We start from the raw sequence: 139,503 nt of genomic DNA, 5'->3' as shown, positions 1-139,503 counted from the left end.
TCAGCTGGGTTGGCTATAGCCAACCATTTGTCATGTTTAGGACAAATACCCTGAGTCCTTAAATCACTCTTGGTATAGGTATTGGGAATGCTTCTCCAAAGGCCCTGAACATCACAAGATTCATCCTAAGTTCAAGTTGGTTCCTATTCACCCAAAGAAAGTACAGGGGTTTAAAAAAAAAATCACAAAAGCTAGGAAGAAAGTAGAATAGGCCCCACTGGGATTCGAACCCAGGATCTCCTGTTTACTAGACAGGCGCTTTAACCAGCTAAGCCACGGAGCCAGACACAATAACTCTCCTACTTGTATCTTCTTTGAGTATGATTTCATACCCATCAACTATAATGAGTTTAGTAGCTAATCCACTAGATGCTTCAAAACAAAAAAGAATAGACATGCTTTGGTCAAAACCAAAGAAGAATGTTCTTTTGGGAGGATGAACATAGGGACTGGATTGAGATGACTGTCCCTTCTTGGATCAGTGTTTCAATGTGAAATCACTAAACTCAAGGCTATAAACTCTGGTGGCAGGAACAGAGACCTTTTTCAAACCCAAAAGGACAAATGAATTGACTTTCTACTAACCATCATTTTGTTTTAATGACACCTGTTCTCTCTGCTATTAGTGTGGAAAAGGATACGTTACTGGTCAAAGATGAGCACATGTCTGATACATGATTGCCAAAAGAACTGTGAGGACATGTTTGCAACTGTCATATGGTGCTCCCCATGCTGTCGCTCATTTCTCAACCTCAGAAATGTTGACTGCCAATGGCTCACAACTGGGTTGGTGTCTGGAACTGTCCTCAACAGAAGAGGTACCTTGTTCAAATTTAAACCCACTACTGGGGGTGCTCAAATTCAAGACTGGTTGATGGAAGAAAATAAAGGCCTCCCTCTCCTATTTGTTTCAATGCAGGACATTTCTGAAGGGCCATTCCAGGCTCAAATATCTCTGAGATCAGCTTGAGGCTTCTGTTAAACCACATCAACCTCAACTTCTGCCTCCTTCTAAGGTGGCTTCCCTTACCCTTTCCATTTGTTGATTCTAGGAGCATTCCCAATAAAACTGCACACTAGATCATCTCCCTGTTTCCCAGGGAACTGACCTGTGACAAAAGGCAAGTGACTGATGCCTACTTCCATCTGCAAGGGTCAAAGTAAGTCTGAATGTGGCCCAGACTCCCAAATCACTTACCATAGCTGGTGCCCTGGTAAAACAAGAGCGATAGTAATTTTAATATTCTACCTTATGAACTTACAGAATTTTCACCACAGAACCATCAAAATAAAACCAAAAACAACAAAAAAACCGCAAGCCCCAAATGCATGAAGATACTTACTGGTTGGTTCAATCCATGTGTAAAGTTAGTTAAAACGTGCTAACGGACCAGAAGAATAATTTACGGTATTAAAAGCAAATGCCTGAAATGGGAGGTCAGAAACTAAATGGCAATTTTAGCTAGTCAAAGAATATGTTTTTCTAGGGAATAAACAATGTACATATCAAGCACTAAACATCTTAGGGACTCTAGTGCATATCCCAAGAAGACCGGATAATACGCAGATGCATGTGCACGCATGTACTTGCACAGGGAGGGAAAAGGCTTTTAGAGTGTGCACAAACCGATCATTTCCTGAGAATACTAGTAGCCCTAACTGAGGAAGAGGCGTGGTGGGACGCGAGGAGAGGCAGAAGCTGGCAAGGAGAGCCGAGCCGAGCCGACTTGGCGGCGGGCCCGTCACCTGCTGCAGAGCGCGCGCGTCCCGCCGGGTATCCTGCCCGCCCCGGGCCTCGCCTCCTCCTCTCTCAGTCCCCGCGATTCTCCGAGGCCAGACCACGTCATACTCCCTGCCTCCCACATACCTCGTCACGGTTCTGGGTGGCAGGGGGCTCCCGACCCGGTCAGCGGCTCCTCCGACGCGGCCCGGCAGTCCTGGGGTCCCCGCCGGCGCCGGCTCCGCACTCGGGCGCCACCACGCGTCCGGTGAGCTGCACTGCAGCTCCAGGCCTGCGGCTCTCCGCGGCGGCCTCCTGGGGTGGGGGGCGTGGGGGACGTGGGGGGTGGCTGCAGGGTCCCGGGTTCCCAGCGTCCGGGCATAGCTGACCTGCCGCAAGCCGTCCCCAGGAGCAGGACTGGATCTTCTCAGGTTTTCCCGGAAGAAGCATGACACCTTGAGGCAGAATGTGGAATGCTTCCGTCCTCTTCTTCCCCACCTAACCCCTAGAGGGGAAGGACGTGGAGAGTACTCTCTTCCCTTTTTCTCAAGAGAAAAGTCAAGAAAGCAATGCTCTTTCAGTGCCATTAACAAAATTCCTCCCGTGTCCTAGCCGGTTCGCTCAGTTGGTTAGAGCATGTTGCCACTAGCCCCAGGATTGTGGGTTCAATTCCCCGAGCCAAGCTACTATTGATTTTGCCCTATTCCAGGGCGGGAATGGTAGGTGTGGGGTTGGGGGTGTACAAGGACCCACACACCTGTCTGTTGTGGGTCCTGCCCCTCAGGTGGACTCCCGGTGTGTACATATGTATATATGTATATTGATTATTATTCTTTTTCACACAAAAGATGCATAAGTATTTACTCATTGTTTTGCACTTGCACTTTCTCTTAGTATATCTTGAGTATTTCTGATTGCAATTTCTACTTTGTATACCGTTAAAATTAAAGCTTATTTTCAAATGAGTTGGTCCTGCCAGCCAGGATTTGAACCTGGAAATTTCTCAGCATTGTACAAAGTGCAGGCTTTTCCAACTCAGGAAAGAAGGTAGTGGAAATAATATCCTTAATTTTCTCTAATGTGAACAAAACACTTTTTTTCTTAAGCCATATCACATTTAGAGGCTTGAATATGGACTCCCAAACTGCTCATGATTAAAGGAAATTATGTACAATTTTAACAAAGATTTCTTTCTTTGTGGAAAAAGCTTTTAATTCTGCTCATCACTGGGTCCCTATGTGTACCTAGTTAAATGTTGGGGTTTTTCCTCCTGTGGATCTGTCTCGTGTAAATTTGATTCTTAGACCAGCTAGAAGAAACTTGAAGGGTAAAGGAAATTCTTCCTCTCCATCCTTAGAGCAACTGCAAAGGCCTAAAACCAAGTGAACTTGCAATACTGTGAAGATAAATGACCAGTGTGGCTGGAGGAAGCTGTCAAGGAAAAGGTGTTGTGCTCTGGCCTCCCCTGGCCATTCCAGTCTATGAACAATCTCTAGCTTCCAGTGGTCCAGCTGAAAATTCTGCTTCTGTTAGGTAGGTTGGCTGATCTGTGGGCTTTGCCATTAAGAAATAAGGAAGAAGATGGTGAAGAGTTGCAGAATGTGCCAGCCCCAAATATGCCACGTTGGCACAATGATCATTTTGAGCTCAACGCTTTGGAAAAGCAGTAGAGAGAAGAAAAACACTCCGGCCTTTCTTCTTATTTTTAAAAGTAGGAGATAGAATTCCCATGTGAAAGAAGTCTTCCTTATACTAGGAGAAGAGTCACATTCTTATTCTCAAGGATAGGAAGTTGAGGATCAGAAAAATCTGTACAAACAAACCTAATTAACGCTTATCTTCCTAGTAACTTCACCAGATTAACTACCCTACCCCCAGCCCCATCGCTTCATCACATTTTCCTGATTTTACTGCTCTTTGTCCAGTTTAGTTGCATGTGCAACTCTGCTTCTTTGGGTCATTTACTTATGTGGGCTCCTGTGTTACATCAAACATGTTAAATAAAATTGCATGTTTTGCTTTTAATTCATCTTATGTTACAGGGGCCCACCTCGAGAACTCAGAAAGGTAGAAGGAAAGATTATTTTTGCTCCTCTTCGCTGGTGTGAGAGACTGGGGTTTTCTGATGTGTGCGTTCTTGAAATTCCCTGGGAAGCACAATTCAGACTGTGGAAAACCTCAAGTTTCTTCTACAAATAAAAGGACAGAGAAACTATAGATTCAAAGAACTTAAGAGACATATATGTCCAAAGACTTGTTTTTTAAAAAGTGTATGTGTAATTTATATATATGTGCTTTTTATAATATATTCTATCGTATACAGATTATAATATTCATATATAATTATAGAACACATTTATAAAATACATAAAACAAGCGGCAAAATTTGAACAGTAATTGAATACTTGACCTTATTTTTTAGATGTGATCATTGTATTGTGATTCTGTTTTTTTAAGAGTCCTTATCTTTTATTTTATTTTATTTTTTTTCCTTATCTTTTAAAGATACATACTTAAGCATTAGTCTTGCGCCAGTTATATGGAGCCTGAGGCAAAAGGAAAAATCAGTAATACTGATTCCCTGTGAAAGACTTTGATACTGTATTCATTACGGATCTTTTGCATTGATTTTTATTTTTAAAAAATATCGTTTTAAAATATTATCTCGTTTGCTAAGCTTTTTGGTAAGGCTTCTAAGTTTTGTGCCTGGGGCAAGTGCTCACTTGCCTTACCCTAGCACTGGCCGTGCTAAAGTCCTGGAGGATTCACGGCTGAGACGTCAATGAATGAGGGGAAGGAGGGCTAGGGTTATAGATGAATAAAACTGCTATGGGTCGGTAATTATTCAAACTGTTGGATGTGGTTATCGGATTCCTTACACTATGGTGTATTTGTATGCCTGCGTCTCTGTCAAATCCGAGCCCCTCCCAGCTCATCTCCAAGGCAGGTGGAGAGCGCTGGAGGAGAGCGCCCGTGGGGAGCGCGGGTGCCGCGGTCACCTCGAGGACCAATCCGAGGCTCAGAAACCTCCCAAGGTCCTGGAGCGGACCGGAAATGACTCCACAGAGGGGCCTCCTCCCCCTCCCCCCGCGCGGGCCTAGGCAGGCGGGCTTCCTGCGGCCGCAGCTCCAATGCGGTGGGACGTCGTCCCCCGCTGTGCGTCCGGAGGCCCGGCCCCGCGGCGGCAGGCTAAGAGGCGGCTCGGCGCGGCCAGACTTCGGAGCTGCGGCCCGACGGAGGCGGGACGTGGGAGACGTGTCCGGAAACGTGTGTCTGCGGCGGGCGCAGTCCCCGCCGCGCCGGCGCTGGCTCCCGAGGCGCCGGGCGGAGGCGGCGGCAGCAGTGGCGTCTGGCCTGCTTCGGGAGGAAACCGGGTGGATGCGAGGGCGGGAAGACGCCTCGGGCCCGGGCGCGCGGGGCACGGCCTGGCCTTGCGGGCGGTGGTCGGTCCCTGGTGGTGCCTATGCTGGCTTGGGGGAGGGGGGAGGGGGGACGACGGACGGAGGGGTTCGGTGCCAGAGTCCACTGCTCAGGATAACCGCAGCTTCTGGAGCCCATTCCCGGGAAGGCACACGCGTTGGGGCCCTGTGCGGTGCGCCGGCAATTCTGGGCGGCAGGTAGGTAGGAGAGGGGTCCTGTAGGGCCGGGGTAGGGGGCAGGCGGTCTTCAGACGGTCGTCAGACGGGAGCAGCGCGTGTACCTCAGCAGGCTGCCGCTGCCTCAGAACCACGTGGACTATACAGAGGTTCGCGGAGTTGGCGTGCAGGTGACGTCAGATCCCAGACGTGCGGTTCCTTCTCCCCCTAAGCCCCCCCAACCCCGTCCCCCCTCTCCGTTCTCCTCCTCTCCCTTCTCCTCCTCTCCCTCTTTGTTCTGTCTGTTGCAATAGAGCAACACACGTGGAGGAATTCTGTGCCAGCTACTACTACACAGCTTTACAGATGTTTTGTTGTATTGTGTAAACTTGGGGCTCAGAGAGTTTAACTTGGTAAATAGTCCAGGGTCACATAGCCAGTAAGTAGCAGAACCAAGGGCTTGAATTCGCATTTGATTGACATCAGAGCCTGTATCTTTTTTTGAGCCAGTTAGGGGTGCTTCTTCTGTAGTCTCTCATTTTTTGAAATGCCTTTGTTTACTTATATATTTACCTTTTAAAAAACACAATATATTCATGTGGTTCAAAATCAAAATACTAAGGAAGGTACCCAGTAAAGTCTCACTCCTACCTGACCCCCCACCCTCGCTCTTCCCTTCCCACCACAGCACACAGGTAACCATTTTTGATAGTGTGTTTAGCTGGGTTTCCAGAATTTCTTGGTGAAAATACAAGCAAATACAAATCTATGTTCTGATTTTCACTCTTTCTTATATGTTAGGTGGCATCTTACACTTACCTCTTTACACTTTATTCTGTATCATAAGAAATTTCCATCTTGGTATAATAGCTTGTGTATTTATGAATAAACTTTATTATGATAATAAAATAAGTATGTATTTTGGTCTTTATGCATGGTTCTTGGCTCATAGCTCCCAAAATCTTTATAATTTCCTAAGAGACTAGAGTAAGAGGGGCATCTTTTGTTGTAATATTTGCTGTTTACGTTTTGGTTCCTGGAGTAACTTTAGAGTGATAAATGTGAAAGAGTATCTCTTGTTATTCATTACAAACCCCTTTCAACCACATCTGAGTTTATGTTAATAAAGTGATTTTTTTGGGGGGAAAGCTCTAAAAAATAGAGTTAGGAACCACTTTTGAGATTAGAGGATTGGAACTTACAGCTTTACCCCTGACCTCCAACAAGGGGAGAGGGGCTGGACGTTGAATTAATCACCAGTGACCAATGTCTACAGGCTGATGCTGTATATTTTCTATCCAAATCTCTTTCTTCTTTGGTGTCTTCCACCATAATAGCTAGAGAGCTAAAAATTCTTCCTTTCCCTGACTCCCTTATAGTTGGAGTGGCTGGCATGTGACCTGGGTCTGACGAGATTCAAGTGAAAATCACTTGTGAGGGGCTTCTAGAAACCTGTTTCTAAAGGAAGTGACTTCTCTAAAAATAATAAATTATTAAATAAAGCCTTTATAAAAAGTCCAGGGTGTCTTGGCTAGCATGCTCCGTCAGCTCCTTACCCTGAACTTTCTTCTCTCCTAGCTGGAACGCAGACAAGATTCCTGTTACACGCCTGTTATGCATCTGTGGTGATGAAAGCTGCAGGACAAAGACAGTTAAGCAAGAAGATAGGAGGTGCCTGGGAGCTTCATGACATTCTTGAACAGCGGGGCAGCCCTGGATGCTTTACCTCAGGACCTCTTCTTTTTTTTTTTTTTTTTTTTTTTTTTAATTTTTATTTATTTATGATAGTCACACACACACACATAGAGAGAGAGAGAGAGAGAGGCAGAGACACAGGCAGAGGGAGAAGCAGGCTCCATGCACCGGGAGCCCGACGTGGGACTCGATCCCGGGTCTCCAGGATCGCGCCCTGGGCCAAAGGCAGGCGCCAAACCATTGCTCCACCCAGGGATCCCTCAGGACCTCTTCTTAAGTGACATGCTCGCTCCTTTCTGTGTAACCCACTGGAGTAGACTTTTCTGTTGCAGTAAGTCCAATCCTGACTGATGATATCTGCTGGTAAACAACAGCGTCTGTTCTGTGCCAGTGCAGTTCTAACCATTTGATGTATTAACTCTTTAAGTCCTCATAATGACCTTATGAGATAGACCAAAAGTTCTTAAAACTGTGGTCCCTGAGCCAACAGCATGAGCATTACCTGGAATCTTGTTGGAAGTGCAAATTTGGGTTCCTGGCCTCAGACCTGAATCAGAAACTCTGGGAGTAGGGACCCAGCAGTCTGTTTTAAGAACCCTTCCAGGTGATTCTGATGTATACTGAAGTTTGATAGGTTGATCTCTGTAGACTGGGTACTGTCCCCATTTTACAGGTAAGTAGACTGAATTTAAGTCATCCTAAGTCCTACAACCAGTAAGATGAACTACTGATACTGTGTCTATAACGACTGCATTACATCACATGTTGAGAACTACGCTAGAGAAGTGGTCTCCAGAATTTGAAGGCATATGCTTTTGAAAAATAATGTATCCCTCTGCATGTTTCTAGATTGGCATATAAAATCTTACATCATAAGTTTAAACAATGGTACAGAATGTGATTTCCTATATGTTGCAAATTGTGACAGTTAAAAATATGTTCTATCCCTTCTCTATCCAGTGGAATCTAAGTACCATACTGATTAGTATTTTAAAAAACATAATTTTCCTCCAACATTTGAAATTTTACATCCTCTTTTCTACCTGAACTTGCATTTTCATTCCCCTACCCCACAAAAATAAATTCTCTGTAACATGGCTGTTTTTGGTCTATTCTGTCATATTTTTCTGCAACAAAAAAGTCTAAACATTGAATTTCTTTTTTTTTTTAAGTTCCAGGGACTGAAACAGGTTTAAGAGTGATTTGTTTTCTGTATTATTATAATTTTTATTAGTTAAAATCAAATCATTGTGAATGTATTATGTATTTTGATAAGTTAGCAGATAAACTAATATCAAATTACAAATGTATCTCTTAATGGGATGGATGTGACTAAGATTTTCTAATTCATGTATCTGTGGATAAATATTCCTTATTGCAAGAAAGAGACAAGTTCAACATCAATATTATGTGTATTTTCATTATAGATATGAGAGATTATATTAGTTTACAGAGGTAGATAAGAGTTCAAGGATTTTTGAAATAAGAATGCAATCCTAATTTTTCAGACTCCTGTATTACATGCCAAAATGTATTACAAAATTTGTTAATCTCTTGTTGACAACTGAGTTAGGCATTCTTTTTGTTGAAAGTAAATGTATAGAAAGCCCCTGAGGTGCAGAAGGCCATTCACTTGCTCACTGACATTATTTTAGATCCCTTTTATCAGATGCTTTGAGGAGGCTTTGTGTCTTGGGGCAATACAAAGGGTGTGATTTGGGATAGTTGAGAGTTAACTCCTCTTTCCTTAGTCGGGGAGAGGGATTATGACAAAAGGGTAAGTGGGAAAGCAGACAGTTTGAGGCAGATCAGTCATAACTAATGAGTCTACGTGGAAGCTCAAGATCAGCAAGTGGATTCCCTTAAAAGTGTATCCATGTATTCCGAGGAATGCACATACCTCGTTTTGAAAACTAAAGGATATTAGGAGATATCCCTTAGAATCATCATCATCATGTTCTACAAAATTCAAATAAATAGATTACTTCAGTTTAAGTTTCTTACTTGAAAAGTGGGTATATCTGCAAAGAACGTGGAACTAAGCTGCAGGTTGCAAATTGTACTCACAGTGTCAATATATACTTCTGAGAAGGGATTATTTGAGTATCTTGGATCAACTTCAACTTTTCTTCATGTATTTTTAGGTAAATATTCAAATACTCTGAATATGTCCTAAATTCGGTAGATACCTTGTCCTGGTAGCAATAGTCACAGCCAAATTCTTGAGTTCCAAGAGATTAGCCTTCATGCTACTCTAAGACTCTCTCTCTCTCTCTCTCTTTTTTTTTTAAGATTCTATTTATTTATTCATGAGAGACACACAGAGAGAAGCAGAGAAACAAGCAGAGGGAGAAGCAGACTCCATGCAGGGAGCCCAATGTGGGTCCCAGGATCACGCCCTGAGCCAAAGGCAGACGCCCAACCGCTGAGCCACCCAGGCATCCCTACTTTAGAACTCTGGGGCTCATTCTCAGAAGGGAGCTTCTGTGTACTCCATACCAGGGGGAAATGAGTTTAGAATCACAGGTATTCAGCCTGTTTTCATTCTTTGCTGGCTCCATATCCTGTAATTTCTCCTGTGTCTGCATGAAATTGCTTTTCTTGGGATCCCTGGGTGGCGCAGCGGTTTGGCGCCTGCCTTTGGCCCAGGGCGCGATCCTGGAGACCCGGGATCGAATCCCACGTCGGGCTCCCGGTGCATGGAGCCTGCTTCTCCCTCTGCCTGTGTCTCTGCCTCTCTCTCTCTCTCTCTGTGTGACTATCATAAATAAATTAAAAAAAAAATTTAAATTGCTTTTTTTCTCTTACCCATAACTTCACTGATTAGTTTTTCTCTCTCTCTTTTTTTTTTTTGTTGTGGTGAGATCTACCCTTTTAACAGATTTTTAAATGTACAGTAGATTATCAGTGACTTAGGTAGAGTGTTGTTCAGCAGATCTCCAGAGTTTATTCATCCTCCTTGACTGAAACTGTGCCTGTTGATTAGTAACTCCATATGTTTTCCCTAGCCCCTGGCAACCCCCATTTCATTCTTTGCTTCTGTGAATTTGACTGTGTTAGATATCTCAAAGAAGTGGAATCGTACAGTATTTGTCCTTCTGTAGTGACCTGACTCAGTATTATATCATCAAGGTTCATCCATGTTGTTGAATATTGCTGAATTCCATTCTTTGTTTAAGGCTGAATAATATTGCATTGCATTGTATGTATAAAACCATGTTTTCTTTATCCAGTTGAACATCTAGGTTGTGTTCACATCATGGCTATCCTGAATATTGTTGCAGTGAACGTGGAAATGCTAAGATCTCTTCTAGATCCTGACTTCATTTCTTTTGGATAAATACCCAAAGGGGGAAGGCTGGAGCATAATAGTTCTGTTTCTGATGTTTTGAAGAAACTCTATACTGTTTTCATAAGTGCTGTACCACCTCATTCCTGCCAACAGGATGGATGCAAAGCTGTTTTCTCTACATCTTTACCAACACTGTTGTCTTTTTTTTTTTTTTAATAATAACCATCATCACAGGTATGAGGTGACATTGTGGTTTTGATTTGTATTCCCCTGATGATTAATGACACTAAGCATCTTTTCATGTACCCGTGGGCCATTTACATACATATCTTCTTTGGAGAAATGTCTGTTCAAATCTTACTCCAATTTTTTATTGAACTGTTAGTTTTTTGGTTTTGTTTATTGCTATTGAGTTATACAGTTCCCTGTATAGAAGATTATCCCTTATCAGACACCTGGTTTGCAAATATCTTCTCCCATTCTGTAGGTTTCCTCTTCACTCTGTTGATGGTTTCCTTTGCTGTGCAGAAGGTTTTTAATTTGATGTCATCGCACTTGACAGTTTCAGCTTTTGCTGCCTGTGTTTTTGGTGTCATATCCATGAAATCAGTGCCAGGACCAGTATCATGAAGCATGATTTATCTTTCCTGCTATGTTTTCTTGTAGCAGTTTTGCAATTTCAGACCTTACATACAAGTCTTTAATATATTTTGTTTGTTTACATATGGTATAGAATAAAGGTCCAGTTTCATTCTTTTGTGTGTCAATATTCAGTTTTCCATCACCATGTGTGGAATACACTATCCTTTCTCCATCTTGTGTTCTTTTTGAAGATCAGTTGACCATAAATGCATGGATTTATTTCTGGGTTCTCCACTCTGTTCTTTGGTCATGTGTATTTTTTATGCCATTACTATACTCTTAATTACTGTATCTGTAATATTTTTGAAATCAGGAAGTGTGATGCCTCTGGCTTTGTTCTTAAGATCGATCTGACCATTCAGGGTCCTTTGTGCTTCTGTGTGAATTATAGAATTGTTTTTTCTATTTCTGTAAAAAATGCCTTTGAGATTTTGATAGGAACTATATTGGCTCTGTAGATCTCTTTGGGTGGTGTGGATAGATTAGTAATATTAAGGTATCCACCCAATGGGAAGTGTGTTTGTGACTTCTTTGCTTCATCAGTGTTTTGTAGTTTTCAGCGTACAAGTGTTTTATTTCCTTAGTTAAGTTCATTCCTAAGTATTTTATTCTTTTTTGTAGTATTATATAAGTGGGATTGTTTTCCTAATTTCCTTTTTGAATAGTTTGTTGTTAGTGTATAGAAGTGCAAATGATTTTGGGGGGCTGATTTCATATCCTGTAATTTTACTGGATTCCTTTATTCTAAGTTTTTAAAATGGAGTCTTTAAGATTTTTCTCTCTATAAGGTCATGTCAGCTGTAAACAGGGATGATTTTACTTCTTCATTTCTGATTTGCCCACTCTTTCTTGCCTAATTGCTCTGACTGGGGCTTCTAGTACTACGATGAATGAAAGTGGCAAGAGTGGGCATCTTTACCTGATCTTAAAGGAAAAGCTTTCACTTATTCACCTTTGAGAGTGATGTTAGCTGTGGGCTCATATTTGGCCTTAAATTATGTTTAGGTACATCTTTCTATACTTAGTTTGTTGACAGTTTTTTATTGTGAGGGGTTGCCAAATCTTGTCAAATGCTTTTTCTGCACCTAGTGAGATGATCTTGTGATTTTTATCCTTTATTCAGCTAATGTGGTCTATCCCATTAATCGAGGTGTGTTGATGATGATGAATATCCATGCAGAATCAGCAAGAGTGTGACCCAAATCTACCAGTTTGGGCAAGTCAAATTTTGTGTTTACCTGGGATGCAGAGGCCTTTTAGTTTTTGATTTCTCAGAAAGGGAGTTTGTCCATGAATTGTTGCTAAATTGGTGTTTTTGTGGAAATAAGGAGATCCAGGGCTTCCTACATCACATCTTGCTCCAGAGATATCACTGATCTGTTTTTCTCAGTGTACCTTGACCAATCAACCAGCTCTTAGAGTATGGCCCAAGGGTTCTTGGTGAACTTTTATCCCTGCCAGCACCATAATTCCAGTGACTACTTCCTGAAAGTGCTGTGACAGTCCTGCAAGTTTAACTAGTTCTGTGATAAAGGAGCTCTAGCACTTGACCATTCCAAATTTGAATATTCCACTCATGACTTATCATTTACTGAGCAATGGTGCCATTTTTCTGTGATGGGCTCATCATTCAACAAATATTACAGGTGACTACATGCCAGACTGTTGTAGGCAATGGGACAACAGACAAGGTCTCTGCAAGGGACCTTATGGGATAGTGGGAGGAAACAAAGAATAGTATCTCTGATAGATAAGAGCTATGAAGAGAAATAAAGCCAAATACACAGAGAAAGAGGATTGCTCTCTCATATGGGGTGGAGAGTAGAGGTGGCCCTTGAGCAAAGAACTGAATATTAGTTGTAAGTTACTCTTGCACAGAACTGCTAACATGGTAGGATGGACACTTAAGAGATACTGTTGTTTCCTCAGCCTTGTATTTTTTGGAGGCCTGAATCTCATTTGCCTAGTGGGGAGAGAGAGAAGCTGGCAAAGTGAATGGCCTGTCATGCTATCCACCCGCCCACAGTTCAGGGGCTCTAGAAGTCTTCCCCACACCCTAATGTTATTACACCACTCCCCTCCCCCAGCCCAGAATTGTTCAGCTGCTTGCCACTCACTCAGCGACACTGACCTCTCTCTTAGGTGCCTCTGGACTTTGTTCCTGAGCATAGGGGTTCTTCCTTCTACAGCAAAAATAAAAGGTGGGTGGGGGAAAGACACAAAGGATGGCTTTGTGTTGAGTGCTAAAAGAAAGCAAGTTGAAAACATTTGCTGTGTGAGCAAAGGCAGATTGAATCATACCCTTGATCCATAAGAATTTTCCCACTTTATGATGTCACTAAGTGGTCCCACCAATGAGCAGGCAGGATAAATTGCCTGTATTCTAAGTCTCTGACTGTTTTTTCATAGTCTAACTGAAATCTGGTTCTCTCCTGTTGACTGCTGGCCTTGTCATCCTCCTGACTAGTGGCTGCTTTTTCTTCCCTACCCTTTGTTACCACTGGGCCTGGAGATGGGTAGGTTTCCCTCGTGTTTCTCATTGCCTCTTCTGGACTCCTTTGTCCTCCCTCCTCCATGAAACTGCCTAGCCTTGAAGGTTTTCTCCTAGACTTGACCACTCTCCCTTATTTTTGTTGCCATCTACAGACTGCTGGAATGATTCCCCTCATTCCTTGAAAATTTAAGCCCTGAGAGCACTCTCACTCTCTGGGACTACTCCTATCATAATTCTTGGTAATGTTAGTATCGAGGAAGGTGATTTTTCCAGTACCCTTGACCTCCCAATTCCCTAATCCCTCATGTAGGTATCTTGTTTCCAGTCTCCTTTCAACCCCTTCATGTGGCCCAAACTTAGACCAGTGCTTTCCAAGTTCTTTTACGTCAGCTCGCAGTAATAAATACATCTTATATTTAGATTGTACATGTTTGTGGATATTTTTAACTGGAAGTTTTTCAATCCTTTCTTTTTCTAATACTACAAGCAAAAAGTATAAAATTAGTACCAAATATGTGTCCAATGTCCCTACAGTCTTGCCCATCCCCCTTCACACCCTCATTTCCCTCCTGACCAAACAAGATTCCATGGCTCACCATTGCAGCCACTCTCTTGCCCATGCCCTCAACCCATTTGCTTCCTCAGTACTTGTATAAAATGCTAACCCTTCTAAAAGTCTGCATACTTATTTATTCATTGCCTACACCCATACAGGTGAATAAAACTGTTAAAAAAAAAAAAAAACAAGCAGACTAACTCATCCAGCTGTAAATTCATGACATAAAGTTTGAGTGAGCCTTTCATGCTGCCATGTGATCCCAGCATTCCCCAGCCCATTCTAGGTAACTTCTCACCTCTCCACAGATCTCCAGTACCTCCTATCCCATGCTCACCTCAGCTATGACTTTGCCTTTTATTCCTTTGAGAAAATAGAAGCAATCAGAAGACATTCTCCCACACATTCTCATTACCTCATCTATCAGCTTACTGGTATATATTCTACCATTCTTCCTAATTACTCTGCAGAATTTGCTCATTCTTTCCTCTGTGGCCAGCTGTAGGAATGTTGACCTCTCAATTATCAGTATCTCTCCTTCATGTTAAAAACAAAAGAGCTTCTGATCTCATATTTTCCTCTAGCTACAGCCTCTTTGCTTTTTCTGCAAGCTCTTCAAAGAGAACATCCCCATCATTGTTACTATACCCACCTCTCCTCTGTCTGTTCTTCCTTGGGACTTCCTCTTCTTTTTGATAGGCTCTACCTATGTTCCACTAAAAGAGCTTTTGTCAAGGTTGCAGTGGCCTTCTCATTGACGAACTGGTGATCAGTTTTAATTCCTCACCTGATGGCTTTTGGATGGATGACATTTGACACAGACATTTCCTACTTGAAACATTTTCTTCTCTTGGATTCTGGGACTTCTTCCCAGTCCTCTTTGTGGGATGCTTATCATCTCTGGGTCTCTAAATCCTGGAAAGCCTTAGAGATCAGTTCTAGGACCACTTCTCTCTTTGGGCCACACTGAAACTCATTTACTCTCAGTAGTAATTCTCATGTATTGTGAATCTTTCTTAAATCAAAATCCTGTATCTTTAGCCTGGACCTCTTTCCTAATCCCCATGCTAGTATATACAATTACCTAACATCTTCTTTGGATATCTGAAAGGCATATCAAATGTAACATGTCTAAAATCGAACTGCTTCTCATTCCTCACTGCCTCCAGCTTGGTTTTAGCCATATCAGTAAAGATCAACTCAAACTTTACAGATCTGACTCCAAAAACCTTGAGGCTATTCCTGACTCCTGTTTATCTCCTACCACATGTAGAATCCATCATTCAATGGTTCTATCTGCAAAGTAAGCCCAGTGTGAGACTTCTAATGTCCTCTTCAACTAAGAACATGCTCCAAACCACCATCGTCTCATATGGCATCACTACTACGGTCACTACTGAGTTCCTTGCCTAAACCCGTGCCCTATAGTCTAATCGTAATATAGCAACAGAGTGAATCCATAGAAATATGAGTCTGATCTTATTTCTCTGCTCCAGTGGCTTTTCAGAATAAACAACAAATTCTTTGCTGTTACCTGAGGGATCTTAATCTGATTTCCATCTCCTTTCTGACCTCTGTACTCTCCCCTCTCACTCCACTCCAGCCATTGTGCCAGCCTCCTTGCTTGAAGTGATACATGACTGAATATGAAATGGGGCAGTTAGTCATTGTCCCCTCTATCCACACAGGGTGAACACAGTTTGGACATTGTGGTTGGGTAAGCTTCCAATCCAAGCTCGGGCCTTGAAAGATAGATTTATACTGGCTGATTAGAGGGAAGCAGGAGAACTTAGTAGATGGTGATGAGCAAGGCAAAGGTTTGTACCACTCTAGGAACAACTCCATGTGGTAACCCTATTTGTTTGCAAACCAGCATCAGGCACCTAGAACAGTATAGGGATCACAGTAGGTGGTTGAGACATTTATCTATTGAATGAATAATAGATATTTGGATAGTACTTAGTGGACAATGAGATAGAGTTTTAAATGGAGTCCATTCAAGGAACTCTTGTTTATACAGAATTTGGGAAACAGTGTAGCGAACTTTTTTTGGCAGAAAGGTTGAGTCTTTGGAGGGAAATAAAGCTGGAAAGATAGGTTGAAGCTAGATTAAGGAAAGGGTTGGATGTCACTCAAAGGATTACATTAGATGTGCTCAGGGAGATATTAGGGAGCTTCCAAGCAGGGGGAGAACCTGACAGAGTTATTGGGGGTAGGGGCTATTAGTATGGAGTCTGGAATGGAGTGGGGGATAATCGCTGGAGCCTGGGAGAGACATTAGAAGGCAATATTACAGAACTTCAGGTGTGACACACTGTGGGCATCCAGTACTTGTTAAGGAGTTAAACTGTAGAGAGTATATTGACACTAGAATGGAAGATTTAAGAAAGTTAGGAATGAAGCATCATTAGGATTTGTCTTGAAGGATGAGGAGTAAATTTGGAGGGTCTGGGGACACTCCTCCCTACCTCTTCCTTTTCTTAGGTTGATGCCTTTCCTTGGTGCTTTAGGATGAAGAAACTGAACAGACATGATCCTCACTTGTCATTTCCTGGCTACCACCCTGGTGAGCCGGTATTTCTTTGTCTCCTCCTGGGTGGAAATAGAACTGCCTGGGGGTCTCAAAGTCCTCATCAATGCGCTCCTCGAAGACTGCGGTAAGAAAATGTGCAAGGAGCCCAAACACAAGTGCAGTGAGTCCTGGTTTACGCAGCCTCACGCTTTTACCTCTCCTCAACCCACTTCTTCCCAGTGATACCCACCAGCATGTGCTGTGCTCCCTGCATACGTGGGGACTTCGAAAACTGGGGAGTGGACCCTAAAAAAGGAAGAACTTCTCAGACTGTTATTTTTCCCTGGTTCTAGCCTACTCCATACCAGGTGATATTTCCATGATTGGGGCCCTTCTCTAATTCTGCTTTGACTTTTTGTTGCTGACCTTCCCTCAGTTATTTGCAGAGACCTGGAAACAGTAGGTTCCCTGTGCTTTTATCTTCATTATCACAGGTAATAAGAGGCAGGAATGACCTCGGAATGTCTTGGCTTTGGGTGGGGTAGAATTTTCACTTGACTGGCTTTTAAAAAACTGTCCAGGAGAGTGCAAAGGAAAAGAACAATCTAGGAGAAACACGTGGTCTCAAAGGAGGCAGAACAACAATGAGGGGCAGTCACAATGACATGATTTTGGTTCATCGATCATGGCCCTATACTCAAACCTTAGAGTACTGGCATAGGCTAATCAGGAGGCCTGTCTCTCCCCTTTCTTGGGTCAACAGGTACTTTGTGTTCCTCTCATTATTTATTCAATACATGCAAGTTTTGGAAGTGTCTTAGGGACCTGATTCACAAAAACTCATCTGTAAGTTTCCTTGACTTCATAAACGTGTCCAGCTCTGCCATGTTTCTACTGTCTGGTGCGTGATCATTAGATTCTGACTGACGAATATGAAGTGGATCAAGCTCATTTCTTTGATCTCCCCTTTCTTTTGTCTTATAGTCTCAAACATGTGGAAGTTATATCAACAACCAATTATCTTTCTCCTTTTCCTCTTTGGTTTCTGGGCATGGGTGTCTCTTACGATGCTTGTCCGTGACTTCTTCCTACTGTCCAGTAACCTATATTAAAAATTTTGTTTTTGGGGCAGCTGGTGGCTCAGTGGTTGAGCGTCTGCCTTTGGCTCAGGTCATGATCCTGGGGTCCTGGGATTGAGTCCCACATCGGGCTCCCCATAGGGATCCTGCTTCTCCTGCCTACGTCTCTGCCTCTCTCTCTATTTCTCATGAATAGATAAATAAAATCTTTAAAAAAATTGTTTTTGTTCTTTCTTGATTTCTTTCTGTAATTCAGTTTTGCAATATAAACCCCAAAATTGAGATTGAGAAGCCATCTCTCTGCACCAAACATACCTTGAACAAGGGGCAGAATACAGAATATCAGAAAGAATCATTTCCTTTTCTTGACAATGGAAAATAGAAGACAACATGTAGGACCAGTTACATAAGTTGTGAGGCCCAGTGCAAAATGAAGATGTAGAGTGTCTTGTTTAAAAATTAGCAATTTCAGGACAATGACGCCAGAGCATTAAAACAAGTCTGAGGCTCTTTTGAGTACAGGGCCCTGTGTCTCTGCCCAGGTCACATGTCCAGGAAATCAGCTGGGACAATGTGTTATGAGGTGATAACAAAAATGTGTATGGGTAACCCACACTTTAGTCTCTGGGCCTGTTATGCTCTCTGAAAATGAGAGATTGTCCTCACCAGAATCATCAGTATAGTTCTTTTCTTAGGAGCTCTCTGCCTTCACAATTCCCAGTGTTTGGGAGCTGTTGGAGTTTTAAAATCTCGACCATACTACATGGAAACCATCTTATCAGAGGACACAAAACTGAGCCTAAAACTAAGCAGAAGGTGTGAAAATAAGAAGACTCTCCACCCTCCACCCAGGGATTTTTCAGCTACTCACCCTAAAGGCAGTGTCAATGATTCTGGAAAGGATAGACTTCTTCCCCTTGTTTTATTCATTTATCTTTCTGGAGCCCAGGACCACAGGTATGTTTCATGGCAGAGGAAGTGAAGGGAGTAGAATTGTGTGTGCAGAGGAAGCAGAAGGGTGGTCTTGTGTTTCAGCCCTAGATTACATAGGTGCCTGTTTTATGGGCGTATTTCATTGTCCTTAACAAAGCCCTTTCCCCATCTGTGAAGTTTAAGTTTTGACAAAACCCTCTTCCTTCTGGAAGTGTTGCAGCCAGTCATTTTCTCCCACGGTGTTATTTCAGTAAATGTTGCTGGTCGGCAGAGTTTCTATATTTGGGGGTGAGGTTTTCTTCCTCACTCTGGTACCTGGTCATCTGATGTCACTAGAAGGGCAGTAACCATTTAGCCCCACCACATACAAAGCCATTGCTGAGGAAAGGTACAGCAGAGGGGTCCTAGGGACCAAGGTCAGACTGCCAAGCTGGAGGCAGTCTACGGTGACATGTTGCCTGTTCCACAGAGAATATCTAACACAGGTGTTTGACTGATAGAGGTTGATGATACAGGTTTAGAGAAGTGAGAAATTCTAGACAATTTTAAAAGCTACAGAAATTAACCAGGAACATTTTCATTAAGGACAGTTTATAAAGGAAGATAATGCTTTTCTTTTAAGGGGCAAAGGAACGGATATATACTGAGCACTTACTACTTACGAGGCACTGCACTATATACAGTGTGTGTGTGTGTGTTAGAGAGAGAGAGAGAGAGTCTCCTCACAATTCAGTGGAATAGGGGCTATTATCTCTAAATAATGAAGACACTGTGTCTCAGGGGAGAATATGCGGCAAAGCCAGAACTCTGAGACAAGATTTTTGGGCTGCCATGTCCATGTGTCCATGAACTTTTCCCTTATGAAGGTCTCAGATAAAGGGCAGACTTAACTAGATTTAGGAAATCTGCTCCAAAGACCTTGTTCTGAACTATTATACTCCATAGCCCCTGAAGAACAAACTTATCTTTTCACCAGGGAGTGACCGCTTTTGTAGGTATCCTCCTGTCTAGGCTATTGAATTCATAGAAGAATTCTGATGATAAACCAGAATATTAATTGTACGTTTCTATCATTTTGACACTCCTCATCACTAATACCAAATATGGACTGTAGGCCAGCCTATTCCTAGCCTATGTAAGGAACCCTGAGCATCAACCCTACGAAGTCAAGGCAAGAGATTCTTTATCAAGGTTTAAAGTATTTCATCTTTTCTCCATTGTGCTGGGTATATCTTTGGTATAAAGAACCAAAGGATTGAAAGCTAAACATTTGCAACAGCGTGGATAGAACTAGAGGGTATAATGCTAGAAAGACAATTATCATCTGATCTCAGTCATATGTGGAATTTAAGAAACAAAACAGAGGATTCTAGGGGAAGGGAAGGAAAAATAAATAAGATGAAATCAGAGAGGGAGACGAACTGCAAGAGACTCTTAATGTAGGAAATAAACTGAAGGTCACTGGAAGGGATGGGGTGGAGGGATGGGGTACTTGGTGATGGGCATGAAGGAGGACACGTGATGTGATGAGCACTGGGTGTTATATGAATAATGAGCCACTGAATTCTGCCCCTGAAACTAATTTTTAAAAAAAGATCCAAAGGATTGATTTTTTCATTACTTCTTTATTTTTCTCCTCTTTAATTATATAAGTGTTATATAAGTGTTAAAACACACAAAAATATGGCTGAGAAAAATAAATATATATTCCCACATTCCAAAGTCAACACTGTTAAGCACATTTTATTATATATATATATATTTATATACATATGTGTATACATTTTTTAAAAGGATTATCATCCTGGGAAAACATTTTTGTGCCCCATTTTTCTTTACTGAATTCTATACCTCTTTTTTTACTAAATTCTATGTCTTGAATATCTTTACTAAAAAATAATTTTTACATTCTGAAGAATGTATTTGCTCATTTCAAGTATTTGTTGGGTGAATATATAGTTTTTCTTGATCACCAGCTCCTTCCAAACTATTTCAAGTATCTTTGGGCACTGTATTGCTTCAGGCAGAAAATATTTTGTCCCTAAGAGAAAAAAAAAAAAAAAAAGAAAGGATGTAATTTCCTCCTTTTCCCTCTATCCCAATAAACCTGCACTTTGTTTTCATCCCCTTCTCTAGAGGGCAGTGGGAAAGTTTCAGATCCAACTCCTTCCTGGTTGGATATACTCATTTGAAAATAAGCCACACTTGTGCAGTATGCGAAGCTATTTGCAAGCTAAGTACTGATAAAATAGAGATCTCCAAAATCTATTTTTAAAATTATTTATTTATTTATTCATGAAAGACACAGAGAAAGGCAGAGACATAGGCAGAGGGAGAAGCAGGCTCCCCGCAGGAGCCTGATATGGGACTCAATCCTGAAATCCTGGGATCACGCCCTGAGCCAAAGGCAGACCCTCAACTACTGAACCACCCAGGCGTCCCTCCAAAATCTATTAAATGAAAAACAGAGCTCAGAACAATGGGTAAATATTTTACCTTTTATGTAAAAAGGTAGGTAAACTAAGACTATGTTCATATTTGCAAATATTTTAAAAAGTCAGGAAGGCTGCATAAGAAGCTAAGGGAAAGGTGCTGGTGAAAACTGAAGAGATGGGGGGAGGGAGACCCCAGACTTCTCAGTTTACCTTCTAATACTTTTCATTTTTGAGCCATGTGAATATACTACTACTGCATAAATATACATATTGGATTATTTTTTCATTCTTCCTGTGTTAAGAGTGGTGAAGACTATTATTATGTTTAGAGCATATTTTCTCTTACACATATGATGGTTAATTTTATGTGTCAACTTGACTGAGCCATGGGGTTCCTGGATATTTGGTTAAATACGATTCTGGGTGTTTCTGTCAAGGTGTTTTGGGGTGGTTAACATTTAAATCAGTAGACTGAGTAAACCATCTTCCTCTCTAATGTGGGTAGGCCTCATCCAATCAGTTGAAGATCTGAATAGAAAAACTGGCTGGCCATCCCCTGAAGAGGGAACTTGTCCTACCTGACTGCCTTTGAGCTGTGACATCACTTTATTCCTGCCTTCAGCCTCAGTCTGAAACACTGGCTCTCCCTGAGACTCAAGCCTGCTGGTCTTCAGACTGGAAGTACACCATCAGTCTCCTGGCTGATTGCCTGCAGATCTGAAAACAGCCTCTCTAATCACAGGAGCCAAGATATATATTCCATCCTATTGGTTCTTCTTCTCTGGGAAGGCTGACTAATACAAACCAGTAAAAACAGGATGGCCCAGAGTGAGGTGGTAGGAGTGTGGCGGGCTTTACAATTTCGGTATGAAGACAAAACCATCCAAGTAGTCTCATTTTTCCCCCTTGAGTCAATTTCCTATTGAAAATAAAAGATACCTGTGAGTCTCTTCCTCTACCCAGAAAGCCTGGGAGGGAAGAGAAAAACTTAGTTTTTTACCCCTTCAGTGTTGGATTCCCAATATCAAGATGGATGTTGAAAAAATTAGTTTAAGGGATGAATTGGTAGCTATTGTTAATTATGTATTAGATGAAAATTACTACCTATACAGGATTTTACAGGGCTTATACAGCAAGGGAGGGCACCTTGGGAGCTGTCATAAAATTCTGCCTGTCTCAAGAAACAACAGAGGTTAGAGTTGAGTAGAAATTGCCAGTATCACTGACGATTGGAGGAATTTAATAAAATCAGACACTTGATACAACAGGTACAGAACTTCCCAGTGGCAGAGATAGGTGTGGAATGGTAGTTTCAGATTAGTTGACTCTGGTGAGGAAATATGACATGGGATAACTTCTATATGGATGGAATCTGGACATTAGTGCCATTGGCATGACAGTCTGAACATCTCCTACTGACCACTCAGAGACTTCTGCGTTTTTTCTCTTTAGCAAGTTTCAATTTGGGTAAAATCTTTACCATCTGGAGTCTCATTCCAGAAAAAAATAAACCCTCCACTTCCACTCATCCTCTCTCTCTTCCCCTGATCCACAGGAAAGAAAAAAGATGATAAAACCCATCTTGGTAGGGATGTGTCTTGCCTCGCCATGGGAATTGAGTCTTTGTCAAACCAACTTCTTTCTTTTTTTCTTTTAAGATTTTATTTCTTTATTAATGAGAGACACACAGAGAGAGGCAGAGACTTAGGCAAAGGAGAGGCAGGCTTCCTGCAGGGAACTGGATGTGGGACTCAATCCCAGGACCCCGGGATCACACTCTGAGCCAAAAGCAGACGCTCAACCACTGAGCAACCCAGCTGTCCCTCAAACCAACTTATTTCTGATTGTGAAGACACAGATGAACTCTTGGAGGAACTTCCTTCCTTCTGCCCAGAAAGGCCAGGAGCAAACATGAAGCTCAAGGCTCAGACTTGAAATCCAAGGCCGCTCATGTAAATGATCCATTGAGCTGTCCCCAGGATCAGAGATTCAATGTGGAATCACTGAGATTCAAATGTGGAATCTCAGTGTTTGATCTCAAAACATAGAAGCAATTTAACTATCAGGACAAATTTTTATCTAATTTTTAATCTGATTTCGAGGTTTCTGTTAAGGACTGCTATAAAAGAAGAGTGTGAGTTTCTTCTAAGGGGCAAAGGGACTAACCTACATAGTGGCAAAGAGACTTCTAAATTTACCAGGTACTTAATCCTTACAACTGCCTTTCATGAAGTAAGGATTATTACCTCCATCTGACAAAGAAAGAAATCAAGATTCAGAGTCAGTGGGAAAGTCAGAATTAAAACACTGGTTGTCGAGTTCCAAAGTTCACAGTCTTTCAAATTATCTGGTCCTATACATGTTAGACAGAACCAGAATTTAGTAGTCTGGCATTTCAATGGATGGGGGTCTCCCCATGCTAACACAGCATTAGTATGCAAAACGATGAAACTGGACCACTCTCTAGAACCATACACAAAAATGAACTCAAAATGGATGAAAAACCTAAATGTGAGACAGGAATTCATCAAAATCTAGAGGAGAACCTCTTTGACCTCGGCCACAGCAACTTCTTGCTAGACATGTTTTTGAAAGCAAGGGAAACAAAAGCATAATGAATTATTCAGACTTCAAGATAAAAAGCTTCTGCACAGCAAAGGAAAAGACAACCTACAGAATGGGAGAAGATGTTTGCAAATGACATAACCAGATAAAGGGCTAGTATCCAAACTATAAACAACTTATCAAACTCAACACACAAAAATCAAAAAGTCCAATCAAGAATTGAGCAGAAGACACGAACAGACATTTCTCCAAAGGAGACACACAAACGGCCAACAGACACAAAAAAATGTTCAACATCACTCATCATCAGGGAAATGCAAATCAAAACCCGAATGAGATACAACTTCACACCACTCAGAATGGCTATTATTAACAAGTCAGGAAACAACAGATGTTGGAGAGGATTTGGAAAAAGGGGAATCTTGTTGCACTGTTGGTGGGAATGCAAGCTAGTACAGCCACTCTGGAAAACAGTATGGAGGTTTCTCAGAAAGTTAAAAATAGAGCTACCCTATTACCCAGCAATTAATTGCACTACTCACTATTTATTCAAAGAATACAAACATAGTGATCCAAAGGGGCACCTGCATCCTAATGTTCATAGCAGTAATGTCCACAATAGTCAAACTATGAAAAGAGCCCAGATGCCCATTGACAGATGCATGGATCAAGATGTGATTTATATATATTATATATATACTCAGCCATCAAAAGAATGAAATCTTACCATTTGCAATGACCCGAATGGAAGTAGAGGATATAAGCGAAATAAGTCAGTTAGAGATAGACAAATACCATATGATTTCACTCATATGTTGAATTTAAGAAACAAAACAGATGAACATAGGAGAAGGGAAGGAAAAATAAAATAAGATGAAATCAGAGAGGGAGGCAAATCATAAGAGACACTGAACTCTAGGAAACAAACTGAGGGTTGGTGGAGAGGAGATAGGTGGGGGATTGGGTAACTGGGTGATGAGCATGAAGGAGGGCACGTGATATGATGAACACACACATGTTCTATGCAACTGATGAACCACTGACCTCTGCCTCTGAAACTAATAATACACTCTAAGCTAATTAGGTTGAATTTAAATTAAAAATATGGTGTTGGGATTACTGGCAGTCTTCTGGAAATAAGGTAGAGTTAGATATATATCTCACATATTAAAACACAGGAAAAATCAGATAAATCAAAGATCTAAATACAAAAAAGAAATCATGGACATTCTAGAAGAAAGCATGGCATTCCTCTGTCAACACTTGTTGACCTTGTAGTGGGGAAGGTATGTGTAAGTCAGAATGGAACCAAGAGACTGACCACTCAAGCTGCATAGTCCCATATTGTTGCCAAGATCTAAGGCAAATAACAAAGTGGAGTATCTGTGACATATCAGAATAAGGCTTCATTGATTCATATTTAAAGAGCTCCCACAAATCATAAGAGAAAGACCTAACAGCTAATAGAAAAAAAATGAGTACACAGAAAAGGAAATACAGGTGGCTCATAAACAGAAAGATGCTCAACAACATTCACTGGAGAAAGGCAAAAGGAAACTGCACCGAGGGAGCATTTTTATATTTCAAAACACTCATGTTGTGCTGGTGAAGGTTCAATTCTGCTTTCCGGAGCCAGCTGGAGGGGCAGCCCCAGCATCGTTCTGAGAACCACCTTTGGAAGCAGTAAGAATCCCCTGGCAGGTAGTTCTCGCTTCACAGGGGCCACAGAGGAGGGCTCCTTTCCTGTGGCCTCAAGGCCAAAGCCTCCAAGGTTCCATTCCCCTGGAACCCAAGGGCTGGAGTATCAATCTCATTAGGAAGACTGTCGACTTGTCTTCCTTATGTTGGCAATTTGATGGGGTTGGGACAAAAAAGAGCTCCGGTACTACTGCCTGAAGGCAAGACAGGATAATGTTTTTGCGGAGGGCCAGAAAAGCGGGGACGCGCGTCCCAGGAGGCCAGCCTCCCCCCAGGACGGGCTGCCGAGACGAAAACTTGCTCTACCGGGAGTGGGGTTCGAACCCACGCGGGCACATGCCCATTGGATCTTAAGTCCAACGCCTTAACCACTCGGCCATCCCGGTGGCTGGGCACACGCTCTTTGCAATTATTTTTTTATCGGAACTAGTGTATTTGTGCCGTGCACGAAATACCGAAGGACTTCTGTTTCTGTGGAATTGCACGAAGAGGGTTTTGAAAGAGAAAACACAGCACACTTTTTGTGCGTTCAGAAAGCGCCCAGGCTTCCCGAGCTCCACGGGCTAGGTCACCACCCGTGCTTCAGAGAAATCGCTGTTTTTATTTGATACAGAAAGAAAAACGCGTGTTGGAGGGACAAAGAGTAGCAGAAAGCCCCGCAGGGGTGCACCTGCTTCCTCTGCTCCCTGCAGGCGCCGCCCCAATCCTCCCGGAAGAGGCCCTGCTTTTCCCGCTCTCGTCCAGCCCCGTCTCCGGACCGCCCAGCGCTGGCGGCAGCAGGGCCGGGCCCCAAGGGACACGCGGGAAACCAGCTTGCCCTGCGGGGACATTTGGAAGTCCGCAGTGGACACAAAAGCAGTTCAAATTCGTGACTTGGATTGTAATGACCGGACGCTGACCCTGGCAGCCCAGGAGTTCACAGAGGAGCACAGCGAGCTGGGTGTGGGCCGCAGACTGTAAAAGCCCCCGCCCCTCCAGCTCCGACGTGGGGGGTCCCTGGAACCTGAATTCTGCCAGGCACTCTCAGGGGACTCACCTCAACTGTGCTGACTACATTCAGTCAAGTGTGCTAAAAGTTGTCATGGGGGAATTTACGAATCCATGAAAGAAGCTCCCTATGGGACATTCGGGGTCTCTGGAGGACACGGAGCTGAAATGAAATCCTGGAGCACAGGCTGGAACGTAATGAATTTATATAACGACATTGAACACCGAGTGTGTGACATGTCCCCCAGGTAGTGGAGGGAAAGCAGGGCAACATGAGACATGTCCGCTGGAACAGGACAAGCAAACAGGGTCTGATGATGACTCTTCCCAGAATCAGTTGATGAAGGAGCCCAGCCCTTATTTTGAATGTTCCGACTGGCTGGGTTCACATCCAGATCTTTCTCTTTGCTTGATAAATTCATGTACAAGCAATGGCCTCCTCCAGTCCTTGTTGTGGGCAGCTCTGGGTTCTGTCTCTTGCCAGAGCTAGGGCCAACTCCTTGAAAGCAGCTACAGCCTAGGAGAGTCCTCACCTCCCAAGCTCTGAAAGAAACCCAGATCTCTCAGAGCTGGGGTGAGAACTGGGCAGGCACCGGGGTTGGACATGACTCCGGGCTTCTACAACAAAACAGATCCGAGACAGAAGCCATCAAGTATAAACAGACACAGATGATTCCAAAAATATTTCATTACCGTTGTTCTTCATGTGGACTACATGGTAGAATCAGCTAATAAGTTTCTTAAATGTGAAAGCAAAAAATAAAGCTACTAGAAGTATATGAAGGAGAATATCCTCATGTGCCAGTGAGCGGAGAACTTCTAAAAACTTCAAAAGCACGACTGACAAAGAAATACAATTCTAGTATTTGCTTCCACTAAAATGAAGACTATGTTAAACAAATGACATAGCAGAAATATAATAGATAAATGTGATCATGGGAGAGTATATTTAAATTGTCCCCAAATAGCAGGGGCCAAATAGATAGATGGTATAATAGGAGGCCACCAAAAGCAGCAAGATCAAAATGAAATGGACAAAGGATAGGACAAGCAATTTAGGAGAGAGATGAATGGAGGCTAACAAATATTGTGCAAAAATTTCCAAAATCATTAAGCACAGAAATAAAAAGTAAAAAGAGACAGTACTCTACCGCCATTAGTAAAAAGTAAAAAACTGAGAAAAATCAATTATTGGAGGACTGGGAATTAAAGAACCCTCCTTCCTGCTGGTGGGATGTGGCATTGAGGATGTTCTTCTGGAGCACTTTGTATCCAAGTGCAGAATGTTCCCATTCTACACAAGCTCCGAGTTCACACGAAGGGAAATTAGTCACAATAGTTGTATGAGGACTTTTGAAATTGGAAAAAACTTTGCTTTTTCACTATTAGGCAGTGTAAATGCAAACTTCAGCTTGGTGCCTGGAGGCAGTTTCTAAGCCTGAGGCATACCTAGGGGGAATTCCGAGCCAGGCAGTGTCACTGAATTGGGGGACACAAAGATAGCATTTCAGGGAGGCCAATGCAGTAAGCAAAAATGAAACAATACCAGAGAGGAGAAAGCTGCAGAGAGAGCCTCTGGTGTTGGCAGAGGGGCTTTCTTGTACCTTCAGGAATACTGATTCATGATCAAGTGGGGTTACAGTTCCATGATGCTGGAAAAAGAGCCCTTGGAAAAAAGGTGAGCTTGTAAAGTGCTGGAAATAGCGCTCAGCAGCTGTCCCAAGAGACATCATAATTTATGGGGTAGTGGGGGAGTCCGTAAAAAAGCTTAGGTGTGGACACATCCCAACAAGGTTTATGGGTCAGTCATCGATGGGACATGTGGATCCCAGGGAAAATGTTATGTCTTAATGAATCAGTAGAGAATTTACAAACACTATGCCTGCAATATTCTGGAATGCAGAAAACAAACCTATGAGCTGGCTGATTTAACTAAAGAGACTTCTGGACCGAACTGTGACAGCTTGCTTAGCCTTTCTTGCTGTTTGTGGGAAAATGTGAGATGGATGATTTAAGGTAAGGGAATATCTGTTACATACAAATGAGCCAAAACAGGGTTTGAAAGAAAAGCTGTTTATTATTTCCAGCCACTCCAGATGAAAATAAAGGCTAAAATTAAGAAATGACTTTCAGGCAAGGATTAAGTCCAGAGCAGTGTCAGAAAATGTGGCCTAAAGATGAAGCCAAAGGTGTGATGGTAAGACCTTTGTTGGCATTCCCCAGTGAGTTAAGGTGATCTCTAAATGGAAAAACAAACCTCTAAGGCTCTTCAGGACATGCCCTACATATCCTCTGCCACAAAACCGCAAGTCCTAAGTGTGTGGTCTGCCAGCAGCCTCATAGGAAGCCAAGGTAGACATGGGCTTCTGTTCATCAGGTTTGCGAGTGCACCTTTGGTTTCATACAGACGTTGGAAAGCTTTTTCTTGAAGGGGGCTAACAGTAAATATTTTAGGCTTTGTGCACCACACGGTCTCTGTCAGAACTAGTCAGATCTGTGGTTGTAGCAAGAAAGCAGCCACAGATAATATGAAAAAAGTAAGTGTGGCTGCAGTCCAGTAAAGCTTTATAAAGACAGGTAGGTGGCCAGATTTGGCCTCTAGGTCATAGTTTGCTGACTCCAAATCTAAAGGAATAAGCTCCAATGGCCTTTATGAAGTCACGGGGGTATAAAGAGCACAGTTGTCAGATACTGAAAGCTTGAACTGAAAGGGATAGAGGACAGCGTGAAATGGAAAGAGGACCTTGAACCTCCCAGACTCTATGGGAAGGAAGTAGGCCAGGAGGATGACTCAGTGAGTAAGAGAAATTTCGTATCCACAGGATGGTTGATCCTCAGGGTGAAGCCAAGAGTCCAGGAAAACATTTCCGAGAACTACTGAGCCCTAATCAAGTAGCATCATGCACCCACTGGATTCTAGAATTGCTATGCATCAGCGTGTCCCCTGTTTTTGTTCTTTCCGAATGGGAGCATGTACAGTTTACCCTATGCCTCCTGTGCCTGTCTGTTGGAAGACATATGACTTATACCTTAATACACAGGTACTCAAGTTATGAAGAATCCTACCTGAGCATTCTCATGCAAGGAACTTTGTCTGAGTCTTTACCTGGTTTAGATGATGCCATCCTAGCATTGACATTATAAATAAATCAGATTTGGAGAGAGGGAGTACATTTTGGCATGTGGGAGAGACAAAATCATTGGAGGTCAAAAGCCTGGGTCTGGTTTCTAATAGCACTCACCCACAGAGTTGGAAAGGCAGGCTTCCTGTGGGTCTGAGGGGATGTGATGGGTCTCAGAACCAAGCAAGATGGGCTTCTCCACAGAGTTCTCATTCCACACAGAGTGTTCTTTGGTTCTGACTGTGGTCCAGGTTCACCTTCTTGTTAAATCCTCAAGAAATGACAGAAATAAAACACAAATTAAGGCATGATAAAATACGACAGATTATAAGGCTCTGTGGCTTAGTTGGTTAAGGCACCTGCCTAATAAATAGGAGATTCTGGGTTCAAACCCCAGGGGGCCTTTCTCTTAGAGGTTTTATGGAAATGTGGATTTAAATCTGATAGAAACACAGACAACCAGTCTACCTGCCTGGGGCATTTTGTAGAAGAGTTAGAGACATATTCAGCATGAATTAGCAGTCTATGCTATGAGCTAGACTTGAGCTACACTTTTCTAATTTTAAACTTTTGTAGCTACTCTCCAGATTTCCTAAGAAACTTGCATTTCTCACTTAACATTTGACTTTTAATATAATTCAGAAGAATTAGGCAAGAAAGAAAGATAAAATGTGCATATTGTAAAAACTGAGTGCTGTGCTATTCCTCCTCCTTCCATGATTCTGCATTCTAGGCTATCACTGAATATCTTGAAAAGTAGAGCCACACGATGGAATCTTGAAAGAGTAAAAAGCATGATTAGTGATGAAACGTACCAAAACAAAACACAACAGAAAACAAGAAGCCTGACAAGAAACTGGAGGCCAACAAGGCCTGAAGTACTCAGATTAAAATAAAAGGCTGCAAAACATTCGTCAAACCCTAGAATAAAGTTTTCATGGTTTAGTGGGTCTTTTTCTTTTGATATCCTAGGGCGTGTCTTAAAGTATTCCATTCTAGCGGTGCATCCCCTCACCCTCAGTAACGGGCACACTTGTTGTCAAGTAGAGGGTGGCCTTGTGCTCACCTTCTTGCTCCTCCCTGTAAGGAGCAGTGGAATCAGATGATTGCTCCTTTTGTGAGCTTTTGTGAGAAGAATTTGCTACATAATCTGTGGGCCTAGTGCAAAATGAAAACACAGGGCTTTTTGTTTAAAGATTACTAAGATTTTCCAACCAGCAACGGCAGAGCATTAAGTCAAGTGTCTGGCCTGGTGCAAATGCACAGCTTGCCCGCCACGAAGCCAACCCTCTCTGGGAGTGCAATTTTTCTTGCCCAAAGACTGGATTTTAAAGGACACCTAAAAGTGGAATGGAATCCAAAGTGATGGTCGATGATACCAGGTACTCTTAGAAGAGAACTTGAAGACATCAATGAGGGAATGTTACACTATACAAACAAGATCTGTGGGAACCAATTTGGTTCAAAAGTCCTCTCCAACTGAAAAAATTTTCTGGCTCATGTTCTTTTCTTAAACAACTCCTCCTTCCAGGTGCCATTAAATATGTCACCTGGCCGTGGTGGCAGGGCACACAGACAACTTGTCCTGGTGCCTCACCAGAACTTTGTCACTTGGGTGAGGGAGGGACAGGACTGTGTGCTGGATATCACTGATGTGAACAGGATGCTGGGTCAGAAAGGGTGAGAGGTGTTGCTGTGAAACTGTACCACCTCCACATGGGAGAGAAAGAAAAGCTAACTGGCTGCAGGGCACGTGTGTTTCCACCCACTCAGTCGCTGGGTAGCTCCCCCTTAGGCTCCTGTACTCATGGGTGTTGGTTCCTGAAGCCCTGGGGTCTTCTCTCTACTTGGAGTTGTTATGGGGTCATTGTCTGCAACTACATTTTAAAAATGGATCTGAAACAACCGCCACACCAAGGTTAGGTGGTATCCACCTCCTAGATAATTTTAAGCATTTTAGTTCTATGAGCCTTATGCTAATAGCATGACCAGCATCACAATAATCTCAGACATACTGGTACTGACCAAACCTGCACCTTACTTCCTGAAGGCCCTGTGGAGGTGCTGGAACTTGTCCTTGGGCCTCCCTCAGAATTCCTTTCCCCCCCTCTCCCCCAGCATGGAAATGATTGCCAGACTCTGCTGAATTTACCTCCAAAGTCTATGAATGGCTGCCCTCTCTATGCTTTATGAGTTCCCAGTTGGGGCCCCTGCTAGCTCTTCCCTGCTTTCCACACCACTCCAAGACATGGTTCTCAGTCTATCCTCTGCAAAGCTTGAAATTCAAGACTTCACTTTCTTTCATAAAATTCCACAAACAGAAATCATTTTCTTTTCTAATATATGTATTATTATTTTTTATTAGAGTCGTGGGTTTTTTGTTTGTTTTTTTTAAAAAGATGTTTGAGATTCACAGCAAAATGGAGTAGAAGGCACAGACATTTACTGAGAGTTCTTATCATGAAAGGGAGCTGGATTTTGTTCAATGTTTTTTCTACATCTTTTGATCTGATCATGTTATTTTTCTCAATCAGCCTGTTGGTGTGATGGATTACATTAAGTGATTGTGAATGTTGAACCAGCCTTGCACACCTGGAATATTTCTATATGCTGTTGGATTAAATTTGCTATTATTTTGCTGAGGAGTTTTGCATCTGTCAATGATGGTGGTCTGTAGCCCTCTTTTCCTGTAAAGTCTTTGTTTGATGTTGGTATTAGGGTAATGCTGACCTTATAGAATACATTTTTTTTAAGATTATTTATTTATTTATTAGAGACACACAGAAAGGAGAGAGAGACAGACAGAGGGAGAAGTAGGCTCCATGCTGGGAGCCTGACTTGGGACTTGATCCTGGGCCTCCAGGATCACACCCTGGGCTGAAAGGGGGCGCTAAACCACTAAGCCACCAGGGCTATGCTAGAATACATTTTTCAGTCCTCTTTTAAGGAGAGAATCATAGAGATTCTCTATGATTGGTATAATAGAGATCATAGAGATTTGGTATAATTTCTTCCTTAAATGTTTGGAAGAATTCACCATGAACTTACCTGGGCCTGAAATTCCTGTTTGGAATGTTAATAATTATCAATTTTTTTAAAAAAAATATATATAGGCCTATTCAGATTACTTCTTTCTTCTTGTGTAAGGTTTGGCAAATTTGTCTTCACAATTTCAATTGGTCCATTTCATCAAGGTTATCCAAACTGTGGGCATAAAGATTGTTCATAACAATCCTTTATTACCTTCTTAATATGCATGGCATCTGCAGTGATGTCCCATCTTTCAATTCTGATAGCACTAATTTGTGTCCTCTCCCTTCTCCCTTGTGAGAGAGGCTGATTGATTTTATTGACTTTATTGATCTTTTCAAAGAACCGGCTTTGGTTTCATAGATTTCCTGTTTCTAATTTCTACCCTAATTTTTTCTTTTTTCTTTTTCTGCTTACTTTGGATAATTAGGTCTTCTTTTTCTACTTTCCTAGGATGGAAGCTTAGATGATTCATTTCAGATCTTTCACTTTTCAAATATATGCATTCAATGCTATAAATTTCCCTATAAGCATTTCTTTCACTGTATCAAAAATTTTTTGATGTTATATTTTCATTGTTATTTAATTCAAAATATTTAAAAATTTCTCCTGAGAATTTTTCTTTGACCCATGTGTTATTTAGAAGTGTGTTGTTTAGTCTCCATATATTTGGGGATTTTCCAGCCATCTCTCCGTTATTATGTCTACTTTAATTCCACTGTGGTCTAAGAACAGACATTGTATGATTTCAATCCTGTTAAATGTGTTAAGGTGTGTTTTACTGCCCAGAATGTGGTCTACCTTGGTGAATGTTCCATGTGAGTTTAAGAATGCGTGTTTTGTTGTTGTTGAATAAGCTGTCTGGAGATGCTGATTTTGTAAGAGAGAATAGAACCCTTTATTATTCTATAATGCTCCATTCTAGCCCTCATAATTTTCCTTGGTCTGAAGTTGGCTCTGCTGAAATTAATATAGTTACTCCTGCTTTCATTTTACTTTGTTATATTAAAATGGTATACCTTTCTCCATTCATTTGCCTTCAGTCTATATATGTCCTTGTATTTAAAGTGGGTTTCTTGTAGACAACATATATTTTAGTCTTGTTTCTCGTCCACTCTGACAATTTCTGTCTTTTAATTGGTGTATTTCGGCCATTGACATTTAAAGTGATTCCTGATAGAGCTGGATTACTATTAACCATAGTTGTTACAATTTTCTATTTGTTGCCTTTGTTTTTCATTCTTTTTTGTCTTCTACTCTTTTTCTGTCTTTTGTGGCTTTAACCGAGCATTTTTTATTATTTCACTTTCTCTCCTTTCTTAGCATATCAGTCATACTTCTTTTTTTACTTTTTTTAGTGGTAGTACTAGAATTTGCAATACATTTAGAACTAACCCAAGCCTACTTTCAAATAACCTTGTGCCATTTCTAAGGTAGTATGAGTATCTTATAATAGCAAAATGATTCTAATTCCTCCATCCTGTTCCCTGTATCATTGTTGCCATTCATTTCATTGATACATAAACAAATATATGCATACATACACACATAGACAAAAGGAAATATGTTGTAGGGATTACTATTTTTTACCACCTGTTACCAGTCAGATCAATTTAGAATAAAAAATATAAAGTTTTTATTTTACCTTCATTTATGCCTTCTCTGATGCTCTTTCACACATAGATCCACAATTTTTCTTTTAAATTTTTATTTATTTATGATAGTCACACACACACACACACACAGAGAGAGAGAGAGAGAGAGAGAGAGAGAGAGAGAGAGAGAGGCAGAGACACAGGCAGAGGGAGAAGCAGGCTCCATGCACCGGGAGCCTGATGTGGGATTCGATCCTGGTTCTCCAGGATCACGCCCTGGGCCAAAGGCAGGCGCCAAACCACTGCACCACCCAGGGATCCCCACAATTCTAATCTATATCATTTCCTTCTAAAGAATTTCTTTTAATATTTCTTGCAAGACAGGTCCACTGGCAACAAATTGTCTCAATATTTTGTCTAGGTAAGTCTTTCTTTCTTCTTCACTTTTTAGGGATAATTTCATAGGGTGCAGAAGTCTAGATTGGTGAGTTTTTCAACACTAACAATTTCACTCCAGTTTCCTTGCTTGCATAATTTCTGAGTTTTCTCTTTGCTCCTCTGTAGGTAATTTTTTTCCCCTCTAGCAGCTCTCAGGAATGTTTTTCTTTATTTTTGTTTTCTGTAGTTTGAAAATGATGCATCTAGGTATAATTTTTTTGGCATTTATCCTGTTTGGTGCTCTCTGGGCTTCCTGAATCTGTAATTTGGTATCTGACATTAATCTGGGAAATTATTCAGTCATTATTTCAAATATTTTTTCTGTTCTTTTCTGCTCAAATATCTTTTCTGTTCCATTATGCCTATTATGGTTCTGGGATATTATGTTCTCTTTTCTTTGGTCTTTTTTTCCCCCTTTGCTTTTCAGTTTTTTATTGAGATATTCTCATGCTCAGAGATTCTTTGCTCAGCAGTGTCCAGTTTGCTGATAAGCCCATTAGAGATGTTCTTCATTTTCACTACAGTGCCTTTAACATCTAGCATCCTTTTTGGTCCTTTCATACACTTTCCCTCTCTCTCTCTCCTATCATTGCCATATCTGTTCTTGCATATTATCCATGAACGCTCTTAGCAGATTTATCATAGTTGTTCTAAATTCTGGGTCTGATAATTCCAACATCTCTGTCTTATCTGAGTATGGTTCTGATGCTTACCCTGCCTCTTCAAACTGTGTTCACTTTCTCCGGCTCATGTTTGATTTCTATCTTGCATGGAGCAAAGGACTCTCTTGGCTGGTTCTGTGGGACCCCAATCTGGGTCCGTGGGAGCAGTCTGCCTGCATTGGTACCAGGAGGCCCAAAGTCTGCTCCCGATGAAGCGGTCTTACAAACTCTCATAGGCACAGTCTAGTTACTTGACCAGTCTTGACCATTAACACTCCTTCCATGCCCTTTGCCCTGAAAATCCAGATGGAAATCATAAATTTTTACTACTAAACAGTATAGATGGGCAGATACATACTGCTCAGAAACCACTCAGGGTCTCATGGTAATTCATCCATTTAGTTAATTCATTCCACAGTGTTGCCAGGGGTCATTAATTTAGAGGTAAGAATGGCCAAGAAGCACTCAAGCCACACACATGTCTTTGATAAGACAGAAGTATTTTAAAGCCAATGGGAGGACTTCTTGTTTCCCATCCAGCATATGAGTTGTTTAGAAATTGTCACTCCAGTCCTCATAATGAGAAAAAGGCTAAACAAACTAAAAATTAATAAATTTTCTTAGACCCATCAAAGAACTGAGGTCAACAGGGCTTTCGACCCTTCGGAGGGAGAAGGCACCAGCTTGCATCTGTGTGACCTGCGTTCTCCTGCTTCCGGGCCTGGCCTCTCCTGCGCGGCCGTGGTCTGGAGGCGGAGCTATCCCCGCGCACCTCAGGCCCTCCGTGGGTGCAGGAGGTGCAGGACGTGTACACCTTCATAAACTTTTCTCGTCACAGAGTTCCCAGCCAAGGACTTCCGAGGGTACAGAGAAGATGGTTTCCCTCCCCTTCCAGAGTACCCGCCCCCCATTCCCCCTGTGCGCGGGGACCGGTCAAGTGCTCGGGGAGGGCGGGGAGCACCAGGAACTGATGACAGAGTAGAGGAAGGCCGTGCGGGGGGGGGGGGGGGGGGGCGGCTGGAGGGCGAGGGCGGCACGCACCCGCGGGAGGGGGCGGGGGACTGCAGGAGTGGGGGGTCTGGGGGCTCAGGGGCAGAAGGGGCGGGGCGCCGGAGGGCTCCTGTTGGGACTGGCCCAGAGCGGCTCCGGGAAGCCGGCTGATTTCCTGGAGGGGGCGGCCCTGCAGAGGCCGAGGCCCGGGGCCAGCGCAGAAGGGAAAATGGGAGGGTATGAAACTCGGGTGGAGAGGCCGATCCTTCATATGGTAAATAGTAAGAGCTTACTCATTCCCCCAGGAGCAGAGTGGCGCAGCGGGAGCGTGCTGGGCCCATAACCCAGAGGTCGATGGATCGAAACCATCCTCTGCTAAGTACTTTTGATCCCCGAGTCTGGAGGGGGAGGGCCTCAGAAAGTAAGGGCTTGCCGCTTACTAGAATTCAGCTCTGACGTTGTACCTGATTTCTAGAAATGTGCGGTATCTACCTCCTTTCTCCCCAATTCTCGCTCATTTCAAAGTAGAAGCAAATCTTACCTCAAGAAGAGATAAAGGGAAGGTGACAAAGTATGTTTGCTTCCAACAGGTTAATTAACCTAATAAATAGAATATATTTTGAGGTGACATGACTATATTTCTTTGCACAGTTTCTTACACTTAAAGGAAAAACCTTACTTTTGCCTGAGACCATTGGTTACTGTACATTTATACTGCCTTTTTGCTTGGGTGGGGGTTTCTTTCACTCTTTTGTCTATGTCTTTGCATGATTTTATTATATTCATTTCAAGTTGATGGTGATGGGCTGCAAATTCTTCTCCAAAGCAATTTATGTACACTAACTGGAAAGTATCTTTTGGAGTCCATACCCTCAGAAACTGGATTCTTGGAATGTTATGAGAAAAACAAGAAGCAAAGAAGCTAAAATGTGAAATGGTAGAAAACATTGGAATACATTAAAGTGAAACATTTTGTGCATTAAATTCCATGGACAAATAAAGAAGAAAAATAGTAGTCTTCCTGATACATTTGCAGAAGAAATTGAGAGAAAATTAGCCGTCGAAATACTTTAAATGAGTGCCTAGGGTGTGACAAGAAAATAGAAATTCTTCTATACAATGGGAATTCACAGAGCAAGATGTCAAAAGCAAAAATATTAATCCAAATGTGCATGTGGTAGACCTGCTTTGTTCACTGAGTTTAGTGGTGAAGATGTTCCTGTTTGGCAAGACCAACAATCTCCAGTTTATTTTGCTTGCTTACCCCCTAAAAGCATGTTAACTAGCTTTCAATGTCCAGTGTCAGAAGATGGGTTGAACGACCAGTGACATATGGACCCAAAGGAGAAGTGCTAGGCAGCTACATAAAAGACATAGAGTGACTTCCAGGAGATGTTGTTAAGTGTGTGTGTGTTGGGGGGTGTGTGTGCAGATGAACATTACACTATGCTACAATTTTTTAAGAAAGAAGGGGAGTTAGGAAAACCAGAGGGTAGTAATAGTTGTGGGGGATTGAGTTTAAAGGAATATGGGGAGAACATTTCTCTGAGTATACTTTTTGGCAAACTTTTACTTTTTGAAAGCATGTCAATGTTCCATATTTTCAAAAATTAATATAAAATCAACAAGGATGGGAAGTGGAAGAAAGAAAAGCAAAACTGAAAGCAAGTGAACTGAACTCTATTCCATCATCATGTCACAGAAAGGAAAATAATCTAATTTATGAGCATGGCTTCTGAGGGTTCATTTTTACTCTTAGCCAGGGAGACGGGGGTGGGAGGTGTGGGGAACTTCAAACAACTCTTCAACTCTCTTTAGTAGAGGAGTTTCGGGAAAAGAAAAAAAAAAGTAGAGGGGTTTTTGTAGTGGATGGCCAAAGGCATTCTGAAACTACCCTAGGACTCCAGAAAACAGGTAGGTCAGCATGCCGATGTTGCTGGAGTTAGGGGTCGCAGGGTGGGAGAGGGGACATATACAAATATGGAATAAGGGAATGCAAGAAAGAATACTCAGAGACATATTGGAGTTGGAGGTATCGGCGTGAGCTCATGATTCCTAACACAGGTACATATATGGATATGTGCATACATATGCATGTGCATAAGAACATAGAAAGATATGAATGTACATGCACATGAATGCACATGCATTTCCTAGAACTTTCCATCAAAAGGACTAAGAGACAGACATCATAGACGCAATTAGTATACTAAGCTCCCAAATGTTGGTCTCTAATCCCTTTCCCTGCTGAAAGACACCTGGGCATCTCTGAGAAACAGCTGACATCAGGGCTAGGACGGGGTAGACAGGAGGCAAGTCTGCAATGATTGGTTAAGCCAGAAAGTATGATGATGGTATGTCCCAAGGACACAGAAGCCAGCTTGAAGGCTGGCTAAATATGGGTAAATTTCAATACCAATGTAGTTAGGGGCAATAATGAAGCATAAACCATTGGTGGAGGGGGAAGATTCTGTGAATTCACATTGATGATTGATAGTAGAGAAAAAGGAGGACTCTTGCTCAAACTAGAATATGGACTGCAGACTGGTAAGCAAGGAGAGAATTCTCTGAGGAGCCTTTTACACCTGGATGCTGCTGCCCGAACCTCTGCTTCTCCTTCCACAATGGCACTGGTCTTCCAGGCACCAGCTATGGTGAAATTCTTTCTTCCTCAAGCTGCACACTTTCATTTTTACCCGCCACACTCTTGAGCTCTCCTCAACCTGCCCTCACTTCACCTGCCTTAGTTCTCTGCCTGCAAGCTCCCTGTGCGGGGACCAGTCCTGAGGCCTCGTTATCTGCAGAGTGCCCACGGACTAGCACAGCGCCTGGGGCAGCAGGTGAGTTCATAACCATGTGCCAGCCACAGGACCTGGAGTCTACCCTGACTTGATCCTCACTGGAACCCAACATGGCTCACTTTCTCTGTTGGTCCCTAATCTGCGCTGCCTGTTCCGAAATATCCTTTGAATCTTTCTCCTTCATTGACCCCAAAGAAGAAGTGGCCCCTGAAAGGGGGAAACTGGACCATTGTTTGCATGGTAGTGGCTGAATTCACCTGGAGGACAAGCTTCCAGTCCATGCTCTTCTGGGCCATCAGCCCTAAGAGGAAGAAACACACTTGTCCTTCTGCACTTGGTGATATACACTCAGCTCATAGCTGCAGGGGTCTATATCCTGCTGCAGTGCCTGTACTTTGAAGGAGTTCCTGTCTGTGGAAATGAGTGGAACATTTTGAGAGCTCACCCAGAGAAAGCAAGGATCATGCTGGACTTGCTCATCATTCTCCAGCTGTGTCATTCCTAAAGCTCCGTGTCAGATGTATCTGGCTTAGAATGAAGCCTCTTGAGTTTCCCACATGGAGCATATATATGCTTTGATTCGCACATATTATAAAAACCTCAGTGTGATTTCAGGATTTGACGCCACCACCCAATTTGTACATCTCTAGCTGCACCCAGGTGCAGAGAAGCTTGAGGCTGTTAATGTGCTTAGGATAGTTTCAGATCTTAAATGCAGTCCTTCAGTGTAGCTCAGAAAGAGCGAGGGTCAGTACCTCAGTTTACTTCAAGGTAGGCAGGGAAGAGAATCAGGAAAAAATGGAGGCTTGTCATAGAAATAGACAAGGAACAGGGAATCATGGAAGAGAGAAAATAAGAGGGTCACAGACTGTCCTGGAGGCATGGATCATGAAAATCAAAAATGTCCTTCGGACCCTTGGCTTGATTTGTGCAGACAATGAGCTTTATCATATTCCAAACATCCTCAAACAAACACCGAAGCCCTTCTATGACTTGTGGATCTCTTCAAAGCCTGCCAGGTTCACCAAGGAAACTACCGTGTTCAGTGGCACCAGTGTCTTTATGAAACTAAGAGATCCAAAGCAGTGGAATCCAGCCCCTCCAATTCTCTGCCCCAGAACTAGTCCATTCATATGCTCACCAGCACCCTACTCGTCCTCAGTTCTTTACCAGAAGCTGAATCTCCAGCCTCCCCCTCTTTGTCTTATTCCCCTGTACCTGAAAATTTCAAATACTCTAAAGGGAAAAATGCTCCAAGGGAATTTAAGTGGATTAAAAGAACATCAGAACATTTTAGCATTGTCAGAAGTATACATGGGGGGAAATAGATATATTAAAAAAATGGATACAAGGATGCATGGCAATTAACATACGACAAAGTATATCAATTCAGCAGGCAAAGATGATTTTAAAATAAATTCTGATGGTGCAATTAACTTTGCCTATAGAAGAAAACAAACGTGGACATCTACCTCTCAACCATGGAAAAAATTAAGTTCCACATAGATTTGTGACTTAAATACAAAATATGAATTAACCAAACACACTGTTTAAGTCAGAAAAACTTACTTGGAAACTATTGCATCTTTGAGCAACAGAGGCTTAATAAAAATACTTTTCAATGAAAGCTTACAAAATTACAATAAACCATCTTACATCCCCTTAAATCAAAGTACACAAACAAGGAAAACATCCACCTGAAAATTAGAAATGAACCAGTCTGACAGAGATGATGGAGGGAGTTGGCCCATTATTTCATTGTTTTAACCAAGAACTGTGTCTTCAAGCAATTTTAATTCCTTGGAGTCTTTATGAATTGCCACAGTATTTTTGTGCTTTCACACATTGCTTTCCAGTGATGTCCTAAAATGTTTCCTCATAAATTTAAATCACTCCAAAGAATGTAACTGCTAGCATATGGTAAAATTTGTATATTAAGAAAGACTCATCAGTGACTGGATTTTGTCCATTGGAAACTAGAAGCTCTAACAATTTGATATGCACTAGCATTCTCTAAAAATATACTTAGTGAAACAAGCAGGACAGAGAAAGACAAATACCATATGATCTCATTTGTATGTGGAATCAAAAACAAAAACAGACAAAAGAGCTCATAGGTACAGAAAACAAATTGGTGAGTGTGGAGGCAGAAGGTGGCAAAATGGATGAACAGGGTCAAAAGGTACAAACTTCCCATTACAATAGAAATAAGCCTGGGGATGTAATGTACATCAGGTGACTATCATAAATAACACTGTATTGCATATTTGAAAGTTGCTAAGAGAGGAGATCTGAAAAGTTCTCATCACAAGTAAATAAAATGATTGTAACTATGTATGGTAATGGACATTAACTAGATTTACTGTGGTGATCATTTCACAATATATATGAATATCAAATCATTATGTTGTACCCCTGAAAGGAATGTTACATATTAATTATACCTCAATTTAAAAAATACAGCATGCTTTAACAGTTGAAAAACATTCATGAATTCTTCTTCCTCTTTTAAAAGTATTTCTATTCTATAACTGTCACAGAATTATATCCCCAAATATTGCATTTTTATGCCTAAAGGATGTGACTAATTACCCTATCATACTAGTCTAAAACAGAAAAACATAAAAATTGAGATACGATTTTTAGTTATTTCAAGGGTTTGTCTTTCTATTTTAAGTGTTTTCTTCTGGTTTGAGTTGTTTTTAAATTTGATAGCATGCAATCAATAAAAAGTAAATATATAATTTTTCATAAGCATACCGTATATGAAAGAGAAAATTGTATTGGAAGTTAGTGAAAGAGACAGGACTCCCCCCCACCCCCTTCTATTTAGGTCTTGCGTCTGTAGATGGAAATTCATAGGGGCTGGAATGGAAAGGGTTTGGTAAAGGTGGAAAATGATCAGTTTCCCCAAAGGAGCTAGGAATGGAATTTAAAAAGACCACAGTAAGGTCCCACAGAAATCCGAACTTAGATCACTGGATTCAGAGTCCAAAGTGCTGCCCATTACACCAGAGGGCTAACCTGCCCAGAACACTTACTAATTCTTACATGACATAGTTTTTCTACCTCGAGTCCCCTGGCCTTTTTGCCCAGAAGGTACACACAAGCACCCTTCGCGTTTCCTCCTCTAGGATTAAGTCATGGACGGTTACCTGTCGCACACCCTCTACCCCAGAGTCTTACTGCAGCGCCCTGACCTCCAAACGTCAGGAATCCTCCCTCCACCCACCCCCGAATCCCAGGCGGTTCCCCAGCTGGGTGCCCGGTAAAACAGGTGAGGCCGCGACAGAGAGGAGCCCTGAGCGAGGTGCAGGCCTTGGGGCAGGTGCTTCTATTGTTCCCTGACCTCAGGCCCAGGGCCGCCCTGCGAGATGGGGACCCCCGGAGACACCGGGGGCAGATCCTTCACTGTTTTATCAGATTCTGTTCCTTCCACGACAACCGTCTTAACTAAGGAGGTAGAGGCTCCTGCGGACGCCGCACGGAAGGGCTTCACCGAGGCCGCGGACGGACGGTGCTGGTCCGCACGGACACGTGTTCCGACCGCGGGGCGGGAGAAGGATCCCCCAGGCCCTGGGGCACCTGTTGGGGGGCGCCAGGGGGAGGAGGGTCACTGGGGCACCTGGAGGGGGAACCGGGGTACCAGGTGGAGTAGGTCCCCGTGGCCCTGGGCCACCTCGGGTCGGGGTGGGGGCGCTCTGAGCGCTCCCGCGCCAGCCCCGCGCCCGGCGTCCTCCTCCCTGACGGAAAGGGGGAGCAGGGGAGGCCCCGGAACTCCCCTGTGTGCAGGGGAGAAGAGCGGGGGACAAGTCTGGCAGAATGCGGAACGGCGTCCTGACCCGGCCCCCGGGGTCGCCACCTGGGGGCCTCCCGGCCGTTCGCGGCGCGACTGCACCCGGCGTAGGAGCTAGGGCCGCGGCCACTTGGTCAGCGTGGGCGCTCCGGGGGCCCTCGCAAGATTAGCAGCCCGCGGAGGCGGGACCGCGAGGAGGAATGGGCAGTTTCCGGCCTGCGCGGGGTTCGGGGGCGCGGGAGGCGGAGGTCCGCCTCCGGGGATTCCCGGTCCCCGCGGCCTTGCGGGACGAGGACGGCGCGCCCTCTGGCGGACACGGACGGTAAAACGCTGCGAAACAGAACAGGCCCAACACCCCGAAGCCGGGCGACCAAAGTCCGCAACACGCAGCTCTCCCGGTACACACCTGGCTTCTGACGGGATTCTCTTGCCAAGGGAAATACTTTTAAACCTGCGCTGGGAAGGAAAGCTCCGTAGATTTTTCGTTCCTTGACAAAACTAGTCAGAGATGAGTGCACTTAGGTGGATCACCAAAGGGAAAAACTGTTCCAATGGCCTTGACCCTGTGAAGTTCTGAAGGTGCCCTGACCTGCGCAGCAGCCGACCTGTGCTCCTCTGGGGCAACCTCCTGAGGGCCTCCTTCCTACCCTCTGATGAGCTGGGACCAGAGTCAAGGCTGAGCATGAGGACGAGCCCAGGAAGCCACAGTTCACAAGCCAATGTCTCCTTCCTGAGCTCTCAAAGGAAATAGGGGCATCTTCAGCCCCAAATCTTGTGTCGTGTGCAGCACTCAAATATCTTCAACTAAATCACAAAGTGCAGTTAGTGCTTTCCAGAAGCTAGACCCTGGACAGGCAATGGGCTCCTTACACCAACAGGTTATCAAAACCAGCATGTGCAGACCCTCAGGATGACTGGGCAGGTATGCAGTGAGAGGAGCCTTTCTTCCTGAGGTGAATTATCAGCCCAAATGTGCAAAGTTCAGTGATGCATCCTCCCACCCAGCATCTCTTTAGCTACTGAGTGGCATTAAGACAAGTCATGGTTGGGATGCTTGGGTGGCTCCCACAGATGGGCTTCGGACTTTTGGTTTCGGATCAGATCATGACATCTGGGTCAGGGGAATGAGCCCCTGGTCTGGGCTCGCTGCTCAGCAGGGAGTCTGCTTCCCCTCTGCTCCTCCACCCTCCTCACCCCCACCCCCCCGCTTGCAGACTCTTTCTCAAATAAATAAATCCTCTTTAAAAAAGGTCATGTTTGACATTCAACTCCAAGGAGACTTGTGCTGCAGTCTTGGGCAAAGCTCGTTCTTCACATGGGTGTTGATTTAGGGTCATTGAAGGAAAAGGAGTCAGAAGAAATCTGAGAAGCAGAGCAGAACGGTTTGGAACCAAGCATGCACAAGAGCTACTCTGGGCTCTGGGATGATCAGAGCAGATTAGGTGAAAAGGCTGTGCACTCAGCAAGGCTTTATGAACTCCTAACCTGAGCCAGGGACCGTGGGGCTAAGAAGCAACAGATGAACAGGCCACAGGAGTGATCCCTCCCTAGGAGAGAGGGAGGTCTTGAACAGGAGGGAGGGCTTATTAAACAAGCTATTAGGACAGGTATGAGAAGGGGATTTTTGAGTCTTGAGGAAACATGGAGGAGGCACTTAAGCCCAGATAAAGGGAGCCTACAATGATCTCAGTGAGAAGGGCTGGAAGGTCTAAGTCAATATTCGAGCAATGGATAGAGAATTAGACCTCATAACGTGAGGGCAGAGAGGAGGACAAAAACAGATAAAAAATGAGAAGAGAAGGGGAAATGGAGAAATAAGTTTACCCTGGGTGGTGACTAGAAGCTAATGAGAAGGGAGGATATGTTAGGGTAGGAACAGAGACGAATGAGGCTGGAAATGTGGCCAGGGCAAGGCAGCAGTCACCGAAATGTAGTAGGGCACCCCAGGCAAAGTGGAAAGGCTTGTCCCGTCGGAGAATCTCTAAGGTGACACTGTGGGCAGCTAGGCCACGGGTGGCACCTGCTGTTGGTGCCAACTCAAGGGCAGAGGCATTTCAAGACGGAGAAAGAAGCTCGGGAATTTGCAGCTAGGTGGTATTGGGGTGGTCATTTGCTCTGCCCGCGGGGCTTGAATCCATCCTCTGAGAGTGTTCCCCGCAGAAGGCAGCGCCCTGAGGGCGAGCAGAACCCCTCCGTGCTCATCGTGCTGGAATCAGGTACTTACAACTTCTTAGTTTAGACTTCCTATTCCAGCCTTATGGCAACGTGGCCATTCTTTTTAAAACAGAAGTTCTTTTTGGTGCACACACACAAATTCCTTTCTAGGAACCAAGCCAAGGGCAGATGTGGGAGACACAAGTCTCCACTCCTCCCCTTCCCCCCTACCCCTTCCTCCTCCCTCCACCCCCAACTCAGATCTGGGCACAGCTTACAGGAGTGGCGGCTGCTTCTCCATGTGCTGGTTTCTGCACCTGGTCTTGCTCCAGCAGGTGGGCTCAGATTTTGGTAATATTATTGCTTGTTAGGGCTGCCAGATTGGCTGGATTACAGGGAAAAAATGCTAGTTTGAAGAGATGAGATTGCAGGAAATAGAATGAAAAAAAAAATTGCTGAGAAAACTCACAAAGGTCCCACCGAGATTTGAACTCGGATCGCTGGATTCAAAGTCCAGAGTGCTAACCATTACACCATGGGGCCAGCGGCTATGGTGGCTTGGCAGGTAACCCTTCTGATAAAAATTCATCACTGAGGCACTACACCCCCAAACACTACCCTTAAAAAAAATTTTTTTTTCTCTTTTTTCCGTTAAAATTGTACCACCCCTTGCAGGGTATTTTGAAAATGTGTGAGTGTTTCAGTCATCTTAGTGGATGGAGGTTTTTACCTAGAGGCTGGAAGCCAAATGGCTTTTACTCAGAGGCTGGAAGTCCTAAGACACCCAGGGCAGTCTGAGACAAAGTTATCCTTCCAATTGCACAGCTTTTGTAAAATGACCTTTTATGTTTCATCTGGTTTTCAGGGGCCTTTGTACCCTTCTATCTACGGAATCATCACATATACAGCGGACAGGGCACTGTAGACCCTTGTTAGGATTTCAACTTTTATTCAGCTGTGGGAGGTCCCAGCTTCTGGGTGGGTGTCCTGGGAGACTCACCTCTGGGAATCCTAAGCTACCACTTGAGCAGTCTGAGCCCTCTTTTGCCACCACACTGGTAAGAAGCCCATACCACATGGTAATGCTCCTGCTGGCAGTCCAAGCAGACAGTATTAATTGACAGACATGTGAGTGAAAATGCCTACAGATGGTTCTAGCCCTCAGTAGCCATCCCCAAGAGTCACCTCATATCAGGAAACTCCCACTTCAGGCTCCAGACATCCTGGAGGGCATTCTGACCACAGAGCCCATGAATATAGCACAATGTTTGTTTTATGGCACCAAATTTTGGGCTGGCTTATTATGCAGCAACAGTAACCAAAAAACAACAAAACAAAACAAAATAAAATAACCCTCTAGAAACAAGAATTATTCGTCTCTACTCCCTCAGCATTTCTCAATAATATGACTCCTCAATGTTTTTGTCACCATAAGTAATACATTAATGAACATCGGTGTTCATGCCTTTGTAGGGGCCTATTTAAGATCTTGTTATATAGGGACACCTGGGTGGCTCAGCAGTTGAGGGTCTGCCTTTGGCTCAGGGCATGATCCCCGATCCCGGGATCAAGTTACACATTTGACTCCCAATATGGATCCTGCTTACTTACTCCCTGTCTGTGTCTCTTGTGAATAAATAAATTAATAAAATCTTCAAAAAAAAAATCTTGTTACATATTTCCAAAAATGATTTGTTTACAAAATTGTTAGCCTTGGAGTCTGCAAGAGTGAGATGAAATGTAAAAAGTTAAACATATGAAGTAGATGACTAAGGACATTCTCTAAGCACAATGTATTGTTACTGCATGAAGAAGATATCTGTTGGGGCGTCAATCCCTCAGTGTCCTTCCAGACTCTGTCTTGGGATCGGGGGTATGGCTGGGAACAAGAGTACTCTTCTAGGGCTCACCTCTTTAGGGAGAGTTTTACAAGAATGTCATTCGTTTTCCTAGATCTAGGTCCTGGGGGTGGGCATCTTCTCTGACTTTGCGGGCTTATCTTCAGCGCTTTAGAGAACCTACAGGATTCTGAGGCTCAAATCAAGAATTAAATTGGACTCAGAAAGAGGCAGACGCGAGAAGCTCAAAACCTCTCCCCTCATTGCTCCCTTTGCACAACCACACCAGGCTCTCTTGCAGTTCGCAGAACGTGCTAAGCAGGGAGCTGAGCAGGGTCCTTCCATCAGAGCAGCTTCCCCCAGCTGGTGATTCTCTCAGCACCTGATGCCCCTGATGCCACGGCAGGGCCCTGTCTGCGGTCCTTCCTTCAAATTGCGATTCCCAACTCCTTATCCACCCCCTTGCTTTGTTTTACACAAAATGCTTCATCAAGGAGCTGATATTTTCTAGGTTTTATTAATTTATTTTTTATTGTCTGGCTTATTTCTCCCTTCAACGTGCCACAGAAACTTTCACAGGCTTTTATCATTGTGATAAAAGGAGGAGGCGGAGACATACCCTGTCTCCTCCATGCTAGGCTAGTACCTGCCATATAATAGATGGTCCTATTTTATGATTAAGTAAATTAATTTCCCTTACATAGAGGTAAAATTACTGACTCTCCAGTGAGTTGCCTGACTTATAGCTGGAATTTGCAAGAATGTCTGTATTCTTCTTCCCTGAATGCATCAGGCTTAATTATTTTCGTGTTATACACATGGTCTCAAGTCTATGGATTATTCAGACTTTTGTTACAGTTCTTAGCCTATCAACATGTTCTGAGACAGACTGAAGTTCATAGAGGAAAATGTGAGATTAAAGGAAAGCAATTTAGGGGAAAAAAAAACTTGCACGAAAGAAGATGCAGATTTTTCTATACTAAACATATAGAAAGAAAAACCAAAGAATATCTTTATTACTGACAATAAGCCAATAAGTACATTCTAAAGAAGGACCCCTAGGATGGTAGAAGACAAAGTCCTGTCAAAGGGTACTACATGCCCCAATTCTCTTGTATGAAATAAAATCCTCTTCAACCTCTTTTCTATTTCTTTGTGTAAAATATAAACTCAAGCCTGTACTGTGGGGCCCTGTCTGCGTACCACGATGTCTGTCCAATATGGAGTTCTGTGCCAGTGTTCAAAGCTGCCACCCAGTCGTTTTTTCCCAGTTTAAAAAGCATGGGAGTGTCATTTGATTGGTAAGAGGTCTCCTAGGACTTCCAAAGGCTAGATTTTGTTGCACAGATCTTAGACAGGTAGCCCTGCAGTGTGTATCTCTGATCCACTGGCTTGTTTGATCATATGCTACAAAGGTTAACAATGTTGTATATCAAGTCTTTCAACTGATTAAAAAAAAAAAAAAAAACTTGTTAAGATTCTTCTACTAGTTCCAAAATAGACCAGTGATCTTTTGTTTGTTTCCTTCATGCTCATGAAGCAAAGAAATCCTTTGAATGCTGGATTAATTTAATAAATAATTTGAGAGTCTGCTTCACTTAAATGACCCCACACTGTTATAGTGGTCTCTAGAATTTTGCATATGCTATAATCTGACTTGATAAGCTCTTCACAATTCATATCTAGTTATTTAATCGTGAGATCTTGTCATCATTTTATGAAGGCTGCCCCAAGTACAGAATGCAGCCCCAGGTAAAACATTCTATAAGACTCACTGCTCAGCTCCTTGGGCTGCTCCATTCTGCCTATCCTTGTAGACTTTAACCCCACCAACTATTACTGATTCCTTGAATGTCATACCCACTTTCTTACTTCACCTGCCTAGAATACGGATTTGTACTACCTCCACCCCTACTGGGAATATTATCTATCCTGTGCTCCTGGGGCTTTCCATACTCATCTTTATTGAGTCATTTATTATGTGTGTTTTATCAATATCTGAGCAAGGAGATTCTTAGATTTGTTTATTTGTTCATTCATTTATTGTCAATGCATACATGATTTAAAATTCAAAGAGCATAAAAGTTACTTGAAAAGATCCTCCCTTCATCCATGGCAGTTTATCTAGTATCCTTCAAGAGATATTTTACAATTGCATAAACATACATGTACAAAGGTTTCTTGCACAATATCCTGAACCTTAGTTTTTGCATTTGCCAATAGATCTTGGAAATCATCACATAGCTATACCTGGAGAGGCCTGATAATACACAGTGATTACAAAAATAGATTCTGAAGCTAGATTTTTTTTAAAAAATTATATTTTCACTACTTATTAGCTGTGCAATCTCAGGCAATGTACTCAACCTCTCTGAATCCCCGTTTTATAATCGATAAAACAGGCCTTATAGTAATTTAACTCATTGTTACAAAGATTAAATAACTGGATGTATCTAAGGAATCTGTTAGGACATTACCTGGCAATAACTTTTGGATGTTAGCCAGTAAGCAAGAAATACTAGCGACTGTTATTATGAAAAAGAGCATTCTCATTTGGTTTTACCATCAGATAGACTAATGCACTGTAATTCATTCCTGGTGTTGATCACTCAGATTGCTCCTAGTCTTTTTTTTTTTTTTTTTTTTTTTTTTATGATAGTCACAGAGAGAGAGGCAGAGACACAGGCAGAGGGAGAAGCAGGTTCCATGCACCGGGAGCCCGACGTGGGATTCGATCCCGGGTCTCCAGGATCGCGCCCTGGGCCAAAGGCAGGCGCGAAACCGCTGCGCCACCCAGGGATCCCTCTCCTGGTCTTTTGTACTACAAACTGGCTGCTGCAAATCCCTGTCATATGCCATTTTGCATATATTCAAGAATGGTACAATCCCAGAGGTATGGTTTTTGGGTGAAAAAATATATGCATCATTTTGAGAGACATTGCCAGATTTTCCTCCATGGAGGTTTTACCTATTTTCAGGGCCAGCAGTGGTGACTGGAAATTAAGATCACAGAGTCTTATCAAGAATTTCCATTCCTAACCCAACATACAGGGGCTGCCCTATAGTGAATAGTAAATGCTAAATAAAATGCTAGTTAACTGGATGGAAGAACAGTTTAGTAAATACAGTTGGGTTTGGGGGGTGTTGTGTCCAAGATTGCGAATCCAAGAAACCACCAAGGAGCCGACACCGATGCAAGCACACGAGGGTTTATTAGCAAGTTCGAGCTTTGGTCCAAGTATACCCGTCACAGTGGAGCAGGGACTTGGACCCTGAGGTGGGTTCCAGCTGGATTTTTAGGGGCTGGTCTAGGGGATTTCCAGTAAGGGTGGGGGAGTTTCTCAAGCTCTTAGTTCCTCATTCAGACATGGGGCATGCTCTGCAGTTTTTCTTGGAACTGACTTGGGCTACAGGCTGCAGGGTGTGCTTATCTAGGGGCCAGGGGTGGGGGACATTTTTTGAATTTCTTGGGTCCCACACTCCCCCCTTTTTCAGAGGAACCCAGTGCAGGACCCAATCATGGGTCCTGAAAGTTCAGTGGTTGGTATTGTTGCCTTAGCACCAGGGGTTGAAAGGTGTTAACCCGGTCCCTGACAAAAGCCACTAGTCTATTAATGAGGCAGGGTCCAAAGGTCAGAAGGAGGAGGAGGATGATGAGGGGGCCGGCTAAGGAGGACAAGGTAGTTAGCCAGAAGGAATGATCGAACCAGGATTCGAACCACCCCTGTTGCTGCTCTCGCTCTCGTTTTCACCTGGCCAGTCCTTCCCTGACCGTTGCCATCGATTCTCAGACTATCCCTGAGTGGTCAGTGTAGAAACAGCATTCTTGGTTCAGGGCAGCACAGATTCCCCCTTGCTGTAGAAAAATTAGGTCTAACCCCCTCCTGTTTTGGAGCACCACTTCAGATAAAGATGTTAGGGATTCTTGGAGGTGGGAAATGGAGGTCTCTATGTGCTCTATGTCTACATCAATGGCAGCCCTAAGGCTACTGTAGTGGGAAGCCTGAGTGGCCAGTGAGGCAATACGTGTTCCTGCACCAGCCAAACCAATTCCTAGTAGGGTGGCGATGGTGACAGCAGAGATGGGCTCTCATTTATTTTACCCGTGGGTACCCAGGTCCATCCATTGAAGTACCTGCTCATCTGAATGGTAGATGATTCTAGGGAGTAGTTGAACCAGCACGCAGAAGCCCCCAGTTCTGTTTATAACCTGTCCGTGAGCGCAGGGAGTTAATCCCTTGGAACAGGCCCACCAACTGTCTTGGGGCAGTAGATGATACCCAGTACTGTTTATAGGCTGTGTAACATTGCACAGAATCTGGTAGTGGCGTGGAGGAGTACCTATGCAGAGCTCCTGGCTTGACATGGATCGTAAGGTGAGGCCTTTACTACCAGGCTTTTGGTTCCACCTGCAAGCATTAGGGTCCGTGGTTGTGTTATACTGATCCATTATTGCAATTCCTTCATAGAAGGGGGGGCCGGATGTCATAGCACAGCCAGCAGGATTGGGTTAGATTGGGTTTAGTTGTGTTGAGGAATTTGTAAGTCTGGGACATCAGGGCCCAAAGAGGGTGTTGAGAGGGGTTGAGGGGTAGGGGAGTGGGGTGCATGGGAAGGCGAGCTGGGACTGGGGTGCCTCAACTGGAGGGGTTGTGGGATGAATTCAAAGGGGTGCTGTAGATATTGCCTGAGGAGGCACTAGCAAATTGTTTGGACCTAAGGCAATTGGGTTAGTCAGGGGTCGCTGCTGGAGTCTGATTCCAAATATCGCCCCGGGATCTCTGGGGAAGATTCTGTTTTTTTCATAAAGTCTTATTCCCCAAAAGCATCCAGTATTCCAACTTGTCTCTGCCTGTCCTTTAGGAGTGAAGGTAATGTTTACCAGATTGCAGGTATCCTTGCTGTGTTTAGAGCCTATTTTAGAGCATTGGCCTATAGGGCCAATTCGTTTGACTGATATCAGGTCATCCCTTATTGGGGGATCCCACCAGGTGTGGCCAGTGGAGACGCAGTTCCATGAGGAGCAATAGTAACTGCTGGCGCCCCCACATTGTTGGGCCTTTTTCCTGGTGTGTCCCAGGCAGCCATAAAAATGGTGCTAATGAAAGCCCTGTCCCAGGTCAGTTGAAGGAGCTTAACTAAGTCAAAAATTAAAGAGGGAAACCAAGTCCCGGGTGTATGCAACCCGGTGGTGACATTTAAAATTTCTCCCGTGGCTGTGTTATGAACTATCCATGTCAGATTTTATGGTGAGTGGGGTTAGTTTCAGCCACGAGGGGATACAGCACAAGTAATATTAGCAGGGTAAGTGGGAACGACTCAGTCTTACCTTTAGGGGATTGTCCTTGTCAGGCTGACTCTTCCATTCCGGAACAAAGTCCTTAAGGATGGCATGTGGATCAGCTGGCCGGACGTGGGTGTAGTGGACCCAGGGAGTTATTCCGTAGACCTTGAGAGCGGTGGGAGTGGTCATGATCACAATGTAGGGTCCTTTCCAGCGAGGTTGGAGTGTCTGCTGTTGATCCCGCAAGTACACCCAATTGCCTGGTTGATACTGATGGGGGTCAGGGGGTGGCCCAGTCTCATAGAGGGCCCTCAACTTAGGCCATACCTGCTCATGGGCTCTTTGTAACATTTGGAGGGAGAAAAGAAGTTTTTGGTCATTGAATTCAGCAAGCACTTCGGGTTTCAGGGTAGGAATGATAAGTGGGGGTATACCAAACATGATTTCATAGGGAGTCAATCCCATCTTATATGGTGAGTTCTTCACCCTATATAGGGCAAAGGGGAGGAGAGTCACCCAGACCCCGCCAGTCTCCAAGGCTAATTTAGTTAAGGTCTCTTTTAATGTCCTATTCATCCTTTCTACTTGACCCGAGCTCTGGGGTCTGTAACCACAATGTAATTTCCAATCTGCCCCCAGTATTTGTGCTACTCTCTGTGTTACCTTAGAAATGAACCCTGGTCCATTGTTGGATCCGATCCTGGAAGGAAATCCATACCGTGGCAGAATGTCCTCCAGCAGCTTTTTGGTCACGATATGTGCTGTTTCGTGTTTGGTGAGGAATGCCTCTGTCTACCCTGAAGAGGTATCTATAAAAACTAGCAAGTACTTGTATCCATACCTTCCAGGCCTTACCTCAGTGACATCTACTTCCCAGTATGCTCCTGTGCGGTCTCCCCTGAGTCAGGTTCCAGGGTTAGACCCATGGGCGGTAGCGTTGGTTAGCTGGCATGGGGCTGGCAGCTTGCCACAATCTGCTCTATCTTTGCTCGAGAGTCTTTAATAGTGATCTTTGCATGTCGTATGAGGTCTTCCATCTTCCTTGTTCCCATATGAGTACTCCGATGCATTTTGTATAGGACTCGCCGTCCTAGTTCCTCTGGCAGGATGATGCTGGAGTCTGCGGCCCTCCACCAGCCACGCAAGCACTGGGTCATAGGCAAGCGTTTGATCCAGTGTAAATCAGCATCAGTATCGTTGGGGGTGTCCGGTAGGGTCGGTGCCCCCTGATCGGGTAGCATGGTTGTTAAGATCTGAGTCACTGAAAAAGGGCCAACTCCTTTGCTTTTGAATCGGCTAGCTGGTTTCCCCCGGCTACTGGTGTGTCTGCTCTCTGGTGTCCCGGACAATGGATGATAGCTAGTGCCTTGGCAGCCAGAGGGCCCTCAGGAGTTCAAGAATCTCTGTTTTATTTTTAATAGTCTCTCCCTCTGCTGTCAGAAGCCCTTTCTCTCTGTAAAGGGCTCCGTGGATGTGAGCGGTGGCGAAGGCGTACCTGCTGTCGGTGTAGATGTTTATTCATTTACCTTCTCCCATGGTCAGCGCCTTGACCAGTGCGATCAGTTCTGCCCGTTGAGCCGATGTTCCGGCTGCCAATGGCTCTGCCCATTGGTCTCTGTTTCCGTGGTTACGGCTGCCCCCACACATCTGATTCCTTCTCCGACGAAACTGCTGCTGTTCCGTGTACCAGGTGGCGTCTGCGTTCGGCAGTGGCTGGTCCTGGAGATCAGCTCTGATTCCGTGCACCTGTGCCAAAATTTCTTGACAGTCATGCAGAGGGGGGTCCCAGTCTGGGTTAGGGAGTAGCGTTGCCGGATTCAGGGTTGTCGGTGGCTTGAATAAAATTCTGGTGGGGTTTAGCAGTAGGCTCTGCTAATGGGTCAGACGGGCAATGCTGATCCAGCAGTCTGGGGGCTGTCTGAGTACCCCTTCAATAGCATGTGGGGTGGTAACATGCAGTTCTTGCCCCATGGCCAGCTTGTCTGTGTCCTTGACCATAGTGGCCACCGCGGCAATAATTTTTAAGCATGGGGGCCATCTAGTGGCCACCGTGTCCAGCTTTTTGGAGAGATAGATAGTCTATGGGTCTCTTCCAGGGACCTATGTACTGGACAAGGACCCCTTTTGCCACCCGTATTTCTCATCCACATACAGGTAGAAGGGCTTGGTTAGGTTGGGCAACCCAGAGCTGGGGCAGACAGCAAGGCCTGTTTAAGGTCATTAAAGACTGTTCATGGCCTCTGACCATTCAAAATTTTGCTGGTGCTTGGTGGCCTCATAGAGGGGTCTGGCCATCTCGGCAAAACCCAGAATCCATAACCGACAGAACCCTGCTGACCCCAGGAATTCACATACCTGGCGGATGGGTTGCAGCTGTGGGATCCTTAGGACGGTTTCCTTCCGTGCATCTGTCAACCATCTTTGTCCATCCTTTAATTTGTACCCTAGGTAGCTCACCTCTGCTCTGCAGACCTGGGCTTTTTTAGCTGAGGCCTGGTATCCCAGAGCTGCTATTGTCTGGAGCAAGTCCTTGGTGTCTCGCAGGCATGTGTTCCGGTCCTCTGTCACCAACAGGATATCATCTACATAATGCAATAAGGTCAAATGAGGGTGCTCGGAATGGAACTCACCCAAGTCTTCGTGTAAAGCCTCATCGAAGATGGTCGGTGAATTTTTGAATCCTTGTGGTAGTCAAGTCCAGGTGAGTTGGCCATTGATGCCTTTCTCGGGGTCTGTCCATTCAAAGGTGAAAAGGTCTTGGCTCTTGGGTGCTAAAGGCAGGCTGAAAAAGGCGTCTTTTAAATCTAAAAGTATACCAGTCTAAAATCTAACCGTATACCAATTTTTCCTGGAGGCAAGGTGGAAAGGAGGGTGTATGGGTTTGGGACCGTAGGGTGCATATCCTCTACTCGCTGGTTGACCTCCCTTAAGTCCTGGACTGGCCTGTAATTGTTAGAGCGGCCTGGTTAACAAATGTCCGGAGAGGCCTGGTTAACAAAAGCCATGATAATTGTGGCCTTTGTTTCTGGGGCTTATGGGTTCATAGGGGTGTACTGCCTAAAAGCCTCTATGATTCTCTCTAAGAGGGCTGCTGGACTCTCATCCTTACCCTGTCTTACATCATAGACCTTGGCCAGATTGGTAGGTTTGTGCGCGGCAGGCTGGAGACCTGCCATTAGAGTCTGGCGGTAGACCCGGAGTCTCTCCTTACCTTCAGCTGAGTTGTAGTAGGTAGGGCAGGATAAGGGGAAGGCAGCGTTTATAAGGTCTGGGTTTTGAGTTGGCTGTCTGTCCTCTCCCAGGACAGACTTCTGGGCTTCCGCCTGAGTTCGTTCTCTCTCTTCGGTGGTGAAGAGAACCTGCAAGAGCTGTTGGCAGTCATCCCAAGTAGGCTGGTGGGTAAAGAGAACAGTATCTAAAAGCCCGATTAGATCTTTCGGGTTATCAGAGAACTTTGCATTTTGGGTTCTCCAATTAGATAAATCACTGATGGAGAACGGCCAATATAGCATTGGTTGTTCTCCAGTCTCGGGAGACCCCATGGCGCGGAGCGGAAGGGCGGTGGAGTCGGCTGGCCCCACATTTGGAGGTGGGGCCTACCGGCGGGTCGGTCACCGCATCCCGGCTAGCGGCTAGCATGCACAGGGACTCCCTCGTCAGGGAGGGGTGGCGCCCCTTCTGCAGTCCCCGGTGCCTCCAATGGAGGGGCGGAAGGGGGAGGGGGTGCCCAGTAGGACAGCGGGAGGATCAGGTCCTCCGGAGAGGAATCCTGCAAGATCCAATAAAGGGGCGTTTTGATCTTAGAGTTGGTCTCCTTCTCCGCTTTCCGCAGGGCTAGAATCTTGGTAGGTCCTGCTTTGGGAGGTAAAAATGGTTTTAGCCAAGGAGGGGGATTCTCGATCATGTCCTGCCAGACCAGGATGTAGGGCACCTGGCCAGGGTGGCCGTCCGGTTTATCCCTGAAGATCACGGCCTTAACCTGTAAGATAATTGGTAGGTAAAGTTCCTTCTCGGGGCCATCCCACGTCAAAGGTTGGCCATTCTGACATGCAATAAGTTCGAAATTTCCCTCTCCGTATGTCTGTGCTCAGATTATGAGCTTTTCCCCTAACCTCCAAGAAGTGGGAGAGCATAAGAGACGGGGGGCGGGGGTGGGGGTGGGGCGGTGGTTTGGTCTGCCACATTATGTCCCCAGTCCACACCAAGGCACAGAGAGTTATGACGATTAACAAGGACACAGTAACACAGACAAACGTTCCAGTGCGGCCGCGGAGACAAAACAGAAAGTAACCTGAAGGGCTGGCTGTCCGTAATGGCAGTCGGCCCTCCTCACAGATGAGGATTTCGTCCTTCTGGCAGGGGCAAGGGACGTCTCCCAAGACCCCCGTCGACCAGCGCGTCCACCTAAGCCAATGTCGACCTAATTGTCTGGAATTCCTACAGGTAGAAATACAGCATGGAGCTCTCAGAAAATATGCGTGCAAGAGGTAGAAAAGTTGAGTGCACTTACCAGGTGTGGGACCCTCTGGGTGAGGTCCTGGGGGTCTCTCGGATCCCGGACAAGCCCCCAAATGTTGTGCTCAAGATTGCGAATCTGAGAAACCACCAAGGAGCTGACACCGATGCAAGCACACGAGGGTTTATTAGCAAGCTCGAGCTTTGGTCCAAGTATACCCGTCACAGCGGAGCAGGGACTTGGACTCTGAGGTGGGTTCCAGCTGGATTTTTAGGGGCTGGTCTAGGGGATTTCCAGTAAGGGTGGGGGAGTTTCTCAAGCTCTTAGTTCCTCATTCAGACATGGGGCATGCTCTGCAGTTTTTCTTGGAACTGACTTGGGCTACAGGCTGCAGGGTGTGCTTATCTAGGGGCCAGGGGTGGGGGACATTTTTTGAATTTCTTGGGTCCCACAGAGGGCAGCAAGATAAACATTTTAAAACCCACTTTGGCATCTTATTTTCTAGTAAAGTCACTGAAGATTATTGGAAGGCAAAGTAGACATAGTTAACTTTTGTTGATCACTTTGACTTGATCTACTATTACAGAGATTTCTTCTGGAAATCGGAGAGTAACATAAATATTATTGCAGTTTTGTTAATACCTTTAATGCAACAGGGTGGCAGAGGATCATAAATAGGGTTTTGTCCAGAGTACAACTGATTTACTGGCTTTCCTGTAGCAAAATGCTTTCTTATTCTAATAATATGTCTTCACATTTATTATTTCATGTGATTCTAATACATATGAAAAGATGTGAGGGGAAAAAGACAAATGAACATTGAGACACTAAGCTGTAAACTCGCTTTAAGCTTACCATTGTCGGGATCCCTGGGTGGCGCATCGGTTTGGCGCCTGCCTTTGGCCCAGGGCGTGATCCTGGAGACCCTGGATCAAATCCCATGTCGGGCTCCTGGTGCATGGAGCCTGCTTCTCCCTCTGCCTAGGTCTCTGCCTCTCTCTCTCCCTATGTGACTATCATAAATAAAAATTAAAAAAAAAAAAAGTTTACCATTGTAATCTTTAAGTTATTCCCATTTTATGGAGGAAAGATATGGAGACCCGTGCCTTATGCAGTTTGCTGCAAGACCCAGAGCCAAGAAGTGGCCTAGTTGGGCTGAGAACTTAGCAGGGCCCTAGGAACTTATTTAATGACCAATCAACTTGAATAAATAGTAGTTACCATGTAAGAGTGACTTTGATAAAAGCAAAGGTCTGTTTTTGGGCTTCATTTGCACTTTCTATTCTCACATAGGTGGGCAATATGACCTAAAACAGGCAGTAGATCCTATACTAGGAGGATGGACTCAGATTTGGCAGCCGAAATCCCATTCACTCTAGTTTCTTGCTGTGTGACCTTGGGTAAGTTCCTTCTGTTTTGCCTTACTTGAGAGACGGAGATGACTGTACCTACTTCATAGAGCTGTTCTAAGAAGTTAACATGCCCTAAGCACCGTAACATGCCACATGGTACACCGTGAGTTTGCTACATTCTACAGATCAATCAACATACCTCTGGTCACACCGCAAGTGGTGGAGCTGAAACCAGAGGCCGATCTTCCCATTCCAGTACCTTGTTTCGCATCTGCAGTTTGGCAAGCTGCAAGTGGAGACGCACATGCACCAACGTATTTGTCTTGCCTAAAACATTCATACCTGAATCCACGTCACCCTTTTCCCTTTCCCTTTGGGTGTGCAAGGGCAGCACAAAGACTGCGTCACCTTCACACTGCCTCAGCGACTTCCCGAGAAGCTTCCGCTCGAACCTCCCTCCCGCCCGCCGCCTTTGTTTGCAAGCAGGAAGGAGGTAGGACAAGAGGGCGGAGGCAAAAAAAAAAAAAAGGGGGGCAGGCGGGTGGCTCAGCGGTTTAGCGCCACCTTCGGTCCAGGGCGTGATCCTGGAGTCCCAGAATCGAGTCCCACGTCGGGCTCCTTCCATGGAGCCTGCTTCTTCCTGTGGGTCTCTGCCTCTGTCTGTCATGAATATTTTTTTTTTTTTTTAACAAAAAAAGAGGGCTGAGGCTTTCCCGCCTGCGCTGCTCTAGTTTGCAATTTGGTCCGAAAGGGTCAAGGAAAAGATTGGTCTCCCCGCTCTCGAGCGCCCCGGCTTTTTTGTCCTTAGGATTTGTCTACACCGTCAACATCAGGTTCAGCTGCGGCACTTAGTGAAGGGACCGGGAAGGGTGGTACCAAGTGCCAAGACCAGCCCGAGCCCTCCATTCAGCCGGGCGGCGTCAAACCACGTCCCGGCCTCAGACCCGTGGGGTGCTCAGGATATTCCTGCAGGACGGGGCACGGAACGCCGTAACCTACTCTTAATACACTTTTTAAAGGGCAAAGCGAAACACCTCTTTCTTAACGCAGTTAAGTGGCTCTGAAAAGAGCCTTTGGGTTGGATAGTGGCTCGGAGAGCGCTCACTTGGAGCTGGTGTACTTGGTGACGGCCTTGGTGCCCTCGGACACGGCGTGCTTGGCCAGCTCCCCGGGCAGCAGCAGGCGCACGGCCGTCTGGATCTCCCTGGACGTGATGGTCGAGCGCTTGTTGTAATGCGCCAGGCGCGACGCCTCGCCCGCGATGCGCTCGAAGATGTCGTTGACGAACGAGTTCATGATGCCCATGGCCTTGGACGAGATGCCCGTGTCGGGGTGCACCTGCTTCAGCACCTTGTACACGTACACCGAGTAGCTCTCCTTGCGGCTGCGCTTGCGCTTCTTGCCGTCCTTCTTCTGCGCCTTGGTCACCGCCTTCTTGGAGCCCTTCTTCGGGGCCGGCGCGGACTTGGCGGGCTCGGGCATGATGGAGAGAAAACAGACCTTCCTCAAGAGAAAAGAAAGTGAAGCGTGAGCAAAGTGCCGCTGGTCCCTTTCATATAGAACCTCTCATGCAAATTAGGTGTAAGTTAAAGTCCTGTGTCTGATTGGTGACTATTCAAACTAACGTCACAAATCAGTTCTGCCCAATCAAAACGCGAGAATCCGAAAGTTGCATTTCCATTGGTTAAGATAAAGCCGCAACCGTAACCAATGCAAAACCTTCTTTTTCGCGCCCAACAGGGGCTATAAAAAGGTGCTCGACTTCGCTTTCGCTTTTGCAACCACTTGCAGTGTGCTGAAATTCCTGATGTCGGGACGCGGGAAGCAGGGCGGCAAGGCTCGCGCCAAGGCCAAGACGCGCTCGTCGCGCGCCGGGCTCCAGTTCCCGGTGGGCCGCGTCCACCGCCTGCTCCGCAAGGGCAACTACGCGGAGCGGGTCGGGGCGGGCGCGCCGGTGTACCTGGCGGCCGTGCTGGAGTACCTGACGGCCGAGATCCTGGAGCTGGCGGGCAACGCGGCCCGCGACAACAAGAAGACGCGCATCATCCCGCGCCACCTGCAGCTGGCCATCCGCAACGACGAGGAGCTCAACAAGCTGCTGGGCAAAGTCACCATCGCGCAGGGCGGCGTCTTGCCCAACATCCAGGCCGTGCTGCTGCCCAAGAAGACCGAGAGCCACCACAAGGCCAAGGGAAAGTAGGTCTCTGGATTGCTTTGTCCCGCAGAACTTATAGTCAAACCAAAGGCTCTTTTAAGAGCCACCTAAGGCTTTTTGTAAAGAGCTGAACACTTTAGAGATTCCTAAGAATCAAAGCAGCGCTTTTCGTCAATCTCCCAACTTGGGTTAGGGGAGGGCAATTTGATGAAACTTCTCTTGTAAGGCCTAGTTTCCAAAGTCCTTTCTTGGTCATTTAAACTAAGTGTATGGAGTATTCCAGAAACCTGTCTTGGTTCGTCAGAACTAGGTAAACGGATTTTATGCAAGATCTTGTGAACTCTTCGATACTGGTGTCCTTTTTCAGCTTCATAAAGAGCGAAGTTCTGGTGATGGATTTCTTTTGAGGGCAAACAGCAGTTTCAAAACCTTGTGTTCTAGTTCTAGTTCTAATTGAAGACCTGAACGTACAGAGATTAACCCAAAACCTCCATTCGAAGCCAAAGCTATTTTTAGAGACTAGTGATTTCTGAGAAAGACCTAATCTGGCCTGTTACCACATTGCTAAATTGAAGTTCATTTTAATCACCCTTATTTGAGATGTCAACAGGTACCTGATGAACCAATGATCATTCTTCCTTTAAAACTGTCTTTCTTGGTCTTTTTATTGTGACTTAAAGATTTCGATGGGGATCCCTGGGTGGCGCAGCGGTTTGGCGCCTGTCTTTGGCCCGGGGCGCGATCCTGGAGACCCGGGATCGAATCCCACATCGGGCTCCCGGTGCGTGGAGCCTGCTTCTCCCTCTCCCTCTCTCTCTCTCTCTGTGACTATCATAAGTAAATTAAAAAAAATAAATAAAGGTTTCGATGATGCATGAGTGGATTTAGGTTCTCTTTAATTGCCTGCCGTGGTGACTTCTAGTTCAGGGGCATCAGATACGTCATGCCATGCAAGGAACCTACAGTTTTGGCAGTTGCTAATGAGAAGTATTGGAGTGCCTTAGTTTAGCCCTATATAGGTTCCTGGTGGTACGCAATTAGATTCTTCAAGACAAAGGAATTACAAGTAATTCTGTTAAATTACAGATATATAATGCTTCGTACCTATGGCAGAGCCAGTCCCTCCGTTCCCAAATTAATAAAGACAGTAGGTTTCTATTAGCATTCTGAATTTCCAGGAGAGCAGAAAATTAAAATCTACTACAATAAGATTGGTTTACATCACCTGAAAAAAAATAAGTTCATGTAAGTATGTTTCTCTGAAGTTACTGGCCTTTGGATTGTTCACATACAAATTAGATTTTTCTTACGGAAAAATAAAAACAAATCTTTAAGTATTCGAAGGATAACAAATTGAGGGAAGAGGGTATAGAGTTGAGCTGTCCTGTGTGGTAGCCACTAGCCAATTGTGGCTAGTAATCACTGCGTGGGACTAGTTTGATTCAAGAAGCGCAAAACATGTAAAATACGCGCTGGATTCCGCAGAGTTCGTATAAAATAAAAAGGAATGTAAAATATCTAACAATTGTTGACCACATGTCAAAATGAGTATTTTGGCTGTATTGGGTTAAAGCATTACTTAAAATAATTTCTCCACGTTTTATTTTGTTGTAATGTGGATCCTAAAAAATTTATCCTTAGGTAGCTCGAATTTATTTCTATTGGAAATCTCCTAATATAAAGCAGACAGGAAAAATATATTGAGGTCACGGGCGAGTGTTATCAGGGCATTTGAGGCACCCTAAAAATTTCGAGCCCTTAACCAATCCGGTTACTGGTTTTATAGACGGTTCCCTTTTGTCCAATCAGCGTCTGACTCTCACTATAAATACCATGACTGGCTCTCTTGTAACCTGCACGGAGTATCCAGGCTATGGCTCGCACGAAGCAGACGGCGCGCAAGTCGACGGGCGGCAAGGCCCCGCGCAAGCAGCTGGCCACCAAGGCGGCCCGCAAGAGCGCGCCGGCCACCGGCGGCGTCAAGAAGCCGCACCGCTACCGGCCCGGCACGGTGGCCCTGCGCGAGATCCGGCGCTACCAGAAGTCCACGGAGCTGCTGATCCGCAAGCTGCCGTTCCAGCGCCTGGTGCGCGAGATCGCGCAGGACTTCAAGACCGACCTGCGCTTCCAGAGCTCGGCCGTCATGGCGCTGCAGGAGGCGTGCGAGGCCTACCTGGTGGGGCTCTTCGAGGACACCAACCTCTGCGCCATCCACGCCAAGCGCGTCACCATCATGCCCAAGGACATCCAGCTGGCGCGCCGCATACGCGGGGAGAGGGCCTGAGCCGTGAGATCGCCCACTCCTTTCCAAAGGCTCTTTTCAGAGCCGCCACATGCACGATGAAAAGGCCTGTTTCCCTGTGATCCGTGGTGCAGCAATTTCCTCTGACAGGCCCCAAGTCGGCATTTTAATCTTGTTTGATAAGTGTTGTAAAATTACTTCTAAGTGTTTTCTTTTGTCTTAGCAGGTTCTTGCTCCAGTTTTGTAATCTTAGTCAACTTTACCTGCCACCTGCCTTGTCCTGTTTGCTCTACTCTATCCCACAGAACGGTAGAGAAGACTACCTGTAAATCCGGTCTCCCTCTTAGGAGGTAGGTGGGAATTTCGAAATTACATTGTACTTTAGAAATAGGAAAGAAAGATCACAGCTGCTAACTGTTAAACCATTGACCATTACACTAGGTGCCTTTATGTAAGTGACTTCATGGTAAATAGGACCTGTGATTGCCACATCCGGAAGTAAAGATGATGCTAATATTTTGCAGATTAAAAATGTCCTATAGCCTACCAGCAGAAAGTATTGTGTCCTCTGTAATCTGCCTTAATCTCGAGCTGGTGGAATAAATTTGGATGGAAGCAGTGCCCTCCACTCCCTAGCACACACTTGCGGCTGTGGTGATCCAATCCAAGGCCAATTTCTAAGCAGCTTGGTATTGAGGATAAGCCATCTTCCTTCTGAGCTGATAAAGCTAAAGTCCCACAAAAGTCCCAGTTCCCACTGATCAATAAAGTCTTGCTGGCTGGGCAGAGGCCCATCTAGAGGTTTGCAGTAAACAATTCTCCAAATTAGTCTTTCGATTTTGAATATATGAAGATTTATTTAGGAGCAGTGAGTAGTTCTAGTTAATGTGATTTTGGATACTCCATGTCTCTCAACACTCATATGCTAAACTGACATCTTGTGGCCTTCAACCTAAACTCTGGCCTTTCAAGTTGCTTTCATAACACAGTACCAGGACTTGTTTTGCTATAGGGATGGCACAGATAATTTTGGCTTGTGCTAATGTATAGATGGTGGGGCCATCTGCTAATGTAAGGCTCACTGAAGTAGTGATGGCATTGATCAGTCTGAGATAGGCATTTAGAGTTTCCTGATGATATACAAGAATATCATGAATATGCACACTGAGTGTAGGAGATAAGTCTGGGATGAACATAAAGATTTGGGAGTCATTAGTATATGAATAATATTTAAAACCAAGGGACAGGCCTACAGATCCCTTCTGGCTCCCCATCCCGTCTTGCAATCTCTACCTCTCCACTTTATTGCCAGTATTAAACTGTCATTTGCTTGAACATATAAGCCAGGAGACTGATGCTCCTTCTCTGCTAACATTACCATCCTTCTAATTCCCAATTCCCTTGAACCCTCAGATCAGATGTTTCTGCTCACAGATCTCACTCCTCCTCTATGCCCTCCTAATATCCTCTGCTTACTTCTCTTGCTACATTATGTTTTAATTATTTGCTTTTGTGTGATTCTTCCCATTAGACTGAGTTTCTTTTGGATAAGCAATGTCTTACTGCCATGTCCTTAATGCATTGTACTTGAATATGAAATAAATTGTAGAAATAGAAGTATATTACAATTTAATGAAAGAGGAAACAAGAAATAGTCTTTGTCCCTCCATTTCTTGAGATGGCAGTACTAGTAAGTGAAAGAAATATTCTTTCTGAGGAGCCCTAGAATAAAAGGATCTTGCTTTGCCCATAAAGAAAGGTGGACAACTACCAGGATCTTTTACCTCACTATTCTCAAAGCAGCTTTTGACTTTTCAAAGGTGTTCTTATTTTTGTTGTTGTTGTTTGTTTCAAACTGTGAGTCTCCATAATCAAAACTTGGAATCAAATTAATGGCATTCAGTATCAACCTTGTTACAGCCAAGCTTGTACTGCGATATTGGACATCTCATTTGGCAATGTTGATGTCAGGCAGTAATGTGGATAATTAGATACTATAAATTATATTTGAACACTTTTAGTAAGCATGTCATTTCAAACAAATTATTCTTTAAAGGCAATTTTTTAAGATACATTTACTATCTTCCTACTGACAACCCTAATGGATTTCTGGGTACCATTTATGGAAACCACTCCTGCATCCTCCCAAAGTTGCTTTGAGAGTAAAACTGGTCACCCATAAGCAATCTACAACTAATTTCCAGATATGGACTTAGGTCAATTTATTGTTGTTGCATATTCAATATAAATGACTTTGAAATTATAGTCTATTTAGTTCACAAATGTCAATTTGCTGGCAAAGAATTCTAAGTACTGTGTAGGGAAGGAAAACATGTTTTTCTTCTGCCCTTCTGGTACTCTTCTACCCTACCTGGTTTAAGGAATAAATTGACATGAGACAGATTTAACAGGAGGAAATGCACATTTTATCACATGGATAGTCCCACTGAAAATTTGTGAGGACTTGACAGAATAAAGAAAACAGGTACCTTACAAGCCCTGATTCTAACTCCCTAGCCTTTAGAGACCCTTTCCCTCTGGTGACAAGGTCTTTTTACCTTTTAGTATAGGGAGGGTATTTTTCATGTGGGCTTATTACTTCCTTTCAGGGAAAATGGTAAGGTCGGAGGGTCTTTACCCTGTTTTGCAAGTAGGCTCACCTGCCAATAATCACTATGCCATTGTAGGAAACTAAAGGCAAAGGGGGACGGACCTTGGCTACAATAATTGAAGCGTGGCCAAGGGTTAAAGATGACCTAGGCCTGGAAACTCTGCCCCAAATCATCCTTACCTGTACAATATAGTCCAGTTAAAGCAAGTGTCATCTTTTTATGACTATAGAGATGGCTCTGAAAAGAGCCTTTGTTTTGCGACATTCCCTACTTTGCCCCTCATTTGGCCTTGTGGTGGCTCTCGGTCTTCTTGGGCAGCAGCACGGCCTGGATGTTGGGCAGGACGCCGCCCTGCGCGATGGTCACGCGGCCCAGCAGCTTGTTGAGCTCCTCGTCGTTGCGGATGGCCAGCTGCAGGTGGCGCGGGATGATGCGCGTCTTCTTGTTGTCGCGGGCCGCGTTGCCCGCCAGCTCCAGGATCTCGGCCGTCAGGTACTCCAGCACGGCCGCCAGGTACACCGGCGCGCCCGCCCCGACCCGCTCCGCGTAGTTGCCCTTGCGGAGCAGGCGGTGGACGCGGCCCACCGGGAACTGGAGCCCGGCCCGCGACGAGCGCGTCTTGGCCTTGGCGCGAGCCTTGCCGCCCTGCTTCCCGCGTCCCGACATACTGAGTTACTAGTAACGTTTGCTAAGGGTGGCTAGAGCACCACGTTCAGAAATGCATGTTTTATACCTTCTCCTGGGCGCGAAAAGGTTGTTATAAGATTGGCTAACATTTCATTTCAATTTAGACCAATGGAAACGCAACTCCGTAGAGTGACCATCTTGATTGGGTCAAACTGTGACGTGATGTCACCCAGGGTAATCTCCAATCACCAGCGACCCTCCCCGTCTCCTTTGCAGAAGTCACTATAATTGAAGAGGTGCGTTTCCCTGGTTTACTTTGCTTTCCTGCCAGTCACCATGCCCGAGCCCGCCAAGTCCGCGCCGGCCCGGAAGAAGGGCTCCAAGAAGGCGGTGACCAAGGCGCAGAAGAAGGACGGCAAGAAGCGCAAGCGCAGCCGCAAGGAGAGCTACTCGGTGTACGTGTACAAGGTGCTGAAGCAGGTGCACCCCGACACGGGCATCTCGTCCAAGGCCATGGGCATCATGAACTCGTTCGTCAACGACATCTTCGAGCGCATCGCGGGCGAGGCGTCGCGCCTGGCGCATTACAACAAGCGCTCGACCATCACGTCCAGGGAGATCCAGGCGGCCGTGCGCCTGCTGCTGCCCGGGGAGCTGGCCAAGCACGCCGTGTCCGAGGGCACCAAGGCCGTCACCAAGTACACCAGCTCCAAGTGAGCACGCCAGCGGCTGAAAGAACGGTCCTGACAGACCTAGACCTACGGCCAACCGGCTCTTTTTGGAGCCGTCCACGCTTACTAAGAAAGCTGTTCGCTGTTCGGATCCGGCCACAGTAGGAATGCACATTAATCTTTTGGATGTCCATAGCTATAGGTAAAGTGTAGCGTTCTAGTTAGCTTTGTGTATTTCAGTCTAATTTCCAGTTGCGGGGATCCCTGGGTGGCTCAGCAGTTTAGTGCCTGTCTTGGTCCAGGACGTGATCTGGGGTTCTGGGATCGAGTTCTGCATCAGGCTCACTGCATGGAGCCTGCTTCTCCCTCTCCCTGTGTCTGCTTCTCTCATGAATAAAAATCTTTTAAGTGATTTCCAGTTGGTTTTTAATACTATTTCATGTATTCATATCCATGCTAACAACACCTCGGATCTTTGGGCTGCAGAAATATTTGCAAGTCCTGAACCACCGTGTTAACGGAGGAAGTCCTAGGCATCCTAGCTCTCCGCTTATCTCTGGGTGGGGTATCCACACGGGGCCCACCATCTCCCATTACGATTCTAAGCATTGTGAAAGGGGTATTAGCGATGTGACCTGTAAGATTTGAAAATTAAACCGGAGTTCTTTCTCATGGGCTGAGTGAAGAGTTGAAAATATTTCTTTTACTTCTCCGTCTCTTCAGTTCTCTTTAAAATCCTATTTCCAATAATGCACCATATCTTCATTGGTTGGCAAGTCTGCTGCCTCTGACCGGGAAAGCCAAAATTAATGGCAGGTCTGTTATGGGTGCTGTGTTGCACTAGCTGCTGTAAATCCAGGAAGATCTACTATTATTACCTTTGCTTAAGAGTAAGGACTTGCAGAGAGGATTGCAAGAACAAAATACTTGTAGCCAGTGTACTTAAGGCTAACTTTGACATTTGCTTACACAGTGCATCCACTGTTCTTCTTCAATCTTACATTTATTCTACCAACTGGCCTTGAGTGCCTCTGCTAAGGAATGTATCTGCAATGGGAAAGTCCCAGCATTTTCAGAAGAAACAGTTAAGAAAATACGGACTCTAAAAAGAAACTGGGAAGTGAATGAAATGGAGCCTACTGACTGAATAAGGTCTTGTAGCTGGGAGGGGAAGTCTGCTCCAGGCAGAGTGCCCTGGACTTAGAAATTCTTCAGCATGGCTAGAGGCTGGAATGGCTGGGGATGAATGTGGAAAGCTCAGTAGAAGGGGGGTAGCAAACCTTGCTATACTGAGGAGCTTTGTACACTTTGAAAAGATACAGAGAGTTTATCTACGAGACCACAGAATTTTAAAATCTTGTAAAATGTCTGATTCAGAATCCTTATTCTGGTGGCCCAGTTGAGAGCAGCTTGAAAGGAGGTGAGATCCAGGTGAAAAGGTTGGAAAGAGCAGCCAGGGGTGAGGGTCTGAACTGGGTGAGGCAGAGATCAGGAAGAGGAAGAGGGGAGGAGGGGATGTTAGGGGGGTTAAGGGGAAAGGGAGCAGGAAGGTTAGGCCTTGCTGCAGACTGACTCACAGGGGTGAAGGAGGCCAGGCTAGAGTGTCTGGCTTTCAGCTGTGCCAAGTCACTATTCAACAAAGTGGTTTCAGAAGGTGGGCGTGGGAGGAAAGGTGATTTGCCAGGTTCATTCTGACTTGTTGCCCCCATAATACAGCAGCTAGGCATATACTGAATATCTAAAGCTTAAAAGAGTTTGAGAAAACTGCAGAAGTGGGAAGGTCACAGGAACCTCCCCCACCCTGTTCGGCCCTTCCCTGAAAGCTGGAGATAAACCTATCCTGGGGAAGGGGCCAGCCCTGTACCCTGAGGAGGGGAGGCCTTCTTATCACCAGAGACCAGGTATTTAGATGTAGGGTCACAGGGAAAAAAAAAACAAAAAAAAACCTTGCTGTTTCTTCGGTTTACCACCCCAAGCTCAAACCACTTTCTCTTGTCACATCTTCACAAATGCATCTTTGTCTAAAAGACATGAAATCCCCCTGATTAGTTGCTTTGGGACTTCCTTGTCTCCTGAAGGCGTCCATGTAACATGCAAAACTTTGATAAAATGTGTATGCTTTTTTTCCTATTACGGATATTAATTAATTAATATCTTCTGTCAGTTTAACTCGTAGGCAGAGATCCAAAGAAGGCAGAGAATGTTCCATTCCCCTACAGTTCATCCAACAAATACTTATTGCCCCTCTGCTGCGAGCCAGGCCCAAGTTCAAACCCAGCGGATAGGACAGTGAAGAGTTTCAGAACAGAGCTCCCCAGTCCTTGGGTGGCTCCGCAGGAGATCTGGGATCTAGTCCCACATCAGGCTCCCTAGATGGGGTCTGCTTCTCCCTCTGCCTGTGTCTCTGCCTCTGTCTCTCTCTCTGTCTTAAATAAATAAATAAATAAATAAATAAATAAATAAATAAATAAGGCTCCCCCAAATGCCACTGACACGTGGACAATTTTGAAATAATGTCACCTGAAAATACCATAGGTCAGAAGGAAATTCTGCCCTTCCCCTAACTGCTTGAAAGAATTTAGGTGACGGGTTGATAACAGAGAGGGAATTCTTATAAGATGGAACTTTTTCATGTGAGATCTCAGCTCCTCAGGGTACATGTGCAATTGCTAAACATCTCTTCTCTCGCTATGAATTTTGCTTCTCTTTGTAGTCCCCTCTCCCATTCCTTAGCTGGAGATAGCATAGAAACCTTCATTCTTTGACTGTCTTTAAGTATTGTTTTTTACAGGGCTTCTGAACTGACAAAATTAAATGTTTTTCTTCTATGAATCTGTCTCCTGTCACTTTAAGTAGTAGATCAGCCAGAGAATCTAGAAGGAAATGAAGGAAAATTTTCTAGCTCCTACAATATACAAAGATGTAGAACTCATTCTTTTAAATATGTCCATTTTCCTGCACTTAAAAAGTTGTGAAAAAAATTGTTGTGAAAAAAATTCCAAAGGGGGTGTATTCTTTCTTTAAACCTGAAAGAAGAAGAAAAATAAATAAATAAGCCTGAAAGAAGTTACAATATTTTGAAAGGGAGCAGAATAGAGCATTTCAACATATGCCTCTTTTTGGTGTTGTATCAGTGACAGTGAATGTATATGCACAACAGTTATTGCTGGCACAGGCGAATGTGGTAAGAATTTGGTGGACAATGTAGTAATATTAATTAAATACCACAAAATCTACATCCTCTCTGACAAGGCATTTCAATTCTAGGTTATCCTCAGGAAATAACTTATGTACAGAACGCTCTTTTAAAATAGAAAACAATAGAAAGCATGTTTTGTTAAATACTAGAGATTTTGTTTAAAATGTATCATAGAAAATATTTATGATGGAGTATTACACAGGCATAAACAATCACCTTTTTTTTTTTTCATGTTCTCTAATGTAAATTTTCCAAAGATTCAACGGAGAATAGATTTCCTTTGGTAAAGGAAGCTGATTAAACTATAGAACAGAATAGAATTTTTAGAAATAGTTCTGTCAGGGAGCACAGATATCCTGTCCCTTTCTAAGTCTTTGTGACCAGGCCAAGAATCACATTGGCATGAGACAGATTAACAGGAGAAAATCAAATTCAGTTGTACAGGCAATCCATACAGACATGAAATTTCAAAGACTGTCAAGCAAAATGTGAAGTATGTATGTCTTTCTGAGCTAAGGAGAAAGAGTCTGGGGCCTGGGACTTCAAAGGGAAGCATGTAATTCACAGGAAGAGTAATTGTCTGGTACACAAATATTTGCGGGCACTCAGACAAACAGGCCTTGGTCCTCCCCATGGTCTGCACCTAGCTCATAGCATAATACAATTATCTGCTGTGATGACTCTCTTCCTGGACCAGGTGTTCTATCTAATTACCTTTTAGGCAGTTGTGGAGGGGGTAAAAACCTTTCCAGAATTTGCTGGATTTTAATACCTTCATGTCAAAGCGACCACTCTTAGGATGGCCTGCCCTCACCCCGTACAGTTCCAATATCGTGTTAAAAGTGGTACATCTGGGCAGCCCAGATGGCTCAGCGGTTTCATGCTGCCTTCATCCCAGGGCGTTATCCTGGAGACCCGGGACAGGCTCCCTGCATAGAATCTGCCTGCTTCTCCCTCTGCCTGAGTCTCTGCCTCTCTCTCTCTCTCTCTCTCTCTCTCTCTCTCTCTCTCTCTCTCTTTCTCTCTGTGTGTGTCTCTAATGAATAAATAAATAAAAATCTTTTTTAAAAAAAGTGATACATCTGTACGTCCGTACTTCAGTACGGAAAAGAATTATTTTAAATATGTGGCTTGTTAAGGAATTGCTAGGTAATTGGTTAAGGTATACCGTAGTGAATTCTTAAGAAGGAGTAACAGGTATTAAGAGCAACTTTTTTGTGTCCTTAGAGAAGGGGAATTGATTAAAATATAGCGTAAAGAAGTTCCGAGACACCATACATAGCATTGTGTGAATTTTCTTTGAAAAAATATGTGCATTTATCTGTTCACCAAAATATCAAATTAGCTAGCAGTAGTAACTGTTCTTTGTGTGGTGGGAGAAAAGGTTATTTTATTTCTTGTCCTTTTTTTGTATTTCTAACAACATTCGCGTTTGGCATTAGCATTCAAAAGCAATTTTTAAAGCTTTAACACAGGGTAACAGAATAGTTATGAGGCACAAAAAAAAAAAAAAAAACAGTACAAGGAAACCTAAGCCTGTTTTGTTTTTTGTTTTGTTTTGTTTGCCTTCCCTCTCCCACGGAGTGGCACTTCCATCTTAGCTTCTCAGTTCGGTCCTCTAGCAGAGGTAGAAAAGCCTGCAGCGCTGGAGAAGGGACGGGACGTTGTGCACTAGTCTCTCAGCTAGTTCGGTCGCGGCAAGGGCGGGAAGGGGCTGGGCAAGGGCGGCGCCAAGCGCCACCGCAAGGTGCTGCGCGACAACATCCAGGGCATCACCAAGCCCGCCATCCGGCGGCTGGCCCGGCGCGGCGGCGTCAAGCGCATCTCGGGCCTCATCTACGAGGAGACCCGCGGGGTGCTCAAGGTGTTCCTGGAGAACGTGATCCGGGACGCCGTCACCTACACGGAGCACGCCAAGCGCAAGACGGTCACGGCCATGGACGTGGTCTACGCGCTCAAGCGCCAGGGCCGCACCCTCTACGGCTTCGGCGGCTGAGCTCCGGAGTCCTCCCTAAACACAAAGGCCCTTTTCCCGGCTCCCCCAACCCTCACCCAAGGAGCCGTGACACTGGCTTGTAGTGCTTGCGTTGCGCACACGCCCTGCGGTGCAGAGCTGGCTGGTCTGTGTGGCCAAAGCGCTGTGGGCCATATCACTGTCACTTGCACAGGTTGCTAGTCCTGTCAACCAACCCTATAGCCAAAAGTTTCCCCTGAGTTGGTTCGGTGTCTTTTAAGTTCGTGCAAGAATTTGCCCAAGGAGGTAGGTCCTGTGAAAGGGCTTTTAGAGCTTGTTGGCGTTCAGCATAGGTTCCTTTGTAAAACTGGACACTGGAGAAACGTTTCTACCTCTGCTAATCTTCCAAGAGATGTCCTAATGGAGAGTCTGCCTGATGCAGTTGGAAAAATGTTCAGACAATAATTCAGAAAGAATTGTCATAGAAAAAATGACAATTTTTAACTTTAATTATAATCTTCTCCATGAGCAAAATGAGACCTGGCTTGTCAAGTCAAGGAGGTCACTGGTCTATTAGCTTGGAGGGACAATTAATGGCCTATTACTTGTCTCCATCACTTACCCCAAAGAATAGAGAACTTTTAAAATTTAAAGTGAATAAAGATGTTTTGGTCTTTTAAGGATGATGATCATAGTTGGCATTCATTAGGTGTTTATAATGGACAAATCATGAATGTGTCATTGGTGATTGCCAATAAAAACTCAGTTACAGGGACGCCTGGGTGGCTCAGCAGTTGAGCACCTGCCTTCAACCCAGGGCATGATCCTGGAGTCTCAGGATGGAGTCCCACATTGGGTTGCCTGCATGGAGCCTGCCTATGTCTAACCCTTTTTCTGTGACTCTCATGAATAAAAATAAAATCTTAAAAAAAAAAAAACTCAGTTACAGTAACATTGTTCTGTTTAAGCAAATATAAGTATGTTCTATCCAACTTAAATAGTATGATTGTTAAACATTTATATTAGAAGCATTTTATCTCATTGCAACAGGGATGAATATTCTTTATTTACTCTTTTTTTTCCTATTGTGAGATATATAACACAACAGTTCTACAATTGTATATGGCTAATCACAAATACAAAGTATGTCTTTTCTCATGAAATGAGAAAGTATGAGTGGCCCAGTGGTCACTTGGGAAACTACAAAAGGAGTTTAGATGTGAGTAATACATTAAAGGTTTCGTTATTCAAAATTTAGGACCTGGATTTAGGAAAGATATTATCAAGAAGTTTTCAAAGTTTCATTAAATCAGGCTATGAATATAAGTCATAGATGTCTAAAGACAAGTACTAGAATATTAGCTATAAAAATTGCTATTTTTATAGCAATTTATAAATAATGTACAGAATATGTAGAGCTTTTTTAAATTTTTTTCTAAGAATTGACTTATCAAAATTATTCAAGAAATTAATGGAAAGCTACAAATGCCTAATTGACCCTCAGAACGTGTTGGGGAAATATAATTAAAAAAAAAAAAAGATCTCCCAACTCAGAAAATTGCTCCACAAAGGTACTAGAAACAGAAAAGTTTTATTATTGAATAAGCATTAAATCAGAATGTGATACATATCACGCAGTCTGCTACAGGAATAGCAGACAAAAAAGAAATCTCACTCTGTCAGAGAGCTAAGTGAACACAAAGCATTCAAAATACTGCAGGTTTTGCAATTTGGAGTTCTATGTTAGCTGAAGTTAGGCCCAGGTCTTCCCAGGAAAACAGGAGATTACCATCATTAAGAAAGGCACCACTGTATTTCAGAGATGCCTCTAGGGTCCTTGAGGACCCTACCAGCTCTGGTAGACCGGCTAGATGCACATTTAACATCTGACCTTACAAGGGTTAAATCTTGGTGAGGCAAGAAGGTGCTGAGTTTTTAACTTCAGCTTTAAAAAGTATATATGTTGGGATCCCTGGGTGGCGCAGCAGTTTGGCGCCTGCCCTTGGCTCAGGGCGCGATCCTGGAGACGCGGGCTCGAATCCCATGTCGGGCTCCCGGTGCGTGGAGCCTGCTTGTGTCTCTGCCTCTCTCTGTGACTATCAAAAATAAAAAATGTATATATGTCATCATTGCTTATTCTCTTTATATGCATGTGGGCAATGACTACTTCAATCTATGTATCTGTGTTAGCCAAGCTTCCTACCAACACCCAAGTCTTCACCTTTGATTTTGGGATCTTTCTCTAGTTTTTAAGATCTTCTCTGGGAGAATCCTAAAACTACTTTGAGCATCGGTCTGGATTTATGTCCTAATTTCGAGTTTGACTCCTTTTGTACTTTGCACTAAGGATCTCTTTTTAGTAGCTCTCATGGGTTAGGAGCTGCCTTCATTAATGGTAACATTTGTGTTGCAACCGTTTCCCTTATTTAGTTGAAATGCCTTTTTTTTTTTTTAATTTATTTATTCAGAGAGAGAGAGAGACTGAGAGGCAGAGAGACACAGGCAGAGGGAGAAGCGGGCTCCATACAGGGAGCCCAACGCGGGACTGGATCCTGGGTCCCCAGGATCAGACCCCGAGCTGCAAGGGGCGCTAAACCGCTGCGCCACCGGGGGTGCCCTGAAATGCCTTTTTATTGCATCCCACCCTCACCAGCTGTTCTGTAGGTATTGGCCAGCATCGAGTCTTCTACAGGCTTCCAGTCTCTGCTCCCAGTGGTAACCATGTCTGAAGCCCGGGGCTAATCACATGCTTGGTCCCTTAGAAGGGAGACAAGCAAAGTATGGCTCGTCATGATTTGCTCTCCAGTTAAGCTCATTTAAGCAGAGGACAGATGGCACCAAAATAGAGGTCACTAGATTGTGATTAAACTTTAAGGCCTCGTATACACTGAAATGTGCCTTCTCGCAAACTCAAGGCTGAGGTGCCAGGTGCCTTTCCTCCTTCCAATGTCAGGCAAGTTTATTAAAATTCCGCTTAAAGACCTATTTTTTAAGATTTTACTTATTCATTCAGGAGACGGAGGTAGACACAGGCAGAGGGAAGCAGGCTCCATGCAGGGAACCCGACATGGGACTCGATCATGTATCTTCAGGATCATGCCCTGAGCTGAAGGCGGCCTTAAACCGTTGAGCCACCCGGGCTGCCCCCGCTTAAGGATTTAAACGTCAAAAGTTAAATACAGAAAACCTAATACAACTTCAAAAACAAACCCGGGCGAAACCATGGAAAATTTAGGACTAGCACGTTCTCTAAGAACTAAGGACCGGCAAACACAAAGACGGAAACAGGGATTTCAAGGCCAAAATCATTTTTCCAGAAGTTAGAACCAAACCAGCATCGCAACTCCTCAGATGAAAGGATGGAGGCCCTGAAAAGAGCCTTTGGTTTATAGACAACGGATCCGGAGCTCAGCCGCCGAAGCCGTAGAGGGTGCGGCCCTGGCGCTTGAGCGCGTAGACCACGTCCATGGCCGTGACCGTCTTGCGCTTGGCGTGCTCCGTGTAGGTGACGGCGTCCCGGATCACGTTCTCCAGGAACACCTTGAGCACCCCGCGGGTCTCCTCGTAGATGAGGCCCGAGATGCGCTTGACGCCGCCGCGCCGGGCCAGCCGCCGGATGGCGGGCTTGGTGATGCCCTGGATGTTGTCGCGCAGCACCTTGCGGTGGCGCTTGGCGCCGCCCTTGCCCAGCCCCTTCCCGCCCTTGCCGCGACCAGACATGGCCAAGGCGCTCTGTGCGACGACCTCACGGCGCTGGGCCTGCGCCTCCGCCGGGAGTAATTATAAGCAGGCGTCGGACCTCGTTGAGAACTGAAGGCGCGGGCGGGAAGCGGGGCTCCGGCCCCTCCTCGGGCTCCGCCCCCTCGGGCCGCGCTCCCGGGACCATCACGTGAGACACGGAGCCGGGCGCTCGCCGCCGAGCTCGGCGGGTTCCGCACCCCAGGGCTGTTCGCATCTGCAGCCTCCCCTTCTTACTTAGCAGAATGTGATTAGGGGCTTCCAGTTTCCAACACAGTCCTGCACTTCCTCGTCCCCATTGGAGTAATTGTTAGCTGGGAAGGGTACCCCCAGATGCCACCCCAAAATAAGACCTGCCGTCGCAAAATGGGCCACTTTGGTAGGAAGGGGAGAAGAATATGACACCCCAAAATAGGGATCTTTGGCATAGACTGTTTTCGAGATTTTTTTTTAAGATTTTATTTATTTATTAAAGACACAGGGAATAAGAGAGAGACAGAGACACAGGCAGAGGGAGAAGCGGGCTCCATGCGGGAGCCGGACGCGAGACCCGATCCGAGGTCTCCAGGAACACACCCCGGGCTAAAGGCGGCGCTAAACCGCTAAACCACCGAGGCTGCACTGAGCAGATTATTTTTAAGAAATGCCACACACAGGAGAGTCTCTGAAACCAGAGTGGAAGTCACTCTTAGGGACATTTTCCATGTAGGAAGGAGACCTCAGTCGGCAAGTGTGTCCCTCTCTGCACCAGAAGAAGAAAGTCGGTCATCGGAGAGTCTTGTCCGTGGGAGAAGGCCCGGATTTCACTCTGCGTGAAAACCTGTTCCCCACCCGTTTCCTGGTAGCCCATACGTGACCCCCTCCCTGCTCACTCCCCTCCTACACCATCTTGGAGCTGAAGACAGTGTTCAAGGTGATGGCTTCGGCTTTTTCAGGGAGTTTTACTCAGTTCTTCAGAGTATCTCCCACGTGTACAGGAGGTGTACATGTTATTAAACTGCAGTTTGTTTTTCTCATTAATTTTTTTTTTACGGTGGGGGGGAATCACAGCACCTAGAAGGGTAGAGGGGAATTTATCCCCCCCAACTATTCTTTTTACTACATCATTTTTTTTTTTAACATCAGTATTTTAAGTTGTAGTTGTATTACAGGTCATAGTTTGGTACCGCATTATTTATTATTTATTTTCAAAAGTTTCTGATGTAGTTTCACAAGATTTCTTTGGGGGGTAAATTTAGAATCATTGTAGTAGTTTGGGAAAAAAGCTCTTTGAGCGTTTGATCGTAATTGCCTTAACTAAAAATTAATTAGAATACAATACCATACAATACAAATCCTGCAAAAGTCAAGTACTTAAATCTAAAAATTTGGTACTTTGGGTTGCTTTTAAGCATTTTAATTTTTAATGACTAAAATAAAAATTTGGTTTTCATACAATATTTAACATGGAATGATATTTTTGGCATACATTGAATTTTATTTTTAAAGAACAGATATGGGATCATACTCTGAAATTTTTGACACTGATACAATTTTGTAAACTCCTGTAATAATGTGAGTCATTCAGTTGCGTGTTTTAGAAAGTGCTTAATAGCTGAAACAAGAGTTAGAAAAATCTGGTTTTAAATTGTATCTCCTCTATCAATCAGATTTTGGGCACTTGCTTATATCCTCTAAATCTTTACTAATCTAGAGTGGAATTACACAGTAACAATACTTACCTCATAGCATTATTGTAAGAACTAATGAAGGGCACCTGACTGGCTCAATCCATAGCATCTGACAGCTCAGATCATGATCTCAGGATTGTGAGATCAAGCCATGTGTTTGACTCTGTGCTGAGTGTGGAGCCTACTTGTGATTCTCTGTCTCCCTCTGCCCCTTCCCTGCCTATCACTCTCTTTCAAAAAAAAAAATTAATGGAGATAATTTACATAAAATATTGAGTATACAGAATATGCTTCTGTATACTATAAAAAGAAATTTAAAAAAAAGATTTTATTTATTTATTCATGAGAGACACACAGAGAGAGAGAGGCAGAGACATAGGCAGAGAGAAGCAGGCTCCATGCAGGAAGCCCAACGTGGGACTCAATTCCAGAACCCCGGGATCATGCCCTGAGCCAAAGGCAGATGCCCAACTGCTGAGCCACACAAGCATCCCTAATTTTATTTTTAGTACTAAATTTAAAATATTTTATAGTTATATAATACTTTAAAATATTTTTACTTTAATAAACATAGATTTAAAACATGCTACATTATATATAAAATGTTACATAACTAATATTTATTTTTGCTACATATTATTAAATGATTAACAGAATCCATATTTATCTTAAGTATGTATTTATAGTATGTGGGGAGGAATATTTCCCTTCTTCCCTTCTAAGTTCTGTGGCTGATCTAACAATTATATTGATATGAGACAGACTAACAGGAGTAAAACAAACTTCATATGTATGGAAGCCTCATAAAAGTCTAAGTCTGTTAATTGAGTCTTATATACAATCCTAAACTAGGGAAAAGTGTAAGGGTCTGGTAGTACAAAGAGAAGGAAGAGCTTTCACAGGCAGGAGAGAGATGTTTGGAAAATAAAAGTTTGCTCGATTATGTGGATAAGTTTCTTAGGTTAAAAGGTATGTCTGATAATAGCTCTTTTCCTGGTTCAGGCCCCCTTTCCAATGTAAATTTAAGCACTTGAGGGTGGAATTTAAGGGGGTTTCCTGAATCTGCTAAGTTTTGACTGCTTTTTTTTTTTTTTTTGATTTTTATTTATTTATGATACTCACACACACACACAGAGGCAGAGACACAGGCAGAGGGAGAAACAGGCTCCATGCACCGGAAGCCCGACGTGGGACTCAATTCCGGGTCTCCAGGATCGCTCCCTGGGCCAAAGGCAGGTGCTAAACCGCTGCGCCACCCAGGGTTCCCGTTTTGACAGCTTTTAACTCAAAATAATCCTTATGCTAGGGGCTCCTAGGTAGTTTAGTCGGTTAAGTGTCTGCCTTAGCCTCAGGTCATGATCTTAGGGTCCTGGAATCAAGCCCCACATTGGGGTCCCTGCTCAGTGGGAGTCTGCTTTTCCCTCTGTGATCTCTCTCTTAAATAAATAAAATCTTAAAAATAAAAGAGATCCGTATGCCAAAGAGGATATTTTGGGGTGGCAAAATCTGTTCTCCTTCAATAGATTTTTATGGACATTCATTTTTGGTTAAAATGTATTTTTAATATTTATTACCCTGAACAAAATAAACATTTGTTACTTTATTCTTCTGTTCCAATTTCTTAGATATGTATGTACATCTTTATAATGTATTGTGTTTTGAAATAACTTCCAATTAGTATCCTCACAGCTAAAAATATAAGTGAAGGATAATCACAGCAAATGACTCATTGCTATTCCCTCTTTACCAAAACCCCCTCCTGAAACACTACCACTACCCCTGGAAAACTAGTATTTTCATAGAAACAATTTAAATAGGAAGCATATATAAAAGTCTGTAAGTTGAGAGATTTATATAAAAAAAAAAAGAACAGAAAAAAAATTAGAGGAAAGGTAGTTTGAGAGCCTCAGAAATTTGTCATGGTTGGGTGATCCGTGATTCTCTGCTCTTGTAGTTAGCCCCTTGCCCAGAGTCCCCACCTTCCAAACCACTGCTGCCACAAGTCACTGAGGCTGTCTCATTATTCCACTAGGTAACTAACACTCTTTGACATCAGTAGTGTTTATTTAAATGTGAGGTTGTTGATAGATTGGGTAATAGTTGATAGACAAAGTAATAATGTCATCCAGAACAGCCTTTTTCCAGATAAATTAATATCATGAACTGAAAAGGTGACTTAAGTCTTTCAAGCTGATCATTGCTCCTTGGACTCTGCTCATCTTTATGCTGCTTCCACTAGGTTGACTGCTTTGAAGTTGCTCACTTAACAATCCCTGATTTCCACCATGTGATCTCATCCTTGTTTAACTTTCAACATCTTTTTTCTTTTTATTTTATTATTTTTTTAAAAAAGATTTTAGTTATTTATTAAGGGCACACAACCATGGGGAGAAGCAGAAGCAGACTCCTCACTGAGAAGGAATCCTGATGTGGGGCTCAATCCCATGATCATGTGGAGGCATGAAGGCAAATGCTTAACCAACTGAACTACACTACACCCCTTCTCATTTTTATTTTACACCACTTACCTATGTTATATGGTTTTTATTATTATAAAATTAACACAATATATTGACCATATTTTATGATGTTTTCATTGAACTAATGTTGAAGAAGATGCAAATAAGAATCAAACCCACTCTCTAAGGGACTTTATCAACTACTGGATAAGATACTCAAGATACCTAATTTGGGAAGACACTTTTAAGTGCTTTCATAGAGTCTGCAGAGAAGAAATTAACAGAAGACCAACTCCAGAAAGAAAGCTTACATACACTTTCCCTGTCAATCACTTCAGTTTAAAAAAACTTTTTTTTCCCATTAATCTTCTACCACTAAAATGAAACTTTATCTCCTATGAAAATAACTTCAGAGTGTAAACTATCAAGTTCTAATTTATTCTTCTGGATCTAATTGCAATTACAAATATCTGAGTTTTTTAAATCAAGACTTGTTGAAACGTTATCTCCATTTTAAAAAGTTAAAATTTTTTTTTCTAATTATGTAAGTCATAATAGTACACACTTTGTCCAGTGACTTTGGAGTTATAATTGATCAACAAAAAAAATTCAGTTAACAGGGAATTATTAGCAATGATGTATCATATCTGGATATTTTACTCAAAACAAAAATGTATATTTATTTGTCAGTAATTTGATTATGGGTTCATTGATTTGATTAATCAAAACCACACCAATAATATAATTTGAATAACAATTTAACAATGTGGTAGTTCTTGTAGGAATACAAACAATGCAGTAAAGCAAGTACTAGTAATTTCATCTGTTGGGGCAAAAAAAACTTGTCCTCTCTTCCCTTCTAGGTTCTTTGGATGGTCTATTAATTAAGTTGACATAGGACAGATTAACAAGAGAAAAATGTTCAATTTCATTCATGCAGGAGACCCACAAAGACAGGAGAGGCTCCCCAACACTCAGTTGAGGCCTCTATGCTACAGAGCTAACAAGGGAGTAAGGCCTGGGACTTCAAAAGGAAGGAAGACTGTTCATAGGAAGATGGAAAAGCAAATGTTTAGCAAAGGAAAGTTTGCCAGGCCTTGCAGAGACACAGACATGGGAGAAATTGGAAGGAACAGGCCCTACTGAGCTCCCTTCATCTTACCACACTTGGCTCATACTCTGTAGTTATCTCTGGTGATCATCTCTTAAATTCTTTCAGGCAGTTGAGAGTGGAGGTAAAAATCTCTTCCTGAGTATTTTGAGCCTAATTGTCTTCATCTCAAAATAATCCACATGTCAAAGTGGCTCATTCTAGATTTGTTCTGAACCATGTCACATCATCATCAATAATAAAAAGCACCTATTTTATTACTAAAAATAGGAAGAACTCATAGGCTTTCCTTGGAGCTGTATTACTCTACATGACATTTCTATTTCTAAGAGAAATTGCTATTCAAAATTTACAAACTCAGATAATGCAGGTGACATTTTAAGAGGAAACAACTGAATGGTCAGATTTACTGAAATCAGAATTTGGGTCCTCTGACATCAAATAATAAAATGCATTAAAAAGAAATGCTTTTCAAGGTAACACCTCCAATTTGTGATTGTTGTGGTCACTTATTCTGTCTTTGCACGTGATTGCAGTTCAGATTTACCTAGAAGACATACAGATATTTCAAGACTCAGAAAATAAATTTATTCCAACAGAGTAGAAATGCCACAGAATCTGATTTTAATTAAGAAATTCATGGGTAAGAAGTAAACATTAACTGATGTGTACATGGGTGGAGAGGAATGAAGGCCCTCTCTAGTGACTTGATGATAAGCGGGGTGTGATGGTGGGGAGACCAGTGGCAGAAGTTGGCAGCATCATAACTGATTGGGTCCCCATATAATTAAGTTAAAAATGTGATGTCCTATTCAGTAAGATTCAGATGAATTAGGAGAAAAGGGAAGGGAGGTCAGTCATAGTGATGCAGGAAAAAAGGCAAAAGAAAAATTATGCAATTTCCTTGCTACCTACTGCCCACTGACAAGTCCTTGAAACAGGACTTGTCATACTTCTAGGAATTCAGCTGCCTCGATGTTAATATTTTGCTAAGGTCATAAGGCAATCTTTTTTAAAAAAAAGATTTTATTTATTTATTCATGAGAGACACAGAAGGAGAGAGAGGGGGGCAGAGACACAGGCAGAGGGAGAAGCAGGCTCCATGCAGGGAGCCCAACATGGGACTTGATCCCTGGTCTCCAGGATCTTCAGCCGTGGGCTAAAGGCGGCACTAAATCACTGAGCCACCCAGACTGCCCCTCATAAGGCAATCTTAGCCCGACCCCCAGGATCCTGTAAGTCTGCTTTAACCTATACAAATTCCTTTAGAAATCTGCTTTATCTCTAAATCCCCCAAGATACATATTAGCAGTCATCCCCCTTGCGTATGACCCACTGATGCACATCTGAAGGGTCTCATGACTCAGGTTTTATTAGATGATAATAAATGATCCTTTCCTAGCAACAGCTAGCCCCCTCAAGGTCCTGGGAACCTTGCTTCCAAAATTCCTGAGAGACTTGCGCTCTCCCTGACCCCCTCCCAACTTGAAAGTATACCATGGGCCACTGTTCGTGACCCCAGGGGAGTTCATTCTGCCCATGGGTCCTGTCCACGTGCTTTCATAATACCGCCTTTTTTGCACCAAAGACATCTCAAGAATTCTTTCTTGGCCATTGGCTTGAACCCTAACATCTTTTCCTACATTAATAGTGTTTCAGAATTTTTTCTGATCTCAGCTGTCTGGTGTCCGCAGACCCCCATTATGTGTCTTGAAGGAATGAAGAGGGAGACCAGACACAGTGGGAAGCAACAAAGCAAAGTTTTATTAAGAGGCTAGAATCAGCTCTCCACACAGAGGGTGGATCCAAGAAGAATACCGATACACACACACACACACACACACACACACACAAACCCCACCCCCAGCAATGAGAGGAGATTGCCTTTTGTGCAGCTTAACAGGGATTCTTTCAGTGGGGACCCTGAAGGATTTCTGTGTCTTTGATAGGGACAGTATTCCAGTGAGGCTACCTCCCCAAGCCCAGCCCTCTTGGGTTTTTTTTCTCTGTGGTTTTTCCAGGAGGCCAAGCAGCTGAGATATAGATCTTACCCTTGGGGCCGCTGGTCCTTACTGTAGTCCTCTCTGCCTGCCCCTGCCCTGTTCCCACTCCCATCAGGTAGCTCCCCACTGCCCTTCCAGGGGTCTATGACTGCTTCCTGCTGGGGAGGCACGGTGCTTCCTCAGCCCTCTGTCCAGAGGTCCCTATCATAGGTAGGGGTTGTCTCCATCTGTAGCTGCATAGACAGTACTGTCTGTTGCCTGATGGACTCTAAATGAGAAAAGAGAAATAAATCAGATATGGGGATTTAGAACATAAGATCCAAAAAGCAGGAGGAAGATGACTAAGGTAAAATGGCCATCACCAGCATCAGAGTTGGCACTAACGGGAGCCCACCACGAGGAGAGATCCTCTATTTGGGCCACCAGGTTACCTGAGGAATCTAAATGAGTGACCATCTAACCTGTGTTGTTAATATAAAAGCAGCATTCTTCCCCAGAGGAAGGTACAGGTGCTCCCTGCCTGGGAGGTCAGGAGGTTAGGAGGTCCAGGGCTCAGTGGTTTTGGAAGGTCATGCCTGCCAAGCAGTTTACTTGCTGTCTGAGTACTGGGGCTCCCTACACCCACATTTTGGATTATTTTATGACATGTGGCCCGAGGTGGGAGCAGAGGCATAGTCTTGACTGGAGCTAAGTAGGCCCCTGGGATGAAAGAAGGAAGGCTGGTTCTCTTGGAGCTGGGGGCAAAGCCCCCGAAGAGCTTCACTGAGACTTTGCCAGAGGGATGACACAATTTACCAAATCAAAGACTCCCTTATCTACCAGCAGCTCATTTAATTACAAGGATGGGTCTCCCATAAGAGACCTCAGAGGGGCTGGAGCCCCTTTCTGCAGGAGTGTTTCTAATCTGGAGTGAGGCAATAGGGAGAGAGACACCCAATTCTGACTTGTTTCTTGTGCTAGGTGTCTTCTTTCTTTCTTTCTTTCTTTCTTTCTTTCTTTCTTTCTTTCTTTCTTTCAAGATTTTATTTATTTATTCATGAGAGACACACAGAGGCAGAGACACAGGCAGAGGGAGAAGCAGGCTCCATGCAGGGAGCCCGATGCAGGACTCGATCCCTGGACCCCGGGATCATGACCTGAGTCAAAGGCAGAACCTCAACCGAGCCACCCAGGTGCTCCTCTTGTGCTGGCTTTCTGAGGTGTTGTTTAATAACCTCATTAGTGCTTTCTACATTTTCCAAGGATCGGGGTATCCAGCATAGTATGAGTGACAGTGAATTCCCAAAGCCTTGGATACTCTACTACCTGGGACTTAAAAGAGGAGTCCTTATCACTTTGACCAAGGAAGTCCAAAGGGGGGATGATTTCACTCGTCAGAGTCTTTACCACCTGAGGTCTCTGTGGTTCTGCGGGGAAGGCCTCCACCCAGTGTGTGACGGCATCTACCCAAACCAGGAGGCATTTGTATCCTTGCACTCTAAGGCACATGTCTGAAATCCATTCACCAATCTCCTTCAGAGTAGCTCCCCACTCACTGTATGCCTTGGGATTTGTGGATGACAGAACGGGTTATTTAGTTAGTTAGTTAGTTAGTTAGTTAGTTAGTTAGTTTTGGCAGACTTCACAAATCTTTAAAATGTGTTTAATGGTTTTATTCAGGTTTTCTCCTGTAAAAAACTTGTGGTCTCTGCAAGGTTTTATCCTGTCCCAGATGGAAGGTTTGATATAGGGTTTTTCCAAAGCTTTCCATTGGTTAGCGGTGGGTAGCTGAGCCTACCATCCTCCGCTGGAGCAGCCTGTAGGCCAAGGGGTACCATCTCCTTCTGAGGCCCGTTGCTTTTTCTCCATGGAGTAGCAAGGTTTTTCCTGGGTTCTGAAGCCATGCCAAATTAGCGAGGCAACAACAGGGGCAGCTGAGGACCTGGAGACAGATTTTGCTGCCGCATCAGACAACCTATTCCCTTCCAATACCTCACCTGTTCCTCTTTGGTGCCTCTTGCAGTGTCTCACTGCTACCTCTCCTGGTGAGGTACGACCTGTAGGAACCAGCTGATTTCTTGATTTTATTTAAGGGGGGAACCAGAGGCAGCTAAGAAATGCCTCTCTTTCCAGATAGTGTCATGGCATGCAAAACCAGGAAGGAGTATTTGGAGTCAGTTTAGATGTTTACCCTTGTGTTTCTACGCACTCCAAAGCTGTGTTGAGGGCTGTTAGTTTAGTCAATTGGGCGTTTGATCCAGATAGGAAGGGATTGCTTTGTATTGTTTTGCGTAAAGTGGCAAAGCAACCATGGAGTACCTAGCCTTTCAGGTGCCGTGCTCAACAAATTAGCTTCTGTTGGTGAATAGGGTCCACTCTGGATAGGGTCTACAGTGGGATTTCCTGGAGGTTCTCCCGAGCAGCATAGGTTGGAGCTACAATTTGTTGAGTCGTGTGCTGGCTCTGTACCCTCCTCCCGATGGTGGAGTTTGAAGTGGAGCAAGTTTTTATTTGCATGAGTGAACCTTCCAGTAAGAGTGCCTATACTGCAGAAGGCGGCTCTCCGTGAGCCAGTGGTCACTATCAGTTAATAGGACACCTTGAATATTATGGGGGATGTATACAGTAAGATCCTGTCCCAAAGTTAATTTTGTAGCCTTGGGATTAAAAGAGCAGAGGTGGCCACAAGCCACCAGGTCTTGCTTTTTGCTGGCTGTGCAGTCAGCTCCTAGCCTGGGTTAGAATGCCCAAGACCATTCCCTTCTTTTCAGTCACATCTAAATTGTAAGATCTCTCTGTAGAAAAGCTCGGGGACACTGAGCAATGCATCTATGAGTTTTTTTCCAAAGCCCTTTCTGACTCTGGGCTCCATATTAATAAGCAGGTTCCAGCTGCCTGCATGTCCTTGATCAACTGGTAAAGAGGTCGTGCTATTTCCCCATATCCTGGTATCCATAAGTGACAATACCCGGTTATGCCCCCAAAACCTTTCAACTGCTTAAGGGTTTGGGGAGAGAGGCAATGGGCCATATCCTATCCTCTCCTGGTCTCCTTGTTCCCTCCGAAGGAACTAGACCCAGATATTAGACAAATGTCTCACATAATTGATCCTCAGGTTGAGAGACCTTATACCCCCTTGTATCCAGAAAATGTAGAATTTTTGGGTGTCAGCTTGTATGATCAGCTCAGAAGGGAGCACATAGCAGGAGACTACCCCCATATTGTCTGCAACTGAAAATTCTGAGATGTCAGGACAGGGCCTGTCCACATAAATGCAGACTATCCCGGAATCGTTAAGTAAAACTGTCCATGTTAACTGGGTGGTTGGATTCATGGAGTCCTCAAATGTAAACAGAAACAGAGTCCACATAAAGGGGAATACAAAAGAAGGCATATTTTAAGCCTAGGACTACAAGCCAGCTTTTACCTGAGGGAATTTGAGCCGAGGGTGCAAGGGTTGGGGAATGCACGATGAATGGGGATCACAGCCTCATTCATAATGCAGAGCTCTTGTACCAATCTCACTCCCCATTGGATGTTTGTACCACCCCCCCCCAAACTGGGGTGTTACATGGACTGCTGCATTCTTTTAAGAGGCCCTGCTGCTTTAGATTATTTTTAATTTTTATCAGGCCCTCCTTTGCTTCTGGTCTTAGTGGGTAGTGTTTCTGATAGGGGAAGATTGTCAGGTCTTTAGGGTGTATGTGAACAGGCACCTCAGTTAAGACTGGACCCAATTCTCCCTGAATTGCCCACACCTAGAGATTAACATCAGTCTATGTTAAGGGGAGGCAGTGGCTAGTCTGTCCAGGGGCCATTAATATGGGAGTTCCCAATATCTCTTACTAAGAGGTGTGAAGCTCTCAGGCATTATTCAGAAGGAGTGAGAGAAAATTAGCTCTCCTCAGGTGAATCCCAGCAGGAGAGAAAAAAAAATCTGGTTATGGGCTGTCCAATGATGCCCTTACAAACAATGCTGAGGGGAGAGTTGTCCCAGGGCAGAGAGTAGGACAGAAAAGGTGAAACAAAATTGACTGGCTTTTCCTCTATCTCTAGAATTACCTGAGGTTCTGGGTTCACAATGGCAAGTTATTCTGGGAGAGCCACCAGGAAGAGCCCTGGGTTCCATCAGACCCTGTCAGGCGTGCTGGTTGTCTGAGCCTCATAGATTGAGATCCTCGAGGGTATTCAGATTTCCAGGGCCCTGGATGGCCACAGAGGTGGCATCCGGTACCAGTGTCTCCGGGGACTGCGTTGGTAATGGCTCATAAGGGCGCAATGAGGGCCTGTACTACTTTCTTAGCCTCTTTCTTGTTCCTTACTCCCCTCTGGGCCCTAGTTGTTAGACACCTGGTTAGCAGCTCAAGGAGCTCTTCGAGGTCCCCTCAGGGCCACAGCCAACTTTTACAGCTTTTTCTGAATATCTGGGGCTGATTGGGTCACAAATTTGTCTTTGAAAAAAATCTTAGCCTCAGAAGAATGGAGGGAGATAGATTCTATCAACCTCCTTAAGAAGGCTGTCAGGTTTTTCTCTTGAGTTTGGGTAACAATAGACAGCTTGGCATAATTTAGAGGTTTATCCTTTGACCTCTTAAATTTGTCTAGGCCACAGGCCTGGAAGTGACCAAGGTACCAATTTCTGAGGGGATCGTCAGGGTCCCAACTGGGTTCTTAGGCAGGGACAACTTGGGCTCCAGTTGGTAACTGGAAGTCCCTCAGGGGCCCACCTGTGTCCTTATGATTAATTAGCTGTTCCTCCCCAAATCTGTCAGCAGTGGCCAGGACTCTATGCCTCTCTGCCTCAAAGAGATCTTGATTTCACAGGAACATTACATCCTTCCAGGTTAATTCAAACACATAAGTGAGATTTTGGAAGGCTTCTATAAATTTATCTGGGTTTTTGGAAATTCCCAAGGTCCCCTTTGTCTCTGGGCTTGGAACAAAAAGGACACCTGCTCCTGGGGCAAAGCAGGACCTCCCCTTGGTCCTCTTCCAGGTACTACATTTTCTTGAAAGAAAGAGAGCCTCCAAGCATCAGTACAGGGTTCAGGATAGGTCAGGGGACCTTATCTTAAATCTGGATCAAGTGATTGAGACCTTAGGGAAGACTGAGCTGGGGTGGAAAATCCTCTGCAGACTACATATGCTTGTCTCCCTTTGGAGTGGGGGTGGTATCCTCTGTTCCTTTACCCCTAAGGTCCAGCCATGAGAGAGAGCAGCCAGCAGGCTTCGCCAATACTGCTTTGCTGACACATGCCCTTATTTTCCTTTAAGGCCCAGAAACATTGTCCAGAGGGCACTTCTCCCCATTTTCCCTGACGTTTGCCAAACAAGTGCAATTGTAGAAGGGTATTATAATCAATACTTCCCTCAGGCCGCCATGTCCCCTCCTCCAGTTTCTATTGTGCCATGCCTTGGAACAAAAGAGAATAAGTCGCCTTTTGTTTCAGGTTTGCAGGTCAAACTGTTCCAGTTATTCAGGAAGCATCCCAAGGAGTACTGGTTTTGGTCAGGGACTTGCAAATGCCCATCTACAGCAGAGAGGAGAAGGCATCCCTTGCCTCAGCTCTTCATGGCTAATCAGGAGGACTTCTTCCTGATGCAATGTCCTGGCTGTCCATGCAACTAGCAGCCCGGGCTGCGGTTGCTTCTGCCCAGGCTTGACCCTACTCCAGGAAGTGACCCCACTTTTCCTGACTCTTATTACCTCTGGGTTTCCCAGCCACAGGATTCAAAGGCTACAGGCTGTGACCCAGGAAGACTCCATTAGCGGTGGATGGATGTGCCAGACTTCTGGCCCATTGAGAGTTGGCATGACGGGCATAAGACCATTGTTCTGTTGACAAACCCATTTTAAGAGGTTAACAAAGGCCAATTTCTGGAAGGACAGAGCAGGCCACCAGGGAAGGGATAAACTGCCAGGGTGGATGCCTGTTGCCCTTCCCTTCTCAGCAATACCTACCCCGATGCATTCCAGCCAGACGGGGGTCCATTTTAGGATGGTCATAGTTGAGCAAAGGGGCGGGCCCCTTGCCAAGTGTAACAAAATGGTCCCATGTATTCTGACGGTAGTCCCTCATGGATGTCAAGCAAGCTTGATCCATAAGGTGCAGGGATATAGCATTCTGTCACACAAAAAGAGCAAACATGTTTAGTGGCTGGAAGGCAGCAGGTCAACACTGCCAGCGCGACCCCAATGAGGGGATTAAGGGTGTGTGTGTGTGGGGGGGTGCTATTTCTAACATATTCTGGGCCTGATCCCCGGGGACGCCACCTGCCCTGCCCTCCTAGTCAGCCTAGATGCTCTCTCTACCTGATCGGGTAACAGGTGAAGGAGTAGGACTCAGATGCCACCAGACAGGAAGGCAGAGGCAGAAAGCCATTCCTCACCATATCAGGGTACTGGGAGTGAACTGGGAGTGAACTGGGCATACGATCCCTTGGGGGCCTTTCCTAGCTTTGTGTATCCCTTCCCTTAGAGAAGGGGTCAGTGGGAACTATCACCAAAGACTTGAGAGCAGCAGCCCCGCTATTCCGCTGAGTGCCCATCATGTTGAGGACTGTAACAGAGGGAGGGACTTGCCCACTACTCAGATGCCCATGGTGACCACCAGAGATCCCAGAGGAGCCCCCAAGAAAATGGTTCAGTATTTTTGAATCTGTTTTCTGGTGCCCGCCATCTGTGGTCACACCGCTAGGAGGAATGAAGAGGCAGACCAGACAAAGACTGGAAGGCAGCAAAGCAAACTTTTAAGAGGATAGAATCAGCTCTCCACACTGAGAGGCGGATGCGAGAATACCCTCCCACCGCTCAGCCATGAGATTCCCTTTTATGCAGTTTAGGCTGTGGCTGTTGCAGCACAGATCCTACAGGATTTCTTCCTGTCTGATATGCTGGAAGTTCCCAGCCCAGCTTTCTTGGGCTGTTTTTCTGAGAGGCCGCCAAGAGTGCTAGGGATCTAACTAACCCTGAGGCCTCAGGTCTTGCTGTAGCCCAGTAACAGGATGCCAAGTTTGTGTCCCAGATGGACATTTGATCCTGCAGAGAAATCAAGAATACCCAAATTTTGCTCTCGTGGGTTCAGTAAAGCAAGTCTTTTTTCTTCCAAAGACTTCAGTTTAGGGACTCTCGGGTCAAGTGACAGATTCACAAATACCTTAGGCAACCTCTTCTTTTTTGCAGGTCAGTATTTAAACCTTGCTATGCCAACAATGGCTTAAAGGCACAGCTCTTTTGGTTCATTAAGTGGGTGGCTCTGAAAAGAGCCTTTTGGCTTGGGCAGGTGGAAACTCTGCCAGATCTACTTGCCCTTGGCCTTGTGGTGGCTCTCGGTCTTCTTGGGCAGCAGCACGGCCTGGATGTTGGGCAGGACGCCGCCCTGCGCGATGGTCACGCGGCCCAGCAGCTTGTTGAGCTCCTCGTCGTTGCGGATGGCCAGCTGCAGGTGGCGCGGGATGATGCGCGTCTTCTTGTTGTCGCGGGCCGCGTTGCCCGCCAGCTCCAGGATCTCGGCCGTCAGGTACTCCAGCACGGCCGCCAGGTACACCGGCGCGCCCGCCCCGACCCGCTCCGAGTAGTTGCCCTTGCGGAGCAGGCGGTGGACGCGGCCCACCGGGAACTGGAGCCCGGCGCGCGACGAGCGCGTCTTGGCCTTGGCGCGAGCCTTGCCGCCCTGCTTTCCGCGACCTGACATGACGGAGGAAAAAGGGCAAACCAGAATAGGGTGAGTTAAACAGAGGTACCCTACTTATAGTCTCTATTGGGCACAAAAATGAAGCTGTGCCATTGGCTAAAATTACAGTTTCACCTAAACCAATGCAATTCTGGTTTTCAACTACACTTTTTTTGATTGAACAGAATTAGTACATGACGTTTACAGAATTCACCAATGAGGTACAGGGTTTGACTCACTGCCTCCTTTGTTTAAGAAGCTGTGAATAAAGAGGACGCTTAGAGCCTCACACTCTTCTTCCTGTTATTTTCAAGTCCATTATCGGCTACTCCCGGCCATGCCCGAGCCCGCCAAGTCCGCGCCGGCCCCGAAGAAGGGCTCCAAGAAGGCGGTGACCAAGGCGCAGAAGAAGGACGGCAAGAAGCGCAAGCGCAGCCGCAAGGAGAGCTACTCGGTGTACGTGTACAAGGTGCTGAAGCAGGTGCACCCCGACACGGGCATCTCGTCCAAGGCCATGGGCATCATGAACTCGTTCGTCAACGACATCTTCGAGCGCATCGCGGGCGAGGCGTCGCGCCTGGCGCATTACAACAAGCGCTCGACCATCACGTCCAGGGAGATCCAGACGGCCGTGCGCCTGCTGCTGCCCGGGGAGCTGGCCAAGCACGCCGTGTCCGAGGGCACCAAGGCCGTCACCAAGTACACCAGCGCCAAGTGAGTCCGCCTGCGGCAGAACAAGCGGTAAGACTCCGCACACACCCAAAAGGCTCTTTTCAGAGCCACTCTGTGTTCTAAAGAGAACTGGCACTTCTTTACCCTGGGTGTTCCTTTGCTGTAAAGAAATAGTATGTGAATTACACGTTTTCACCTGACTGGAAATTAATTACAATGTATGATAAGCTTAAGTAACGCTGGAGATGTATTTATATGGGTTTCGCTCAGGGAGGATCACGTTCATTAACACAAATCGAGTAAGAAAATATTCCTTGTCTCCACAGTAAAAGCTGGTCACCTTTGACAATGTCAGCCTGGCAAAAAGTTACAGTAATGCCTCCAGCGCTCTATCCTTAAATGTAAGGTGTGTTTTATGAAGCACTGAGCACAGGCTAAGGACTGCACAAATCGTTTGTATTCACTTATGTTTCTTTGGGGAAGGGGGATGGTGCTGACTGTCCCCTTGAGTTTGTATTTGCCACATACTAGGTTAGAAAGGCAGCAGGAAAAAAACAAAACAAAACAAAAACCCGAAGAAACTCCTAATTCAAAATGTCCTCGGGCTTCAGTCACATGCCACGTTGGTTGGGGATGTCCAATCCAGACGCTGCGCGGCAGTTTCAAAGTTAGGCACCGGGTTCCCTTCCCGCGTCTGTCCTAATGGGGTTAGGGTGGGCAGCGTGGCTATGCGGGAGGCGGTGCCACTGCACCACTGCTTCTTTTCTCTGAGTGAAATTCCTCTTCGTGGGAAGGATTACACTCTCTCCTACCTTTCCTGGTCAGAAGCCATTCTGTATTTTCTTTCTGTGTCACTTGCATTTCGTGTTGCTATTGGGAAACATTTAAAAAGAAAACTAGAAGGGCAGGGGAAGCGCTGTTCCTTCTCCCCCAACTCAGGAGGTCAAAATCCCTCTCTCCATTTTAAGCTCTCAGGACCCGCACATTTGAAAGTATTTTGGTCTTTGCCGGGAATCGGGGTGGAAACACTTCTCCACTGAATTGTATTTGCTGAAGTTTTTAAATAATACCTTTTATCCAATTCCAGTGCTCCCATGACAGCATTCTACTCCGAGGTGTTTACCTGAGAGTATTCTGCAGGCACTGAACAGGACACAGAAGGATGGACCAGCACTCTGCTAAGCAGCAAAATAGGAAAGGCAACCACATATTCATGGCCAAAAGAATCAACAAATTTATTGAGATACGTTCACTCAGTAGGAGTCCATATAGCAAGAAAAAAAGATTAAAATACACAGTTGTAGTTGGATGAATTTCAGAAACCTAAGTCTCAGAAGGTTCATAGATGATGCCACTTTATACAGCTCTAAAATATATTTCATTTAAGTATATAGAGAAGCACATGTAAGTGTATTATTCAAACAGCTTCTTTAAGAGCTTCATGAATGAGTTTTTGAGAATTAGGAAGTGGATGCCTCAGCGACAGTCACAGCAAGAGGATATAGACAAGAACAGAGGTAAATACAAATTGTTGCCTACATTCTAGATTTAGTGCTAGAAGTTCTATTGTGGGTGTTTGATGCAATTTGTTTTATACTTAAGTTGTATGTTACATATATTCACTTTCTGTATCAAATGTGCTGAAAAATATAGTAGGGAGAGAACCCTTGCATGAAAACAAGTTCCAAGGGGAAATCCCCGGGTGGCTCAGCGGTTTAGCGCCTGCCTTCCTCCCAGGGTGTGGTCCTGGGGACCCGGGATCCTTCCGCCCAGGGTGTGGTCCTAGGGACCAGGAATCGAGTCCCACGTCGGGCTCCCTGCATGGAGCCTGCTTCTCCCTCTGCCTGTGTCTCTGCTTCTATTTCTCTCTGTGTGTCTCTCATGAATAAAGAATAAATAAAATCTTAAAAAAAAAAAGAAGTTCCAAGCATCATCTACTTTGTCATAAAGGAAATCTTATAAAGGAGAATTCCAAATCTTACAGTGTTTCTGTAGACAGAATTTCTTTCAAAGAGCTGGAGAAAAAAGACTGACAGGCCATTAAAAAGGCCTGTGAATTTAGAAAATTCAAGATTTGGGCTACAATTAAGTCAGCAACCCACCTTCTCCAGCTCTTGGTGAACTTTCTGTCTACTCAGCTTTTCTTTGTGACAGTGTGTATGAGGAGATACACACACGAGTGTGTGTATTTTGTGTTTTCTGTATTCATGTATATGTATGTGTGTACATCCCTCCCTCAATTTTATTAGAAAAGTTATACTGTTTAAATATATATATTTTCTCTCCTTCCATCATCTCTTAAGATAGTTGATAGTAAATTCACTATATATTTGGTTCTTTACTTTTCTGAGCATATAAGCCTTTGATCTTGTCCACTAAACCATTAATGCAGAGAATCAACAGCAAATTCTGATATTTCTTTGTTTTACAAAGTGAGGGAGTTGGCAGATAAAAGACCAGGGGAGGGATTGGAAGATAGGATTGAGAAGGATTAAATTAGCTAACCACATATCTATCTTGGGCCTGGAGAACATATGTGTGTGTGGGTACAGGTATAGATAACATTACAGATACAGATAAAGGTATAGGTAGAGGCATGTTTTGGCTATTAGGGACCACCTGAATGACTCACAGTTTTCAGCGGGAAAGATATCTGGAAAGATATGGGGAGGGAGTGGCTGAAATCTGTGCGGAATAGACAAATATTTGCATATCAAGTCCATTATACTACAGTATTTAGAAACTGAAAATTCCTAAGAGAAAAAATAAAAAAGAAACCAAAGCTAGATTTTATGGGTTATTTGTGCTTTGGTGATCTGGGCATCTAACTTTTTGTTGTTCAAAGTATCTTGGTTTATGTCATTGCTGAACAGCCTTGGGAAATTGACTTGAGCTCAGCCAAACCTGGATGTCACTTTACTATTTGATACACTTTACTATTTGATACTGGAATAGCTGGTAGTTTCAATAAATCACACGATTGGCACCAGATATTTTTTGTCATTTTTTCCCTAAAGAACAGTTTTGAGAACACAAAAGGAACAGATTGGAACATCAAAATAGATGAGAGAGTCTTGTTGTAAAGGAGAGATTTTTTTTTTTTCCCAAAGTCAGTTACTTGAACACGGCCTTTGTCCAGCCTAGAGAAATTCATCTTTTCTTCATTGAAAATTCCCTTCTGTGGAGGTTAAACATTAAATAGGTACTGACAAAGCTTAACTCTGTTTTCACTCCTTTCCAGATTCCATTCAGTTTGCCATCCTTGAGTTAGGAAGCTGCATTGGACACATGAAATTAATTTGACCACAACATATCTTAGTTACATTTTAGTTTCTTTAATGTGGAAAACACATCTCATCTTGTCATCCATAACTGTCCAAACCATCTCAACTGTGTATAATTTCTGCAGATGACTAGTTTAACCACTTCCTGATACCTCTTCACTTCTATTTAACTTCTATTTCAGAGGCTTGTCTTTTCTGATGTCGTCACCATATCAGCCTCTTGGGAGGCTTCACGAGTAAAGCAGATGTGTGGTATTAAAAACAACAACAACCCACAATTAAAATGCACAAGGAAAATTTTTGTTCAGATTTGAATAAGAATAAAAAATTTCTATCAACTCCTGCAGAGTTGAACATAAATGTAAGCATTCCTAGGGAGCAATGAAGAGGACTGCTTCAGCTTAACTTGAGTTTATTGAGGGCCTTTTCAGTGCAAAGAACAAGGCTAGGACCTGGGCACGGTAGACTAGATGGATCAAGACCCCGCCCCCTGCAGACTTGTCAGGTGTGCCAGAATTCCTACTGAAGGAAGAATAAAACAAGTGCCTCGACCAAAGGTCTGCATCTACATCGAAAATAAGCAACTCTTGGGACACCTGTGGCTCAGCTGTTAAGCATCTGTCTTGGACTCACAGCATGATCCTGGAGTTCCGGGATAGAGTCCCACACTGGGCTCCTGCAGGGAGCCTGCTTCTCCCTCTGCCTCTGTCTCTGACTCTCTCTCTCTCTCTCTGTCTCCATAAATAAAAAAATAAATAAAGCAATTCTTTTTGATGGAGAAACTATGAAAACCTATAAGGGAATGCTAGAATTCCAAGGATATTAATTTGGGGAAGACCTTCACATTTCAAGGCACAAGGGCAGAGGCTTAGTCCAGGGCCTGCTGCCACCACTGAGAGTAGCAGAGGGGTTGTAACCTGTGTTTATTGACATGCTATGATGTCTGTGCTTGTGTCGCTTAATAAACAAGTTACATTTGGGGGGTTTAATTTATGAAAAGCAGGGGTTCCCATACCTATCATCTCCAACATTCCCAAGTCAAATGTTTCTAGTGCCCCTTTTCCAGACCACTAAGAAGTTAAATTTTTAGACACTCATTAATACTTAAATGCATACATAACTTATTAAACACCATAACTGTTGTGTAAACACAAAATAAGAGACAATTGGGCAGCCTGGGTGGCTCAGGGGTTTAGTGCAGCCTTCAGCCCAGGGCGTGTTCCTGGAGACCCAGGATCGAGTCCCACGTCAGGCTACCTGCATGGAGCCTACTTCTCCCTCTGCCTGTGTCTCTGCCTCTGTGTGTGTGTGTGTCTCATGAATAAATAAATTAAAAAATAAATAAATAAATAAGAGACAATTGTTTTAACAATAAAGGAGATAATTTCAACATATACATTCTTGGGTCCTACACTCAAAAACATAAATTAGAAGTTGGGTATTTGCCTGTATTAGTGAGAAATAGAACCAATAGGGTAGGTGTGCATATATATATATATTGAGAGATTTCTTATAAGGAACCAGTTCATGTGATTAGGAGGCTGACAAAGCCAAGATCTATAGGGTGAGTTGGCAAATGAGAGATCTTGGCAAAGAAAGATCCAGGGCAGCCAATGGCATAGTTTCTGTCTGGATGCCAGCAGCTTTGAGACCCAGGCAGGTTCATGTCTCAGTCTAAATTCAAAAGCAGGGGGATCCCTGGGTGGCACAGCGGATTGGCGCCTGCCTTTGGCCCAGGGCGCGATCCTGGAGGCCCGGGATCGAATCCCACGTCGGGCTCCCGGTGCATGGAGCCTGCTTCTCCCTCTGCCTGTGTCTCTGCCTCTCTCTCTCTCTCTGTGACTATCATAAATAAATAAATTCAAAGACAGGAAAAAGCCAACATCTCAGTTCAAAAGCAGCCAGACATGAGTAGTTCTTATTCGGGAGAAAGCCATTTCATTCCTGATTTCAACTGGTAGAATAAGGCCCACCCACATTCAGGGCAAAAATCTGCTTTACAATTAAGTCTACCAATTTAAATGTTTTGCTGTCATCCAACCCCCCCTCCCCCCCTTACAGAAACACCCAGAATGATGCTTGACTAAGTATCTGGGTAACCCAGGCCTGGTCAAGTTGATGCACAAAATCAGTCATTACAGAACCTACGTATAGAATCATCCTGAAAGCAACAAGGATTGACTCAAATGATCAGACACCATTAATAGACTTACTCTCAGTGATGTGACTTTCTTTTCTTTTTTCAGAAAGTGCCAATAATTCTTGGGGGACATATGAAAAGAGCAAACTACAACCTCAATTTATAAAATGCATTCTGGGAAACCTCAGTGCCTATTGAACTACACACAAACACACACATGCTTCTTTTTAAAGGAGTCAGGGTCTAGGATTGATTAACAGGTTTTTTGCCTTCAGATTTACTGAGACACTTGGAAGTCATACATAACCTGAACCAGTTCTTTGTGGGACATCTAGCATCCCTGGTCTTTTCTTAAATGTCAGCAATGCACCTTCCCCCAGCACTGGGACAGCCTAGAAACAGTTTGCCTGTTTTCTAGAATGTTCTCTAAGGGCCACTATTGTTCTGTGAGAATGCAGACACTGATCATTTTCATTACAGAAGCTACATAATGGAAATGTTAAAGGTGAGAGCAGCTGGAAGGCATCCAAGAATGCTGGAATGTGCTCAGAAATAGTCTGCAATGCTGATGTGTCCATTGCAGAAGAAAAGACCTAGCAAGGCATCAGCCCTGGGTAAGCCAATTGGTCCATGTGTTTAGTTGAACAGTTCCTAAGTCCTTGTGTTGCCAGCATCTGACCTGTGGATGTGTGAACAAGCAGGGAGCCTTAGTGCTGAGATGAGGGGGAGAGCTTCCCTAACCCAGAAGTCCTCTCCATTTGCTGACAGTCTGACCAGCTTTGTATCTGTAGGCACACCAGTCCACTGGCTTTGAACTAAGGCAGCAGCCATGAGACTTAGGTTCAGCTTTATCCCAATGAACAGAAAAGGCACAGCAGGACATTGAAATATGAGTGTTAGTCCACCTCTCTGGAATCCACTGACACTGGCTATATGACCTTAGACCTTGAGAACACATGGAAACTTAACTCTCCTCAAAACACATGACACAGAGGGATCCCTGGGTGGCGCAGCGGTTTAGCATCTGCCTTTGGCCCAGGGCGCGATCCTGAAGACCCGGGATCGAATCCCACGTCGGGCTCTCGGTGCATGGAGCCTGCTTCTCCCTCTGCCTATGTCTCTGCCTCTCTCTCTCTCTGTGGGACTATCATAAATAAATAAAATTAAAAAAAAAAAACATGACACAGAGATATGATGATCCCAGAGAAAGAATGAACTCCCCACAGCCACCTACCACCTCCTAGGGAGGCCTTTACAACAGTGATCTCATTGCAGAGACCTCTAGCCTCCCTCCCCTGGCTACCAACACTGCCTGATACACAGACATATCCTCTCTCTGTAAAATTGGTCAGTGATGGTGAAGAACTCCCCTTCCTGGAGTTAGATGTGGAGTGAGAACATGCTCTGGGAAAGACAAGGCACACGCTGCCCCTGCTTGTCCTGGGATAAGCTATCCCCAAACCTGTTTTTACTTCCTGTTTTCCTGTCCTTACTACTGACATGTTGTAACAGTCTAGAAGGAAAGAAATGAAAATTAATGTGTCTTTGGGGAACAGGGGGTGGGATGGAAGAAGGGGATCAGTTGTCATTGAGTGTGTCCTTGGGGAAATACACAATGCAAAAAAACATGGTCATTGTCCTAAAAGACATATGTCTTAATATACGACAACTGAAGGAGATTTAGACTTGATGCATCGTGATCATGATCTAGTGTGCTGTGTTCCAAGGGAGATGGGCAAATTCTTCATAGCAGACACCACCATTCAGAGCTCTAACCACACAGCACCAAGGGTAATGAGTCTGGATTCATTTGTGCAGAAAGAGAAGCACTGTTTGGAAAGGGTTTTTAATGAGGCTAGTGACATTTTAGATTTTTAATTTGGCGGAAGCGTGCAGAGTGATAAATTTGGGGAAGAAGTCACCTGTGGCAGTGACTGAGGGATAGATGGATGCAGATCCAGAGTCCCTCACACTCCCCCTGCCCCTGCCCCCACCCCAGTCCTATTCCACACCCCACCTCCTTTCCCCTGCTCATGGCAGCAGCTTCTAGCTGGGGTGTGTGCTCCCAGCCCTGTGCTCTGACTCTGCATCCCCTCTGCAGCCCAGGGATTCCTTTGAACCTTCATCTCATCAGCTTCCAGACTTCAAAGCCCTTACCATGGTCTCCAAGGTGTTGTGTGCTTTGGCCCAGGGCTGTCCTAGGCCTGCCACCCCTGGGTCCCACGAAGCTTCCTCTTCTCCCACCACCCTCTGATCCCCTTGCTGTTCCTCCTCAGACACAATGAGCCTGTGGGCCTGGGAGCTCTGGCACTTCCCTTCCCTCTGACTGTGATGCTCCCACAATCCTTTCTTGCCTCCTACATTTGCTGCCCACATGTACCTCTTCCGTGGTTTTGCTACCACATGGCATCCTTACTGACATCATGCAAGAAATTATGGAGGCTCTAGGAGCCTCTAAGCACAGCACCATGCAAGCTTTCCCAGTGGACACAGCATAGGAAGGCTCTTGGACTGCATTTAAAAATGCTCAGTTCACAGCTTATTAAATCAGAGACGCAAGAAGCAAGGAGGAAAAAAAGGAGCAAGTTAATAGTTTAGTGGACAAGTGGGTTGAGAGCCATGCTATTGAATCCAGTGTGTATAAAACTCTTGTACCTCTCATCTCTCCTCTCAGTGCCATCAGCCTGTGTGACAGACGCAGGACAGATTCAGGACAGCCACAGGCTAGCGCACCTGGCCATACCTGAAGCTCGCCGCAGACTCTGCTACACAGACATAGGTTTTATGTTTGTTACTGAACTCCTGGTGTGCCCAAAGTCAGGCTGACTTAAGGCCGCCTGTATACTGAATGAGGGCTTTATGTGACCCTTGTGTCAGTGAATGCCAAATATTTACCATCTCATATGTTATTTAGTGCCTCCAGAAGATCTCTGGACTCTTTCATCTCTACGATCTCTATTTAACAACATATGCTCTATTTACTATGTATCTATACTTGAAATATCTTATAGGTTTTAGACTTGATCTTACTAACTAAAAACATATTTGTCTTTTATAATAAAATTGTTAATCTACAAAAGTAAATATGTGTACAGTCCATGGCATTTGTGGGTCTATCCCCTGGCAAAGAACAATAAATTTATACTGGATGGATAAATTATCCTCTTTCCTCTCCTGCTTTTCCTGAATTCTATGTTTTACACGAGCACGCTTATGCTTACACACACACACACACACACACACACACACACACACACACACAAGTACTGGAGAGGATCCCCAGGGGCCTGGATTCTGGTGTGACAGTGGGCTTGCCATTTGACCTCTCTAGCTTCCAATTGCTCAACTGTAAAAAAGATCAGGGTTTAACAAGACGATTTTTAAGTTTCCTTCTGGCATTTAGGATTTTGTCAGTTACTTATTTCTCTGCTGTAAGAGGTTTCTTTGTGCTGTGGCTTAACTTTCTTAGTCTATCAAACACATTTCAACAAAACTAAGTCTCCTCTCTTTAACTATCACTATTGCTAGGAGATTTACTGCTACAAGCCAAAAGCAGAGGAAATTTCTCCTTCATTGCCCAGCTGAATTTTGCACGAAGGAATCTAAGAGAGAAGAAATTAAAAGCCTTTGAAAGAGATATAAAGTCAAATAGTAACAGATTTACAGACAAGTCTGTGAAACTTTCCAGAGCTTTTTAAGCAATTATTTGAAAAACGATAGTAAACTTCTCAAAGAAGGAATAAATAACAATGAAGTAACATTATAGATTGCCATCATCATTGACAAAAATAAAAATGAAAAGGTAAAGATCACAACAACTACCCACCAATTAGAAAGGTCAAAATTTGGAACGCTCAAAACACCAAATGCTGGTGAGGATGTGGAGCAAGATGAGCCCTCACTCATTGCTGGTGGGAAAGCAAAATGGAAGTGTCTTACACCTTGGGAGACAGTTTGGCAATTCTTAGAAAACTATGCATACAATCCTGCAATTACATTCTTGGATATTCTACCCAAAGGAGTTGAAAACTTATGTACACACAAAACTTGCACTAGGACATATATATTAGCTTTATTTAGAATTATCAAAACTTGGCGGTAACCAAGGTGTCCTTCAGTAGGTGAATGGGTAAATAAACTGATACATCCCAGACAATGATAACGTTCAGTGCTAAAAAGAAATGAGCTATCAAACCATGAAAAGACATGGAGGAACATTAAATGCATATTACAAAGTGAAAGAAGCCAATCTGAAAAGGCTGCATACAGTATTATTCACCTATGGGGAGGGGTCTCCTTCCTCTCTCTCCATCCCTCCCCTTGCTTGTGCTCTCTCAAATAAATAAAATCTTAAAAAGAAAAAGAATAATTTTAATGTACTGTTATAACATAACAAAGAGAAAAAATCATTCCCAGATGATTTCCTCAGATGTTTAGAATGAAGAAAAATAATCCACTAATTAATGAAAGTTTTGGGGTGTGTTTTAATTTTTTAAAAATGACTTTTTCTATATCACATCTACTTTCATTGTGAAAATAATATAGAGTATAAAAGTGAGAATATAGGCATAGACTATTCAAGCAAATATTCAGTTGTTGCATAAAGCTGTTCAATAATGATAATTTTCTAAAAAACAACTATGAAGGACACCCCAATTAATATTAGAAATATGTACATGTGATGTGACTATGGAGTTGCACTTAAAATGTCTTATAAACCAAACATACTAGTGGTTTTTGCTAGTTGGTCCTTGTGAAAGTGTTTTGAGAATATAGAACTATAAATTCTTCCACTCAAAGTTGAGGGGTACCATCGTATAAATAGAACACTGGATTTTAAAAAAAGAATTCTTGATATTAATTAGATTGCACTGTAGCTTTATTTTAACTTAGTTTTATTCCCCTCCCCCAACATTTTAAACTCATATCTTGAAAATAAACTAATAGAACATTAATGTATTAGTAAATATTAATGTATTTATATTTGGCCATATACAATTATTTATATTTACCTTCAAGTAACTGAAATTTAATACTGCTTTCAATTTAAACAATTATGTCATAAAATGAGTGTGTATATGGTATGTAAAAATGTATATATATATATTTGTGCATATGTTATATATACATATAAAATATGTGTTATTTATACACATTTACAGTAAAATATATTCTATCTTAATGTTTCAAATACTTTTACTCCAAGGGGATGCCAAAAAATTCAAATGCATTGGCTGTTCAGTTTCTGATTATTTCACTCCTGATATAAGAACAGCAGTGAGATGGAGAGTACAGATACATCCAATCCTTTGAGATTTTTAAATTATATTCTATGAGCTCAAATACACTATATACATACATTAATACATACATACATACATATCCTAAAATAAATTATATATATAATACACATTTCACATATATTTTAATTTATATTGTATTTAATGGAATTAATGGAATAATCAGAAACTGAACAATGACCTATTTTTTGGCACCCTCTTGAAGTGAGAATGTTAGAAAAAATAAAATTCCATATTCAGAAAAAATAAAATTCCATATTCTTTTCAAATAAGTAGTATACAGATGATAATGACTGGAGCATCATTTGGAACTATACACGCAAAAAGGGAGCACTCTCACAGCATCCTCATAATTATTCTGTGGACTATATATGATTCTTCCAAAAGCTCAAGGTAGAATATTAAAATTACTAAAGTATTATGAATGTTGTTTTAATACATACCTAGATAAGAGTCCACCGTGTGCTTCTAAATTTTTAATTATATTGTTTTGTAAAATACATTATTTAGATTGGGAACCTCAAATCTGGTAAAGTAACCTTAGTAAGGCAATGTCTTTTGTTGGCAGAGAAGAATGAAGCTATTAGCTCAGGAAGAAAAGTGAGTTAGATTAAAAAAAAAATTATTCTGAAAAAAAAATTATTCTGGTCCAAGATAAAGGACTTTCAGTGGAAAGGGTAACACCACTTAGCCTTTGACACAGCATCTGCCATTAAAGTAGTCCTGAGGTCCCCAGAGTTAGGCAGGTGCAACAGTGCTCACAGAGAACTCCCTAACATAAACCTGAGATGGAGATTTTGGCCTTTATTCAAGAACCAAAAGTCCTCGAAGAGGAATTGATTACAAGTTTTGAGTTAATGGGTCCAAGGCGTGATACTGACAGGAAGGAAGGACAACCTCAGATTTCTGGACTAACAGTAACAGTCAAAAGAAAGGGTGGGCCTGAAAGCATGAAAGAACCCCCATGATTAAGAAGTGCTAATGTGAGAATCAAAATTAAACAAACAGAACAAGTTAGCTGTCAACTGGAATGGATTCAGCATGTAAACAGCCATGAATCCATGATGATAATCAATTGGAACAAATCCTGTGATGAGCTGAATCAGACCTTGACACTGTGTGTCTCATGATTCCTCTTTCCTCAGGTCTTGCACCTGTATTTCTGAGGTCAGCATCACATCCAGAGAAAGTTTCCCTCCTTGTACTCTTGGGAGTTTGCTCTGCTTACCCAGGAAAGCTGCAGCTCCTGCGATGCTATAGATCAGGGCTCAAAAAAGAGCTCCCTGAGAAACTCACTGATGCTTTCTCATTCACTGAAATTTCATTTCAGGGGAGCAAATTTCATTTTAATGACACTCATTGAGAATGCAAACTGATTTGCAAGGAATTCTCAAATTATCCTGTGGCTCAGCTTCTGCCAAAGGCATCCCCAACAGTACCACTAACACTATGGTTATTAAATAAAAAATGTTTGCTTTCTTTTTGTCCAAAAGGTAGTGATCCTCAAAATACGATCTGGGAACCCATGGGGGTTTCTGAGATCCTCCTGAGGAGTCTGTGAGGCTAAATTTATTTGCATAATAATCCTGAAACTTAAACTTACTTAGTTTTTCTACTGTTTTTCACTTGACAATTATATAGCAACAGATTGAATGCAGAAACAAATACTCTGCAAGAATCCAGCTGTCTTCTATTAACCTGATATTAAAGATATTTACAAAATGTAAAACATTGCCCCTCTTCTATATTTTGTTATTTTAGGGGATCCCTGGATGGCTCAGCAGTTTGGCACCTGCGTTCCGCCCAGGGCCTGGTCCTGTAGTCCCAGGATCAGGTCCCACGTCAGGCTCCCTGCATGGAGCCTGCTTCTCCCTCTGCCTGTTTCTCTGCCTCTCTCTTTCTGTATGTCACTCATGAATAAATAAAAAAAATCTTTTAAAAAATAAATAAATTCTGTTATTTTGAAAAATATAGCTATTTTTCATAAAATGTATATTCTAACATAAAATGAGACTTAGCCATGTGAAAATCAGTGACCAGAAATAGAGGACTTGAAAATAGGAGTGATGAATATGAAGCAAGATCATTTCCCATCTTTGCGGAACTTCACTTGAAAAGATGTGGAGGTGGAGGAGTGTGGAGGACCTTGTTTCCCCAGGACTCGTGTACAGAGTAAACCAGTAGAAAAATTCAATCACGGATGTACAGCCTGGATTAGCAATCTTCATCCTTAACTGATGAAAAGAGGTGATTAATTTCAGTTCTCATTTTCCTCTTTATCCGTCTTTATCCCAACACCATTCAGGTTATTTTGTGCAAATGTAGTCCTAGAGTGAGGTAGCAAGTAGGTAACTAGCACTGATGTTACAAAACAAGTGAAAGGGAATGTGACTTGGTAAATTTCCTTTAAATCAATTTATGTGATTCATAGAGCATTCTACCCTAAAGGAGGTGGTGTTGGTGACTGGAAAATGGTGGTATAACCTAAAGGGAGAAAAACTGAAGCTCTGACAATAAGATTTTCACTGCAAGTTCAGGGTTATTTTTCATTTTCACCTTAAATTTGCAGTTTTCTCAGTAATTAACTCCATGGATGACTCTTAGAATTTGGACGTTAAATGAAATATGCACAATAAAATTAATTTGGAGTGTTTGAGGTTTGTAACATTAAAAAAAAAAAAAAGGCTAGATCCTATTGAAAACATACAAGGCCAAAATGTAACTCTGTGCAAAATTAAAGAGTGTGTACAAAAGCCTTCAGATGAAAATGTGCTTTTGCCTAACTCTAAGTCAGGGTAAAAGGCAGTATTAGTTTTCTTTGGAAAGTGTGGATGGCTCTTAAAAAAAAAAAAAAAAAAAAAAACGCCTTTGGGTGTCTGACGAATACCTTTTCCGCTGGCGGGCTCACTTGGACCTGGTGTACTTCTTAAACTGGACTGCTTTGACAGGGTGGAAAATGACTAACTCTCCTCTCCCCGACCCCTCCACTCCCCTCCAACAAAAGCCAAAGGGGACAGAGTAACAGGTACTACGTGCAGTCTTTACTCACAGCCTCACGCGAAGGTGATTAAACTCTAGTGATTTGTGGTAAATTCTGGATAGCATCCTGAAGTTATCCAGTCAAAATAAGGGTATTTGAAAACCAGAATTCCATTGGTTTAAACGAAAGTCTAAGTTCAGCCAATAGGACAGCTTCATTTTGGCGCCCAGTAAGGACTATAATAAGTACTGAAACTTTGTCTCCATCTGTTCCGATCCTAGTCACTGTTGTCTGTGATCATGTGTGGGCGCGGGAAGCAGGGCGGCAAGGCTCGCGCCAAGGCCAAGACGCGCTCGTCGCGCGCCGGGCTCCAGTTCCCGGTGGGCCGCGTCCACCGCCTGCTCCGCAAGGGCAACTACGCGGAGCGGGTCGGGGCGGGCGCGCCGGTGTACCTGGCGGCCGTGCTGGAGTACCTGACGGCCGAGATCCTGGAGCTGGCGGGCAACGCGGCCCGCGACAACAAGAAGACGCGCATCATCCCGCGCCACCTGCAGCTGGCCATCCGCAACGACGAGGAGCTCAACAAGCTGCTGGGCCGCGTGACCATCGCGCAGGGCGGCGTCCTGCCCAACATCCAGGCCGTGCTGCTGCCCAAGAAGACCGAGAGCCACCACAAGGCTAAGAGGAAAGAATTAAGGCTTCTATAGCAAAAAAACTCCCAGAAAAGAAACGGTGGGACATCAGTTGTAGTACCGAACCAGTCGGTTCGGCCGCACATGAAAAACACCTAAAACTTACATGACCATTAACAAGACTTGTGTGAGTGTACAGCTGTTTTTAAAAAAAACCTGGGTGGCTCTGAAAAGAGCCTTTGGGGCTTTGTCGGCTTTTTCAAGGGGCAAAAACTTCCTACTTCTTTTTCGGGGTCGCCTTCTTGGCCTTGGCAGGTTTGGGCTTCGCGGCCTTGGGCTTCGCAACCTTTGGCTTGGCGGCCTTGGGCTTCACCGCCTTGGGCTTGGCAGGACTCTTGGCCGCCTTCTTAGGCTTGGCAGACGCTTTAACTTTCTTAGGGCTCTTGGCCACTTTTTTGACACCGGCGGCTGCAGGCTTCTTGGCCTTCTTGGGGGTCTTCTTCACGGCTTTCTTCGCCCCCGCCGCTTTCTTGGGTTTCTTAGGAGTGGCCCCGGAGGGCTTCTTGGCTCTGGCCGCGCCCGCCTTCTTGGCCTTGGGCTTGGCCTCCCCGGAGGCCGCCTTCTTGTTGAGCTTGAAGGAGCCCGAGGCGCCGGTGCCCTTGGTCTGCACCAGGGTCCCCTTGCTCACCAGGCTCTTGAGGCCCAGCTTGATGCGGCTGTTGTTCTTCTCCACGTCGTAGCCGGCGGCCGCCAGCGCCTTCTTGAGCGCGGCCAAGGAGAGGCCGTTGCGCTCCTTGGACGCGGCCACGGCCTTGGTGATGAGCTCGGACACCGGGGGCCCGGACGCCTTGCGCTTCGCAGCGCCACTGCCCGCTGCCTTCTTGGTGGCCTTCTTTTTGGCAGGGGACTTCTCCACCGGCGCCGGGACAGCCGTCTCAGCGGGAGCAGTTTCCGACATGGCCAAGAGCAGAAGCCGCTGCAGAAAGAGAACCGGAAAAACGAAAGAGCAGGTCTTGCAATGCTGCCTCACTCCGGCCAGGGGCTTATATAAGCCGGTGCTGCTCTGTGATTGGTGGAGCGTCCGATCCACTGCCCTCAGGCAGCCGCTCTTCGCGGTTGGACTCCCAAATTGTGTTTGTTAGCTCCCAAAATCTGATTAAATACTGAAAATTATTATACAGAATTTGACGTGTTGAAGCTCTCAAGGAAGAAAACAGTCTCTAGGTTCACATGCGGATTCGTGTATTCATGAATCATGTACAACAGATGAAAGATTTTTTTTTTAAATCTTTTCAGTTTTTCATAGGAATCCACTGGGTTTAAGGCATTATGGTAGTTAGTTCAAAGTTGCAGTAAGTTCTACTAAGTATTAAGTGGACATTTTAAAAAATGCTTTGTCCCTAGGTCTGCCCTTTGATTTTTGTAAGAGGAAAGACACAGGTTCTCGGTTTGGGAATAAACTGTAGTTAGTAACACAGAGGGAGGGCAGCAGCTTGCCTGCAGCCCCAAATTAACCACATAGATCTTCCTTCAAAAGCCAGTTCTGCCTCCTTGGAGTTTTCACACGCCCAATGTCTTTAGAGAATGTCTTTGGCTGTTTGGGAAAGTTTAGTAGCCAGAATGATATCTACCTTGCAGCAGGAGGAGGAGGAATAGCTTTGGCTTGAGGATCCAATGACCTGAATTTAAATTCAAACTTAAATTTGATATGTTTTTTATTGAGATGCTTTCTCCCTTTATTATTAGGCAAATCCATTATAATAAATGGGAAAGAGAAATAGGTGGCTACTGACTATGAGAAGACTGGATTGGCAATTGAAGGAATACAAGTTATAGACACTCAGAAGTAGTCAAGAATACAACATCCAGGGAAGCCTGGGTGGCTCAGTGGTTGAGCATCTGCCTTTGGCATTCATGACGTGATCCTGGGATTGAGTCCTACATCAGGCTCCCCAGAGGAGGAGCATCTGCCTAATTTAGCCTCTCTCTCATGAATAAATAAAATCTTAAAAAAAAAAAAATACAACACCCAAGATAACTGAAGAAATAACCATGAGGTTGGAATGGAGGGTGGGTAACTTTGCTACTTATTTGGGAATGGACAGGATTTTCTGACTGGCTGATTAGGGAGGTCTAATGATGACTAAAATCTCTACTGCAGTCAACACTCACTTAGTTCTTCCCTGTGAAAAACTGTAAGGAAGTTTAAAGTCATCAACGTATTTCCCTCCAAGGAACCCCTCGAGTTGAAACTATAGTTAATGAAGGCCAAATCTGGACAGTGTCCTGTTTTGCATGGCTTTCAAACTAAATGTGGTTTTTATATTTTTAAAATTGTGTTAGAAAAAAAAAACATGACAGACCATTTTTGGCCTGCAAAGCCCAAATATTTGCAATTTGGCCATTTTTCTATGTTTTTGACTTCTCTACATAGATTATGGCATATTGCTAACAAGCCTGCCTCTTTCAGAACAATGCAAATGAAAAATCAAAGAAAAGGTCTTACCAAGACAAATGTTTTAACCAAGCATGTACCACTATTTCAACCACAAACCTTTCAGATCACGGTGGTCATGGTGGTGGTGGGGACCTCCATGCTGAAGTGACTGGATAGAGGTGTAGTAAAGGCTAACACTCATTGAGCATTCACTACATGCCAGAAACTAAGAATGCTCAACGGTTTTAATTCATTTGCCACATTTCACAGTTATACAAGCTGATACCCAGGGAAAGGATGAGTAACTAGCCAAAGGCTAGTAATTCCCAGCTCTGAGGTTTGAACCTAGAACACCTGCCTCAGCTCTATTATGATGGGAAAATCCTAAAAGGAATGGGGAGAAAACAATTTTTGAAGCTTTTAAGAGGCAGCATCAAATAGTCCCTACAACTAAAGAATCACTAACGAATCTCTAATATGGGGGATGCCTGGGTGGCTCGAGGGGTTGAGCACCTGCCTTCAGCCCAGGGCGTTGATCCTGGAATCCAGGGATCCAGTTCACCTCAGGCTCCCTGCATGGAGCCTGCTCCTCTGCTTCTCCGTGTCTTTCATGAATGAATAAAATCAAAAAAAGAAAAAAGAAAAAGAAAAAAACCCACCTTTTAAAAGGAGAGGTTCTGGCCCCTTGGGTCAGTTCCTCAGTCCCCAGGTATTCCAAAACGCCAGTAGATGGGATATGAACCCTTTCTGAAAGGACAAACAAAATGAAAGGACAAACATGAATATAGGGGAAATATAAGGCCCAGATGTGAACTGATCTGATTAAAAAAAAAAAAGAAAAAAAAAAGAAAACCTCTAGAGAAAAATTCCTACCTCCTGGATTTAGGTAGGATTTGAAGTCAAAAGAAGCAAAATGAGTCAATGATACTCGTGTGAAAAGCACAAGACTTCAAAATCTTAAAATAACTGGACAAAAGTAATACAGCCAAATTGTTAGGAAACTCCGGATTTTAAGTGTAGAAACCTGTAACAGCTTTAAAAAATGATTTAATTCCGTTTGAACCTCTACTTGAAAAAAAAAATTTGAGAACCCAACTTCAGACTGAGTAGTACATCTTTAGACAGGCAAATCTAAACATTTTTAGGGCTACTGTGAGCTTATTTTATAGACAGCCTATAGGGTTAACATCTAGGTGATTGTTAGTCCATTTTCCACAATAGTCACATATGCAAAAGCCCAAGAGCATCCTCTGAACACTGAAATACTGGAAAACCAAACACGTATGGCAATCAATTATCGTTTTAGGCCTTCACATCACAGGAAAGCTAAGATGAAATTTTCTTTAGTAAGAGCATTGGGATCATTTGGCAAAAGTCAACTGTACTTGCCATTTGCGTAATGATCCACAGAAACCGAACAAGTTTTCTTAAATTTCGACGTAAAACTTCCACTTCCTTTGCCCAGACTTCATTTATATGCTATTGGGCCACTTTACAAATTTTTATCCACCAACTGCTTCCCCCAGCGCCCAATTCGAGGGTCTGCCTGTGCAAAATAGGCTTAGTTGATGTATCTCCAGTGCCCCTGTATGCAGTGCTGGCAGGGCACGGAGTCCACAATACCTTTCAAAAACTTCCCGAGTTTTCTCACGGGGCCATGACGTAATCTTCTGTTCAACAGCACTTTTGGGGGACCATGTAGGGGCTCTGAAAAGAGCCTTTGGGGGGTGGCGTTATTTGGAGAACACTAGGAAACTTAAGCTCTTTCCCCGCGTATGCGGCGCGCCAGCTGGATGTCCTTGGGCATGATGGTGACGCGCTTGGCGTGGATGGCGCAGAGGTTGGTGTCCTCGAAGAGCCCCACCAGGTAGGCCTCGCACGCCTCCTGCAGCGCCATGACGGCCGAGCTCTGGAAGCGCAGGTCGGTCTTGAAGTCCTGCGCGATCTCGCGCACCAGGCGCTGGAACGGCAGCTTGCGGATCAGCAGCTCCGTGGACTTCTGGTAGCGCCGGATCTCGCGCAGGGCCACCGTGCCGGGCCGGTAGCGGTGCGGCTTCTTGACGCCGCCGGTGGCCGGCGCGCTCTTGCGGGCCGCCTTGGTGGCCAGCTGCTTGCGCGGGGCCTTGCCGCCCGTCGACTTGCGCGCCGTCTGCTTCGTGCGAGCCATTACCAGGCGGAGACCACTACTGAACACTGCGGGAACGAGAACCCTGCGTCCCAGTATATATAGCAACCCTCGTTACCTGATTGGACGGCAGCCTCCGGCCCCACCCCACGCACAGAATTGGTTCTTGGTTCAATCTCCTAAGGACTGGAAGCATTTTCCCGCCCTCCCGCTTAAGGTCTCTAGGATAATGGACAAAGGAAATGCTTTTATTTAAAGTGTCTAGGATTCATCAAAATTCTTTAAAATGTAGCCTTGAGAATCCGAAAGTGCCTTCTTTCCACTATTTTAAATGAAAGGCGTTAGGATTGCATTCTTGATACATTACAGAAAACTAAAGGAGACTTGAGTAAAGTGGAGGCATTGCTGGGCTTTGAAATTTTAGTCACTGTGTTGTCAGAATGGTCAAACGAACTTAAGAATCACTCAGCTTTTAATTTCTGTACTTTTAAGGTTTTATTTTATTCATGAGATACAGAGGCAGAGACATAGGTAAAGGGAGAAGCAGGCTCTCCTCGGAGAGCCCAAAGCCGAACTGGATCCCAGGACCTCGGATCACGCCGAGCCTAAGGCAGCTCAACCATTGAGACCCCCCAGGCGTCCCTCAGCTTTTTAAAACATGGGTGAGCAAACTGTAGCTTAGTCAAAACATAGTAAATAGGCTTGGCAACTAGCGCAATGGTCTTTAGCAGTAGACTCCTAGTGACCAGAGGTTTTCGTAGTTTCTGGAACTGCTGGGAGATGGGAGGTGCAGAGATGCTATTGTTAGGTCCCATCAGCATTCACGTGGACTTAATTTGCGAGTAATACCGTTTATCTGGCTTGAGTGTAGACATTCTGGAAAGAAATCTTTTTTTAAGTCTACAGCTTTTTAGCTGATTTCGTGGGTGGCCCTGAGAAGGACCTTTTGTTTGGTTATCGGCTTGGGTGAGGCTCAGCCGCCGAAGCCGTAGAGGGTGCGGCCCTGGCGCTTGAGCGCGTAGACCACGTCCATGGCCGTGACCGTCTTGCGCTTGGCGTGCTCCGTGTAGGTGACGGCGTCCCGGATCACGTTCTCCAGGAACACCTTGAGCACCCCGCGGGTCTCCTCGTAGATGAGGCCCGAGATGCGCTTGACGCCGCCGCGCCGGGCCAGCCGCCGGATGGCGGGCTTGGTGATGCCCTGGATGTTGTCGCGCAGCACCTTGCGGTGGCGCTTGGCGCCGCCCTTGCCCAGCCCCTTCCCGCCCTTGCCGCGACCAGACATGCCAGCAGACGAAAAATGCAAGACCTTCCAACCCTTCGCAGTAACAGTTTATATAGCAGTGCGACGGACCTGTTTGGGAACACGGAAGGCCAGCTCCATCCGCTCAGGGAGGTTCCGAGCCAGAGGCCTGCCCATGTTTTCAGGACCAATGCGAAAGGCTGTGCTTAAACCCATCCTTTTAAACTGGATGCCTGATGGAAAGTTCTGCAGTTCTTTGCGCCTACCCGCTGCTGTAGGGCTGTAGGATGTCTGGGCCAAGCTTTGCTGTGTGGTTTGTTTGGTTTGTTTTTTGTTTTGTTTTGTTTTGTTTTGTTTTGTTTTGTTTTGTTTTGTTTTTTTGCTTAGCATTGCTTGCTGTCGTGACATGTAGCTGCTGGAATGGGGTGGCCCCTCTCCAGAACTGGCGGCTGCAGTCACTGGGGCGTTTAGGGATGGATGCAGCGTGCTTTTTGCAGGACCCCAGTGAGTCCCGGGACTCGCTGCACTTCCTGCCTCTGAGTGGGGGCGAACCTTACCTGTCTTCAGGTAGCTTCTCAACTCTATTTTTCACTCATTCTGCCTTCTTTCCCTTTCCTCCATCCCCCTGCCACATATTTCGGGAAGCTCTGACCAATCTCATCAGGGTTAGAAACCCCAGGTTTCTAAAGCTGTTTGAGAAGGAAGGTCACCTTTTACCCCACCCCCATGGGTTTCCTTGGATAGCCGAGCAGAGGGCCACCAGGCCTTTCAGAGCTCCTTCCTCCCCGCACCCTCAGTCCTTTGTTTAACTGGGGGATCGCACCCAGAAACTCTGCCTTTAATTTACAAATAAAACACAGAATAAAGAAACTAGGAACGACTTTACTCCAGGAAAAAAAAAAAAAAAAACAAAACGACAACTTGGGAAGACCAGAGTGTTGGTTGGTTTCCATGACTCTAGCTGTTTGGAATGACCTCCCTCTGGTGCTGGCTTGTCTTCCAACTACTGCTAGGTTTATCGGTCTATTTCAAAGGTGTGTGATTATTTAGTCCTTGAACAAATACCTAATTTTATTATAGGCATCGGCTACCAAGTATATTGTAAACTCCGTAATTACCGTAAATTGAAAACATTAGGTGTCCATGTTCTATGAGTTAATCCATTTTTTACTGAGCTCATCCTGCTCATCATTTTTTCTTTTTTCTATTGCTGTTTAAAAATGGAATCTAAACGCTAAACTTGAAGACAAAATCTCTATCTGCTGGTAGGACAATTGCAATCTTTCCCTTGCAACTTCATCCGGTAAAGATAGCATGCTCTGAAAGATCTGTAATTTGATTTCATTGCATTTGCCAGTGCTCTGCCCTGAAAATATTTACATTCACATCTGTTTCTCAAAGGGGTACTTCTCTGTTAAATTAGATACTTTCTTCATTCTCTTCTCCCAGTTGCATGGAGGGAACAAGCACTGCCTGTAGATTTTTTTTTTTTTTTAGCTTTAAATGGGTTTAGATTTTTCCTTTCATTTAAATTAAATTAAATTAATTAATAAAACTATTAAAATTCTTTTTGTTGTTATTGGTCTTTCTCAGCATACAATTAGGCTGATTGATGTGAGCTGTCCAATAATTTCTTGGTGAATAATTGGGATAAATACAGAGAGGTTTTTTTTCCCTCTCACATTATGAGATATTTTCCAAGAAAAACGTTGACTTTTAAATTTCGTGAAATTCCCTTCCCCCTTAATCAGGTGAATAAGTGAGGTGTACTTGCCTTTCCAGTGTTCTGGTTCTGAAAGTTGCTTACTGATCCACACCTCTGTGGCTGACAAAATGTAATGGTCTTAATTACAAATGTAGGCCTCTATCCTTTTCAATATCGTTATATTTTCAATTTAATCTGCCACATATTCATTTCGTGGAACCCTGATTTTGTGTTGTTTGTTTTGGTTAAGGCTTTGGAGTTGGCCAGTAGGTCGTTTAACATATTTTTTTACTTTTTTATTGTTCTTCATTCAAAATTAGTTTACCTTCTAATAATTAGTATCCCTTCTGATTCCCATCTCTCCTGTCCCCAAAATGCATTCACATTCACATACAAACACAGTCACCTATACACTAATCCAAAACACCACTAGCTTTTTGGATTTTTTTCCACTCTGTGAACTTATACTCTCAAATCTTTTCTTCCACTCTATACTATCTTACCCTTCCACATATATTAGCCTTTTACCAACTCAGAATCTTAAATACAAGACGTGGAAGTATAGAGTTTCCCTCTTTCCTTGCCCCAACCTATGAGGAACTATCATCCCTGCTCTCATCCATACAGCTCCCTTCAGCTTCTCATGTCTCCATGTGCCATTAAGACCAACTGAAGAAGTAAGTCTACAAGATGCAGGATCCAATGTCCTCCCTTGCCTCTTCCTCTTCCCCCACCCTCTTTTCTAGGGTCACCAAGCCATAGTCTTGTCTGCTCATGGCTTGAAAAGTAATTTTCAAAACTCTTTTATCACAGGAAACCTGTGCTTTCTTCTGAAACTCTCAACTCAAATGTATTCTCTGGTATACAAGAGATTTCATGCCTGGCATTTCTTGTTTTACCTAATACCCTACCTTGTTTCTGTAATTTCTTACTCTCATGTAATCAGTGATGATCTTTACATTGTTTTCTAAACTTGCCTTCATTTAGCTGGTTTTCATGCATGTAAATGCACCAAACAATTTTGTCAGAAACTTTCATTCATCTCACCTTATAATATCTCCAGGGTTATTATTGAGAACATAAGAATCAAGGTGACGTGAGGGGTGAGGGCTTCTTAAGTAGGGATCCCCTAGCCCTCCTGGCTTTAAAACAAGGGGTAGAGGCTAAGACACAGTTCCTAAGCTTCTACTTTTTGAAAGTGAACTGGTTGCTATAGACTGAATGTTTGTGTTCATGCAAAATTCGTATGTTGAACCTGACCTCTAATGTGATGGTAATGGGAGGTGGGAATACTGAGAGGTGCTTAGGTCATAAGTGTGGGAGCCCTCCTGAATGGGTCATAAGTGTGGGACTCTCCTGAAAGAGACCCCAGTGATCCATTGTGTGAGAACACAGTGAGATGGCCATCTATGAACCAGGAAGTGACTTCTCACCAGACACTAAATTCGACAAAGCCTTGATCTTGGACTTGAAGCCTTCCAGAACAATGAGAAATATATGTTGTTTATAAGCCACCCAGTCTGTGGCATTCTGTTATAGCAGCCCAAACAGACCAAGACACTAGTGTTCTGTAAATCATGCTTAAAAAGTACTCAGATTTGGTGCCTTTGGTTTTGGTGATTATTCCGAGCTATTTGTAAGTAAAGCTGGAAAATCTGTTGGAGATCCTGGCACAAGTGTCCAAGTATGAACTGAATAATAATAGCAAGGTTGAACCTTTGGTTCAGCTCTTGTTTTTGCCATTTACTTGTCTCTTGATTGATCTTAGAAGAAAGTATTTCTTAGAATTCATCCACTACATTTTACTTATTCATGCCCTTAATTTGTCTCTACCTTTTTCTTTCACAAATAGCACTTTGATGAATATTCTTGATATGTCCTCTTATGGGTTTGTAGGAGAATTTCTTTGGGACATAGACCTGGGCACAATCAATTTTACTAAGTAAATTAAACCGTTCTTCAAAATGTCTTGTGTAAAACCAGAGTAAACAAACTGCCACATGAAAATATGTTTCTCCACTTCCAGAGCAACACATGATTAATATGAGAGGTGTTACCCAGTATTTCATTATTTTAATTTGCATTTATCTGATTACCAAGTGAAGTTTAAAAATTCTTCATATAATTGCCAGCCATTCAATTGTCTCCACTGAAAACTAGATTTTTCTTTCTTTCAGGATAGGCAACAAATTAATACACTAAAGGCATATTTTCTTACACAGAACTATCATTCCTATAAATGCTCTTTTCAGGAGAAAAATTTTAAATGCACGTTCTACCAGTTTCCATCTATGGAAGTACACCATTTCTAATCTTGTCCAGATAAGAAACCTTATTATTGGCAAAGAGATATTTAAAAATTCATTTTTTATATTTAAGACCTCTTTCACAATGAGAACCATGTCTGTGGGAATCTTTTGACAGCATGTCCCACTGCAGAGTGTACTCACCCCCTAAGCTCCATTTCTGATGAATTCTTGGGAACTTTTCTTGCTCCTATTTGATATCCTTTCAGGGCTTCTATCCTTTGGAGCAACTGGGGAGTGAGCAGTTCTAGAAGCATCTGTTCTCATCTAATTTTTTCAATATCTTCCCTGCCTCCTAAACAAAAATCATTCCTGTGCTCCAAGTACTGTTCAGAATTGAAAGACAAGTATAGAAAACTTTACCTGGTGAGGCAGAAACTAAGAGAAATCTTCCAGGAACTAAGATTGGCCATTAGCAGAAATGACATGACTTGCTAATGTGTGACTGATCAAATTGGATCATTTCCCAAATCTCAACTGGTGACTAGTATATCTGACCATTAGAAATGGTACCTCAAAGGGAAGTGGGGGCGGTCGGGTAACTGAATGATGGGCATTAAGGAGGGAATATGATGTGATGAGCACTGGATGTTACAATATATGTTAGCAAATTGAATTTAAATTTTAAAAAAAAATTTTTAAAAAGAATGGTATCTCAAACACACAGTTTTCCAGAAAACAGAGAAAGTTCTAGTGAGAGAGTGGGGATTGGGCTGTTGTCTCTAGCCTAGCCTGCACTAACACCACACCCCCAGGCCCTTAAAGTCTTTAGCTAGAGGTGCATACCAGGTGCACCCCTTCAAAGCAGCCCTACTTGAGCAACCAAAGATATCAGCCTCTCTATATCAGCACCACAAAGCTGGTCTCCAGCCTCTCTGGATAGCAACAGAAGAAAAACCTTGCCGCTAATGGGACAAGGCCAAAGGAAGTTCCTGTGAGTTCAGACACCCTGATGGTGAGGGAAAGAGCTGTGGGATGTGGTCATCCCATCTAGACTAATGGAGTCCATTGGGTGACTCTTTACTATTCCTCTTTTTTTTCCTTCTATTGCTGTTATTCATTGTTGTATAATGAATTACTGCCCCCTCCCCCAAAAAGCAACTTAGCAGCTTAAAACAACAAATTTATTATTTCACACAGCTTCGGAAGTTTGGGAAACAGAGAATGGCTTAGGTGGGTGATCTGGTTCAGGGTCTATCAAGAGTCAAGGTGACTGCAGGGACCATGGTCACCTGAGAATTGGCTGGGGCTGGACAAGGTTCACTCCCATAGGTACTGGTAGTTCTTCACAGACTGTTGGAAAAGGACTGTTGGTTTGGGATCATGTGGGTCTCTCCACAGGGGTGCCTGAGTACCCTCCCAACAAGTCAGCCAGAAGCCACCAGAGCAAGTGGCCTGAGAGAGAGAGGGAGAGAAAACAAGGAGGAAACACCACCCTCTGTGACCTAGCCTCCAAAACAGTTATCACTTTGACTTTATGCCATTTGCTTTGTCCTGTTCCTTAGAAGCCCGTACCTAAGTCCAGCCCCAACTCCAGAGGAGAAGAATTGGCTCCATTTTTTGAAAGTAAGAATATCAAAGAATTTTTGAACATGTCCTAAAACCACCTTTTCTCTGTCCAAACTTAGCCTTCAAATAGGATATATCTTCACTGATGTACAGACTCCCAATTCCAGTAGATGTCCTTTCTGAGGAGCCAGGAAAAATAACAACCTAGCTTCTGCCCTGGTCTTTTCACTTAAAGGAAAACAGGTTTTTCTGCCCCTAGCTCCCCCTCAACACCCACCCCCACAGTAATTCCCCTTTATTTTCCTGCAGCCATTGGAGGCTTATCCAGTTCTTCCATCTTAGGGTTTATTGAAAGAATCCTAAACAAATTGACCAACTTTGTCCCCTATTATTGGATACTTTGGGAGAAGATAAGCTTTTCTAGAGCTAGTGAGGGAGTGGTGGTAGGCCCTGTTTAAACCCCGCTGTTGTCAATTTCACATACAAAAGGTAAGTAAAGATATTTTGGAAACTATAAAGCTTTATATAATTGTTGTTGTATCTGCTCACCATGGGAATGAAAATAGTGGTAATGATGTACATCTAGGATGAAAAGTATAATGCACGCAGTGGTAAGCACTCAGTGACTACCTATGGCTGACAGGGAACTGTCTTGTGTCTAAAAGACAGTAAATCAGCAACACATTCACTCAACTAGAATTTAATGAGCACCTGCTGTAAGTCAAACTTTACTGTTTTAGGGATACACGAGTAAACACAACGAGAAAAATCTTGGCCTTAGGACATGTATATTATATGGGGAGAGAAAGTGAGGCAAAAATTTATTATTTTTTAAAGATTTTATTTATTTATTCATGAGAGACAGAGAGGCACAGACACAGGCAGAGGGAGAAGCAGGCTCTTTGCAGGAGCACGATGTGGGACTCCTCCCAGACCCCAGGACCACACCCTGAGCCAAAGGCAGACACAACCACTGAGCCACCCAGGTGTCCCAGTGGGGCAAAATTTATGACTTTTAGACTTAGGTTCACACGTGATTTGAAGGGAACACTTCTGAGTATTTCATAGAAATATGTTTTCCTCTAAGGGACAATGTTTACAGGAAAGCTCGAGTAGAGAAGGGTTATTACCACCCCAAATGGTCTCTGTGGCTTGTACTCCAGGGAAGTCACTATTGTCAGGTGGTTGGAGTCCAGTCTTGAGCAACCAGGTATTGAAATCATGCTGCCTGCAGTTTGCTCCTCATGCATACTCTATATTACCAGGCTCCTGGAAGCTGGCAAATAAGACCCAGAGAGAGGGCCAATTCACCGATTTTACAGTATTTAGAATGGGTGTGAAGGAAAATGAACATTTCAGAGCCTTATCCTATAGTTACCAGATGTTAATGCTAAACAATGAGAAAGTCAATTCTCATAAGAAATGGTCTTAACACTAGCTCATTTTATTGGTAAAGAGAGCTATGACTGCAGGCAAATTTTTGGAGTTGTATAAAAGAAATTGAGTGTCAATAAGAAAACGTGAGGCCTGCACACCTGCTAGATCCTAGACAAGATACCAGCACTGCCGGAGTTCAACTTAGAGGCACTCCACACCTCCTGGGAACCTGGACAGCTCAAAGCATTTTCTCTATGGAACAATTAGAACTAGAACCTGCAAGGTGCCCTTCCGCCATGCTGTGGGTATATGCCAGAAGGGAAGGACAACTCTGCTCCCAGCCTGACTATACCAGATGTGGGGGCGGAAGGTACCAGTGTCTATGCTCTGAATCTCTGCTTATTTGGTGGGAAGGTGGTAAAGTCCCTTTGCTGCGAAACACTTTACATATGGGCTACCCAAGGGATCAAGATGGGGTGGGGGGGCCTCTAGACCATAGCCCTTAAAAACTAGCTAGTAGGCAACTGCTTCCATAGTAGTTAACGTACAGAGACAAGGCATGGCCTTCCCAAATTACAAGTTCTACATAAAGGAAATAGGATGTTGTTGTTGCTGAAGACAAGTTTACAGCATTCCAGTGGCACTCTCAGGACCTTTCACTAGGTTCGCACTTAAAGTAACACCCAGCCCAGAAGTACAACAGCCGCTCTCGGTGAAAATGAAAGTGGCTCTGAAAAGAGCCTTTGGGAGGGACAAGCTTTGGAAGGACAGTTTACGCCCTCTCCCCGCGGATACGCCGCGCCAGCTGGATGTCCTTGGGCATGATGGTGACGCGCTTGGCGTGGATGGCGCAGAGGTTGGTGTCCTCGAAGAGCCCCACCAGGTAGGCCTCGCACGCCTCCTGCAGCGCCATGACGGCCGAGCTCTGGAAGCGCAGGTCGGTCTTGAAGTCCTGCGCGATCTCGCGCACCAGGCGCTGGAACGGCAGCTTGCGGATCAGCAGCTCCGTGGACTTCTGGTAGCGCCGGATCTCGCGCAGGGCCACCGTGCCGGGCCGGTAGCGGTGCGGCTTCTTGACGCCGCCGGTGGCCGGCGCGCTCTTGCGGGCCGCCTTGGTGGCCAGCTGCTTGCGCGGGGCCTTGCCGCCCGTCGACTTGCGCGCCGTCTGCTTCGTGCGAGCCATGAAGAGGTGCTTGTATTGCGAAAACCGGCAACTGGAGAGTTGCTGCCGGGACCAGACTTTATACGGACAATCCCCTCCTGATTGGTCACAACTGTCGAGGAAGTAACCTGATTGGTTCTTAATCCAATCCTCATTGGAGTCCTCTGGTCTTCCAAACGGCTTTGTTTTCCATACTAATGATTTTAGTTATATTCATTATTTTTATAGGAAAAAAATTACTTTCCTCCATCCTGTCTACTGTTCTCAACTGAAACGTTAAGATTTCGCCAGTGAAAGGGAATCGGACCTGGAATTTTGGAAGTCAGCGCCAAAATTGTCCTTAAAAAAATGCATTTTAATTTCAGCCTTTCCCCCTTTTGGTATAATATGGGGAAAAATTGGGGTCCCTGAGTGGCGCAGCGGTTTAGCGCCTGCCTTTGGCCCAGGGCGCGATACTGGAGAACAGGGATCGAATCCCACGTCGGGCTCCCGGTGCATGGAGCCTGCTTCTCCCTCTGCCTGTGTCTCTGCCTCTCGCTCTCTCACTGTGTGCCTATCATAAAGTAAAAATTTAAAAAATATATATGGGGAAAAGTTACATCAGAATGTGTTGGTTAGTCTCTCTTTTAAAAAGTTCAGTTTCATGAGAGCATTAAGACCAACTTTTATTTATTTTTTATTTATTTTAAAGATTTTAGGTATTTATTCATGAGAGAGTAGCAGAGACATAGGCAGAGGGAGAAACAGTCTCCTCGCAAGGAGCCTGATGCAGGCCTCCATTCGGAATTCGGGGATCACGCCCTGAGTTGAAGGCAGATGCTCAACCGCTAAGCCACCCAGGGGTCCCAAGACCTTTTAATGATTGTATGGAGACCTAGAACAAAAGCGTTTTATTTTTATTTTTTTGTTGTTTTTGAACAAGTTTTAAGACTGGTGTGGAAGCCGCCTGGAGCACCAAATCGTTCCTTTGCCCTGCGTACTGTGGTGAGAGGTTGATAGGTGTTAGACATCATTAACTTATTTCGATGCAATCAAATAGATTACAGTAAACGTGGTTTCATGGCTTTATAGTTGAACAGACGGAGTTGAAGGACTTTTACCAGAAATGGCCAAGTCAAAAGGGAGACTAGGTATTGCCCCTAACATTTAGGTTATCGGTGATTAAGTTTCAAAAGTGTTCAGGTTCTTCCTCAGAAGTAGTGGGTGGCTCTGAAAAGAGCCTTTGGTTGAAATTGTTGCCATTGAAACCTTACTTCCCCTTGGCCTTGTGGTGGCTCTCGGTCTTCTTGGGCAGCAGCACGGCCTGGATGTTGGGCAGGACGCCGCCCTGCGCGATGGTCACGCGGCCCAGCAGCTTGTTGAGCTCCTCGTCGTTGCGGATGGCCAGCTGCAGGTGGCGCGGGATGATGCGCGTCTTCTTGTTGTCGCGGGCCGCGTTGCCCGCCAGCTCCAGGATCTCGGCCGTCAGGTACTCCAGCACGGCCGCCAGGTACACCGGCGCGCCCGCCCCGACCCGCTCCGCGTAGTTGCCCTTGCGGAGCAGGCGGTGGACGCGGCCCACCGGGAACTGGAGCCCGGCGCGCGACGAGCGCGTCTTGGCCTTGGCGCGAGCCTTGCCGCCCTGCTTCCCGCGTCCCGACATAGTGAGTTACTAGTAACGTTTGCTAAGGGTGGCTAGAGCACCACGTTCAGAAATGCATGTTTTATACCTTCTCCTGGGCGCGAAAAGGTTGTTATAAGATTGGTTAACATTTCATTTCAATTTAGACCAATGGAAACGCAACTCCGTAGAGTGACCATCTTGATTGGGTCAAACTGTGGCGTGATGTCACCCAGGGTAATCTCCAATCACCAGCGACCCTCCCCGTCTCCTTTGCAGAAGTCACTATAATTGAAGAGGTGCGTTTCCCTGGTTTACTTTGCTTTCCTGCCAGTCACCATGCCCGAGCCCGCCAAGTCCGCGCCGGCCCCGAAGAAGGGCTCCAAGAAGGCGGTGACCAAGGCGCAGAAGAAGGACGGCAAGAAGCGCAAGCGCAGCCGCAAGGAGAGCTACTCGGTGTACGTGTACAAGGTGCTGAAGCAGGTGCACCCCGACACGGGCATCTCGTCCAAGGCCATGGGCATCATGAACTCGTTCGTCAACGACATCTTCGAGCGCATTGCGGGCGAGGCGTCGCGCCTGGCGCATTACAACAAGCGCTCGACCATCACGTCCAGGGAGATCCAGACGGCCGTGCGCCTGCTGCTGCCCGGGGAGCTGGCCAAGCACGCCGTGTCCGAGGGCACCAAGGCCGTCACCAAGTACACCAGCTCCAAGTAAACGTGCCAAGTAAGCGTCTCCTTCCCTAAACCCAAAGGCTCTTTTCAGAGCCATCTACACTCGCAGAGAAAGCAGCTGGTGCATTTCGCCTGCAGTATAACTGTTTGGGGCTAGGTTGAGAGAGGGGAGATAGCTGGTAAAACATTGGGTAAGCATTTATTTAGGCTCACTATCAATGCAAATTTAGTATGGGTTCTTTGACGCTCTTTGGGAAGAGGGTTTCAGTTTTGTGCTCTGCCGCAATAGAAATTTCGCCTTTGATTACGCTTTATCAAGGAATCCCCGGATACTGAGCCTGGAGGATTGGCGGCAGATCCCTCCGGTAAGCAACCCTGCTCCATGGAGGGCAGTTCCCTAACTTAATCGTGTTCCTGAAGTCCTCGGCATCCTCCTCCCCTCTTGTCTTTGCTTTTTCCGGGGTTGATTTTTTTTTTTTTTTTTTTTTCCTCTTCCATCCTTGAGAAACCCAGAGTGGTGCGTTAGGATTCGTTGTCCTCTTCTGCCATCTTGCGGCAAGAGGCGGAGGCCGCGGTCGAAGATGGTCTTCAGGTTCCAATGAACCTGCCTAAATGGCTCTCCTCATAAGTTCAAAGTCCTGAGGACAGCCGTGAGCTGTAGGTAGGTACAGTCACTATTTCTGTCTCCCTTTAACCACTGGATTTAACTGAGTTTCTCCAACAGTCACTCGTGCACACGACAGCGGGAAAGCCCAAGAGGAGAGCAAAAGTCATGGTGATTATTGCCGTCGGGTCAAAGCTGCCAAAGAAAAATCAAAATACTCTCTAAAATTTTTAAGATATGAGGTGTAACGAGGGTTATGCACTCTCAATTTCTGGTCCTGAAAGTAATAAATGCTTTAATGTTTCCTGTAAACGAAAACACCTGATGGAACTCCTACCCCTGATTTTGCTGAGCTGCCCTTTGAAGACACCTCAGCATTTACGAATATGATTACATGTAACTAAATTGTACTTTTTCCATCATGAACAGGTCAGTATAAACTTGGTAACCTTGGTCATTTTGCAGTTCCCTCTGTCCTTTTAAATATGCGTGCTTCCCCAAAGTTTTACTCTTGCTCTCTTTGCAGGTAGTCCTTGTTTCCAAATGTTTGTCTTAGCCCTCCTTTGACACTTTTACTGCCTAACCAAATCCAAACATCCGATCAAAATGCTTGCATTAGTTTTCTGGTGTTGCCACAACAAAATACCATTTACTTGGCTGGTTTAAATAACATACTCCGGCAGCCCGGGTGATTCAGCGGTTTAGCGCCGCCTTCAGTCCAGGGCATGATCCCGGAAACTCAGGATCGAGTCCCACGTCGGGCTCCCTGCATGGAGCCTGCTTCTCCCTCTGCCTGTGTCTCTGCCTCCCTCTCTCTGTGTCTCTCATGAATAAATAAATAAAATCATAAATAAATAAATAAATAAATAAATAAATAAATAAATAAATAAATAAATAAATAACATACTCATTTCCTCGTGGTTCTGGGGGCTACAAGTCCAAGATCCAGGTGTGAGCAGGGTTGGCTCCCCTTGGCTTGCACCTGTGTCCTCACGTGGCCCATTTCGGTGTTTGCACACCTCTGGAGTCTCTTCTAAGAACATTAGTGCTATTGGATTAGGATCCTCCTTATGACTTCATCTAACTTTAATTACCTCTTAAAGGCCATGTCACACTGGGGTTAGGGCTCAACTATGAATTTTGAGCGAACACAATTCAATCCATAACAGCACATAAGGTCTTGCTCTCAGCCTTCTATTCCAAATTATCTTTCATAAAACACTTCCCTTTAGCTCAAGCTGCAGCTAAAGACAGTTGTGCTGTCCACCTAACCAGAGATTTAAAGTCAAATACTCACAAGGACCCACCCCATAAGAGCGAAACTGGCTGAATGCTAGAAACCAGGCCTTGTCCACAAAAAAAAGGTGCTCTTTGCAATTTTTTATTGAAGCAACATAGGCTTTTGGCACCAAATTTCATTTTCCTTGTTTTAATAGCATATTTCTGTTCTCTTAATGCTGCTGTAAGAACAACCGTTGCACGAGGATGTTGAAAAAACTGCCAGCTAGCATCTGCCCATGAAAGGGACCAGTTGGAATGTCAGATACCTGAAACAAATGAGGCCATGTGAGGGGTTTCACCTCATCATTGCCCTGCTGCAAACCCTGGACAGCAACTCTTTAAATTTTTTTAGAAGATATGCACTTTAGTATGGAATGTTCTAAATTTTCAATATAGGCAGCAGCTAATAAAAAATGTATGACGTGGTGGCGACAGATAAAAGAAATATCTGCATTCTTCATCAAACACTTAAGTTTGCAATTGGAGATCTCTGGGCATTAATGAAGATTTCTATGTCCCTGACAAGCTGTCCCGTGTACTTCTGCCACCAAAGCCCAGAGCACATGCCCAGATCTCCCCAGCTTCCTAAATCTTCCACCGAAAAGAATCTGTTCAACTTGGCAGCTTGGGGCAGAGCACCAGGTCTTGCACACAGCAGGCACCCCCAGCTATTTTGTCCTATTTAAGTAAATGGAAAAAGAAGTGAACTAAAAGAAAAATTACCATTTCTTCAAGCTACTACTAGCAGTGAAATAAAAGTGGAAAGGGGTATTTGGAGGTATTTATTATGGATTTAATAGCTACCTGGGTAAATAAACCCATTCACCTCTAATTATGGGACATTTATCTTACTGGGATACATTCTCCTCTACCTACTTTTCTTCCATCAGTCTCAATATTTTCTCTGTTTTCTTTTAGTGCTCTCCATCTCTCCTGTCTTGTGAAAGGAAGGAGACCGTAGAGGCCACAAGAATCTTAAACAGCTCCACCCCTTCTCTTAGCAGGACTCCCTTCTGCAAATGGCCCACCTTGTTCCCTGGACCCAGCTTCTTTCTTTCTCTTTTTAGTTTCTTGTTTTCTACTGTCTATTTAAATGAGATACAGACTCACATGCTGTTTAAATCAACTATGTAGTGAATCACTGATTTTATTTTGTTTTACTTTACCTTCATGCATATAGAAGAGTTAAGAACCATATTGTCTTCAGATTGAACAAAGAAATATCATAAATGTAAAAGTCTTGAAGGAAAAAAGAAGATTCCAGTTAGTTAGCATCTTATGACTATTTTCAGAGAAAGACACCAGAAACCAATACTGCACCGTATGTTATTGACTAAAAATTTAAATTAAAAAAAAAAAGGAAAATTAAAAAATAAATAAAAAAGAGAAAGACAATCATGTGCAGACCTAGAATTTAAATGTGACTTTCAGAGGTCATAGCAATCTGAAGTCAATGTCTTTGAAAATTCTTCACCAGAAATATCCGTGGCCAGGTCCATTTTATGAAGCCCTATAGGATCTATTCCTCTGCAGCTGCAAAGGGGATTTCCCTCACCTGCACTAAAAGAAGGTCTGGGTTTTCAAGCCTTGATGCTGGCATTCCACTAGTTGGTACCCACCGATAGAAGCAGGCCTGAGAATGAAATGTTGACATGGAGAAGGAAAAGGGGGATTATTACTAAGAGAGGTATGAGTTGTCAGAATAAATTACTAGCTACTTGGAAGTGAAGAAAAGCATACCAGGGCGCCAGTCATTGGTGCCATGTGGTCACTTCCACATTACCTCATCTGCAGAGCAGTGCATCTTTGCTTGCACTTAAATCATTAGGCTATTTTACAGCTTGATAGAGATAGAATGTAAGTGGTAGATATCAATAAAGTGCAGATGATTCCAGGTGACAAGTGTAGAAAGCAAGGTGGGGAAGAGTGAGCTGGCCTCCGTCTCCTTGTCCTCCTCCAAAGCTCATCAGACTGTGAGCTCTGCAAGAGGAATATAGCTTCATACAAGGAACTTCCAGGCCTCTGGAATTCTGTGCTTTGGAAATCTCAATAGTCAGCATTGATATAGGACTTTAATTCAAAGCTGCCAAGTGAGGACTACAATTGAAGATGAATACTTTGAGGAATCAGGAGACTCGAGATCTACTATCCAGCTGCTACTGCCACTCTTCAAAAATAAAAATCATTCATTCAACAACAAGAATGGGAGAGAAGCACAGAAAATTCTTGCAGACTTGCCCTGAGAAAGATACTAAGTTTGGGACTATGGGTAAAAAGAGTGGTTCAGTTTTTGTGGGCTTTTAAAATTTTAAATATAGAGATTTCTAGTGAATATGCCATAATATTAAATAATCGTGTGTGGTTATTTTTGTATTCTTCCATAATTTTTTAAAAGGTAAAAGAAGGTGGAGAAAACTCAAATACTGGTGTTTGCTGTATTAGAAATTGCAACTTTTAACATACTTACAAAATCACCAGTACTTAAGATGTGCCAGGTAGTATTCTAGATACTACAACAACCACAGTGGCAAAAGAGACAAAAAACCAAAAACTCTGTTCTTGTGAATTTACATTTCAGGGGAGAGAAAATATATACTATAAAATATACCATACAGCAGGTAGGGCTAAGTGCTAAGAAGGAAAACAGAGCCGGGATGGGGAGGTGGGGGAGACTGCTGGGGAAGTTGCTATTTTAAATACTCCAAACTGCCCTTAACTGAATCTCTAAAGCTGAGACTGGCCCTATACGGTGCTTTTTGAACTCGAAACTTACGTCTGGTTCACAATATGGTAGTAGGTAGAGATGGTGACCTTTCCACTGATGGGCTAAAATGAATCCTCTGCTCTCCACATGGCGAACCTGACATTACTTAGTTAGAAATTCCTGGTTGGTACATGAATTTCGTCCAAAAGTTGCAGAACCTTAGTTAGAAACGCAGAGACCGGATTCTAAGGCTCTGTTCTAAATGTATCCAATTGGGGGGGGGGGGGGGGTTGAAAATCAAAACAAAACCACAACAGGCTTAGCAGAGGATGGTTTCGATCCATCGACCTCTGGGTTATGGGCCCAGCACGCTCCCGCTGCGCCACTCTGCTCCACCGAAGGGTGCTGTTTTAAGTAGTCCCTTTATTTTATTTCCTCTAAAGGTTGCCACCTTTATCCTAATTTTTTTTTTCCCCGCAAAGTCTATACTTTGGTTTTACCCACATTTCCAACGAGAGAATGAATCCAGAGCACATACTCTGAAAGCAGAAAATTCGATGTTCCTGTCGGTTAAGAGCAGTCGCCAGCCTGACCCACTGACTTAAGTGGAAGGTCCTCAGCGTCTTGTCTTAAAGTCCCACAAGGGATATGAAAGCTCAAAAACTGGACGAGGGAGGTATCCTACTACTCCACGGGAGCAATTCCGAAATAATTTGAAAGGACTGAAAGAAAAAACTTGCAAGACCTTTGCATTGGCCGGGAATCGAACCCGGGCCTCCCGCGTGGCAGGCGAGAATTCTACCACTGAACCACCAATGCTTCCTGGCAGGCGGGCAACACCAGTGCTAGAAGTGCTGTCAGCTGCTATTTTTCTCACGGATCCTAACACACTTGTCTACTTTTTCTTTAGCTCTTTTTCTGCTCTTATTGCCTAGAACTTTGCCATGCCCCTTCTTCCCCTCTTTTCAGGAAAAGCTCACCTGCGTTGCAAATTCCGCGACGTACGCAGGCGGGCCGGGGGAGATGCGGTGGGAACCTTCGGGCACTCGGCGGCGACCCCTGGGCACGTGGTGACGCCAGCGAGGTCTGACCCTTGGGGACCGCGCAGGGAGGGGCCCGGTACCGCCCTCTGCTGGCCGCCTCCAGAACAGCAAGGCTGGGGATTAGGCACGCTTCAGTTGCTATGGTTATGCAGGTGACACTAGAAACTCCTTCCAGTCAAAGCGAGCACACACAGACCTCTTAATGGAGGGTAATTTTCAAAAGCATAAAAACAACAAAACAGGTACAATCACAACTCTCGTACGGCTATAAAAATGAACCGCTTTTCGGCTCCTTAATGAAAGAACGAAGGAGATGTTACTACCAGGTCAAAGGAGAAATCAAAGGAATATTGATGGATCAAAGGAATATTGATGTGATCACGATTATTGATATGTGTAAATAGGGGTATAAAACTGGCTTTTCCGCTGGGGGCAGTGGGCTGGGGAGGAAGGAGATGTCCAATCAGGAGACGCAATTAATTTGCATGTCTATAGACACGAATTATTTTCTATCGTTTGGTTCTACAGTTTACAGAGTCCTTGGATCAGAACCGGATGATGCAGAAGGGTATTCCAAAATTTCCCTTTGAAGCACAGATTTTTCTACAACCTTTTTCTTTTTAAAGATTTTTTTAACTTATTTATTAATGAGAGATACAGAAAACGGGGGGAGGCAGAGACACAGGCAGAGGGAGAAGCAGGCTCCATGCAGGGAGCACGACGTGGGACTCGGGACTCGGGACTCGACCCCAGATCTCCAGGATCACACCGTGGGCTGAAGGCGGCGCTAAACTGAACCACCAGAGCTGCCCGTCTTTTTTTTTTTTTTTTTTTTTTTTTTCAGGGAGATTTTGCCAACTCTGAGTGCAAACACAGGGCCAGACTCCCAAGTTACACACACCTTTAAAATCTCACCATTGTTCAAAGCCCAAAGTCTACTGCTTCTGGCCATCTTTCCTTAGGGTGGGGATGGGGTCCTTCACATGTGGGCTCACAGATCTGTGAGAATGTGCTGAAAGACCCCCACATCCTCCCTAGAAGCCTGCACGTGCCCACATGCATTTGCAATTGATTTCCCATATTGGGCTTAGGATGAGCCCCAGGGGGCTCTCCCTCTTTTATGTGGAAGGGGTTCTTTCTTAAGGACCATACTGGACCATACATTCATTCATTCAGACAGCTCCCCTCTCAGGAACCACAGCCTCTCCCTGCCCCCAACCAGCTTTCAGCTTAGGTTGGGGGCAAGGAGATGAAGAGAGAATGTGTAACTAGGTATAGATAAACCTGAATTCCTTAAATCATGCATAAGACCCTATGTGTCTGTTATACACACACACACACACACACACACATGCACACACATGCACCCCTCATCTGTTCCTACTCCAGCCTCTTCACTGTGTTCCAACCATGAAGAATTATGGAATTCCTCAGAAGCCTCCAAGCACAAGCCCAAAATGCATGTTTAGCGTCTCTTCCTTATGACCACCGAGCTCTCCCCTCAAATAGTTATCCAGTCTCTCCTCTCCTCAGTCTCTGCCCTCCTTAGGCGTGTCTTTCAGTGGAAACTATACATCATCTTTATCACTGAGGCCTTTCCAGAATACTCTACATAACACAGCAACACCCTAGAAAAACACACACGTTCTACCCCTCTTTCTGGCTTTGTGTTTTTTCTCACACATTGCGTTCCTTGTGACACACCATTCTTCTTCTTTTTTTTTTCAATCTTCTGACACTTACCAGATGAGATGCTCCAAACAGAGATTTGGTATGTTTAGCTTACTTACTGCTACATCTCTAACTTCTGAAATCATAGAGGCAACAACTAGATGCTCAGTATTTATCAGTTGAGTAGAGGGATGTATTTGCATTCTCCAGCATGGTATTGTAGTACACCCCTGCAGGGCACAGTATTGGCTGACTCCTCATCACTCTACTTTTGCCTCTTCGAACTGACAATAGGTCCAATCTCAGGATCTCCCAATTAGTTTAAGCCAGTGGCTCTCAAACTTCAGCATGCGTGGGAATCACCGGAGGGCTTATTAGACACAGATGGCTGGGCCACTCACTCTAGAGATGCCAATTCAGTAGATTGCTGGTGGGCACAAGAATTGACATTTGTAGCAAATGCTCAGGTGGTGCCAGACTTAAAAGAATCACACATGGGCCCTGCCATGCCCTGCTTGCTGGGATTGTTTCAGAAAGCCAGGTGTCAGCTACTCAAGTACAGCTGCCCGACCCCCCCCCCCGGCTATATTGTCTTAGGTCTAAATGGGCACATACCCATGTTGACCGAGTCTCCTTGAAAGCAAGAACTTCTACTGAAAACCTGAGAGATAGCAATTTTTTCTCCTACTAGGCAGGAGCCAGGACTGCAGCCGTAGATGTGGATATATGTCCCTTCCTACTTCATCAGTCCTTTGGCTGGCCTAATAATCCAATTGACAGATTCACACGAGAAAAACAAGTTTAACCTCCTAGTACAGGAGCCCCATAAAAACATGAGACTCAAAGAACTGAGCAAAGCAGACAGCTTTGTACCTTTCAGACAAAGAAACAATAAATCTGTGAAGAACTGACAAGACAAACATAGCAAACATACTTTGTTATTCTCAATTTGATTTTTCTCTCTATCCCTATTGATAAAGACTCTGTAGGGGAGGAAAACAACTTTTCTCCTATTCTTCATTGCTCTTGGCTGAAGACACCCCTCTCCCCATACAAAAGAGATGAACAAGAAAAAAACGGGCAAGTTTAATGACAAGTACACCTGCTGAATACATAGGAGAGACCCGTACTTAGAAAAGCCCCCCAGAATGGCCCAAGCCACCCATTTAAATACCATCTTCAGCTAAAGATGTTGGGTGAGAGTGGGAAAGAGGCAGTTGTAGGAAGTTACCAGGCAAGGCACAGTGAAGTTGTTACACAGATTTAAGTCTGGTGCCTTCTTCCTTGATAGAATTGCTAGTAATTTGGAGTTATCATTCTCTTCCCAGTATAAAGAGGGAGTCACTCTTGCAAATGGAGATTTCTCTTCTAAATGTAAATTGCCTTTACAAAACGCTGACTTCTGCTCTGTTTTTAGTTTCTGGGTCTGCTTTTTCTCAAAAAAAAAAAAATCAGTTGATTTGGTATGGATTATTCTACTATCCCTCAACTGTGGTTTTCTTTTTAACAGCCCTAAATTCCCTATTTCTAGTGATAATTTTATATTCTACTTTCTGGTACAGGGAGGGTACCTTGCACATGGGAGACTTAAGTCCTGTTTTCAGGGAGACAAGCAGGGTCAGACTATCCTTGCACTGGTTGTTTCTCAAGTATCTTTAATTTCAAAAAAAAAAAAAGTGTCCAAGTGGTGAATTTTGGAGTGGCACGTTCTGCTCTCCTTCACATCATTCCCACAGACTCGAGGAAAGAATATCTGGAAACCAGAATTAGTTTTGACTCCTCTCTCTTACAGGCATGTCTAATCTATCAGTAGACGGTGCCAGCTCTTATTTCAAAATACATTATTAAAAAGAAAACCACAGGCCCCAAATGGTGGCCTTTAGGCCAAGTCACCAAACCTGGACTTAATACCGAACCCAACTGCAGTTTTGACCTCCCCCAGAAATGCATTCTCACCCAATCAATCAGGAACTTTCTGGTCAGCACCAGTGAGGTATTCTGGGGCCTGGGACTGCTCCATCCCTGACCCCAAAGCAAAATAAAGTAATTTTCAGGATAGAACGCTCTGCTTTTCCCCTGAAGGAACTTGCCTGGAACAATCTTTTCTTTTGCTAATAACTTACCTAGCCCACCCTCGTTCCTGTAGAAGCCTCCCATTTTGTACACCTCCCCAGAACTCCCATCTACTTGGCCGGTAGGATGCTGCCCAATCCATGAATCACTTAATAAAGCCAATTTGACTGTTTAAAAAACAACCACCACAGGCCCCAAATGCCATCACTGAGGTTAAAGGCCCAAGTCTGGAAACCAAGACGTAATACCTAATCTAATTGCAATTTTACTCTCCAGGAACATAACCTTTGACCAGTTAACATGGTCAATACCAAGGAATTTACTGATAGATTCCCTTCCATTCCCCTTAGGAGGGCGCCCTTGCCTAAACAATGCATTACTTGCTAATAAATTCCTTTAATGGCCTCTCTCCACATTTATAAACCTTTCTTTAGTTTTCTTTTAATTTAAAGTTTAGTTAACATACAGTGTGATATTGGTTTCTGGAGAATTCTGGAGAATCACTAGAATTTAGTGATTCATCACTTACAAACAACATCCAGTGCTCATCACAACAGTTGCCTCCTTAATGCCCATCACCCACCTAGACCATCCCACACCCACCTCCCTCCATCACCCCTCAGTTTGTTATCTATTGCTAAGAGTCTCTTATGACATGTTTCCCTCTCTTCATCCCCCCCTTCCCATATGTTCATCTGTTTTCTTTTTTTTTTTTTAAGATTTTATTTATTTATTCATGAGAGACACACAGAGAGAGAGAGACAGAGGCACAGGCAGAGGGAGAAGCAGGCTCCCCGCGGGAAGCCCAATGTGGAACTCCATCCCAGGACCCCAGGATCACACCTTGAGCCGAGAACAGATGCTCAAACTCTGAGCCACCCAGGCATCCCTGTTCATCTGTTTTCTTACTTAAATTCCACATATTAGTGAAATCATATGGTCTTTGTCTTTCTCTGATTTATTTCGCTGAGCATAATACACTCTAATTCCATCCACGTCATTGCAAATGGCAAGATTTCATTCTTTTTGATGGCTGAGTAATATTCCATTGTGCATATAAACCACATCTTCTTTTTCCATTCATCAGTCAATGACATTTGGGTGTTCTCTGCAGTTTGGCTATTGCTGATAATGCTGCTATAGACATTGGGGTGCATGTATCCCTTTGAATCGGTATTTTTCTATCCTTTGGGTACCTGGTAATGCAATTGCTGGGTCATAGAGTAGCTCTATTTTTAAGTTTTTGAGAACCTTCATACTGTTTTCCAGAGTGGCTGCACCAGTTTACATACCTACCAACAGTGCAAGAGAGTTCCCCTTTCTCTGCATCCTCATTGATACCTGTTGTTTCTTGTGTGGTTAATTTTAGCCATTCTGACTGCTGTGAATTGCTATCTCATTGCAGTTTTGATTTGCATTTCCCCAATAATCAGTGATGTTGAGGATCTTTTCATGTGTCTGTTAGCCATTGGGCTGTTTTCTTAGGAAAAGTGTCAAATCATGTCTTCTACCCATTTCTTAACTGGGTTAAGAACAAAAACTTAAACAAAAACTTATTTGTTTTGTGGGGGGTCAGTTTTGTAAGTTCTTTATACATTTTGGATGCTAACCCTTTATCAGATATGTCCTTTGCAAATATCTTCTCCCACTCCACAGGTTATCTGTTAGTTTTGTTGATTTTTTCCTTTGCTGTGCATAAGGTTTTTTTATCTTGATGAAGTCCTAATACTTCATTTTTACTTTTGAAAAACCTTTCTTTAATTTAGCTCAGTGGAGCTCTACCTGCTAGATGGGATGCTGCCCAATTCACGAATTATCTGATGAAGCTAATTAGATCTTCATATTTATTCCGCTGAATTTTTATCATTTAACAATACCCAGACTCTCACCACTGCTCACCACCTCTATCATTACAACCTGGTCCATGCAACTAGCATCTCTTACCTCGATTATTACAAATGCTGCTAATGCTCTCCTTCTGCCCTGTTGGTATTATAGTCTGTCTTGTCCCTCCTCTATTCAAATTGTCTTACCCATCATAAAAAACAAATCCTACAGTGACCCATCCTTCCTGTAGGGGAGGAAACTTTTCCTCTACTCTCTTAAATTCAGTTGCTGGGATGTGTCAACTAAACTCATGAAAGACATTAATGGGAGAAAAAGCATACTGATTTTATTTTCAACTTTATGTGTATGGGTACTCCACGGGAAAGAAATGAAAAATCCAAGGAAGCCGTTAGACTTGGAAGCTGATATTCTATTTTACCAAAGAGTGAAAAATTGTGGAGAAATGACCTGACAAAGGACAAAGGGGTTTAGCTTCTGGGAGCATGAATTGAGGGAAGGAAATATGTAAGGAAATTAATAGAAGAGAAGGCTTATGTTAGTAAGGTTTGTTTGTACAGACTCACCTTGGTGCCAACTTTCCATCTGCCTCATATCTATAAACATTCTCCAGAGAAGGGATTTCCGGCAGTCATCATTTCTCAGAATTTTCTGCTTTCAGTCACATAAAGAGGCTCCAAGAAGGTTTCTTTCTGCCTCTTTTGAGTCTTAATTGCCTTCAGCTGAAAATAATCTATATGCTAATATGGCATATGTTGGCTGGCACATTCTGATCCTCTCCATACCTCAACCTCTAATCTGTCTCCCATGCTTCTCTCCCTTATTCACTTCACCACGGCCTCACTGCTGTGCTATATGCAGGAGAGGAAAAATCATTTCCCCCTGTTAACCTTAAAAATATAACTGCCAGTTATTTTACCAGCGAAAATGGATTCACTGAGCCATAGCCAGAGACTTGCAATCTGGGACAGTCAAAGCCATAGGCAAAGGAGATGAACACACTTTCTTAGAGGATCAGGGGAACTGGGAAAAGCTGTACTAAAGTAAAAGTCCATTGGAGCAAACAGATTTCAAAGTGTCCTGGCTTTTCATTGGCTGAATTATGATAGTGTCTCATTGGGCTCTTAGGGGTGGAGCACGATAAAGCAGTATCCACCCTCAAGGTCTATGTCTTTCTATTGCATCTGCAACTGACAGCGCTGAGCATGAGAGCTCCCTTACCTGGCCTTCTGACTCCATTGAAGATATTTCCTTTTATTAATTTTCAAAGCTTCTACCCTTCTAGGTTCTTGGCTGAGACACCACTGTAATAAAGGTAGATTAACAGGAGAAAAATAAACAAGCATACTAACATGGATACCTCCTGTATACTTGGGAGAGACCCAGGAGAACCTGGTCTCAAGTCACTGCCTTTAAATACGTCTCCAGCTAAAGACATGATCCATGTTTGGGATCCAGAGGGGAGGCAGTCCTGGGAAATTTTTCAGGCAAAGTAAACAAGCATATGGTTGTTATGCAGATTTAAGTTTGTGCCTTCTCCACTGATAAATGTTTCTAGAGATTGATCATTCTGCTCTTCAAGGTACAGAGAGGGTATGACTTTAAAGGACAATTTCTTGCCTCCTGTGGATCTAGGAAGTGGCTGCAAACCTCCTTGTAAGTCTCCCAGTTCTGGTGAGACTTCAGAAACTAGAGGCCACAGAGCAAGGCTGAGCGTGGGGAAGGTGACTCTGACACTCTTACAGGGACAATCCAGTGAGAATCAGGTCTGTTGTAAAAATGTGAAGGAAATGTTTGCCACCTCTTGGATGTTAAGTAGGAAGCTTCTCTAGGAGAGAGAGACATGGGCTTAAGGTGGAAGACAGTGCTTCACAAATGTGAAGGAGGCTCATCTAAGGAGGGAAGCTGATGGACAGGGAAGTGGAAATGAAAATCTCAGAGGTCAGGGAATATGCATCTTTGTCCTCAAAATTCCCAAGACCTTTCTTGGCCAGTGGTGACATTCAAAGTCTTGTCCCTGTGAAAGGATTTCTATCTAAAATGGAACTGGAGGATATGAAATGGAGACTCTCCTACAAACATCTTTAGAGGAAGGGAACATAAGCCCCTAGAGAATCATTTCCCATAAGTACATGATGTACAGAACACCAAGACTTATCTCCTGACCAATGAACAGCCTCAAGAATCTCACCCCACGGTGCCTGGATGGTGCTGTTGGTAAGCACCTGTGAGCTTTTTAAAATTTATTTCAGAGGAAGCCTGGGTGGCTCACTGGTTGAGTATCTGCCTCCAGCTCAGGGTGTGATCCCAGAGTCCCAGGATCCAGTCTTAGGATCAAGTCCCACATCGGGCTCCCTGCACAAAGCTGGCTTCTCCCTCTGCCTGTCTCTGCCTCCCCACCCCCCCCCCCGTGTGTGTGTGTGTGTGTGTGTGTGTGTGTGTGATGAATAAATAAATAAAATCTTAAGAAAAATAAAATAAAATGTATTTTAAAGGGGGGGGAGAAGGAGGCTGCCCTCTGAGCAGGGAGCCCCATGTGTGACTGGATCCCAGGACCAGAAATCATGACATGACCTGAAGGGCAGACATTCAACTGACTGAGCCATCCAGGTGCCCCTTGATATAGTTTTTAAAAGGTGAATAACACTAGAGTCATACAGATAGTAATTAGACAATTGAATTTGTGTATTTGTGTGTAAGTTAAACACAAACATAATCATACTGTCATATTTACTATCTTACACTTATACCCACTCTTTACATTAGAAATATTATATTAGCACAAATATACATGCTTATTCAGTATACAGTATACCCCGCTTGTTGATGATTCTTAGTAGTGTGTCTTCCTTACTGGAAGGATGGCAGGTAAAGAAAATGCAAATCCACTGTTTGAAGTCCTTTTCTGGAAGAGAGCTAACAAGAGAAGGAAAAAGTCATCTCTACCCTGAAAGTCTTCCAGCTGGACCAAGAATTAAATCAATGGGAGACAGATTCACACAAGAGGGAAAAAAACCATCAAAAACCTACATTTTATTAAGTGCACCTAGAGGCCCAATTATGAAATTGAGGCCCTGAAGAAAAGACCAAGGCAGGCAGCATTTATACATTTTAGACAAAGAGACGATAAATCTGTAAGGATTTGACAGGACAAAGAAAACTTAACTTTGGGAGCTCAAATAGTGAGGAATTCTAAACAGAATCTGGGCTCAGGTAGTAATTAGGGAGATGTAACAAGAATTGCTTATACAGCCTTCTTGGCCCATCTCTGGTGAGAAAGTTGTCTCTCTATGTGCCCTGATACAGGGAGGTTAACTTTCTGGGAGATTCATTTTCTGCTTTCAGGGGACAGAGGAGGGTCAGAGTGTCCTTGCACATACTGCCTCTTAAGTAACTTTTATTTAAAGTAATCAATATGACAAAGTGGCCCTCCCGGGGTGTTAGTGCTTTTGCCCTCCACATCATGGTTCCGTAGAAGTATCTTAGTCTCATAATGTATCCCTTCAAAGGTGAGTCCGGGAAATGATGCCAATCATTGCATGCTTTATTGATGGTATGTTCCCACTTGTGACTTTATAGATCTCATTGCTACTCATGTTCCCACTATCCTGTAGTATATAATATGAAGTACATACCTCTGCATTAATTTATGTTCAATTTCATCCATTTATTTATGGCTTCTTTTATTTTTATTTCTGATTTCCATAGAATTATCAGTTATTATCAATTATTATTTCTCTCAGTTTGGTGTCACTTTTAATCTAGTAAGCCTATCATCTTTAAGTTCATACAAATTATTGATAAGTGCATATTCTGTTTTTTTAAGATTTTATTTATTTATTCATGAGAGACACAGAGAGAGAGAGGCAGAGACACGGGCAGAAGGAGAAGCAGGCTCCTCACAGGGAGCCCGATGTGGGACTGTATCCAGGGACCCCAGATCACGTCCCGAGCTGAAGGCAGATGCTCAACCACTGAGCTACCCAGGTGTCCCATTAAGTGCATATTCTAGTAGGACAAGTGAATATAATTCATAGGACAACAGTGCTTTCCTTCCAGAGCGGTAGGGTTTTAGTAATCACTTTTTAAGGGAGGTTTTACAAGCAGATAGTGTAAATGCCACTTTTAGACAAGAGGCTTGATGACCCCTGAGCTGAATGCCAATAGGCTCATTCAAAATAGCCATAGGCCCTAACTAACCAACAACCTGGTTGGGCTACTTCCAACCAGGCACAGTTAATAAAAAAGGGAACATTCCATACATCCCTATACCTCCCTCATTCTGCCCTGTAATTGTGGGTCCTCACGACTGCCTTGTGGCAGACAGTCTCTGCTTTGCTGTCCTGCCCTACTACTCCCTTGCAGTATAGTCAATAAACTTCGTTCTGCCCTGGGTGTATCCTTTCACTGCCGGTGCTGCTGGACTCCCATCCAATGGGGTCACCCCACAAATAGGAGCAAATAGGATTACTTTACCATCTTAGTCATTACTGCTCCATATTATACAAACTGTGAGAAGTGTGCAAATTCTACTCAGAAATCGAGATACGTTATATGTATATAACATTCTCTAACAATAACAGTCTAGAAAAATAGACTGTTAGTTTAGTATTTATTGTTCTAAATGAAACCAGAATGGATTCTAATTATTTATAGTATATAATTTAAATAATGTATTAAATACATCAACTTATATATTAAATATATCAACTAGTATATATATTAAATATTACTCATTATTTAAGGTAATAAGTGATATAGTACATAAAATAATATATTAAATAATATGTATTTAGATAATAAATATATATCATATACTTATTAATATATTTTAATATAAATATATACTTTAAAAATAATCACAAACTGATAGTAAAATTAGTATATATATCTTGTATAAATTGTATTAAAGTTTGCCATTATATCATGTATTGAGTCAATTAGCGGCTCATCTTCAAAAACACAAAATGCCAAAAAAAAAAATGCCTCAATTTCCATCACTCTAATTTCACTGCTATTCTTCACAATTCTTTAAAGGTCACTGACATCAAATTTGAGATCATATCAAAATTTATCTCTGGTAGTCCAGTATATTATTTATTTATTTTTTATTTTTATTTATTTCTTTATTTTTTATTCATGAGAGACATAGAGAGAGAGAGGCAGAGACACAGGCAGAGGGAGAAGGAGCCGGACATGAGACACGATCTCTAGTCTCCAGGATCACACCCTGGGCTGAAGGCGGCCCTAAACCACTGAGCCACCCAGGCTGCCCCCATATTATTTATTTAGACTTCAAAATACAACTGTATTTTTTGGGGGGAATGTCCTCTCATACTTTATTCTTTTAGTGTCTTGCTTCCATTTTCCCTTTTATTTATTTTTTTAATTAATTAATTTATTTATTTATGATAGTCACACAGAGAGAGAGAGAGAGAGCCAGAGACATAGACAGAGGGAGAAGCAGGCTCCATGCACTGGGAGCCAGACATGGGATTCGATCCCAGGTCTCCAGGATCGCGCCCTGGGCCAAAGGCAGGCGCCAAACCGCTGCGCCACCCAGGGATCCCCCCATTTTCCCTTTTAATTACATCTCTCACCGATGGAGAAAAAAGATAGGAACTTAGCAAAATTTATTTATTTTAAATATTAGCCCAGCAGTCTTTAAAGTGTGGTCCCCTGATCAGCATTACCTAGGCATTCGTTAGACATGCAAATTTCTAGCCCCCTTGTCACTCAGACCTTAGAAAACCTGAGAGGTTTGGGAAATAGAAATGAAATAAATTTTCTATCAATGACATTTTATTTGAGGAAGATCACTATAATAGCTCTTTCTAAGAGTAGTGAGAATAAGGCAACTTGTAGACAATTAAATTATTAAAATGCATAAACCTCAAGTCTTTCAGAAGGCCTATCATTTGGGCATTCCTATTTCTTGATTAAGAAGATCCTCAGAATCAACCTCCTAAATGCTCCCTTTACATCTTTGTTTCTTAGTGTGTATATAAGGGGGTTCAACATGGGCGTGATGATTCCATAGAAGAGGGACACCATCTTCCCCCGGTCCTTTGAGTTGGGTGATGGTGGTTGCAGATACATGTAGATAGCAGTGCCATAAAACAGTGACACCACAATTAGATGGGAGCCACAGGTGCCAAACGCTTTTCGCCGGCCTTTGGCTGACTGAATCCTCAACACTGCTTGGACAATAAAACCATAAGATATAAGGATGAACGTTACAGGTATTAGAAGGAACAGCACACTGATAAAGAATAGTTCAGCCTCGTTTGCTGTTGTGTCTACACAGGACAACTTGAGCAGAGCAGGGACTTCACAAAAGAAGTGATCTACTTCTCTATGGCCACAGAGAGGCATCTGAAGGGTCCAGGTGGATTGCAACACTGAGTTGCCAAAGCCACTGAGCCAGGATGCAGCCGCCAGCTGGAGGCACAGCCTTTGGTGCATGATAACTGAGTAATAGAGAGGCCGACAAATAGCTACAAACCTATCAAAAGACATGACAGCCAAGAGAAGACATTCAGTGGAACCCAAGGCCAGGAAAATGAAGAGCTGGGCCACACAGCCACCATAACTAATCACCTTCCTGGTGCTGCATATGTTTACCAGCATCTGTGGAACTGTACTTGTGGTATAGCAAAGGTCCAGGAGTGACAGATTGGTAAGAAAAAAGTACATAGGGGTATGGAGTTTGGGGTCCAGATAAGACACAAGAATTATTGCCAGATTGCCAAAGATAGTCAAGATATAGGAAACCAGGAAGACCACAAAGAGTGGGAGCTCCAGCCATGGTCGATCTGAGAAACCTAAGAGGATGAACTCCTGTGGGATGCTTTCATTTACCTGGTTCATGTTAAATGGTTTAGCATTTTGTTCCCTGAAATATAAAAATTCAGTAAGTTAATAAATGCATATTTATTTACTGCCAGTTGGTAACAATCATTTTGTAAATAATTTACATAAATTATAGACCGGAGGTATTAAAAATGCAAAAAATGTATTGATAAAAATATAAATACCTTTCCAACTATTTCAAAGGTGTTTCTGTATTTGTAACAGTGTACTAACAAAATGAATTTCAAAATCTTTAAAGTGTATCATTAGTTGCTATGTTCATGGAAGGTATCCTTTGAGTTTTTGTCATTTTGCAAGTTTGTTATTCTATTTCTTTCTGCCTCAATACCTACTAGTAGGTAGAAGTTGGCATAGTTCTGGGGCACGAGGGTGGCTCAGTGGGTTAATAGTCTGACTTTTGGGGATCCCTGGGTGGCGCAGCGGTTTGGCGCCTGCCTTTGGCCCAGGGCGCGATCCTGGAGACACA

General features: G+C 43.9%; 15 protein-coding genes, 6 non-coding genes and 1 pseudogene across 24 annotated transcripts; 8 read left to right on the top strand and 14 right to left on the bottom strand.

Annotated features, from left to right (window-relative positions):
- Nucleotides 1–209: 209 nt before the first annotated feature.
- TRNAT-AGU (transfer RNA threonine (anticodon AGU)) lies at nt 210–283 on the bottom strand. Its single transcript has one exon. It is a non-coding gene; the product is annotated as a tRNA-Thr (tRNA).
- A 25,216-nt stretch (nt 284–25,499) lies between these two features.
- Nucleotides 25,500–25,582, bottom strand: TRNAL-UAA (transfer RNA leucine (anticodon UAA)). The gene has a single exon. It is a non-coding gene; the product is annotated as a tRNA-Leu (tRNA).
- A 10,744-nt stretch (nt 25,583–36,326) lies between these two features.
- Nucleotides 36,327–36,398, top strand: TRNAM-CAU (transfer RNA methionine (anticodon CAU)). Its single transcript has one exon. It is a non-coding gene; the product is annotated as a tRNA-Met (tRNA).
- An 8,844-nt stretch (nt 36,399–45,242) lies between these two features.
- On the bottom strand, nt 45,243–45,314 carry TRNAQ-UUG (transfer RNA glutamine (anticodon UUG)). Its single transcript has one exon. It is a non-coding gene; the product is annotated as a tRNA-Gln (tRNA).
- A 4,488-nt stretch (nt 45,315–49,802) lies between these two features.
- On the bottom strand, nt 49,803–56,013 carry LOC129507580 (uncharacterized). Of its 2 annotated transcripts, none has more exons than XR_008664038.1 (2): nt 55,105–56,013; nt 49,803–54,675 (listed from the first exon to the last, which is right to left on the bottom strand). XR_008664038.1 is itself a non-coding variant. In XM_055322090.1 (2 exons), exons 1-2 carry the CDS (start codon nt 55,433–55,435, stop codon nt 54,114–54,116), a joined length of 693 nt encoding a protein of 230 aa, XP_055178065.1. In that variant the 5' UTR covers nt 55,436–56,013; the 3' UTR covers nt 49,803–54,113. The 2 variants fall into 2 exon arrangements, 1 of the variants encoding a protein (XP_055178065.1); XM_055322090.1 differs by having other exon boundaries at nt 49,803–54,475.
- A 2,761-nt stretch (nt 56,014–58,774) lies between these two features.
- Nucleotides 58,775–59,202, bottom strand: LOC129507614 (histone H2B type 1-C/E/F/G/I). Its single transcript, XM_055322133.1, has one exon. The coding sequence runs from the start codon at nt 59,181–59,183 to the stop codon at nt 58,803–58,805; it is 381 nt and encodes a 126-aa protein (XP_055178108.1). The 5' UTR covers nt 59,184–59,202; the 3' UTR covers nt 58,775–58,802.
- Nucleotides 59,203–59,508: 306 nt separating this feature from the next.
- Nucleotides 59,509–65,684, top strand: LOC129507588 (histone H2A type 1-like). 3 transcript variants are annotated; one of them, XM_055322098.1, is made up of 3 exons: nt 59,509–59,897; nt 62,325–62,448; nt 65,614–65,684. In XM_055322098.1, the coding sequence occupies exons 1-2, from the start codon at nt 59,509–59,511 to the stop codon at nt 62,425–62,427; spliced, it is 492 nt and encodes a 163-aa protein (XP_055178073.1). In that variant the 3' UTR covers nt 62,428–62,448; nt 65,614–65,684. The 3 variants fall into 3 exon arrangements, with proteins under 3 accessions (XP_055178073.1, XP_055178075.1, XP_055178074.1); XM_055322100.1 differs by lacking the exon at nt 65,614–65,684 and adding an exon at nt 65,029–65,106; XM_055322099.1 differs by lacking the exon at nt 65,614–65,684 and adding an exon at nt 65,032–65,102.
- LOC129507592 (histone H3.1) lies at nt 61,671–62,407 on the top strand. Its single transcript, XM_055322105.1, has one exon. It carries the CDS (start codon nt 61,730–61,732, stop codon nt 62,138–62,140), a length of 411 nt encoding a protein of 136 aa, XP_055178080.1. The 5' UTR covers nt 61,671–61,729; the 3' UTR covers nt 62,141–62,407.
- On the bottom strand, nt 62,460–65,465 carry LOC129507603 (histone H2A type 1-E-like). Its single transcript, XM_055322116.1, has one exon. It carries the CDS (start codon nt 65,374–65,376, stop codon nt 64,990–64,992), a length of 387 nt encoding a protein of 128 aa, XP_055178091.1. The 5' UTR covers nt 65,377–65,465; the 3' UTR covers nt 62,460–64,989.
- On the top strand, nt 65,488–66,420 carry LOC129507611 (histone H2B type 1-C/E/F/G/I-like). The gene has a single exon (XM_055322129.1). It carries the CDS (start codon nt 65,674–65,676, stop codon nt 66,052–66,054), a length of 381 nt encoding a protein of 126 aa, XP_055178104.1. The 5' UTR covers nt 65,488–65,673; the 3' UTR covers nt 66,055–66,420.
- Nucleotides 66,421–69,117: 2,697 nt separating this feature from the next.
- LOC129507846 (histone H4-like) lies at nt 69,118–71,203 on the top strand (annotated as a pseudogene).
- Nucleotides 71,204–74,554: 3,351 nt separating this feature from the next.
- Nucleotides 74,555–110,649, bottom strand: LOC129507845 (uncharacterized). The gene is made up of 3 exons (XM_055322590.1): nt 110,343–110,649; nt 109,074–109,432; nt 74,555–74,893 (listed from the first exon to the last, which is right to left on the bottom strand). Exons 1-3 carry the CDS (start codon nt 110,647–110,649, stop codon nt 74,570–74,572), a joined length of 990 nt encoding a protein of 329 aa, XP_055178565.1. The 3' UTR covers nt 74,555–74,569.
- On the bottom strand, nt 88,850–89,844 carry LOC129507933 (histone H2A type 1-B). The gene has a single exon (XM_055322754.1). It carries the CDS (start codon nt 89,813–89,815, stop codon nt 89,423–89,425), a length of 393 nt encoding a protein of 130 aa, XP_055178729.1. The 5' UTR covers nt 89,816–89,844; the 3' UTR covers nt 88,850–89,422.
- LOC129507934 (histone H2B type 1-K) lies at nt 90,073–92,386 on the top strand. Its single transcript, XM_055322755.1, has 2 exons — nt 90,073–90,535; nt 91,554–92,386. The coding sequence occupies exon 1, from the start codon at nt 90,132–90,134 to the stop codon at nt 90,510–90,512; it is 381 nt and encodes a 126-aa protein (XP_055178730.1). The 5' UTR covers nt 90,073–90,131; the 3' UTR covers nt 90,513–90,535; nt 91,554–92,386.
- LOC129507932 (histone H2A type 1-H-like) lies at nt 104,455–104,892 on the top strand. The gene has a single exon (XM_055322753.1). The coding sequence runs from the start codon at nt 104,470–104,472 to the stop codon at nt 104,875–104,877; it is 408 nt and encodes a 135-aa protein (XP_055178728.1). The 5' UTR covers nt 104,455–104,469; the 3' UTR covers nt 104,878–104,892.
- On the bottom strand, nt 105,063–105,838 carry H1-5 (H1.5 linker histone, cluster member). The gene has a single exon (XM_055322757.1). The coding sequence runs from the start codon at nt 105,758–105,760 to the stop codon at nt 105,080–105,082; it is 681 nt and encodes a 226-aa protein (XP_055178732.1). The 5' UTR covers nt 105,761–105,838; the 3' UTR covers nt 105,063–105,079.
- A 7,585-nt stretch (nt 110,650–118,234) lies between the features above and the next one.
- On the bottom strand, nt 118,235–118,690 carry LOC129507936 (histone H3.1). Its single transcript, XM_055322758.1, has one exon. The coding sequence runs from the start codon at nt 118,685–118,687 to the stop codon at nt 118,277–118,279; it is 411 nt and encodes a 136-aa protein (XP_055178733.1). The 5' UTR covers nt 118,688–118,690; the 3' UTR covers nt 118,235–118,276.
- A 739-nt stretch (nt 118,691–119,429) lies between these two features.
- LOC129508379 (histone H2A type 1-E) lies at nt 119,430–120,403 on the bottom strand. The gene has a single exon (XM_055323357.1). The coding sequence runs from the start codon at nt 120,306–120,308 to the stop codon at nt 119,916–119,918; it is 393 nt and encodes a 130-aa protein (XP_055179332.1). The 5' UTR covers nt 120,309–120,403; the 3' UTR covers nt 119,430–119,915.
- Nucleotides 120,404–120,441: 38 nt separating this feature from the next.
- LOC129508380 (histone H2B type 1-C/E/F/G/I) lies at nt 120,442–121,015 on the top strand. Its single transcript, XM_055323358.1, has one exon. It carries the CDS (start codon nt 120,606–120,608, stop codon nt 120,984–120,986), a length of 381 nt encoding a protein of 126 aa, XP_055179333.1. The 5' UTR covers nt 120,442–120,605; the 3' UTR covers nt 120,987–121,015.
- Nucleotides 121,016–125,852: 4,837 nt separating this feature from the next.
- Nucleotides 125,853–125,924, bottom strand: TRNAM-CAU (transfer RNA methionine (anticodon CAU)). The gene has a single exon. It is a non-coding gene; the product is annotated as a tRNA-Met (tRNA).
- Nucleotides 125,925–126,280: 356 nt separating this feature from the next.
- TRNAG-GCC (transfer RNA glycine (anticodon GCC)) lies at nt 126,281–126,351 on the bottom strand. The gene has a single exon. It is a non-coding gene; the product is annotated as a tRNA-Gly (tRNA).
- Nucleotides 126,352–138,092: 11,741 nt separating this feature from the next.
- On the bottom strand, nt 138,093–139,034 carry LOC129508146 (olfactory receptor 2B2). Its single transcript, XM_055323121.1, has one exon. It carries the CDS (start codon nt 139,032–139,034, stop codon nt 138,093–138,095), a length of 942 nt encoding a protein of 313 aa, XP_055179096.1.
- Between the last annotated feature and the right edge of the window lie 469 nt (nt 139,035–139,503).

The sequence above is a fragment of the Nyctereutes procyonoides genome, unplaced genomic scaffold (genome assembly GCF_905146905.1).
Source record: "Nyctereutes procyonoides isolate TBG_1078 unplaced genomic scaffold, NYPRO_anot_genome, whole genome shotgun sequence".
NCBI classification, from domain to species: Eukaryota; Metazoa; Chordata; class Mammalia; order Carnivora; family Canidae; genus Nyctereutes; species Nyctereutes procyonoides.
The sequence above is the reverse complement of the archived record's forward strand: the minus strand, read 5'-3'. Positions and strand labels throughout refer to the sequence as shown.

Bases quoted from the DNA above. Each gene is read 5' to 3' on its own strand.
- LOC129507611 (XM_055322129.1), top strand. From the start codon at position 65,674: ATGCCCGAGCCCGCCAAGTCCGCGCCGGCCCGGAAGAAGGGCTCCAAG.
- H1-5 (XM_055322757.1), bottom strand. From the start codon at position 105,760: ATGTCGGAAACTGCTCCCGCTGAGACGGCTGTCCCGGCGCCGGTGGAG.
- LOC129507580 (XM_055322090.1), bottom strand. From the start codon at position 55,435: ATGGGGTCTCCCGAGACTGGAGAACAACCAATGCTATATTGGCCGTTC. The intron at 54,476-55,104 runs GTAAGGAGAGAC...TGCATTATGTAG, and splicing joins CTACTACAACTCAGCTGAAG to ATGATATCCTGTTGGTGACA.
- LOC129507936 (XM_055322758.1), bottom strand. From the start codon at position 118,687: ATGGCTCGCACGAAGCAGACGGCGCGCAAGTCGACGGGCGGCAAGGCC.
- LOC129508380 (XM_055323358.1), top strand. From the start codon at position 120,606: ATGCCCGAGCCCGCCAAGTCCGCGCCGGCCCCGAAGAAGGGCTCCAAG.
- LOC129507603 (XM_055322116.1), bottom strand. From the start codon at position 65,376: ATGTCGGGACGCGGGAAGCAGGGCGGCAAGGCTCGCGCCAAGGCCAAG.
- LOC129507614 (XM_055322133.1), bottom strand. From the start codon at position 59,183: ATGCCCGAGCCCGCCAAGTCCGCGCCGGCCCCGAAGAAGGGCTCCAAG.
- LOC129507845 (XM_055322590.1), bottom strand. From the start codon at position 110,649: ATGTCTGGTCGCGGCAAGGGCGGGAAGGGGCTGGGCAAGGGCGGCGCC. The intron at 109,433-110,342 runs GCTGAGCCTCAC...TCGTTCCCGCAG, and splicing joins CACCCTCTACGGCTTCGGCG to TGTTCAGTAGTGGTCTCCGC. The intron at 74,894-109,073 runs GCCATCCACGCC...GTCGTCGCACAG, and splicing joins TCGAGGACACCAACCTCTGC to AGCGCCTTGGCCATGTCTGG.
- LOC129508379 (XM_055323357.1), bottom strand. From the start codon at position 120,308: ATGTCGGGACGCGGGAAGCAGGGCGGCAAGGCTCGCGCCAAGGCCAAG.
- LOC129508146 (XM_055323121.1), bottom strand. From the start codon at position 139,034: ATGAACCAGGTAAATGAAAGCATCCCACAGGAGTTCATCCTCTTAGGT.
- LOC129507933 (XM_055322754.1), bottom strand. From the start codon at position 89,815: ATGTCAGGTCGCGGAAAGCAGGGCGGCAAGGCTCGCGCCAAGGCCAAG.
- LOC129507592 (XM_055322105.1), top strand. From the start codon at position 61,730: ATGGCTCGCACGAAGCAGACGGCGCGCAAGTCGACGGGCGGCAAGGCC.
- LOC129507932 (XM_055322753.1), top strand. From the start codon at position 104,470: ATGTGTGGGCGCGGGAAGCAGGGCGGCAAGGCTCGCGCCAAGGCCAAG.
- LOC129507588 (XM_055322098.1), top strand. From the start codon at position 59,509: ATGTCGGGACGCGGGAAGCAGGGCGGCAAGGCTCGCGCCAAGGCCAAG. The intron at 59,898-62,324 runs GTAGGTCTCTGG...TTGTCTTAGCAG, and splicing joins CACCACAAGGCCAAGGGAAA to GTTCTTGCTCCAGTTTTGTA.
- LOC129507934 (XM_055322755.1), top strand. From the start codon at position 90,132: ATGCCCGAGCCCGCCAAGTCCGCGCCGGCCCCGAAGAAGGGCTCCAAG.